This window comes from Passer domesticus, chromosome 7 (assembly GCF_036417665.1).
Source record: "Passer domesticus isolate bPasDom1 chromosome 7, bPasDom1.hap1, whole genome shotgun sequence".
Taxonomy (NCBI): Eukaryota; Metazoa; Chordata; class Aves; order Passeriformes; family Passeridae; genus Passer; species Passer domesticus.
Window position 1 is genome coordinate 27,250,298 of NC_087480.1, and position 143,280 is coordinate 27,393,577.

Here is a 143,280-nt window from a genome sequence, read left to right on the forward strand (position 1 = left end):
CTAGGCACTGTCGAAGCAGCCACAGGTGCCTCTGGGGGCATCTTGCATCTCGGCGGCATCCTGATCAGTGAGGAATTTCAACAGGCAGCCGGCCTCTCCGGTCCTACGTATCCAGGATATGAACCATGGCCTTTCCCCAGAGAAACAAAAGTCACCAGGCCAGGTTCCTGATGTCAGTTTGCAGGAGGCACATGGCACTGTCAAACCAGCCACAGTTGCCTGTGGGGGCGCCTTGCATCTGGGAGGTAGCCTAAACCGTGTGGAATTTCAGCAGACAGCCGGCCACTCCGGGCCGGCGGGCCCCGGACAAGAACGATGGCCTTTCCCCAGAGAAACAAAAGTCACCCGGCCAGGTTCCTGATGTCAGTTTGCAGGAGGCACTTGGCACTGTCAAACCAGCCACAGTTGCCTGTGGGGGCACCTTGCATCTGGGAGGTATCCTGATCTGTGTGGAATTTCAGCAGACAGTCGGCCACTCCGGGCCAGGGGGCACTGGACATCATCTATGGCCTTTCCCCAGAGAAACAAAAGTCACCCGGCCAGGTTCCTGATGTCAGTTTGCAGGAGGCACTTGGCACTGTCAAACCAGCCACAGTTGGCTGTGGGGGTACTTTCCATCTGGGAGGCATCCTGATCCATGCGGAATTTCAGCAGGCAGCCGGGCACTCCAGGCCGCAAGGCCCTGGACATGAATCATGGTCTTTCTCCAGAGAAACGAATGTCACCGGGTCAGGTTCCTGATGTCAGTTTGCAGGAGGCACTTGGCACTGTCAAACCAGCCACAGTTGCCTGTGGGGGCAACTTGCATCTGGGAGGTATCCTCAACTGTGTCAAATTTCAGCAGGCAGCCGGCCACTCCGGGCTGACGGGCCCCGGACAAGAACGATGGCCTTTCCCCAGAGAAACAAAAGTCACCAGGCCAGGTTCCTGATGTCAGTTTGCAGGAGGCACTTGGCACTGTCAAACCAGCCACAGTTGCCTATGGTTTTAGTTTCGGTCTGGGAGGTATCCTGATCCGTTCGGAATTTCAGCAGGATGCTGGCCACTATGGGCCACCAGGCCTCGGAAAAGAATGATGGCCTTACCCCAGAGAAACAAAAGTCACCAGGCCATGTTCCTGATGTCAGTTTGCAGGAGGCACTTGGCACTGTCAAACCAGCCACAGTTGCCTATGGTTTTAGTTTCGGTCTGGGAGGTATCCTGATCCGTGTGGAATTTCAGCAGGCAGCCGGCCACTGTGGGCCACAGTTTGTAGGATATGAACCATGGCCTTTCCCCAGAGAAACAAAAGTCACCAGGCCAGGTTCCTGATGTCAGTTTGCAGGAGGCACTTGGCACTGTCAAACCAGGCACAGGTGCCTGTGGTGGCACCTTGCATCTCGGCGGCATTCTGAGCCATGCAGAATTCCATCAAGCAGCCGGCCACTCCGGGCCACTAGGCCTTGGACACGTACAATGGCCTTTCCCCAGAGAAATAAATGTCACCAGGCCAGGTTCCTGATGTCAGTTTGCAGGAGGCACTTGGCACTGTCAAACCAGCCACAATTGCCTCTTGGGGCACCTTGCATCTGGGAGGCATCCTGATCCGTTCGGAATTTCAGCAGGCAGCCGGCCACTCCGGGACTACGGGTCCAGGATATGAACCATAGCCTTTCCCCAGAGAAACAAAAGTCACCCGGCCAGGTTCCTGATGTCAGTTTGCAGGAGGCACTAGGCACTGTCGAAGCAGCCACAGGTGCCTCTGGGGGCATCTTGCATCTCGGCGGCATCCTGATCAGTGAGGAATTTCAACAGGCAGCCGGCCTCTCCGGTCCTACGTATCCAGGATATGAACCATGGCCTTTCCCCAGAGAAACAAAAGTCACCAGGCCAGGTTCCTGATGTCAGTTTGCAGGAGGCACATGGCACTGTCAAACCAGCCACAGTTGCCTGTGGGGGCGCCTTGCATCTGGGAGGTAGCCTAAACCGTGTGGAATTTCAGCAGACAGCCGGCCACTCCGGGCCGGCGGGCCCCGGACAAGAACGATGGCCTTTCCCCAGAGAAACAAAAGTCACCCGGCCAGGTTCCTGATGTCAGTTTGCAGGAGGCACTTGGCACTGTCAAACCAGCCACAGTTGCCTGTGGGGGCACCTTGCATCTGGGAGGTATCCTGATCTGTGCGGAATTTCAGCAGACAGTCGGCCACTCCGGGCCAGGGGGCACTGGACATCATCTATGGCCTTTCCCCAGAGAAAGAAAAGTCACCCGGCCAGGTTCCTGATGTCAGTTTGCAGGAGGCACTTGGCACTGTCAAACCAGCCACAGTTGGCTGTGGGGGTACTTTCCATCTGGGAGGCATCCTGATCCATGCGGAATTTCAGCAGGCAGCCGGGCACTCCAGGCCGCAAGGCCCTGGACATGAATCATGGTCTTTCTCCAGAGAAACGAATGTCACCGGGTCAGGTTCCTGATGTCAGTTTGCAGGAGGCACTTGGCACTGTCAAACCAGCCACAGTTACCTGTGCGGGCAACTTGCATCTGGGAGGTATCCTCAACTGTGTCAAATTTCAGCAGGCAGCCGGCCACTCCGGGCTGACGGGCCCCGGACAAGAACGATGGCCTTTCCCCAGAGAAACAAAAGTCACCAGGCCAGGTTCCTGATGTCTGTTTGCAGGAGGCACTTGGCACTGTCAAACCAGCCACAGTTGCCTATGGTTTTAGTTTCGGTCTGGGAGGTATCCTGATCCGTTCGGAATTTCAGCAGGCTGCTGGCCACTACGGGCCACCAGGCCTCGGAAAAGAATGATGGCCTTACCCCAGAGAAACAAAAGTCACCAGGCCAGGTTCCTGATGTCAGTTTGCTGGAGGCACTTGGCACTGTCAAACAAGCCACAGGTGCCTGTGGGGGCACTTTTCATCTGGGATGCATCCTGATCCATGCGGAATTTCAGCAGGCGGCCGGCCACTCCGGGCCACCAGGCCCTGGACAAGAACCACGGCTTTTCCCTAGGGAAACAAAAGTCACCCAGCCAGGTTCCTGATGTCAGTTGGCAGGAGGCACTTGGCACTGTCAAACCAGCCACAGTTGCCTCTTGGGGCACTTTCCATCTGGGAGGCATCCCGATCCATGCAGAATTTCAGCAGGCAGCCGGGCATTCCAGGCCGCAAGGCCCTGGACATGAATCATGGTCTTTCCCCAGAGAAAGGAAAGTCACAAGGCCAGGTTCCTGATGTCAGTTTGCAGGAGGCACTTGGCACTGTCAAACCAGCCACAGGTGCCTGTGGGGGCACCTTGCATCTGGGAGCTATCCTGATCTGTGCGGTATTTCAGCAGGCAGCCGGCCACTCCTGGCTTCCGAGTACGGGACACGAACGATGGCACTTCCCATGAGAAACAAAAGTCACCAGGCCAGGTTCCTGATGTCAATTTGCAGGACGCACTTGGCACTGTCAAACCAGCCACAGTTGCCTGTGGGGGCACCTTGCATCTGGGAGGTATCCGGATCCGTGTGGAATTTCAGCAGGCAGCAGGCAACTGCGAGCCACCGGGCCCTGGACATGAACCATGGCCTTTCCCCTGAGATAGGAAATCACCAGGCCAGGTTTCTGATGTCAGTTTGCAGGAAGCACTTGGCACTGTCAAACCAGACGCAGTTGCCTGTGGGGGCACCTTGCATCTGGGAGGTATCCTGATCCAAGCGGAATTTCAGCAGGCAGCCGGCCACTCCGGGCCACCAGGCCGTGGACATGAACTATGGTCTTTCCGCAGAGAAACAAAAGTCACCAGGCCAGGTTCCTGATGTCAGTTTGCTGGAGGCACTTGGCACTGTCAAACAAGCCACAGGTGCCTGTGGGGGCACTTTTCATCTGGGATGCATCCTGATCCATGCGGAATTTCAGCAGGCGGCCGGCCACTCCGGGCCACCAGGCCCTGGACAAGAACCACGCCTTTTCCCTAGGGAAACAAAAGTCACCAGGCCAGGTTCCTGATGTCAGTTGACAGGAGGCACTTGGCACTGTCAAACCAGCCACAGTTGCCTCTTGGGGCACTTTCCATCTGGGAGGCATCCCGATCCATGCAGAATTTCAGCAGGCAGCCGGGCATTCCAGGCCGCAAGGCCCTGGACATGAATCATGGTCTTTCCCCAGAGAAAGGAAAGTCACAAGGCCAGGTTCCTGATGTCAGTTTGCAGGAGGCACTTGGCACTGTCAAACCAGCCACAGGTGCCTGTGGGGGCACCTTGCATCTGGGAGCTATCCTGATCTGTGCGGTATTTCAGCAGGCAGCCGGCCACTCCTGGCTTCCGAGTACGGGACACGAACGATGGCACTTCCCATGAGAAACAAAAGTCACCAGGCCAGGTTCCTGATGTCAATTTGCAGGACGCACTTGGCACTGTCAAAACAGCCACAGTTGCCTGTGGGGGCACCTTGCATCTGGGAGGTATCCGGATCCGTGTGGAATTTCAGCAGGCAGCAGGCAACTGCGAGCCACCGGGCCCTGGACATGAACCATGGCCTTTCCCCTGAGAAAGGAAATCACCAGGCCAGGTGTCTGATGTCAGTTTGCAGGAAGCACTTGGCACTGTCCAACTAGACGCAGTTGCCTGTGGGGGCTCCCTGCATCTGGGAGGTATCCTCATCCGTGCGGAATTTCAGCAGGCATCCGGCCACTCCAGAACACCGGGAACTGGACAAGAATGAATGCCATTCCCCAGAGAAACAAAAGTCACCAGGCCAGGTTCCTGATGTCAGTTTGCAGGAGGCACTTGGCACTGTCAAACCAGCCACAGTTGCCTGTGGTGGCACCTTCCATCTCGGCGGCATCCTGATCCATGCAGAATTTAAGAAGGCACCAGGCCACTCCGGGGCCCCAGTCCATGGACATGAACCATGGCCATTTCCCGAGAGAAACAAAAGTCACCAGGCCAGGTTCCTGATGTCAGTTTGCAGGAGGCACTTGGCACTGTCAAACCAGCCACAGTTACCTGTGGGGGCACCTTTCATCTGGGAGGTATCCTCAACCGTGAGGAATTTCAGCAGGCAGCCGGCCACTGCAGGCAGCGGGGCACTGGACACGAATGATGGCCTTTACCCAGAGAAACAAAAGTCACCAGGCCAGGTTCCTGATGTCAGTTTGCAGGAGGCACTTGGCACTGTCAAACCAGCCACAGTTGCCTGTGGGGGCACCTTTCATCTGGGAGGCATCCTGATCCGTTTGGAATTTCAGCAGGCAGCCTGCCACTCGAGCCACCGGGCCCTGGAGAGGAACGATGGCCTTTCCCCAGAGAAACAGAACTCAGCAAGCCAGGTCGCTGATGTCAGTTTGCAGGAGGCACTTGGCACTGTCAAACCAGCCACATTTGCCTTGGGTGGTACTTTCGGTCTGGGAGGCATCCTGATCCGTGCGGAATTTCAGCAGGCAGCTGGCCACTCCGGGCCACCGGGAACTGGACAGGAATGAATGCCTTTCCCCAGAGAAACAAAAGTCACCAGGCCAGGTTCCTGATGTCAGTTTGCAGGAGGCACTTGGCACTGTCAAACCAGCCACAGTTGTCTGTGGGTCCACCTTGCATCTGGGAGGTATCCTCAACCGTGAGGAATTTCATCAGGCAGCCGGCCACTCCGGGCCACCGTGCCCCGGACAAGAATGATGGCCTTTCATCAGAGAAACAAAAGTCACCAGGCCAGGTTCCTGATGTCATTTTGCAGAAGGCACTTGGCACTGTCAAACCAGCCACAGTTGCCTGTGGGGGCATTTTTCATGAGGGAGGCATCCGGATCCATGCGAATTTCAGCAGGCAGCCGGCCACTCCGGGCCCCCGGGCCCTGGACATGAACCATGGCCTTTCCCCAGAGAAACAAAAGTCATCAGGCCAGGTTCCTGATGTCAGTTTGCAGGAGGCACTTGGCACTGTCCAACTAGACGCAGTTGCCTGTGGGGGCTCCTTGCATCTGGGAGGTATCCTCATCCGTGCGGAATTTCAGCAGGCATCCGGGCACTCCAGAACACCGGGAACTGGACAAGAATGAATGCCTTTCCCCAGAGAAACAAAAGTCACCAGGCCAGGTTCCAGATGTCAGTTTGCAGGAGGCACTTGGCACTGTCAAACCAGCCACAGTTGCCTGTGGTGGCACCTTCCATCTCGGCGGCATCCTGATCCATGCAGAATTTCAGCAGGAAGCCGGCCACTCCGGGCCCCCAGTCCATGGACATGAACCATGGCCATTTCCCGAGAGAAACAAAAGTCACCAGGCCAGGTTCCTGATGTCAGTTTGCAGGAGGCACTTGGCACTGTCAAACCAGCCACAGTTACCTGTGGGGGCACCTTTCATCTGGGAGGTATCCTCAACCGTGAGGAATTTCAGCAGGCAGCCGGCCACTGCAGGCAGCGGGGCACTGGACACGAATGATGGCCTTTACCCAGAGAAACAAAAGTCACCAGGCCAGGTTCCTGATGTCAGTTTGCAGGAGGCACTTGGCACTGTCAAACCAGCCACAGTTGCCTGTGGGGGCACCTTTCATCTGGGAGGCATCCTGATCCGTTTGGAATTTCAGCAGGCAGCGGGCCACTCCGAGCCACCAGGCCCTGGACATGAATGATGGCCTTTCCCCAGAGAAACAAAAGTCACCAGGCCAGGTTCCTGATGTCAGTTTGCAGGAGGCACTTGGCACTGTCAAACCAGCCACATTTGCCTTGGGTGGTACTTTCGGTCTGGGAGGCATCCTGATCCGTGCGGAATTTCAGCAGGCAGCCGGCCACTCCGGGCCACCGGGACCCAGAAAAGAATGTTGGCCTTTCCCCAGAGAAACAAAAGTCACCAGGCCAGGTTCCTGGTGTCAGTTTGCAGGAGGCACTTGGCACTGTCAAACCAGCCGCAGTTGCCTGTGGGGGCATTTTTCATGTGGGAGGCATCCTGATTCATGTGGAATTTCAGCAGGCAGCCGGCCACTCCGGGCCACCAGGCCCTGGACAAGAATGATGGCCTTTCCCCAGAGAAACAAAAGTCACCAGGCCAGGTTCCTGATGTCAGTTTGCAGGAGGCACTTGGCACTGTCAAACCAGCCACAGTTACCTGTGGGGGCACCTTTCATCTGGGAGGTATCCTCAACCGTGAGGAATTTCAGCAGGCAGCCGGCCACTGCAGGCAGCGGGGCACTGGACACGAATGATGGCCTTTACCCAGAGAAACAAAAGTCACCAGGCCAGGTTCCTGATGTCAGTTTGCTGGAGGCACTTGGCACTGTCAAACCAGCCGCAGTTGCCTGTGGGGGCAATTTTCATCTGGGCGGCATCCTGATTCATGCGGAATTTCAGCAGGCAGCCGGCCACTTCGGGCCACCAGGCCCTGGACAAGAATGATGGCCTTTCCCCAGAGAAACAAAAGTCACCAGGCCAGGTTCCTGATGTCAGTTTGCAGGAGGCACTTGGCACTGTCAAACCAGCCGCAGTTGCCTGTGGGTGCATTTTTCATGAGGGAGGCATCCTGATCCATGCGGAATTTCAGCAGGCAGCTGGCCACTCCGGGCCCCCGGGCCCTGGACATGAACCATGGCCTTTCCCCAGAGAAACAAAAGTCATCAGGCCAGGTTCCTGATGTCAGTTTGCAGGAGGCACTTGGCACTGTCCAACTAGACGCAGTTGCCTGTGGGGGCTCCTTGCATCTGGGAGGTATCCTCATCCGTGCGGAATTTCAGCAGGCATCCGGCCACTCCAGAACACCGGGAACTGGACAAGAATGAATGCCATTCCCCAGAGAAACAAAAGTCACCAGGCCAGGTTCCTGGTGTCAGTTTGCAGGAGGCACTTGGCACTGTCAAACCAGCCACAGTTGCCTGTGGTGGCACCTTCCATCTCGGCGGCATCCTGATCCATGCAGAATTTCAGCAGGCAGCCGGCCACTCCGGGCCCCCAGTCCATGGACATGAACCATGGCCATTTCCCGAGAGAAACAAAAGTCACCAGGCCAGGTTCCTGATGTCAGTTTGCAGGAGGCACTTGGCACTGTCAAACCAGCCGCAGTTGCCTCTGGGGTACCTTGCATCTGGGAGGTATCCTCAACCGTGAGGAATTTCAGCAGGCAGCCGGCCACTCCGGGCCCTGGAGAGGAATGATGGCCTTTCCCCTGAGAAACAGAAGTCACCAGGCCTGGTCGCTGATGTCTGTTTGCAGGAGGCACTTGGCACTGTCCAACCAGCCACAGTTGCCTTGGGTGGTACTTTCGCTCTGGGAGGCATCCTGATCCATGCGGAATTTCAGTAGGCAGCCGGCGACTCCGGGCCACCAGGCCCTGGACATGAACCATGGCTTTTCCCCAGAGAAACAAAAGTCACCAGGCCAGGTTCCTGATGTCTGTTTGCAGGAGGCACTTGGCACTGTCCAACCAGCCACAGTTGCCTTGGGTGGTACTTTCGCTCTGGGAGGCATCCTGATCCATGCGGAATTTCAGTAGGCAGCCGGCGACTCCGGGCCACCAGGCCCTGGACATGAACCATGGCTTTTCCCCAGAGAAACAAAAGTCACCAGGCCAGGTTGCTGATGTCAGTTTGCAGGAGGCACTAGGCACTGTCAAACAAGCCACAGTTGCCTGTGGGTGCAATTTTCATCTGGGAGGCATCCTGATTCATGCGGAATTTCAGCAGGCAGCCGGCCACTCCGGGCCACCAGGCCCTGGACAAGAATGATGGCCTTTCCCCAGAGAAACAAAAGTCACCAGGCCAGGTTCCTGATGTCAATTTGCAGGAGGCACTTGGCACTGTCAAACCAGCCACAGTTGTCTGTGGGTCCACCTTGCATCTGGGAGGTATCCTCAACCGTGCGGAATTTCAGCAGGCAGCCGGCCACTCCGGGCCACCGTGCCCCGGACAAGAATGATGGCCTTTCATCAGAGAAACAAAAGTCACCAGGCCAGGTTCCTGATGTCTGTTTGCAGGAGGCACTTGGCACTGTCAAACCAGCCACAGTTGCCTGTGGAGGCATTTTTCATGTGGGAGACATCCTCAACCGTGAGGAATTTCAGCAGGAAGCCGGCCACTCGAGCCACCAGGCCCTGGACATGAACCATGGCCTTTCCCCAGAGAAACGAAAGTCACCAGGCCAGGTTCCTGATGTCAGTTTGCAGGAGGCACTTGGCACTGTCAAACCAGCCACAGTTGCCTGTGGGGGCATTTTTCGTGAGGGAGGCATCCTGATTCATGCGGAATTTCAGCAGGCAGCCGGCCACTCCGGGCCCCCGGGCCCTGGACATGAACCATGGCCTTTCCCCAGAGAAACAAAAGTCATCAGGCCAGGTTCCTGATGTCAGTTTGCAGGAGGCACTTGGCACTGTCCAACTAGACGCAGTTGCCTGTGGGGGCTCCTTGCATCTGGGAGGTATCCTCATCCGTGCGGAATTTCAGCAGGCATCCGGGCACTCCAGAACACCGGGAACTGGACAAGAATGAATGCCTTTCCCCAGAGAAACAAAAGTCACCAGGCCAGGTTCCTGATGTCAGTTTGCAGGAGGCACTTGGCACTGTCAAACCAGCCACAGTTGCCTGTGGTGGCACCTTCCATCTCGGCGGCATCCTGATCCATGCAGAATTTCAGCAGGCAGCCGGCCACTCCGGGCCCCCAGTCCATGGACATGAACCATGGCCATTTCCCGAGAGAAACAAAAGTCACCAGGCCAGGTTCCTGATGTCAGTTTGCAGGAGGCACTTGGCACTGTCAAACCAGCCACAGTTACCTGTGGGGGCACCTTTCATCTGGGAGGTATCCTCAACCGTGAGGAATTTCAGCAGGCAGCCGGCCACTGCAGGCAGCGGGGCACTGGACACGAATGATGGCCTTTACCCAGAGAAACAAAAGTCACCAGGCCAGGTTCCTGATGTCAGTTTGCAGGAGGCACTTGGCACTGTCAAACCAGCCACAGTTGCCTGTGGGGGCACCTTTCATCTGGGAGGCATCCTGATCCGTTTGGAATTTCAGCAGGCAGCCTGCCACTCGAGCCACCGGGCCCTGGAGAGGAACGATGGCCTTTCCCCAGAGAAACAGAACTCAGCAAGCCAGGTCGCTGATGTCAGTTTGCAGGAGGCACTTGGCACTGTCAAACCAGCCACATTTGCCTTGGGTGGTACTTTCGGTCTGGGAGGCATCCTGATCCGTGCGGAATTTCAGCAGGCAGCCGGCCACTCCGGGCCACCGGGACCCAGAAAAGAATGTTGGCCTTTCCCCAGAGAAACAAAAGTCACCAGGCCAGGTTCCTGGTGTCAGTTTGCAGGAGGCACTTGGCACTGTCAAACCAGCCGCAGTTGCCTGTGGGGGCATTTTTCATGTGGGTGGCATCCTGATTCATGTGGAATTTCAGCAGGCAGCCGGCGACTCCGGGCCACCAGGCCCTGGACAAGAATGATGGCCTTTCCCCAGAGAAACAAAAGTCACCAGGCCAGGTTCCTGATGTCAGTTTGCAGGAGGCACTTGGCACTGTCAAACCAGCCACAGTTGTCTGTGGGTCCACCTTGCATCTGAGAGGTATCCTGATCCATGCGGAATTTCAGCAGGCAGCCAGCCACTCCGGGCCACCGTGCCCCGGACAAGAATGATGGCCTTTCATCAGAGAAACAAAAGTCACAAGGCCAGGTTCCTGATGTCTGTTTGCAGGAGGCACTTGGCACTGTCAAACCAGCCACAGTTGCCTGTGGAGGCATTTTTCATGTGGGAGACATCCTCAACCGTGCGGAATTTCAGCAGGCAGCGGGCCACTCCGGGCCACCAGGCCCTGGACAAGAATGATGGCCTTTCCCAGAGAAACAAAAGTCACCAGGCCAGGTTCCTGATGTCAGTTTGCAGGAGGCACTTGGCACTGTCAAACCAGCCACAGTTGTCTGTGGGTCCACCTTGCAGCTGGGAGGTATCCTCAACCGTGCGGAATTTCAGCAGGCAGCCAGCCACTCCGGGCCACCGTGCCCCGGACAAGAATGATGGCCTTTCATCAGAGAAACAAAAGTCACCAGGCCAGGTTCCTGATGTCATTTTGCAGGAGGCACTTGGCACTGTCAAACCAGACGCAGTTGCCTCTGGGGTCATTTTTCATCTGGGAGGCATCCTGATCCATGCGGAATTTCAGAAGGCACCAGGCCACCCCGGGCCACCAGGCCTTGGACATGAGCCATGTCCATTCCCCTGAGAAAGAAAAGGCACCAGGCCAGGTTCCTGATGTCAGTTTGCAGGAGGCACTTGGCACTGTCAAACCAGCCACAGTTGCCTGTGGGGGCACCTTGCATCTGGGAGGTATCCTCAACCGTGTGGAATATCAGCAGGCAGCCGGCCACTCCTGGCCACCGTGCCCGGGACAAGAATGATGGACTTTCCCCAGAGAAACAAAAGTCACCAGGCCAGGTTCCTGATGTCAGTTTGCAGGAGGCACTTGGCACTGTCAAACCAGCCACAGTTGCCTGTGGGGGCATTTTCATGAGGGAGGCATCCTGATCCATGTGGAATTTCATCAGGCAGCCGGCCACTCCGGGTCCCCGGGCCCTGGACATGAACCATGGCCTTTCCCCAGAGAAACAAAAGTCATCAGGCCAGGTTCCTGATGTCGGTTTGCAGGAGGCACATGGCACTGTCCAACTAGACGCAGTTGCCTGTGGGGGCTCCTTGCATCTGGGAGGTATCCTCATCCGTGCGGAATTTCAGCAGGCATCCGGGCACTCCAGAACACCGTGAACTGGACAAGAATGAATGCCATTCCCCAGAGAAACAAAAGTCACCAGGCCAGGTTCCTGATGTCAGTTTGCAGGAGGCACTTGGCACTGTCAAACCAGCCACAGTTGCCTGTGGTGGCACCTTCCATCTCGGCGGCATCCTGATCCATGCAGAATTTCAGCAGGCAGCCGGCCACTCCGGGCCCCCAGTCCATGGACATGAACCATGGCCATTTCCCGAGAGAAACAAAAGTCACCAGGCCAGGTTCCTGATGTCAGTTTGCAGGAGGCACTTGGCACTGTCAAACCAGCCACAGTTACCTGTGGGGGCACCTTTCATCTGGGAGGTATCCTCAACCGTGAGGAATTTCAGCAGGCAGCCGGCCACTGCAGGCAGCGGGGCACTGGACACGAATGATGGCCTTTACCCAGAGAAACAAAAGTCACCAGGCCAGGTTCCTGATGTCAGTTTGCAGGAGGCACTTGGCACTGTCAAACCAGCCACAGTTGCCTGTGGGGGCAATTTTCATCTGGGCGGCATCCTGATTCATGCGGAATTTCAGCAGGCAGCCGGCCACTCCGGGCCACCAGGCCCTGGACAAGAATGATGGCCTTTCCCCAGAGAAACAAAAGTCACCAGGCCAGGTTCCTGATGTCAGTTTGCAGGAGGCACTTGGCACTGTCAAACCAGCCACAGTTGTCTGTGGGTCCACCTTGCATCTGGGAGGTATCCTCAACCGTGCGGAATTTCAGCAGGCAGCCGGCCACTCCGGGCCACCGTGCCCCGGACAAGAATGATGGCCTTTCCCCAGAGAAACAAAAGTCACCAGGCCAGGTTCCTGATGTCATTTTGCAGGAGGCACTTGGCACTGTCAAACCAGCCGCAGTTGCCTGTGGGTGCATTTTTCATGAGGGAGGCATCCTGATCCATGCGGAATTTCAGCAGGCAGCCGGCCACTCCGGGCCCCCGGGCCCTGGACATGAACCATGGCCTTTCCCCAGAGAAACAAAAGTCATCAGGCCAGGTTCCTGATGTCAGTTTGCAGGAGGCACTTGGCACTGTCCAACTAGACGCAGTTGCCTGTGGGGGCTCCTTGCATCTGGGAGGTATCCTCATCCGTGCGGAATTTCAGCAGGCATCCGGCCACTCCAGAACACCGGGAACTGGACAAGAATGAATGCCATTCCCCAGAGAAACAAAAGTCACCAGGCCAGGTTCCTGGTGTCAGTTTGCAGGAGGCACTTGGCACTGTCAAACCAGCCACAGTTGCCTGTGGTGGCACCTTCCATCTCGGCGGCATCCTGATCCATGCAGAATTTCAGCAGGCAGCCGGCCACTCCGGGCCCCCAGTCCATGGACATGAACCATGGCCATTTCCCGAGAGAAACAAAAGTCACCAGGCCAGGTTCCTGATGTCAGTTTGCAGGAGGCACTTGGCACTGTCAAACCAGCCGCAGTTGCCTCTGGGGTACCTTGCATCTGGGAGGTATCCTCAACCGTGAGGAATTTCAGCAGGCAGCCGGCCACTCCGGGCCCTGGAGAGGAATGATGGCCTTTCCCCTGAGAAACAGAAGTCACCAGGCCTGGTCGCTGATGTCTGTTTGCAGGAGGCACTTGGCACTGTCCAACCAGCCACAGTTGCCTTGGGTGGTACTTTCGCTCTGGGAGGCATCCTGATCCATGCGGAATTTCAGTAGGCAGCCGGCGACTCCGGGCCACCAGGCCCTGGACATGAACCATGGCTTTTCCCCAGAGAAACAAAAGTCACCAGGCCAGGTTGCTGATGTCAGTTTGCAGGAGGCACTAGGCACTGTCAAACAAGCCACAGTTGCCTGTGGGGGCAATTTTCATCTGGGAGGCATCCTGATTCATGCGGAATTTCAGCAGGCAGCCGGCCACTCCGGGCCACCAGGCCCTGGACAAGAATGATGGCCTTTCCCCAGAGAAACAAAAGTCACCAGGCCAGGTTCCTGATGTCAATTTGCAGGAGGCACTTGGCACTGTCAAACCAGCCACAGTTGTCTGTGGGTCCACCTTGCATCTGGGAGGTATCCTCAACCGTGCGGAATTTCAGCAGGCAGCCGGCCACTCCGGGCCACCGTGCCCCGGACAAGAATGATGGCCTTTCATCAGAGAAACAAAAGTCACCAGGCCAGGTTCCTGATGTCTGTTTGCAGGAGGCACTTGGCACTGTCAAACCAGCCACAGTTGCCTGTGGAGGCATTTTTCATGTGGGAGACATCCTCAACCGTGCGGAATTTCAGCAGGAAGCCGGCCACTCGAGCCACCAGGCCCTGGACACGAATGATGGCCTTTCCCCAGAGAAACGAAAGTCACCAGGCCAGGTTCCTGATGTCAGTTTGCAGGAGGCACTTGGCACTGTCAAACCAGCCACAGTTGCCTGTGGGGGCATTTTTCGTGAGGGAGGCATCCTGATCCATGCGGAATTACAGCAGGCAGCCGGCCACTCCGGGCCCCCGGGCCCTGGACATGAACCATGGCCTTTCCCCAGAGAAACAAAAGTCATCAGGCCAGGTTCCTGATGTCAGTTTGCAGGAGGCACTTGGCACTGTCCAACTAGACGCAGTTGCCTGTGGGGGCTCCTTGCATCTGGGAGGTATCCTCATCCGTGCGGAATTTCAGCAGGCATCCGGGCACTCCAGAACACCGGGAACTGGACAAGAATGAATGCCTTTCCCCAGAGAAACAAAAGTCACCAGGCCAGGTTCCTGATGTCAGTTTGCAGGAGGCACTTGGCACTGTCAAACCAGCCACAGTTGCCTGTGGTGGCACCTTCCATCTCGGCGGCATCCTGATCCATGCAGAATTTCAGCAGGCAGCCGGCCACTCCGGGCCCCCAGTCCATGGACATGAACCATGGCCATTTCCCGAGAGAAACAAAAGTCACCAGGCCAGGTTCCTGATGTCAGTTTGCAGGAGGCACTTGGCACTGTCAAACCAGCCACAGTTACCTGTGGGGGCACATTTCATTTGGGAGGTATCCTCAACCGTGAGGAATTTCAGCAGGCAGCCGGCCACTGCAGGCAGCGGGGCACTGGACACGAATGATGGCCTTTACCCAGAGAAACAAAAGTCACCAGGCCAGGTTCCTGATGTCAGTTTGCAGGAGGCACTTGGCACTGTCAAACCAGCCACAGTTGTCTGTGGGTCCACCTTGCATCTGAGAGGTATCCTGATCCATGCGGAATTTCAGCAGGCAGCCAGCCACTCCGGGCCACCGTGCCCCGGACAAGAATGATGGCCTTTCATCAGAGAAACAAAAGTCACAAGGCCAGGTTCCTGATGTCTGTTTGCAGGAGGCACTTGGCACTGTCAAACCAGCCACAGTTGCCTGTGGAGGCATTTTTCATGAGGGGGTCATCCTGATCCATGCGGAATTTCAGCAGGCAGCCGGCCACTCCGGGCCCCCGGGCCCTGGACATGAACCATGGCCTTTCCCCAGAGAAACAAAAGTCATCAGGCCAGGTTCCTGATGTCGGTTTGCAGGAGGCACATGGCACTGTCCAACTAGACGCAGTTGCCTGTGGGGGCTCCTTGCATCTGGGAGGTATCCTCATCCGTGCGGAATTTCAGCAGGCATCCGGGCACTCCAGAACACCGGGAACTGGACAAGAATGAATGCCTTTCCCCAGAGAAACAAAAGTCACCAGGCCAGGTTCCTGATGTCAGTTTGCAGGAGGCACTTGGCACTGTCAAACCAGCCACAGTTGCCTGTGGTGGCACCTTCCATCTCGGCGGCATCCTGATCCATGCAGAATTTCAGCAGGCAGCCGGCCACTCCGGGCCCCCAGTCCATGGACATGAACCATGGCCATTTCCCGAGAGAAACAAAAGTCACCAGGCCAGGTTCCTGATGTCAGTTTGCAGGAGGCACTTGGCACTGTCAAACCAGCCACAGTTACCTGTGGGGGCACCTTTCATCTGGGAGGTATCCTCAACCGTGCGGAATTTAAACAGGCAGCCGGCCACTCCGGGCCACCAGGCCCTGGACATGAGCCATGTCCATTCCCCTGAGAAACAAAAGTCACCAGGCCAGGTTCCTGATGTCAGTTTGCAGGAGGCACTTGGCACTGTCAAACCAGCCACAGTTGCCTGTGGGGGCAATTTTCATCTGGGCGGCATCCTGATTCATGCGGAATTTCAGCAGGCAGCCGGCCACTCCGGGCCACCAGGCCCTGGACAAGAATGATGGCCTTTCCCCAGAGAAACAAAAGTCACCAGGCCAGGTTCCTGATGTCAGTTTGCAGGAGGCACTTGGCACTGTCAAACCAGCCACAGTTGTCTGTGGGTCCACCTTGCATCTGGGAGGTATCCTCAACCGTGCGGAATTTCAGCAGGCAGCCGGCCACTCCGGGCCACCGTGCCCCGGACAAGAATGATGGCCTTTCCCCAGAGAAACAAAAGTCACCAGGCCAGGTTCCTGATGTCATTTTGCAGGAGGCACTTGGCACTGTCAAACCAGCCGCAGTTGCCTGTGGGTGCATTTTTCATGAGGGAGGCATCCTGATCCATGCGGAATTTCAGCAGGCAGCCGGCCACGCCGGGCCCCCGGGCCCTGGACATGAACCATGGCCTTTCCCCAGAGAAACAAAAGTCATCAGGCCAGGTTCCTGATGTCAGTTTGCAGGAGGCACTTGGCACTGTCCAACTAGACGCAGTTGCCTGTGGGGGCTCCTTGCATCTGGGAGGTATCCTCATCCGTGCGGAATTTCAGCAGGCATCCGGCCACTCCAGAACACCGGGAACTGGACAAGAATGAATGCCATTCCCCAGAGAAACAAAAGTCACCAGGCCAGGTTCCTGGTGTCAGTTTGCAGGAGGCACTTGGCACTGTCAAACCAGCCACAGTTGCCTGTGGTGGCACCTTCCATCTCGGCGGCATCCTGATCCATGCAGAATTTCAGCAGGCAGCCGGCCACTCCGGGCCCCCAGTCCATGGACATGAACCATGGCCATTTCCCGAGAGAAACAAAAGTCACCAGGCCAGGTTCCTGATGTCAGTTTGCAGGAGGCACTTGGCACTGTCAAACCAGCCGCAGTTGCCTCTGGGGTACCTTGCATCTGGGAGGTATCCTCAACCGTGAGGAATTTCAGCAGGCAGCCGGCCACTCCGGGCCCTGGAGAGGAATGATGGCCTTTCCCCTGAGAAACAGAAGTCACCAGGCCTGGTCGCTGATGTCTGTTTGCAGGAGGCACTTGGCACTGTCCAACCAGCCACAGTTGCCTTGGGTGGTACTTTCGCTCTGGGAGGCATCCTGATCCATGCGGAATTTCAGTAGGCAGCCGGCGACTCCGGGCCACCAGGCCCTGGACATGAACCATGGCTTTTCCCCAGAGAAACAAAAGTCACCAGGCCAGGTTGCTGATGTCAGTTTGCAGGAGGCACTAGGCACTGTCAAACCAGCCACAGTTGCCTGTGGGGGCAATTTTCATCTGGGAGGCATCCTGATTCATGCGGAATTTCAGCAGGCAGCCGGCCACTCCGGGCCACCAGGCCCTGGACAAGAATGATGGCCTTTCCCCAGAGAAACAAAAGTCACCAGGCCAGGTTCCTGATGTCAATTTGCAGGAGGCACTTGGCACTGTCAAACCAGCCACAGTTGTCTGTGGGTCCACCTTGCATCTGGGAGGTATCCTCAACCGTGCGGAATTTCAGCAGGCAGCCGGCCACTCCGGGCCACCGTGCCCCGGACAAGAATGATGGCCTTTCATCAGAGAAACAAAAGTCACCAGGCCAGGTTCCTGATGTCTGTTTGCAGGAGGCACTTGGCACTGTCAAACCAGCCACAGTTGCCTGTGGAGGCATTTTTCATGTGGGAGACATCCTCAACCGTGCGGAATTTCAGCAGGAAGCCGGCCACTCGAGCCACCAGGCCCTGGACACGAATGATGGCCTTTCCCCAGAGAAACGAAAGTCACCAGGCCAGGTTCCTGATGTCAGTTTGCAGGAGGCACTTGGCACTGTCAAACCAGCCACAGTTGCCTGTGGGGGCATTTTTCGTGAGGGAGGCATCCTGATCCATGCGGAATTACAGCAGGCAGCCGGCCACTCCGGGCCCCCGGGCCCTGGACATGAACCATGGCCTTTCCCCAGAGAAACAAAAGTCATCAGGCCAGGTTCCTGATGTCAGTTTGCAGGAGGCACTTGGCACTGTCCAACTAGACGCAGTTGCCTGTGGGGGCTCCTTGCATCTGGGAGGTATCCTCATCCGTGCGGAATTTCAGCAGGCATCCGGGCACTCCAGAACACCGGGAACTGGACAAGAATGAATGCCTTTCCCCAGAGAAACAAAAGTCACCAGGCCAGGTTCCTGATGTCAGTTTGCAGGAGGCACTTGGCACTGTCAAACCAGCCACAGTTGCCTGTGGTGGCACCTTCCATCTCGGCGGCATCCTGATCCATGCAGAATTTCAGCAGGCAGCCGGCCACTCCGGGCCCCCAGTCCATGGACATGAACCATGGCCATTTCCCGAGAGAAACAAAAGTCACCAGGCCAGGTTCCTGATGTCAGTTTGCAGGAGGCACTTGGCACTGTCAAACCAGCCACAGTTACCTGTGGGGGCACATTTCATCTGGGAGGTATCCTCAACCGTGAGGAATTTCAGCAGGCAGCCGGCCACTGCAGGCAGCGGGGCACTGGACACGAATGATGGCCTTTACCCAGAGAAACAAAAGTCACCAGGCCAGGTTCCTGATGTCAGTTTGCAGGAGGCACTTGGCACTGTCAAACCAGCCACAGTTGCCTGTGGGGGCACCTTTCATCTGGGAGGCATCCTGATCCGTTTGGAATTTCAGCAGGCAGCCTGCCACTCGAGCCACCGGGCCCTGGAGAGGAACGATGGCCTTTCCCCAGAGAAACAGAACTCAGCAAGCCAGGTCGCTGATGTCAGTTTGCAGGAGGCACTTGGCACTGTCAAACCAGCCACATTTGCCTTGGGTGGTACTTTCGGTCTGGGAGGCATCCTGATCCGTGCGGAATTTCAGCAGGCAGCCGGCCACTCCGGGCCACCGGGACCCAGAAAAGAATGTTGGCCTTTCCCCAGAGAAACAAAAGTCACCAGGCCAGGTTCCTGGTGTCAGTTTGCAGGAGGCACTTGGCACTGTCAAACCAGCCGCAGTTGCCTGTGGGGGCATTTTTCATGTGGGTGGCATCCTGATTCATGTGGAATTTCAGCAGGCAGCCGGCGACTCCGGGCCACCAGGCCCTGGACAAGAATGATGGCCTTTCCCCAGAGAAACAAAAGTCACCAGGCCAGGTTCCTGATGTCAGTTTGCAGGAGGCACTTGGCACTGTCAAACCAGCCACAGTTGTCTGTGGGTCCACCTTGCATCTGAGAGGTATCCTGATCCATGCGGAATTTCAGCAGGCAGCCAGCCACTCCGGGCCACCGTGCCCCGGACAAGAATGATGGCCTTTCATCAGAGAAACAAAAGTCACAAGGCCAGGTTCCTGATGTCTGTTTGCAGGAGGCACTTGGCACTGTCAAACCAGCCACAGTTGCCTGTGGAGGCATTTTTCATGAGGGGGTCATCCTGATCCATGCGGAATTTCAGCAGGCAGCCGGCCACTCCGGGCCCCCGGGCCCTGGACATGAACCATAGCCATTTCCCGAGAGAAACAAAAGTCACCAGGCCAGGTTCCTGATGTCAGTTTGCAGGAGGCACTTGGCACTGTCAAACCAGCCACAGTTGCCTGTGGGGGCACCTTGCATCTGGGAGGTATCCGCAACCGTGTGGAATATCAGCAGGCAGCCGGCCACTCCTGGCCACCGTGCCCCGGAGAAGAATGATGGCCTTTCCCCAGAGAAACAAAAGTCACCAGGCCAGGTTCCTGATGTCTGTTTGCAGGAGGCACTTGGCACTGTCAAACCAGCCACAGTTGCCTGTGGAGGCATTTTTCATGTGGGAGACATCCTCAACCGTGCGGAATTTCAGCAGGCAGCCGGCCACTCCGGGCCACCAGGCCCTGGACATGAACCATGGCCTTTCCCCAGAGAAACAAAAGTCACCAGGCCAGGTTCCTGATGTCTGTTTGCAGGAGGCACTTGGCACTGTCAAACCAGCCACAGTTACCTGTGGGGGCATTTTTCATGAGGGAGGCATCCTGATCCATGCGGAATTTCATCAGACAGCCGGCCACTCCGGGCCCCCGGGCCCTGGACATGAACCATGGCCTTTCCCCAGAGAAACAAAAGTCATCAGGCCAGGTTCCTGATGTCAGTTTGCAGGAGGCACATGGCACTGTCCAACTAGACGCAGTTGCCTGTGGGGGCTCCTTGCATCTGGGAGGTATCCTCATCCGTGCGGAATTTCAGCAGGCATCCGGCCACTCCAGAACACCGGGAACTGGACAAGAATGAATGCCATTCCCCAGAGCAACAAAAGTCACCAGGCCAGGTTCCTGATGTCAGTTTGCAGGAGGCACTTGGCACTGTCAAACCAGCCACAGCTGCCTGTGGTGGCACCTTCCATCTCGGCGGCATCCTGATCCATGCAGAATTTCAGCAGGCAGCCGGCCACTCCGGGCCCCCAGTCCATGGACATGAACCATGGCCATTTCCCGAGAGAAACAAAAGTCACCAGGCCAGGTTCCTGATGTCAGTTTGCAGGAGGCACTTGGCACTGTCAAACCAGCCACAGTTACCTGTGGGGGCACCTTTCATCTGGGAAGTATCCTCAACCGTGCGGAATTTAAGCAGGCAGCCGGCCACTCCGGGCCACCAGGCCCTGGACATGAGCCATGTCCATTCCCCTGAGAAACAAAAGTCACCAGGCCAGGTTCCTGATGTCAGTTTGCAGGAGGCACTTGGCACTGTCAAACCAGCCACAGTTGCCTGTGGGGGCACCTTGCATCTGGGAGGTATCCTCAACCGTGTGGAATATCAGCAGGCAGCCGGCCACTCCTGGCCACCGTGCCCCGGACAAGAATGATGGCCTTTCCCCAGAGAAAAAAAAGTCACCAGGCCAGGTTCCTGATGTCTGTTTGCAGGAGGCACTTGGCACTGTCAAACCAGCCACAGTTGCCTGTGGAGGCATTTTTCATGTGGGAGATATCCTCAACCGTGCGGAATTTCAGCAGGCAGCCGGCCACTCCGGGCCACCAGGGCCTGGACATGAACCATGGCCTTTCCCCAGAGAAACAAAAGTCACCAGGCCAGGTTCCTGATGTCAGTTTGCAGGGGGCACTTGGCACTGTCAAACCAGCCACCGTTTCCTGTGGGGGCACCTTGCATCTGGGAGGTATCCTCAACCGTGCGGAATTTCAGCAGGCAGCCGGCCACCGCAGGCCACTCTGGGCCCCGGACAAGAATGATGGCCTTTCCCCAGAGAAACAAAAGTCACCAGGCCAGGTTCCTGATGTCAGTTTGCAGGAGGCACTTGGCACTGTCAAACCAGCCACAGGTGCCTGTGGTGGCACCTTCCATCTCGGCGGCATCCTGATCCATGCAGAATTTCAGCAGGCAGCCGGCCACTCCGGGCCCCCAGTCCATGGACATGAACGATGGACTTTCCCCAGAGAAACAAAAGTCACCAGGCCAGGTTCCTGATGTCAGTTTGCAGGAGGCACTTGGCACTGTCAAACCAGCCACAGTTACCTGTGGGGGCACCTTCCATCTGGGAGGTATCCTCAACCGTGAGGAATTTCAGCAGGCAGCCGGCCACTCCAGGCAGCGGGGCACTGGACACGAATGATGGCCTTTACCCTGAGAAACAAAAGTCACCAGGCCAGGTTCCTGATGTCAGTTTGCAGGAGGCACTTGGCACTGTCAAACCAGCCGCAGTTGCCTCTGGGGTACCTTGCATCTGGGAGGTATCCTCAACCGTGAGGAATTTCAGCAGGCAGCCGGCCACTCCGGGCCACCCGGACCCGGACAAGAATGATGGCCTTTCCCCAGAGAAACAAAAGTCACCAGGCCAGGTTCCTGATGTCAATTTGCAGGTGGCACTTGGCACTGTCAAACCAGCCACAGTTTCCTCTGGGGCCACTTTTCATCTGGGAGGCATCCTGATCCGTTTGGAATTTCAGCAGGCACGCTGTCACTCGAGCCACCGGGCCCTGGACATGAACCATGGCCTTTCCCCTGAGAAACAGAACTCAGCAGGCCAGGTCGCAGATGTCTGTTTGCAGGAGGCACTTGGCACTGTCAAACCAGCCACAGTTGCCTGTGGTGGTACTTTTCGTCTGGGAGGCATCCTGATCCTTTTGGAATTTCAGCAGGCAGCTGGCCACTCCGGGCCACCAAGCCCTGGACATGAACCATGGCCTTTCCCCTGAGAAACAAAAGTCACCAGGCCAGGTTCCTGATGTCAGTTTGCAGGAGGCACTTGGCACTGTCAAACCAGCCACAGTTGCCTCTGGGGGCATTTTTCATGTGGGAGGCATCCTGATCCATGCGGAATTTCAGCAGGCAGCCGGCCACTCCGGGCCACCAGGCCCTGGACATGAACCATGGCTTTTCCCCAGAGAAACAAAAGTCACCAGGCCAGGTTCCTGATGTCAGTTTGCAGGAGGCACTTGGCACTGTCAAACCAGCCACAGTTGCCTGCGGGGGCAATTTTCATCTGGGAGGCATCCTGATTCATGCGGAATTTCAGCAGGCAGCCGGCCACTCCGGGCCACCAGGCCCTGGACAAGAATGATGTCCTTTCCCCAGAGAAACAAAAGTCACCAGGCCAGGTTCCTGATGTCAGTTTGCAGGAGGCACTTGGCACTGTCAAACCAGCCACAGTTGTCTGTGGGTCCACCTTGCATCTGGGAGGTATCTTCAACCGTGTGGAATTTCAGCAGGCAGCCAGCCATTCCGGGCCACCGTGCCCCGGACAAGAATGATGGCCTTTCATCAGAGAAACAAAAGTCACCAGGCCAGGTTCCTGATGTCTGTTTGCAGGAGGCGCTTGGCACTGTCAAACCAGCCACAGTTACCTGTGGGGGCATTTTTCATGAGGGAGGCATCCTGATCCATGCGGAATTTCATCAGGCAGCCGGCCACTCCGGGCCCCCGGGCCCTGGACATGAACCATGGCCTTTCCCCAGAGAAACAAAAGTCATCAGGCCAGGTTCCTGATGTCAGTTTGCAGGAGGCACATGGCACTGTCCAACTAGACGCAGTTGCCTGTGGGGGCTCCTTGCATCTGGGAGGTATCCTCAACTGTGCGGAATTTCAGCAGGCAGCCGGCCACTCCAGAACACCGGGAACTGGACAAGAATGAATGCCATTCCCCAGAGAAACAAAAGTCATCAGGCCAGGTTCCTGATGTCAGTTTGCAGGAGGCACTTGGCACTGTCAAACCAGCCACAGTTGCCTTGGGTGGTACTTTCTGTCTGGGAGGCATCCTGATCCGTGCGGAATTTCAGCAGGCAGCTGGCCACTCCGGGCCACCGGGACCCAGAAAAGAATGTTGGCCTTTCCCCAGAGAAACAAAAGTCACCAGGCCAGGTTCCTGGTGTCAGTTTGCAGGAGGCACTTGGCACTCTCAAACCAGCCGCAGTTGCCTGTGGGGGCATTTTTCATGTGGGAGGCATCCTGATTCATGTGGAATTTCAGCAGGCAGCCGGCCACTCCGGGCCACCAGGCCCTGGACAAGAATGATGGCCTTTCCCCAGAGTAACAAAAGTCACCAGGCCAGGTTCCTGATGTCAGTTTGCAGGAGGCACTTGGCACTGTCAAACCAGCCACAGTTGTCTGTGGGTCCACCTTGCATCTCGGAGGTATCCTCAACCGTGCGGAATTTCAGCAGGCAGCCAGCCACTCCGGGCCACCGTGCCCCGGACAAGAATGATGGCCTTTCATCAGAGAAACAAAAGTCACCAGGCCAGGTTCCTGATGTCATTTTGCAGGAGGCACTTGGCACTGTCAAACCAGACGCAGTTGCCTCTGGGGTAATTTTTCATCTGGGAGGCATCCTGATCCATGCGGAATTTCAGAAGGCACCAGGCCACTCCGGGCCACCAGGCCCTGGACATGAGCCATGTCCATTCACCTGAGAAACAAAAGTCACCAGGCCAGGTTCCTGATGTCAGTTTGCAGGAGGCACTTGGCACTGTCAAACCAGCCACAGTTGCCTGTGGGGGCACCTTGCATCTGGGAGGTATCCGCAACCGTGTGGAATATCAGCAGGCAGCCGGCCACTCCTGGCCACCGTGCCCCGGAGAAGAATGATGGCCTTTCCCCAGAGAAACAAAAGTCACCAGGCCAGGTTCCTGATGTCTGTTTGCAGGAGGCACTTGGCACTGTCAAACCAGCCACAGTTGCCTGTGGAGGCATTTTTCATGTGGGAGACATCCTCAACCGTGCGGAATTTCAGCAGGCAGCCGGCCACTCCGGGCCACCAGGCCCTGGACATGAACCATGGCCTTTCCCCAGAGAAACGAAAGTCACCAGGCCAGGTTCCTGATGTCTGTTTGCAGGAGGCACTTGGCACTGTCAAACCAGCCACAGTTACCTGTGGGGGCATTTTTCATGAGGGAGGCATCCTGATCCATGCGGAATTTCAGCAGGCAGCCGGCCACTCCGGGCCCCCGGGCCCTGGACATGAACCATGGCCTTTCCCCAGAGAAACAAAAGTCATCAGGCCAGGTTCCTGATGTCAGTTTGCAGGAGGCACATGGCACTGTCCAACCAGACGCAGTTGCCTGTGGGGGCTCCTTGCATCTGGGAGGTATCCTCATCCGTGCGGAATTTCAGCAGGCATCCGGGCACTCCAGAACACCGGGAACTGGACAAGAATGAATGCCATTCCCCAGAGAAAGAAAAGTCACCAGGCCAGGTTCCTGATGTCAGTTTGCAGGAGGCACTTGGCACTGTCAAACCAGCCACAGCTGCCTGTGGTGGCACCTTCCATCTCGGCGGCATCCTGATCCATGCAGAATTTCAGCAGGCAGCCGGCCACTCCGGGCCCCCAGTCCATGGACATGAACCATGGCCATTTCCCGAGAGAAACAAAAGTCACCAGGCCAGGTTCCTGATGTCAGTTTGCAGGAGGCACTTGGCACTGTCAAACCAGCCACAGTTACCTGTTGGGGCACCTTTCATCTGGGAGGTATCCTCAACCGTGCGGAATTTAAGCAGGCAGCCGGCCACTCCGGGCCACCAGGCCCTGGACATGAGCCATGTCCATTCCCCTGAGAAACAAAAGTCACCAGGCCAGGTTCCTGATGTCAGTTTGCAGGAGGCACTTGGCACTGTCAAACCAGCCACAGTTGCCTGTGGTGGTACTTTTCATCTGGGAGGCATCCTGATCCTTTTGGAATTTCAGCAGGCAGCTGGCCACTCCGGGCCACCAAGCCCTGGACATGAACCATGGCCTTTCCCCTGAGAAACAAAAGTCACCAGGCCAGGTTCCTGATGTCAGTTTGCAGGAGGCACTTGGCACTGTCAAACCAGCCACAGTTGCCTGTGGGGGCATTTTTCATGTGGGAGGCATCCTGATCCATGCGGAATTTCAGCAGGCAGCCGGCCACTCCGGGCCACCAGGCCCTGGACATGAACCATGGCTTTTCCCCAGAGAAACAAAAGTCACCAGGCCAGGTTCCTGATGTCAGTTTGCAGGAGGCACTTGGCACTGTCAAACCAGCCACAGTTGCCTGCGGGGGCAATTTTCATCTGGGAGGCATCCTGATTCATGCGGAATTTCAGCAGGCAGCCGGCCACTCCGGGCCACCAGGCCCTGGACAAGAATGTTGTCCTTTCCCCAGAGAAACAAAAGTCACCAGGCCAGGTTCCTGATGTCAGTTTGCAGGAGGCACTTGGCACTGTCAAACCAGCCACAGTTGTCTGTGGGTCCACCTTGCATCTGGGAGGTATCTTCAACCGTGTGGAATTTCAGCAGGCAGCCAGCCATTCCGGGCCACCGTGCCCCGGACAAGAATGATGGCCTTTCATCAGAGAAACAAAAGTCACCAGGCCAGGTTCCTGATGTCTGTTTGCAGGAGGCGCTTGGCACTGTCAAACCAGCCACAGTTGCCTGTGGGGGCATTTTTCATGAGGGAGGCATCCTGATCCATGCGGAATTTCATCAGGCAGCCGGCCACTCCGGGCCCCCGGGCCCTGGACATGAACCATGGCCTTTCCCCAGAGAAACAAAAGTCATCAGGCCAGGTTCCTGATGTCAGTTTGCAGGAGGCACATGGCACTGTCCAACTAGACGCAGTTGCCTGTGGGGGCTCCTTGCATCTGGGAGGTATCCTCAACTGTGCGGAATTTCAGCAGGCAGCCGGCCACTCCAGAACACCGGGAACTGGACAAGAATGAATGCCATTCCCCAGAGAAACAAAAGTCATCAGGCCAGGTTCCTGATGTCAGTTTGCAGGAGGCACTTGGCACTGTCAAACCAGCCACAGTTGCCTGTGGTGGCACCTTCCATCTGGGAGGTATCTTCAACCGTGTGGAATTTCAGCAGGCAGCCGGCCATTCCGGGCCACCGTGCCCCGGACAAGAATGATGGCCTTTCATCAGAGAAACAAGAGTCACCAGGCCAAGTTCCTGATGTCAGTTTGCAGGAGGCACTTGGCACTGTCAAACCAGCCGCAGTTGCCTCTGGGTTACCTTGCATCTGGGAGGTATCCTCAACCGTGAGGAATTTCAGCAGGCAGCCGGCCACTCCGGGCCACCCGGACCCGGACAAGAATGATGGCCTTTCCCCAGAGAAACAAAAGTCACCAGGCCAGGTTCCCGATGTCGGTTTGCAGGAGGCACTTGGCACTGTCAAACCAGACGCAGTTGCCTGTGCTGGCACCTTCCATCTCGGCGGCATCCTGATCCATGCAGAATTTCAGCAGGCAGCCGGCCACTCCAGGCCACAAGACCATGGACATGAATGATGGCCTTTCCCGAGAGAAACAAAAGTCACCAGGCCAGGTTCCTGATGTCAGTTTGCAGGAGGCACTTGGCACTGTCAAACCAGACGCAGTTGCCTGTGGTGGTACTTTCGGTCTGGGAGGCATCCTGATCCGTGTGGAATTTCAGCAGGCAGCCTGTCACTCCGGGCCACAGTACCCCGGAAAACAATGATGGCCTTTCCCCAGAGAAACAAAAGTCACCAGGCCAGGTTGCTGATGTCAGTTTGCAGGAGGCACTTGGCACTGTCAAACCAGACGCAGTTGCCTGTCGGGGCATTTTTCATGTGGGAGGCATCCTGATCCATGCGGAATTTCAGCAGGCAGCCGGCCACTCCGGGCCCCCAGGCCCTGGACATGAATGATGGCCTTTCCCCAGAGAAACAAAAGTCACCAGGCCAGGTTCCTGATGTCAGTTTGCAGGAGGCACTTGGCACTGTCAAACCAGCCACAGTTGCCTCTGGGGTACCTTGCATCTGGGAGGTATCCTCAACCGTGAGAAATTTCAGCCGGCAGCCGGACACTCCGGGCCACCGCGACCCGGATATAATGATGGCATTTCCCCAGAGAAACAAAAGTCACCAGGCCAGGTTCCTGATGTCAGTTTGCAGGTGGCACTTGGCACTGTCAAACCAGCCACAGTTGCCTCTGGGGCCACTTTCCATCTGGCAGGTATCCTGACCCGTGCGGAATTTCAGCAGGCAGCCGGCCACTCCGGGCCACCAGGCCCTGGACATGAATGATGGCCTTTCCCCAGAGAAACAATAGTCACCAGGCCAGGTGGCTGATGTCAGTTTGCAGGAGGCACTTGGCACTATCTAACCAGCCGCAGTTGCCTGTGGTGGCACCTTCCATCTCGGCGGCATCCTGATCCATGTGGAATTTCAGCAGGCAGCTGGCCACTCCGGGCCACCAAGCCCTGGACATGAACCATGGCTTTTCCCCAGAGAAACAAAAGTCACCAGGCCAGGTTCCTGATGTCAGTTTGCAGGAGGCACTTGGCACTGTCAAACCAGACGCAGTTTCCTCTGGGGGTATTTTTCATGTGGGAGGCATCCTGATCCATGCGGAATTTCAGCTGGCAGCCGGCCACTCCGGGCCACCCGTCCCTGGACAAGAATGATGGCCTTTCCCCAGAGAAACAAAAGTCACCAGGCCAGGTTCCAAATGTCAGTTTGCAGGAGGCACTTGGCACTGTCAAACCAGCCACAGTTGCCTGCGGGGGAAATTTTCATCTGGGAGGCATCCTGATTCCTGCGGAATTTCAGCAGGCAGCCGGCCACTCCGGGCCCCCGGGCCCTGGACATGAACCATGGCCTTTCCCCAGAGAAACAAAAGTCACCAGGCCAGGTTCCTGATGTCAGTTTGCAGGAGGCACTTGGCACTGTCAAACCAGCCACAGTTGTCTGTGGGTCCACCTTGCATCTGGGAGGTATCTTCAACCGTGTGGAATTTCAGCAGGCAGCCAGCCATTCCGGGCCACCGTGCCCCGGACAAGAATGATGGCCTTTCATCAGAGAAACAAAAGTCACCAGGCCAGGTTCCTGATGTCTGTTTGCAGGAGGCGCTTGGCACTGTCAAACCAGCCACAGTTGCCTGTGGGGGCATTTTTCATGAGGGAGGCATCCTGATCCATGCAGAATTTCATCAGGCAGCCGGCCACTCCGGGCCCCCAGTCCATGGACATGAACCATGGCCATTTCCCGAGAGAAACAAAAGTCACCAGGCCAGGTTCCTGATGTCAGTTTGCAGGAGGCACTTGGCACTGTCAAACCAGCCACAGTTACCTGTGGGGGCACCTTTCATCTGGGAGGTATCCTCAACCGTGCGGAATTTAAACAGGCAGCCGGCCACTCCGGGCCACCAGGCCCTGGACATGAGCCATGTCCATTCCCCTGAGAAACAAAAGTCACCAGGCCAGGTTCCTGATGTCAGTTTGCAGGAGGCACTTGGCACTGTCAAACCAGCCACAGTTGCCTGTGGTGGCACATTCCATCTGGGAGGTATCTTCAACCGTGTGGAATTTCAGCAGGCAGCCAGCCATTCCGGGCCACCGTGCCCCGGACAAGAATGATGGCCTTTCATCAGAGAAACAAGAGTCACCAGGCCAGGTTCCTGATGTCAGTTTGCAGGAGGCACTTGGCACTGTCAAACCAGACGCAGTTGACTGTGCTGGCACCTTCCATCTCGGCGGCATCCTGATCCATGCAGAATTTCAGCAGGCAGCCGGCCACTCCAGGCCACAAGACCATGGACATGAATGATGGCCTTTCCCGAGAGAAACAAAAGTCACCAGGCCAGGTTCCTGATGTCACTTTGCAGGAGGCACTTGGCACTGTCAAACCAGACGCAGTTGCCTGTGGTGGTACTTTCTGTCTGGGAGGCATCCTGATCCGTGCGGAATTTCAGCAGGCAGCCTGTCACTCCGGGCCACAGTACCCCGGAAAACAATGATGGCCTTTCCCCAGAGAAACAAAAGTCACCAGGCCAGGTTCCTGATGTCAGTTTGCAGGAGGCACTTGGCACTGTCAAACCAGACGCAGTTGCCTGTCGGGGCATTTTTCATGTGGGAGGCATCCTGATCCATGCGGAATTTCAGCAGGCAGCCGGCCACTCCGGGCCCCCAGGCCCTGGACATGAATGATGGCCTTTCCCCAGAGAAACAAAAGTCACCAGGCCAGGTTCCTGATGTCAGTTTGCAGGAGGCACTTGGCACTGTCAAACCAGCCACAGTTGCCTCTGGGGCCACTTTCCATCTGGCAGGTATCCTGACCCGTGCGGAATTTCAGCAGGCAGCCGGCCACTCCGGGCCACCAGGCCCTGGACATGAATGATGGCCTTTCCCCAGAGAAACAATAGTCACCAGGCCAGGTGGCTGATGTCAGTTTGCAGGAGGCACTTGGCACTATCTAACCAGCCGCAGTTGCCTGTGGTGGCACCTTCCATCTCGGCGGCATCCTGATCCATGTGGAATTTCAGCAGGCAGCTGGCCACTCCGGGCCACCAAGCCCTGGACATGAACCATGGCTTTTCCCCAGAGAAACAAAAGTCACCAGGCCAGGTTCCTGATGTCAGTTTGCAGGAGGCACTTGGCACTGTCAAACCAGATGCAGTTTCCTCTGGGGGTATTTTTCATGTGGGAGGCATCCTGATCCATGCGGAATTTCAGCTGGCAGCCGGCCACTCCGGGCCACCCGTCCCTGGACAAGAATGATGGCCTTTCCCCAGAGAAACAAAAGTCACCAGGCCAGGTTCCAAATGTCAGTTTGCAGGAGGCACTTGGCACTGTCAAACCAGCCACAGTTGCCTGCGGGGGAAATTTTCATCTGGGAGGCATCCTGATTCCTGCGGAATTTCAGCAGGCAGCCGGCCACTCCGGGCCCCCGGGCCCTGGACATGAACCATGGCCTTTCCCCAGAGAAACAAAAGTCACCAGGCCAGGTTCCTGATGTCAGTTTGCAGGAGGCACTTGGCACTGTCAAACCAGCCACAGTTGTCTGTGGGGGCAACTTGCATCTGGGAGGTATCTTCAACCGTGTGGAATTTCAGCAGGCAGCCAGCCATTCCGGGCCACCGTGCCCCGGACAAGAATGATGGCCTTTCATCAGAGAAACAAAAGTCACCAGGCCAGGTTCCTGATGTCTGTTTGCAGGAGGCGCTTGGCACTGTCAAACCAGCCACAGTTGCCTGTGGGGGCATTTTTCATGAGGGAGGCATCCTGATCCATGCAGAATTTCATCAGGCAGCCGGCCACTCCGGGCCCCCAGTCCATGGACATGAACCATGGCCATTTCCCGAGAGAAAAAAAAGTCACCAGGCCAGGTTCCTGATGTCAGTTTGCAGGAGGCACTTGGCACTGTCAAACCAGCCACAGTTACCTGTGGGGGCACCTTTCATCTGGGAGGTATCCTCAACCGTGCGGAATTTAAGCAGGCAGCCGGCCACTCCGGGCCACCAGGCCCTGGACATGAGCCATGTCCATTCCCCTGAGAAACAAAAGTCACCAGGCCAGGTTCCTGATGTCAGTTTGCAGGAGGCACTTGGCACTGTCAAACCAGCCACAGTTGCCTGTGGTGGCACATTCCATCTGGGAGGTATCTTCAACCGTGTGGAATTTCAGCAGGCAGCCAGCCATTCCGGGCCACCGTGCCCCGGACAAGAATGATGGCCTTTCATCAGAGAAACAAGAGTCACCAGGCCAGGTTCCTGATGTCAGTTTGCAGGAGGCACTTGGCACTGTCAAACCAGACGCAGTTGCCTGTGCTGGCACCTTCCATCTCGGCGGCATCCTGATCCATGCAGAATTTCAGCAGGCAGCCGGCCACTCCAGGCCACAAGACCATGGACATGAATGATGGCCTTTCCCGAGAGAAACAAAAGTCACCAGGCCAGGTTCCTGATGTCACTTTGCAGGAGGCACTTGGCACTGTCAAACCAGACGCAGTTGCCTGTGGTGGTACTTTCTGTCTGGGAGGCATCCTGATCCGTGCGGAATTTCAGCAGGCAGCCTGTCACTCCGGGCCACAGTACCCCGGAAAACAATGATGGCCTTTCCCCAGAGAAACAAAAGTCACCAGGCCAGGTTGCTGATGTCAGTTTGCAGGAGGCACTTGGCACTGTCAAACCAGACGCAGTTGCCTGTGGGGGCATTTTTCATGAGGGAGGCATCCTGATCCATGCAGAATTTCATCAGGCAGCCGGCCACTCCGGGCCCCCAGTCCATGGACATGAACCATGGCCATTTCCCGAGAGAAACAAAAGTCACCAGGCCAGGTTCCTGATGTCAGTTTGCAGGAGGCACTTGGCACTGTCAAACCAGCCACAGTTACCTGTGGGGGCACCTTTCATCTGGGAGGTATCCTCAACCGTGCGGAATTTAAACAGGCAGCCGGCCACTCCGGGCCACCAGGCCCTGGACATGAGCCATGTCCATTCCCCTGAGAAACAAAAGTCACCAGGCCAGGTTCCTGATGTCAGTTTGCAGGAGGCACTTGGCACTGTCAAACCAGCCACAGTTGCCTGTGGTGGCACATTCCATCTCGGAGGTATCCTCAACCGTGCGGAATTTCAGCAGGCAGCCAGCCACTCCGGGCCACCGTGCCCCGGACAAGAATGATGGCCTTTCATCAGAGAAACAAAAGTCACCAGGCCAGGTTCCTGATGTCATTTTGCAGGAGGCACTTGGCACTGTCAAACCAGACGCAGTTGCCTCTGGGGTAATTTTTCATCTGGGAGGCATCCTGATCCATGCGGAATTTCAGAAGGCACCAGGCCACTCCGGGCCACCAGGCCCTGGACATGAGCCATGTCCATTCACCTGAGAAACAAAAGTCACCAGGCCAGGTTCCTGATGTCAGTTTGCAGGAGGCACTTGGCACTGTCAAACCAGCCACAGTTGCCTGTGGGGGCACCTTGCATCTGGGAGGTATCCGCAACCGTGTGGAATATCAGCACGCAGCCGGCCACTCCTGGCCACCGTGCCCCGGAGAAGAATGATGGCCTTTCCCCAGAGAAACAAAAGTCACCAGGCCAGGTTCCTGATGTCTGTTTGCAGGAGGCACTTGGCACTGTCAAACCAGCCACAGTTGCCTGTGGAGGCATTTTTCATGTGGGAGACATCCTCAACCGTGCGGAATTTCAGCAGGCAGCCGGCCACTCCGGGCCACCAGGCCCTGGACATGAACCATGGCCTTTCCCCAGAGAAACGAAAGTCACCAGGCCAGGTTCCTGATGTCTGTTTGCAGGAGGCACTTGGCACTGTCAAACCAGCCACAGTTACCTGTGGGGGCATTTTTCATGAGGGAGGCATCCTGATCCATGCGGAATTTCATCAGACAGCCGGCCACTCCGGGCCCCCGGGCCCTGGACATGAACCATGGCCTTTCCCCAGAGAAACAAAAGTCATCAGGCCAGGTTCCTGATGTCAGTTTGCAGGAGGCACATGGCACTGTCCAACCAGACGCAGTTGCCTGTGGGGGCTCCTTGCATCTGGGAGGTATCCTCATCCGTGCGGAATTTCAGCAGGCATCCGGGCACTCCAGAACACCGGGAACTGGACAAGAATGAATGCCATTCCCCAGAGAAAGAAAAGTCACCAGGCCAGGTTCCTGATGTCAGTTTGCAGGAGGCACTTGGCACTGTCAAACCAGCCACAGCTGCCTGTGGTGGCACCTTCCATCTCGGCGGCATCCTGATCCATGCAGAATTTCAGCAGGCAGCCGGCCACTCCGGGCCCCCAGTCCATGGACATGAACCATGGCCATTTCCCGAGAGAAACAAAAGTCACCAGGCCAGGTTCCTGATGTCAGTTTGCAGGAGGCACTTGGCACTGTCAAACCAGCCACAGTTACCTGTTGGGGCACCTTTCATCTGGGAGGTATCCTCAACCGTGCGGAATTTAAGCAGGCAGCCGGCCACTCCGGGCCACCAGGCCCTGGACATGAGCCATGTCCATTCCCCTGAGAAACAAAAGTCACCAGGCCAGGTTCCTGATGTCAGTTTGCAGGAGGCACTTGGCACTGTCAAACCAGCCACAGTTGCCTGTGGTGGTACTTTTCATCTGGGAGGCATCCTGATCCTTTTGGAATTTCAGCAGGCAGCTGGCCACTCCGGGCCACCAAGCCCTGGACATGAACCATGGCCTTTCCCCTGAGAAACAAAAGTCACCAGGCCAGGTTCCTGATGTCAGTTTGCAGGAGGCACTTGGCACTGTCAAACCAGCCACAGTTGCCTCTGGGGGCATTTTTCATGTGGGAGGCATCCTGATCCATGCGGAATTTCAGCAGGCAGCCGGCCACTCCGGGCCACCAGGCCCTGGACATGAACCATGGCTTTTCCCCAGAGAAACAAAAGTCACCAGGCCAGGTTCCTGATGTCAGTTTGCAGGAGGCACTTGGCACTGTCAAACCAGCCACAGTTGCCTGCGGGGGCAATTTTCATCTGGGAGGCATCCTGATTCATGCGGAATTTCAGCAGGCAGCCGGCCACTCCGGGCCACCAGGCCCTGGACAAGAATGTTGTCCTTTCCCCAGAGAAACAAAAGTCACCAGGCCAGGTTCCTGATGTCAGTTTGCAGGAGGCACTTGGCACTGTCAAACCAGCCACAGTTGTCTGTGGGTCCACCTTGCATCTGGGAGGTATCTTCAACCGTGTGGAATTTCAGCAGGCAGCCAGCCATTCCGGGCCACCGTGCCCCGGACAAGAATGATGGCCTTTCATCAGAGAAACAAAAGTCACCAGGCCAGGTTCCTGATGTCTGTTTGCAGGAGGCGCTTGGCACTGTCAAACCAGCCACAGTTGCCTGTGGGGGCATTTTTCATGAGGGAGGCATCCTGATCCATGCGGAATTTCATCAGGCAGCCGGCCACTCCGGGCCCCCGGGCCCTGGACATGAACCATGGCCTTTCCCCAGAGAAACAAAAGTCATCAGGCCAGGTTCCTGATGTCAGTTTGCAGGAGGCACATGGCACTGTCCAACTAGACGCAGTTGCCTGTGGGGGCTCCTTGCATCTGGGAGGTATCCTCAACTGTGCGGAATTTCAGCAGGCAGCCGGCCACTCCAGAACACCGGGAACTGGACAAGAATGAATGCCATTCCCCAGAGAAACAAAAGTCATCAGGCCAGGTTCCTGATGTCAGTTTGCAGGAGGCACTTGGCACTGTCAAACCAGCCACAGTTGCCTGTGGTGGCACCTTCCATCTGGGAGGTATCTTCAACCGTGTGGAATTTCAGCAGGCAGCCGGCCATTCCGGGCCACCGTGCCCCGGACAAGAATGATGGCCTTTCATCAGAGAAACAAGAGTCACCAGGCCAAGTTCCTGATGTCAGTTTGCAGGAGGCACTTGGCACTGTCAAACCAGCCGCAGTTGCCTCTGGGTTACCTTGCATCTGGGAGGTATCCTCAACCGTGAGGAATTTCAGCAGGCAGCCGGCCACTCCGGGCCACCCGGACCCGGACAAGAATGATGGCCTTTCCCCAGAGAAACAAAAGTCACCAGGCCAGGTTCCCGATGTCGGTTTGCAGGAGGCACTTGGCACTGTCAAACCAGACGCAGTTGCCTGTGCTGGCACCTTCCATCTCGGCGGCATCCTGATCCATGCAGAATTTCAGCAGGCAGCCGGCCACTCCAGGCCACAAGACCATGGACATGAATGATGGCCTTTCCCGAGAGAAACAAAAGTCACCAGGCCAGGTTCCTGATGTCAGTTTGCAGGAGGCACTTGGCACTGTCAAACCAGACGCAGTTGCCTGTGGTGGTACTTTCGGTCTGGGAGGCATCCTGATCCGTGTGGAATTTCAGCAGGCAGCCTGTCACTCCGGGCCACAGTACCCCGGAAAACAATGATGGCCTTTCCCCAGAGAAACAAAAGTCACCAGGCCAGGTTGCTGATGTCAGTTTGCAGGAGGCACTTGGCACTGTCAAACCAGACGCAGTTGCCTGTCGGGGCATTTTTCATGTGGGAGGCATCCTGATCCATGCGGAATTTCAGCAGGCAGCCGGCCACTCCGGGCCCCCAGGCCCTGGACATGAATGATGGCCTTTCCCCAGAGAAACAAAAGTCACCAGGCCAGGTTCCTGATGTCAGTTTGCAGGAGGCACTTGGCACTGTCAAACCAGCCACAGTTGCCTCTGGGGTACCTTGCATCTGGGAGGTATCCTCAACCGTGAGAAATTTCAGCCGGCAGCCGGACACTCCGGGCCACCGCGACCCGGATATAATGATGGCATTTCCCCAGAGAAACAAAAGTCACCAGGCCAGGTTCCTGATGTCAGTTTGCAGGTGGCACTTGGCACTGTCAAACCAGCCACAGTTGCCTCTGGGGCCACTTTCCATCTGGCAGGTATCCTGACCCGTGCGGAATTTCAGCAGGCAGCCGGCCACTCCGGGCCACCAGGCCCTGGACATGAATGATGGCCTTTCCCCAGAGAAACAATAGTCACCAGGCCAGGTGGCTGATGTCAGTTTGCAGGAGGCACTTGGCACTATCTAACCAGCCGCAGTTGCCTGTGGTGGCACCTTCCATCTCGGCGGCATCCTGATCCATGTGGAATTTCAGCAGGCAGCTGGCCACTCCGGGCCACCAAGCCCTGGACATGAACCATGGCTTTTCCCCAGAGAAACAAAAGTCACCAGGCCAGGTTCCTGATGTCAGTTTGCAGGAGGCACTTGGCACTGTCAAACCAGACGCAGTTTCCTCTGGGGGTATTTTTCATGTGGGAGGCATCCTGATCCATGCGGAATTTCAGCTGGCAGCCGGCCACTCCGGGCCACCCGTCCCTGGACAAGAATGATGGCCTTTCCCCAGAGAAACAAAAGTCACCAGGCCAGGTTCCAAATGTCAGTTTGCAGGAGGCACTTGGCACTGTCAAACCAGCCACAGTTGCCTGCGGGGGAAATTTTCATCTGGGAGGCATCCTGATTCCTGCGGAATTTCAGCAGGCAGCCGGCCACTCCGGGCCCCCGGGCCCTGGACATGAACCATGGCCTTTCCCCAGAGAAACAAAAGTCACCAGGCCAGGTTCCTGATGTCAGTTTGCAGGAGGCACTTGGCACTGTCAAACCAGCCACAGTTGTCTGTGGGTCCACCTTGCATCTGGGAGGTATCTTCAACCGTGTGGAATTTCAGCAGGCAGCCAGCCATTCCGGGCCACCGTGCCCCGGACAAGAATGATGGCCTTTCATCAGAGAAACAAAAGTCACCAGGCCAGGTTCCTGATGTCTGTTTGCAGGAGGCGCTTGGCACTGTCAAACCAGCCACAGTTGCCTGTGGGGGCATTTTTCATGAGGGAGGCATCCTGATCCATGCAGAATTTCATCAGGCAGCCGGCCACTCCGGGCCCCCAGTCCATGGACATGAACCATGGCCATTTCCCGAGAGAAACAAAAGTCACCAGGCCAGGTTCCTGATGTCAGTTTGCAGGAGGCACTTGGCACTGTCAAACCAGCCACAGTTACCTGTGGGGGCACCTTTCATCTGGGAGGTATCCTCAACCGTGCGGAATTTAAACAGGCAGCCGGCCACTCCGGGCCACCAGGCCCTGGACATGAGCCATGTCCATTCCCCTGAGAAACAAAAGTCACCAGGCCAGGTTCCTGATGTCAGTTTGCAGGAGGCACTTGGCACTGTCAAACCAGCCACAGTTGCCTGTGGTGGCACATTCCATCTGGGAGGTATCTTCAACCGTGTGGAATTTCAGCAGGCAGCCAGCCATTCCGGGCCACCGTGCCCCGGACAAGAATGATGGCCTTTCATCAGAGAAACAAGAGTCACCAGGCCAGGTTCCTGATGTCAGTTTGCAGGAGGCACTTGGCACTGTCAAACCAGACGCAGTTGCCTGTGCTGGCACCTTCCATCTCGGCGGCATCCTGATCCATGCAGAATTTCAGCAGGCAGCCGGCCACTCCAGGCCACAAGACCATGGACATGAATGATGGCCTTTCCCGAGAGAAACAAAAGTCACCAGGCCAGGTTCCTGATGTCACTTTGCAGGAGGCACTTGGCACTGTCAAACCAGACGCAGTTGCCTGTGGTGGTACTTTCTGTCTGGGAGGCATCCTGATCCGTGCGGAATTTCAGCAGGCAGCCTGTCACTCCGGGCCACAGTACCCCGGAAAACAATGATGGCCTTTCCCCAGAGAAACAAAAGTCACCAGGCCAGGTTCCTGATGTCAGTTTGCAGGAGGCACTTGGCACTGTCAAACCAGACGCAGTTGCCTGTCGGGGCATTTTTCATGTGGGAGGCATCCTGATCCATGCGGAATTTCAGCAGGCAGCCGGCCACTCCGGGCCCCCAGGCCCTGGACATGAATGATGGCCTTTCCCCAGAGAAACAAAAGTCACCAGGCCAGGTTCCTGATGTCAGTTTGCAGGAGGCACTTGGCACTGTCAAACCAGCCACAGTTGCCTCTGGGGTACCTTGCATCTGGGAGGTATCCTCAACCGTGAGAAATTTCAGCCGGCAGCCGGACACTCCGGGCCACCGCGACCCGGATATAATGATGGCATTTCCCCAGAGAAACAAAAGTCACCAGGCCAGGTTCCTGATGTCAGTTTGCAGGTGGCACTTGGCACTGTCAAACCAGCCACAGTTGCCTCTGGGGCCACTTTCCATCTGGCAGGTATCCTGACCCGTGCGGAATTTCAGCAGGCAGCCGGCCACTCCGGGCCACCAGGCCCTGGACATGAATGATGGCCTTTCCCCAGAGAAACAATAGTCACCAGGCCAGGTGGCTGATGTCAGTTTGCAGGAGGCACTTGGCACTATCTAACCAGCCGCAGTTGCCTGTGGTGGCACCTTCCATCTCGGCGGCATCCTGATCCATGTGGAATTTCAGCAGGCAGCTGGCCACTCCGGGCCACCAAGCCCTGGACATGAACCATGGCTTTTCCCCAGAGAAACAAAAGTCACCAGGCCAGGTTCCTGATGTCAGTTTGCAGGAGGCACTTGGCACTGTCAAACCAGACGCAGTTTCCTCTGGGGGTATTTTTCATGTGGGAGGCATCCTGATCCATGCGGAATTTCAGCTGGCAGCCGGCCACTCCGGGCCACCCGTCCCTGGACAAGAATGATGGCCTTTCCCCAGAGAAACAAAAGTCACCAGGCCAGGTTCCAAATGTCAGTTTGCAGGAGGCACTTGGCACTGTCAAACCAGCCACAGTTGCCTGCGGGGGAAATTTTCATCTGGGAGGCATCCTGATTCCTGCGGAATTTCAGCAGGCAGCCGGCCACTCCGGGCCCCCGGGCCCTGGACATGAACCATGGCCTTTCCCCAGAGAAACAAAAGTCACCAGGCCAGGTTCCTGATGTCAGTTTGCAGGAGGCACTTGGCACTGTCAAACCAGCCACAGTTGTCTGTGGGTCCACCTTGCATCTGGGAGGTATCTTCAACCGTGTGGAATTTCAGCAGGCAGCCAGCCATTCCGGGCCACCGTGCCCCGGACAAGAATGATGGCCTTTCATCAGAGAAACAAAAGTCACCAGGCCAGGTTCCTGATGTCTGTTTGCAGGAGGCGCTTGGCACTGTCAAACCAGCCACAGTTGCCTGTGGGGGCATTTTTCATGAGGGAGGCATCCTGATCCATGCAGAATTTCATCAGGCAGCCGGCCACTCCGGGCCCCCAGTCCATGGACATGAACCATGGCCATTTCCCGAGAGAAACAAAAGTCACCAGGCCAGGTTCCTGATGTCAGTTTGCAGGAGGCACTTGGCACTGTCAAACCAGCCACAGTTACCTGTGGGGGCACCTTTCATCTGGGAGGTATCCTCAACCGTGCGGAATTTAAACAGGCAGCCGGCCACTCCGGGCCACCAGGCCCTGGACATGAGCCATGTCCATTCCCCTGAGAAACAAAAGTCACCAGGCCAGGTTCCTGATGTCAGTTTGCAGGAGGCACTTGGCACTGTCAAACCAGCCACAGTTGCCTGTGGTGGCACATTCCATCTGGGAGGTATCTTCAACCGTGTGGAATTTCAGCAGGCAGCCAGCCATTCCGGGCCACCGTGCCCCGGACAAGAATGATGGCCTTTCATCAGAGAAACAAGAGTCACCAGGCCAGGTTCCTGATGTCAGTTTGCAGGAGGCACTTGGCACTGTCAAACCAGACGCAGTTGCCTGTGCTGGCACCTTCCATCTCGGCGGCATCCTGATCCATGCAGAATTTCAGCAGGCAGCCGGCCACTCCAGGCCACAAGACCATGGACATGAATGATGGCCTTTCCCGAGAGAAACAAAAGTCACCAGGCCAGGTTCCTGATGTCACTTTGCAGGAGGCACTTGGCACTGTCAAACCAGACGCAGTTGCCTGTGGTGGTACTTTCTGTCTGGGAGGCATCCTGATCCGTGCGGAATTTCAGCAGGCAGCCTGTCACTCCGGGCCACAGTACCCCGGAAAACAATGATGGCCTTTCCCCAGAGAAACAAAAGTCACCAGGCCAGGTTGCTGATGTCAGTTTGCAGGAGGCACTTGGCACTGTCAAACCAGACGCAGTTGCCTGTCGGGGCATTTTTCATGTGGGAGGCATCCTGATCCATGCGGAATTTCAGCAGGCAGCCGGCCACTCCGGGCCCCCAGGCCCTGGACATGAATGATGGCCTTTCCCCAGAGAAACAAAAGTCACCAGGCCAGGTTCCTGATGTCAGTTTGCAGGAGGCACTTGGCACTGTCAAACCAGCCACAGTTGCCTGTGGGGCCACTTTCCATCTGGCAGGTATCCTGACCCGTGCGGAATTTCAGCAGGCAGCCGGCCACTCCGGGCCACCAGGCCCTGGACATGAATGATGGCCTTTCCCCAGAGAAACAATAGTCACCAGGCCAGGTGGCTGATGTCAGTTTGCAGGAGGCACTTGGCACTATCTAACCAGCCGCAGTTGCCTGTGGTGGCACCTTCCATCTCGGCGGCATCCTGATCCATGTGGAATTTCAGCAGGCAGCTGGCCACTCCGGGCCACCAAGCCCTGGACATGAACCATGGCTTTTCCCCAGAGAAACAAAAGTCACCAGGCCAGGTTCCTGATGTCAGTTTGCAGGAGGCACTTGGCACTGTCAAACCAGACGCAGTTTCCTCTGGGGGTATTTTTCATGTGGGAGGCATCCTGATCCATGCGGAATTTCAGCTGGCAGCCAGCCACTCCGGGCCACCCGTCCCTGGACAAGAATGATGGCCTTTCCCCAGAGAAACAAAAGTCACCAGGCCAGGTTCCAAATGTCAGTTTGCAGGAGGCACTTGGCACTGTCAAACCAGCCACAGTTGCCTGCGGGGGAAATTTTCATCTGGGAGGCATCCTGATTCCTGCGGAATTTCAGCAGGCAGCCGGCCACTCCGGGCCCCCGGGCCCTGGACATGAACCATGGCCTTTCCCCAGAGAAACAAAAGTCACCAGGCCAGGTTCCTGATGTCAGTTTGCAGGAGGCACTTGGCACTGTCAAACCAGCCACAGTTGTCTGTGGGTCCACCTTGCATCTGGGAGGTATCTTCAACCGTGTGGAATTTCAGCAGGCAGCCAGCCATTCCGGGCCACCGTGCCCCGGACAAGAATGATGGCCTTTCATCAGAGAAACAAAAGTCACCAGGCCAGGTTCCTGATGTCTGTTTGCAGGAGGCGCTTGGCACTGTCAAACCAGCCACAGTTGCCTGTGGGGGCATTTTTCATGAGGGAGGCATCCTGATCCATGCAGAATTTCATCAGGCAGCCGGCCACTCCGGGCCCCCAGTCCATGGACATGAACCATGGCCATTTCCCGAGAGAAAAAAAAGTCACCAGGCCAGGTTCCTGATGTCAGTTTGCAGGAGGCACTTGGCACTGTCAAACCAGCCACAGTTACCTGTGGGGGCACCTTTCATCTGGGAGGTATCCTCAACCGTGCGGAATTTAAGCAGGCAGCCGGCCACTCCGGGCCACCAGGCCCTGGACATGAGCCATGTCCATTCCCCTGAGAAACAAAAGTCACCAGGCCAGGTTCCTGATGTCAGTTTGCAGGAGGCACTTGGCACTGTCAAACCAGCCACAGTTGCCTGTGGTGGCACATTCCATCTGGGAGGTATCTTCAACCGTGTGGAATTTCAGCAGGCAGCCAGCCATTCCGGGCCACCGTGCCCCGGACAAGAATGATGGCCTTTCATCAGAGAAACAAGAGTCACCAGGCCAGGTTCCTGATGTCAGTTTGCAGGAGGCACTTGGCACTGTCAAACCAGACGCAGTTGCCTGTGCTGGCACCTTCCATCTCGGCGGCATCCTGATCCATGCAGAATTTCAGCAGGCAGCCGGCCACTCCAGGCCACAAGACCATGGACATGAATGATGGCCTTTCCCGAGAGAAACAAAAGTCACCAGGCCAGGTTCCTGATGTCACTTTGCAGGAGGCACTTGGCACTGTCAAACCAGACGCAGTTGCCTGTGGTGGTACTTTCTGTCTGGGAGGCATCCTGATCCGTGCGGAATTTCAGCAGGCAGCCTGTCACTCCGGGCCACAGTACCCCGGAAAACAATGATGGCCTTTCCCCAGAGAAACAAAAGTCACCAGGCCAGGTTGCTGATGTCAGTTTGCAGGAGGCACTTGGCACTGTCAAACCAGACGCAGTTGCCTGTGGGGGCATTTTTCATGAGGGAGGCATCCTGATCCATGCAGAATTTCATCAGGCAGCCGGCCACTCCGGGCCCCCAGTCCATGGACATGAACCATGGCCATTTCCCGAGAGAAACAAAAGTCACCAGGCCAGGTTCCTGATGTCAGTTTGCAGGAGGCACTTGGCACTGTCAAACCAGCCACAGTTACCTGTGGGGGCACCTTTCATCTGGGAGGTATCCTCAACCGTGCGGAATTTAAACAGGCAGCCGGCCACTCCGGGCCACCAGGCCCTGGACATGAGCCATGTCCATTCCCCTGAGAAACAAAAGTCACCAGGCCAGGTTCCTGATGTCAGTTTGCAGGAGGCACTTGGCACTGTCAAACCAGCCACAGTTGCCTGTGGTGGCACATTCCATCTGGGAGGTATCTTCAACCGTGTGGAATTTCAGCAGGCAGCCAGCCATTCCGGGCCACCGTGCCCCGGACAAGAATGATGGCCTTTCATCAGAGAAACAAGAGTCACCAGGCCAGGTTCCTGATGTCAGTTTGCAGGAGGCACTTGGCACTGTCAAACCAGACGCAGTTGCCTGTGCTGGCACCTTCCATCTCGGCGGCATCCTGATCCATGCAGAATTTCAGCAGGCAGCCGGCCACTCCAGGCCACAAGACCATGGACATGAATGATGGCCTTTCCCGAGAGAAACAAAAGTCACCAGGCCAGGTTCCTGATGTCACTTTGCAGGAGGCACTTGGCACTGTCAAACCAGACGCAGTTGCCTGTGGTGGTACTTTCTGTCTGGGAGGCATCCTGATCCGTGCGGAATTTCAGCAGGCAGCCTGTCACTCCGGGCCACAGTACCCCGGAAAACAATGATGGCCTTTCCCCAGAGAAACAAAAGTCACCAGGCCAGGTTCCTGATGTCAGTTTGCAGGAGGCACTTGGCACTGTCAAACCAGACGCAGTTGCCTGTCGGGGCATTTTTCATGTGGGAGGCATCCTGATCCATGCGGAATTTCAGCAGGCAGCCGGCCACTCCGGGCCCCCAGGCCCTGGACATGAATGATGGCCTTTCCCCAGAGAAACAAAAGTCACCAGGCCAGGTTCCTGATGTCAGTTTGCAGGAGGCACTTGGCACTGTCAAACCAGCCACAGTTGCCTCTGGGGCCACTTTCCATCTGGCAGGTATCCTGACCCGTGCGGAATTTCAGCAGGCAGCCGGCCACTCCGGGCCACCAGGCCCTGGACATGAATGATGGCCTTTCCCCAGAGAAACAATAGTCACCAGGCCAGGTGGCTGATGTCAGTTTGCAGGAGGCACTTGGCACTATCTAACCAGCCGCAGTTGCCTGTGGTGGCACCTTCCATCTCGGCGGCATCCTGATCCATGTGGAATTTCAGCAGGCAGCTGGCCACTCCGGGCCACCAAGCCCTGGACATGAACCATGGCTTTTCCCCAGAGAAACAAAAGTCACCAGGCCAGGTTCCTGATGTCAGTTTGCAGGAGGCACTTGGCACTGTCAAACCAGACGCAGTTTCCTCTGGGGGTATTTTTCATGTGGGAGGCATCCTGATCCATGCGGAATTTCAGCTGGCAGCCGGCCACTCCGGGCCACCCGTCCCTGGACAAGAATGATGGCCTTTCCCCAGAGAAACAAAAGTCACCAGGCCAGGTTCCAAATGTCAGTTTGCAGGAGGCACTTGGCACTGTCAAACCAGCCACAGTTGCCTGCGGGGGAAATTTTCATCTGGGAGGCATCCTGATTCCTGCGGAATTTCAGCAGGCAGCCGGCCACTCCGGGCCCCCGGGCCCTGGACATGAACCATGGCCTTTCCCCAGAGAAACAAAAGTCACCAGGCCAGGTTCCTGATGTCAGTTTGCAGGAGGCACTTGGCACTGTCAAACCAGCCACAGTTGTCTGTGGGTCCACCTTGCATCTGGGAGGTATCTTCAACCGTGTGGAATTTCAGCAGGCAGCCAGCCATTCCGGGCCACCGTGCCCCGGACAAGAATGATGGCCTTTCATCAGAGAAACAAAAGTCACCAGGCCAGGTTCCTGATGTCTGTTTGCAGGAGGCGCTTGGCACTGTCAAACCAGCCACAGTTGCCTGTGGGGGCATTTTTCATGAGGGAGGCATCCTGATCCATGCAGAATTTCATCAGGCAGCCGGCCACTCCGGGCCCCCAGTCCATGGACATGAACCATGGCCATTTCCCGAGAGAAAAAAAAGTCACCAGGCCAGGTTCCTGATGTCAGTTTGCAGGAGGCACTTGGCACTGTCAAACCAGCCACAGTTACCTGTGGGGGCACCTTTCATCTGGGAGGTATCCTCAACCGTGCGGAATTTAAGCAGGCAGCCGGCCACTCCGGGCCACCAGGCCCTGGACATGAGCCATGTCCATTCCCCTGAGAAACAAAAGTCACCAGGCCAGGTTCCTGATGTCAGTTTGCAGGAGGCACTTGGCACTGTCAAACCAGCCACAGTTGCCTGTGGTGGCACATTCCATCTGGGAGGTATCTTCAACCGTGTGGAATTTCAGCAGGCAGCCAGCCATTCCGGGCCACCGTGCCCCGGACAAGAATGATGGCCTTTCATCAGAGAAACAAGAGTCACCAGGCCAGGTTCCTGATGTCAGTTTGCAGGAGGCACTTGGCACTGTCAAACCAGACGCAGTTGCCTGTGCTGGCACCTTCCATCTCGGCGGCATCCTGATCCATGCAGAATTTCAGCAGGCAGCCGGCCACTCCAGGCCACAAGACCATGGACATGAATGATGGCCTTTCCCGAGAGAAACAAAAGTCACCAGGCCAGGTTCCTGATGTCACTTTGCAGGAGGCACTTGGCACTGTCAAACCAGACGCAGTTGCCTGTGGTGGTACTTTCTGTCTGGGAGGCATCCTGATCCGTGCGGAATTTCAGCAGGCAGCCTGTCACTCCGGGCCACAGTACCCCGGAAAACAATGATGGCCTTTCCCCAGAGAAACAAAAGTCACCAGGCCAGGTTGCTGATGTCAGTTTGCAGGAGGCACTTGGCACTGTCAAACCAGACGCAGTTGCCTGTCGGGGCATTTTTCATGTGGGAGGCATCCTGATCCATGCGGAATTTCAGCAGGCAGCCGGCCACTCCGGGCCCCCAGGCCCTGGACATGAATGATGGCCTTTCCCCAGAGAAACAAAAGTCACCAGGCCAGGTTCCTGATGTCAGTTTGCAGGAGGCACTTGGCACTGTCAAACCAGCCACAGTTGCCTCTGGGGCCACTTTCCATCTGGCAGGTATCCTGACCCGTGCGGAATTTCAGCAGGCAGCCGGCCACTCCGGGCCACCAGGCCCTGGACATGAATGATGGCCTTTCCCCAGAGAAACAAAAGTCACCAGGCCAGGTTGCAGATGTCAGTTTGCAGGAGGCACTTGGCACTATCTAACCAGCCGCAGTTGCCTGTGGTGGCACCTTCCATCTCGGCGGCATCCTGATCCATGTGGAATTTCAGCAGGCAGCCGGCCACTCCGGGCCACCAGGCCCTGGACATGAACCATGGCTTTTCCCCAGAGAAACAAAAGTCACCAGGCCAGGTTCCTGATGTCAGTTTGCAGGAGGCACTTGGCACTGTCAAACCAGACGCAGTTTCCTCTGGGGGTATTTTTCATGTGGGAGGCATCCTGATCCATGCGGAATTTCAGCAGTCAGCCGGCCAATTTGGGCCACAGTTTGTAGGATATGAACCATGGCCTTTCCCCAGAGAAACAAAAGTCACCAGGTCAGGTTCCTGATGTCAGTGTGCAGGAGGCACTTGGCACTGTCAAACCAGCCACAGTTGCCTGTGGGGGCACCTTGCATCTCGGCGGCATCCTGATCCATGCCGAATTCCAGCAGGCAGCCGGCCACTCCGGGCCATTAGACCTTGGACACGTACAATGGCCTTTCCCCAGAGAAATAAAAGTCACCAGGCCAGGTTCCTGATGTCAGTTTGCAGGAGGCACTTGGCACTGTCAAACCAGCCACAGTTGCCTGTGGGGGCTCCTTTCATCTGGGAGTTATCCGCATCCGTGCGGAATTTCAACAGGCAGCCGGCCACTCCAGGCCACCTGGCCCTGGAGTGGAGCGATGGCTTTTCCCCAGAGAAACAAAAGTCACCCGGCCAGGTTCCTGATGTCAGTTTGCAGGAGGCACTTGGCACTGTCAAACCAGCCACACGCACCTGTATGGGCACCTTGCATCTGGGCGGTATCCTCATCTGTGCGGAAGTTCAGCAGGCTGCCGGCCACACCAGGCCACCGGGCACTGGACACGAACGATGCCCTTTCCCGTGAGAAACAAAAGTCACCAGGCCAGGTTCCTGATGTCAGTTTGCAGGAGGCGCTTGGCACTGTCAAACCAGCCACAGTTGCCTGTGGTGGTACTTTCCATCTGGGAGGTATCTTCAACAGTGCGGAATTTCAGCAGGCAGCCAGCCACTCTGGGCCACCCGTCCATGGATAGGAACGAAAGGCTTTCCCCAGAGAAACAAAAGTCACCAGGCCAGGTTCCTGATGTCAGTTTGCAGGAGGCACTTGGCACTGTCAAACCAGCCACAGGTGCCTGTGGGGCACCTTGCATCTCGGAGGTATCCTGGTCCGTGCGGAATTTCAGCAGTCAGCCGGCCAATTTGGGCCACAGTTTGTAGGATATGAACCATGGCCTTTCCCCAGAGAAACAAAAGTCACCAGGTCAGGTTCCTGATGTCAGTGTGCAGGAGGCACTTGGCACTGTCAAACCAGCCACAGTTGCCTGTGGGGGCACCTTGCATCTCGGCGGCATCCTGATCCATGCCGAATTCCAGCAGGCAGCCGGCCACTCCGGGCCATTAGACCTTGGACACGTACAATGGCCTTTCCCCAGAGAAATAAAAGTCACCAGGCCAGGTTCCTGATGTCAGTTTGCAGGAGGCACTTGGCACTGTCAAACCAGCCACATTTGCCTGTGGGGGCTCCTTTCATCTGGGAGTTATCCGCATCCGTGCGAAATTTCAACAGGCAGCCGGCCACTCCAGGCCACCTGGCCCTGGAGTGGAGCGATGGCTTTTCCCCAGAGAAACAAAAGTCACCCGGCCAGGTTCCTGATGTCAGTTTGCAGGAGGCACTTGGCACTGTCAAACCAGCCACAGTTGCCTGTGGGGGCTCCTTTCATCTGGGAGTTATCCGCATCCGTGCGGAATTTCAACAGGCAGCCGGCCACTCCAGGCCACCTGGCCTTGGAGTGGAGCGATGGCTTTTCCCCAGAGAAACAAAAGTCACCCGGCCAGGTTCCTGATGTCAGTTTGCAGGAGGCACTTGGCACTGTCAAACCAGCCACACGCACCTGTATGGGCACCTTGCATCTGGGAGGTATCCTCATCTGTGCGGAAGTTCAGCAGGCTGCCGGCCACACCAGGCCACCGGGCAATGGACATGAACTATGCCCTTTCCCGTGAGAAACAAAAGTCACCAGGCCAGGTTCCTGATGTCAGTTTGCAGGAGGCGCTTGGCACTGTCAAACCAGCCACAGTTGCCTGTGGTGGTACTTTCCATCTGGGAGGTATCTTCAACAGTGCGGAATTTCAGCAGGCAGCCAGCCACTCTGGGCCACCCGTCCATGGATAGGAACGAAAGGCTTTCCCCAGAGAAACAAAACTCACCCGGCCAGGTTCCTGATGTCAGTTTGCAGGAGGCACTTGGCACTGTCAAACCAGCCACAGGTGCCTGTGGGGGCACTTTTCATCTGGGAGGCATCCTGATCCATGCGGAATTTCAGCAGGCAGCCGGCCACTCCGGGCCACTGGGCTCTGAACAAGAATGATGGCCTTTCCCCAGAGAAACAAAACTCACAAGGCCAGGTTCCTGATGTCAGTTTGCAGGAGGCACTTGGCACTGTCAAACCAGCCACAGTTGCCTGTGGTGGCACCTTACATCTGGGAGGTATCCTGATCCGTGTGGAATTTCAGCAGGCAGCAGGCAAGTACGGGCCACCGGGCCCTGGACATGAACCATGGCCTTTCCCCTGAGAAAGAAAATCACCAGGCCAGGTTTCTGATGTCAGTTTGCAGGAAGCACTTGGCACTGTCAAACCAGCCACAGTTGCCTCTGGGGGCACCTTTCATCTCGGCGGCATCCTGGTCCGTGCAGAATTTCAGCAGGGGGCCGGCCACTCAGGACACCAGGCTCAGGATATGAACCATGGCCTTTCCCCAGAGAAACAAAAGTCACCAGGCCAGGTTCCTGATGTCAGTTTGCAGGAGGCACTTGGCACTGTCAAACCAGCCACAGGTGCCTGTGGGGCACCTTGCATCTCGGAGGTATCCTGATCCGTGCGGAATTTCAGCAGTCAGCCGGCCAATTTGGGCCACAGTTTGTAGGATATGAACCATGGCCTTTCCCGAGAGAAACAAAAGTCACCAGGTCAGGTTCCTGATGTCAGTGTGCAGGAGGCACTTGGCACTGTCAAACCAGCCACAGTTGCCTGTGGGTGCACCTTGCATCTCGGCGGCATCCTGATCCATGCCGAATTCCAGCAGGCAGCCGGCCACTCCGGGCCATTAGACCTTGGACACGTACAATGGCCTTTCCCCAGAGAAATAAAAGTCACCAGGCCAGGTTCCTGATGTCAGTTTGCAGGAGGCACTTGGCACTGTCAAACCAGCCACAGTTGCCTGTGGGGGCTCCTTTCATCTGGGAGTTATCTGCATCCCTGCGGAATTTCAACAGGCAGCCGGCCACTCCAGGCCACCTGGCCCTGGAGTGGAGCGATGGCTTTTCCCCAGAGAAACAAAAGTCACCCGGCCAGGTTCCTGATGTCAGTTTGCAGGAGGCACTTGGCACTGTCAAACCAGCCACAGGTGCCTGTGGGGGCACTTTTCATCTGGGAGGCATCCCGATCCATGCGGAATTTCAGCAGGCAGCCGGCCACTCCGGGCCACCAGGCCCTGGACAAGAACCACGGCTTTTCCCTAGGGAAACAAAAGTCACCCGGCCAGGTTCCTGATGTCAGTTTGCAGGAGGCACTTGGCACTGTCAAACCAGCCACAGTTGGCTGTGGGGGCACTTTCCATCTGGGAGGCATCCCGATCCATGCGGAATTTCAGCAGGCAGCCGGGCACTCCAGGCCGCAAGGCCCTGGACATGAATCATGGTCTTTCCCCAGAGAAAGGAAAGTCACAAGGCCAGGTTCCTGATGTCATTTTGCAGGAGGCACATGGCACTGTCAAACCAGCCACAGTTGCCTGTGGGGGCACCTTGCATCTCGGCGGCATCCTGATCCATGCCGAATTCCAGCAGGCAGCCGGCCACTCCGGGCCATTAGACCTTGGACACGTACAATGGCCTTTCCCCAGAGAAATAAAAGTCACCAGGCCAGGATCCTGATGTCAGTTTGCAGGAGGCACTTGGCACTGTCAAACCAGCCACAGTTGCCTGTGGGGGCTCCTTTCATCTGGGAGTTATCCGCATCCGTGCGGAATTTCAACAGGCAGCCGGCCACTCCAGGCCACCTGGCCTTGGAGTGGAGCGATGGCTTTTCCCCAGAGAAACAAAAGTCACCCGGCCAGGTTCCTGATGTCAGTTTGCAGGAGGCACTTGGCACTGTCAAACCAGCCACACGCACCTGTATGGGCACCTTGCATCTGGGAGGTATCCTCATCTGTGCGGAAGTTCAGCAGGCTGCCGGCCACACCAGGCCACCGGGCAATGGACATGAACGATGCCCTTTCCCCAGAGAAACAAAAGTCACCAGGCCAGGTTCCTGATGTCAGTTTGCAGGAGGCGCTTGGCACTGTCAAACCAGCCACAGTTGCCTGTGGTGGCACCTTACATCTGGGAGGTATCCTGATCCGTGTGGAATTTCAGCAGGCAGCAGGCAAGTACGGGCCACCGGGCCCTGGACATGAACCATGGCCTTTCCCCTGAGAAAGAAAATCACCAGGCCAGGTTTCTGATGTCAGTTTGCAGGAAGCACTTGGCACTGTCAAACCAGCCACAGTTGCCTCTGGGGGCACCTTTCATCTCGGCGGCATCCTGGTCCGTGCAGAATTTCAGCAGGGGGCCGGCCACTCAGGACACCAGGCTCAGGATATGAACCATGGCCTTTCCCCAGAGAAACAAAAGTCACCAGGCCAGGTTCCTGATGTCAGTTTGCAGGAGGCACTTGGCACTGTCAAACCAGCCACAGGTGCCTGTGGGGCACCTTGCATCTCGGAGGTATCCTGATCCGTGCGGAATTTCAGCAGTCAGCCGGCCAATTTGGGCCACAGTTTGTAGGATATGAACCATGGCCTTTCCCGAGAGAAACAAAAGTCACCAGGTCAGGTTCCTGATGTCAGTGTGCAGGAGGCACTTGGCACTGTCAAACCAGCCACAGTTGCCTGTGGGTGCACCTTGCATCTCGGCGGCATCCTGATCCATGCCGAATTCCAGCAGGCAGCCGGCCACTCCGGGCCATTAGACCTTGGACACGTACAATGGCCTTTCCCCAGAGAAATAAAAGTCACCAGGCCAGGTTCCTGATGTCAGTTTGCAGGAGGCACTTGGCACTGTCAAACCAGCCACAGTTGCCTGTGGGGGCTCCTTTCATCTGGGAGTTATCCGCATCCGTGCGGAATTTCAACAGGCAGCCGGCCACTCCAGGCCACCTGGCCCTGGAGTGGAGCGATGGCTTTTCCCCAGAGAAACAAAAGTCACCCGGCCAGGTTCCTGATGTCAGTTTGCAGGAGGCACTTGGCACTGTCAAACCAGCCACAGGTGCCTGTGGGGGCACTTTTCATCTGGGAGGCATCCCGATCCATGCGGAATTTCAGCAGGCAGCCGGCCACTCCGGGCCACCAGGCCCTGGACAAGAACCACGGCTTTTCCCTAGGGAAACAAAAGTCACCCGGCCAGGTTCCTGATGTCAGTTTGCAGTAGGCACTTGGCACTGTCAAACCAGCCACAGTTGGCTGTGGGGGCACTTTCCATCTGGGAGGCATCCCGATCCATGCGGAATTTCAGCAGGCAGCCGGGCACTCCAGGCCGCAAGGCCCTGGACATGAATCATGGTCTTTCCCCAGAGAAAGGAAAGTCACAAGGCCAGGTTCCTGATGTCATTTTGCAGGAGGCACATGGCACTGTCAAACCAGCCACAGTTGCCTGTGGGGGCACCTTGCATCTCGGCGGCATCCTGATCCACGCCGAATTCCAGCAGGCAGCCGGCCACTCCGGGCCATTAGACCTTGGACACGTACAATGGCCTTTCCCCAGAGAAATAAAAGTCACCAGGCCAGGATCCTGATGTCAGTTTGCAGGAGGCACTTGGCACTGTCAAACCAGCCACAGTTGCCTGTGGGGGCTCCTTTCATCTGGGAGTTATCCGCATCCGTGCGGAATTTCAACAGGCAGCCGGCCACTCCAGGCCACCTGGCCTTGGAGTGGAGCGATGGCTTTTCCCCAGAGAAACAAAAGTCACCCGGCCAGGTTCCTGATGTCAGTTTGCAGGAGGCACTTGGCACTGTCAAACCAGCCACACGCACCTGTATGGGCACCTTGCATCTGGGAGGTATCCTCATCTGTGCGGAAGTTCAGCAGGCTGCCGGCCACACCAGGCCACCGGGCAATGGACATGAACGATGCCCTTTCCCCAGAGAAACAAAAGTCACCAGGCCAGGTTCCTGATGTCAGTTTGCAGGAGGCGCTTGGCACTGTCAAACCAGCCACAGTTGCCTGTGGTGGTACTTTCCATCTGGGAGGTATCTTCAACAGTGCGGAATTTCAGCAGGCAGCCAGCCACTCTGGGCCACCCGTCCATGGATAGGAACGAAAGGCTTTCCCCTGAGAAACAAAAGAAACCAGGCCAGGTTCCTGATGTCAGTTTGCAGGAGGCACTTGGCACTGTCAAACCAGCCACAGGTGCCTGTGGGGGCACTTTTCATCTGGGAGGCATCCCGATCCATGCGGAATTTCAGCAGGCAGCCGGCCACTCCGGGCCACCAGGCCCTGGACAAGAACCACGGCTTTTCCCTAGGGAAACAAAAGTCACCCGGCCAGGTTCCTGATGTCAGTTTGCAGGAGGCACTTGGCACTGTCAAACCAGCCACAGTTGCCTGTGGGGGCACTTTCCATCTGGGAGGCATCCTGATCCATGCGGAATTTCAGCAGGCAGCCAGCCACTCCGGGCCACTGGGCTCTGAACAAGAATGATGGCCTTTCCCCAGAGAAACAAAAGTCACCAGGCCAGGTTCCTGATGTCAGTTTGCAGGAGGCACTTGGCACTGTCAAACCAGCCACAGTTGCCTGTGGTGGCACCTTACATCTGGGAGGTATCCTGATCCGTGTGGAATTTCAGCAGGCAGCAGGCAAGTACGGGCCACCGGGCCCTGGACATGAACCATGGCCTTTCCGCTGAGAAAGAAAATCACCAGGCCAGGTTTCTGATGTCAGTTTGCAGGAAGCACTTGGCACTGTCAAACCAGCCACAGTTGCCTCTGGGGGCACCTTTCATCTCGGCGGCATCCTGGTCCGTGCAGAATTTCAGCAGGGGGCCGGCCACTCAGGACACCAGGCTCAGGATATGAACCATGGCCTTTCCCCAGAGAAACAAAAGTCACCAGGCCAGGTTCCTGATGTCAGTTTGCAGGAGGCACTTGGCACTGTCAAACCAGCCACAGGTGCCTGTGGGGCACCTTGCATCTCGGAGGTATCCTGATCCGTGCGGAATTTCAGCAGTCAGCCGGCCAATTTGGGCCACAGTTTGTAGGATATGAACCATGGCCTTTCCCCAGAGAAACAAAAGTCACCAGGTCAGGTTCCTGATGTCAGTGTGCAGGAGGCACTTGGCACTGTCAAACCAGCCACAGTTGCCTGTGGGGGCACCTTGCATCTCGGCGGCATCCTGATCCATGCCGAATTCCAGCAGGCAGCCGGCCACTCCGGGCCATTAGACCTTGGACACGTACAATGGCCTTTCCCCAGAGAAATAAAAGTCACCAGGCCAGGTTCCTGATGTCAGTTTGCAGGAGGCACTTGGCACTGTCAAACCAGCCACAGTTGCCTGTGGGGGCTCCTTTCATCTGGGAGTTATCCGCATCCGTGCGGAATTTCAACAGGCAGCCGGCCACTCCAGGCCACCTGGCCCTGGAGTGGAGCGATGGCTTTTCCCCAGAGAAACAAAAGTCACCCGGCCAGGTTCCTGATGTCAGTTTGCAGGAGGCACTTGGCACTGTCAAACCAGCCACACGCACCTGTATGGGCACCTTGCATCTGGGCGGTATCCTCATCTGTGCGGAAGTTCAGCAGGCTGCCGGCCACACCAGGCCACCGGGCACTGGACACGAACGATGCCCTTTCCCGTGAGAAACAAAAGTCACCAGGCCAGGTTCCTGATGTCAGTTTGCAGGAGGCGCTTGGCACTGTCAAACCAGCCACAGTTGCCTGTGGTGGTACTTTCCATCTGGGAGGTATCTTCAACAGTGCGGAATTTCAGCAGGCAGCCAGCCACTCTGGGCCACCCGTCCATGGATAGGAACGAAAGGCTTTCCCCAGAGAAACAAAAGTCACCAGGCCAGGTTCCTGATGTCAGTTTGCAGGAGGCACTTGGCACTGTCAAACCAGCCACAGGTGCCTGTGGGGCACCTTGCATCTCGGAGGTATCCTGATCCGTGCGGAATTTCAGCAGTCAGCCGGCCAATTTGGGCCACAGTTTGTAGGATATGAACCATGGCCTTTCCCCAGAGAAACAAAAGTCACCAGGTCAGGTTCCTGATGTCAGTGTGCAGGAGGCACTTGGCACTGTCAAACCAGCCACAGTTGCCTGTGGGGGCACCTTGCATCTCGTCGGCATCCTGATCCATGCCGAATTCCAGCAGGCAGCCGGCCACTCCGGGCCATTAGACCTTGGACACGTACAATGGCCTTTCCCCAGAGAAATAAAAGTCACCAGGCCAGGTTCCTGATGTCAGTTTGCAGGAGGCACTTGGCACTGTCAAACCAGCCACAGTTGCCTGTGGGGGCTCCTTTCATCTGGGAGTTATCCGCATCCGTGCGAAATTTCAACAGGCAGCCGGCCACTCCAGGCCACCTGGCCCTGGAGTGGAGCGATGGCTTTTCCCCAGAGAAACAAAAGTCACCCGGCCAGGTTCCTGATGTCAGTTTGCAGGAGGCACTTGGCACTGTCAAACCAGCCACACGCACCTGTATGGGCACCTTGCATCTGGGAGGTATCCTCATCTGTGCGGAAGTTCAGCAGGCTGCCGGCCACACCAGGCCACCGGGCAATGGACATGAACGATGCCCTTTCCCGTGAGAAACAAAAGTCACCAGGCCAGGTTCCTGATGTCAGTTTGCAGGAGGCGCTTGGCACTGTCAAACCAGCCACAGTTGCCTGTGGTGGTACTTTCCATCTGGGAGGTATCTTCAACAGTGCGGAATTTCAGCAGGCAGCCAGCCACTCTGGGCCACCCGTCCATGGATAGGAACGAAAGGCTTTCCCAGAGAAACAAAACTCACCCGGCCAGGTTCCTGATGTCAGTTTGCAGGAGGCACTTGGCACTGTCAAACCAGCCACAGGTGCCTGTGGGGGCACTTTTCATCTGGGAGGCATCCTGATCCATGCGGAATTTCAGCAGGCAGCCGGCCACTCCGGGCCACTGGGCTCTGAACAAGAATGATGGCCTTTCCCCAGAGAAACAAAACTCACAAGGCCAGGTTCCTGATGTCAGTTTGCAGGAGGCACTTGGCACTGTCAAACCAGCCACAGTTGCCTGTGGTGGCACCTTACATCTGGGAGGTATCCTGATCCGTGTGGAATTTCAGCAGGCAGCAGGCAAGTACGGGCCACCGGGGCCTGGACATGAACCATGGCCTTTCCCCTGAGAAAGAAAATCACCAGGCCAGGTTTCTGATGTCAGTTTGCAGGAAGCACTTGGCACTGTCAAACCAGCCACAGTTGCCTGTGGGGGCACCTTTCATCTCGGCGGCATCCTGGTCCGTGCAGAATTTCAGCAGGGGGCCGGCCACTCAGGACACCAGGCTCAGGATATGAACCATGGCCTTTCCCCAGAGAAACAAAAGTCACCAGGCCAGGTTCCTGATGTCAGTTTGCAGGAGGCACTTGGCACTGTCAAACCAGCCACAGGTGCCTGTGGGGCACCTTGCATCTCGGAGGTATCCTGATCCGTGCGGAATTTCAGCAGTCAGCCGGCCAATTTGGGCCACAGTTTGTAGGATATGAACCATGGCCTTTCCCCAGAGAAACAAAAGTCACCAGGTCAGGTTCCTGATGTCAGTGTGCAGGAGGCACTTGGCACTGTCAAACCAGCCACAGTTGCCTGTGGGGGCACCTTGCATCTCGGCGGCATCCTGATCCATGCCGAATTCCAGCAGGCAGCCGGCCACTCCGGGCCATTAGACCTTGGACACGTACAATGGCCTTTCCCCAGAGAAATAAAAGTCACCAGGCCAGGTTCCTGATGTCAGTTTGCAGGAGGCACTTGGCACTGTCAAACCAGCCACAGTTGCCTGTGGGGGCTCCTTTCATCTGGGAGTTATCCGCATCCGTGCGGAATTTCAACAGGCAGCCGGCCACTCCAGGCCACCTGGCCCTGGAGTGGAGCGATGGCTTTTCCCCAGAGAAACAAAAGTCACCCGGCCAGGTTCCTGATGTCAGTTTGCAGGAGGCACTTGGCACTGTCAAACCAGCCACACGCACCTGTATGGGCACCTTGCATCTGGGCGGTATCCTCATCTGTGCGGAAGTTCAGCAGGCTGCCGGCCACACCAGGCCACCGGGCACTGGACACGAACGATGCCCTTTCCCGTGAGAAACAAAAGTCACCAGGCCAGGTTCCTGATGTCAGTTTGCAGGAGGCGCTTGGCACTGTCAAACCAGCCACAGTTGCCTGTGGTGGTACTTTCCATCTGGGAGGTATCTTCAACAGTGCGGAATTTCAGCAGGCAGCCAGCCACTCTGGGCCACCCGTCCATGGATAGGAACGAAAGGCTTTCCCCAGAGAAACAAAAGTCACCAGGCCAGGTTCCTGATGTCAGTTTGCAGGAGGCACTTGGCACTGTCAAACCAGCCACAGGTGCCTGTGGGGCACCTTGCATCTCGGAGGTATCCTGATCCGTGCGGAATTTCAGCAGTTAGCCGGCCTATTTGGGCCACAGTTTGTAGGATATGAACCATGGCCTTTCCCCAGAGAAACAAAAGTCACCAGGTCAGGTTCCTGATGTCAGTGTGCAGGAGGCACTTGGCACTGTCAAACCAGCCACAGTTGCCTGTGGGGGCACCTTGCATCTCGGCGGCATCCTGATCCATGCCGAATTCCAGCAGGCAGCCGGCCACTCCGGGCCATTAGACCTTGGACACGTACAATGGCCTTTCCCCAGAGAAATAAAAGTCACCAGGCCAGGTTCCTGATGTCAGTTTGCAGGAGGCACTTGGCACTGTCAAACCAGCCACATTTGCCTGTGGGGGCTCCTTTCATCTGGGAGTTATCCGCATCCGTGCGAAATTTCAACAGGCAGCCGGCCACTCCAGGCCACCTGGCCCTGGAGTGGAGCGATGGCTTTTCCCCAGAGAAACAAAAGTCACCCGGCCAGGTTCCTGATGTCAGTTTGCAGGAGGCACTTGGCACTGTCAAACCAGCCACAGTTGCCTGTGGGGGCTCCTTTCATCTGGGAGTTATCCGCATCCGTGCGGAATTTCAACAGGCAGCCGGCCACTCCAGGCCACCTGGCCTTGGAGTGGAGCGATGGCTTTTCCCCAGAGAAACAAAAGTCACCCGGCCAGGTTCCTGATGTCAGTTTGCAGGAGGCACTTGGCACTGTCAAACCAGCCACACGCACCTGTATGGGCACCTTGCATCTGGGAGGTATCCTCATCTGTGCGGAAGTTCAGCAGGCTGCCGGCCACACCAGGCCACCGGGCAATGGACATGAACTATGCCCTTTCCCGTGAGAAACAAAAGTCACCAGGCCAGGTTCCTGATGTCAGTTTGCAGGAGGCGCTTGGCACTGTCAAACCAGCCACAGTTGCCTGTGGTGGTACTTTCCATCTGGGAGGTATCTTCAACAGTGCGGAATTTCAGCAGGCAGCCAGCCACTCTGGGCCACCCGTCCATGGATAGGAACGAAAGGCTTTCCCCAGAGAAACAAAACTCACCCGGCCAGGTTCCTGATGTCAGTTTGCAGGAGGCACTTGGCACTGTCAAACCAGCCACAGGTGCCTGTGGGGGCACTTTTCATCTGGGAGGCATCCTGATCCATGCGGAATTTCAGCAGGCAGCCGGCCACTCCGGGCCACTGGGCTCTGAACAAGAATGATGGCCTTTCCCCAGAGAAACAAAACTCACAAGGCCAGGTTCCTGATGTCAGTTTGCAGGAGGCACTTGGCACTGTCAAACCAGCCACAGTTGCCTGTGGTGGCACCTTACATCTGGGAGGTATCCTGATCCGTGTGGAATTTCAGCAGGCAGCAGGCAAGTACGGGCCACCGGGCCCTGGACATGAACCATGGCCTTTCCCCTGAGAAAGAAAATCACCAGGCCAGGTTTCTGATGTCAGTTTGCAGGAAGCACTTGGCACTGTCAAACCAGCCACAGTTGCCTCTGGGGGCACCTTTCATCTCGGCGGCATCCTGGTCCGTGCAGAATTTCAGCAGGGGGCCGGCCACTCAGGACACCAGGCTCAGGATATGAACCATGGCCTTTCCCCAGAGAAACAAAAGTCACCAGGCCAGGTTCCTGATGTCAGTTTGCAGGAGGCACTTGGCACTGTCAAACCAGCCACAGGTGCCTGTGGGGCACCTTGCATCTCGGAGGTATCCTGATCCGTGCGGAATTTCAGCAGTCAGCCGGCCAATTTGGGCCACAGTTTGTAGGATATGAACCATGGCCTTTCCCGAGAGAAACAAAAGTCACCAGGTCAGGTTCCTGATGTCAGTGTGCAGGAGGCACTTGGCACTGTCAAACCAGCCACAGTTGCCTGTGGGTGCACCTTGCATCTCGGCGGCATCCTGATCCATGCCGAATTCCAGCAGGCAGCCGGCCACTCCGGGCCATTAGACCTTGGACACGTACAATGGCCTTTCCCCAGAGAAATAAAAGTCACCAGGCCAGGTTCCTGATGTCAGTTTGCAGGAGGCACTTGGCACTGTCAAACCAGCCACAGTTGCCTGTGGGGGCTCCTTTCATCTGGGAGTTATCCGCATCCCTGCGGAATTTCAACAGGCAGCCGGCCACTCCAGGCCACCTGGCCCTGGAGTGGAGCGATGGCTTTTCCCCAGAGAAACAAAAGTCACCCGGCCAGGTTCCTGATGTCAGTTTGCAGGAGGCACTTGGCACTGTCAAACCAGCCACAGGTGCCTGTGGGGGCACTTTTCATCTGGGAGGCATCCCGATCCATGCGGAATTTCAGCAGGCAGCCGGCCACTCCGGGCCACCATGCCCTGGACAAGAACCACGGCTTTTCCCTAGGGAAACAAAAGTCACCCGGCCAGGTTCCTGATGTCAGTTTGCAGGAGGCACTTGGCACTGTCAAACCAGCCACAGTTGGCTGTGGGGGCACTTTCCATCTGGGAGGCATCCCGATCCATGCGGAATTTCAGCAGGCAGCCGGGCACTCCAGGCCGCAAGGCCCTGGACATGAATCATGGTCTTTCCCCAGAGAAAGGAAAGTCACAAGGCCAGGTTCCTGATGTCATTTTGCAGGAGGCACATGGCACTGTCAAACCAGCCACAGTTGCCTGTGGGGGCACCTTGCATCTCGGCGGCATCCTGATCCATGCCGAATTCCAGCAGGCAGCCGGCCACTCCGGGCCATTAGACCTTGGACACGTACAATGGCCTTTCCCCAGAGAAATAAAAGTCACCAGGCCAGGATCCTGATGTCAGTTTGCAGGAGGCACTTGGCACTGTCAAACCAGCCACAGTTGCCTGTGGGGGCTCCTTTCATCTGGGAGTTATCCGCATCCGTGCGGAATTTCAACAGGCAGCCGGCCACTCCAGGCCACCTGGCCTTGGAGTGGAGCGATGGCTTTTCCCCAGAGAAACAAAAGTCACCCGGCCAGGTTCCTGATGTCAGTTTGCAGGAGGCACTTGGCACTGTCAAACCAGCCACACGCACCTGTATGGGCACCTTGCATCTGGGAGGTATCCTCATCTGTGCGGAAGTTCAGCAGGCTGCCGGCCACACCAGGCCACCGGGCACTGGACACGAACGATGCCCTTTCCCCAGAGAAACAAAAGTCACCAGGCCAGGTTCCTGATGTCAGTTTGCAGGAGGCGCTTGGCACTGTCAAACCAGCCACAGTTGCCTGTGGTGGTACTTTCCATCTGGGAGGTATCTTCAACAGTGCGGAATTTCAGCAGGCAGCCAGCCACTCTGGGCCACCCGTCCATGGATAGGAACGAAAGGCTTTCCCCAGAGAAACAAAACTCACCCGGCCAGGTTCCTGATGTCAGTTTGCAGGAGGCACTTGGCACTGTCAAACCAGCCACAGGTGCCTGTGGGGGCACTTTTCATCTGGGAGGCATCCTGATCCATGCGGAATTTCAGCAGGCAGCCAGCCACTCCGGGCCACTGGGCTCTGAACAAGAATGATGGCCTTTCCCCAGAGAAACAAAACTCACAAGGCCAGGTTCCTGATGTCAGTTTGCAGGAGGCACTTGGCACTGTCAAACCAGCCACAGTTGCCTGTGGTGGCAGCTTACATCTGGGAGGTATCCTGATCCGTGTGGAATTTCAGCAGGCAGCAGGCAAGTACGGGCCACCGGGCCCTGGACATGAACCATGGCCTTTCCCCTGAGAAAGAAAATCACCAGGCCAGGTTTCTGATGTCAGTTTGCAGGAAGCACTTGGCACTGTCAAACCAGCCACAGTTGCCTCTGGGGGCACCTTTCATCTCGGCGGCATCCTGGTCCGTGCAGAATTTCAGCAGGGGGCCGGCCACTCAGGACACCAGGCTCAGGATATGAACCATGGCCTTTCCCCAGAGAAACAAAAGTCACCAGGCCAGGTTCCTGATGTCAGTTTGCAGGAGGCACTTGGCACTGTCAAACCAGCCACAGGTGCCTGTGGGGCACCTTGCATCTCGGAGGTATCCTGATCCGTGCGGAATTTCAGCAGTCAGCCGGCCACTTTGGGCCACAGTTTGTAGGATATGAACCATGGCCTTTCCCCAGAGAAACAAAAGTCACCAGGTCAGGTTCCTGATGTCAGTGTGCAGGAGGCACTTGGCACTGTCAAACCAGCCACAGTTGCCTGTGGGGGCACCTTGCATCTCGGCGGCATCCTGATCCATGCCGAGTTCCAGCAGGCAGCCGGCCACTCCGGGCCATTAGACCTTGGACACGTACAATGGCCTTTCCCCAGAGAAATAAAAGTCACCAGGCCAGGTTCCTGATGTCAGTTTGCAGGAGGCACTTGGCACTGTCAAACCTGCCACAGTTGCCTGTGGGGGCTCCTTTCATCTGGGAGTTATCCGCATCCGTGCGGAATTTCAACAGGCAGCCGGCCACTCCAGGCCACCTGGCCTTGGAGTGGAGCGATGGCTTTTCCCCAGAGAAACAAAAGTCACCCGGCCAGGTTCCTGATGTCAGTTTGCAGGAGGCACTTGGCACTGTCAAACCAGCCACACGCACCTGTATGGGCACCTTGCATCTGGGAGGTATCCTCATCTGTGCGGAAGTTCAGCAGGCTGCCGGCCACCCCAGGCCACCGGGCAATGGACATGAACGATGCCCTTTCCCGTGAGAAACAAAAGTCACCAGGCCAGGTTCCTGATGTCAGTTTGCAGGAGGCACTTGGCACTGTCAAACCAGCCACAGTTGCCTGTGGTGGTACTTTCCATCTGGGAGGTATCTTCAACAGTGCGGAATTTCAGCAGGCAGCCAGCCACTCTGGGCCACCCGTCCATGGATAGGAACGAAAGGCTTTCCCCAGAGAAACAAAACTCACCCGGCCAGGTTCCTGATGTCAGTTTGCAGGAGGCACTTGGCACTGTCAAACCAGCCACAGTTGCCTGTGGGGGCACTTTTCATCTGGGAGTTATCCGCATCCGTGCGGAATTTCAACAGGCAGCTGGCCACTCCAGGCCACCTGGCCTTGGAGTGGAGCGATGGCTTTTCCCCAGAGAAACAAAAGTCACCCGGCCAGGTTCCTGATGTCAGTTTGCAGGAGGCACTTGGCACTGTCAAACCAGCCACACGCACCTGTATGGGCACCTTGCATCTGGGAGGTATCCTCATCTGTGCGGAAGTTCAGCAGGCTGCCGGCCACACCAGGCCACCGGGCAATGGACATGAACGATGCCCTTTCCCGTGAGAAACAAAACTCACCAGGCCAGGTTCCTGATGTCAGTTTGCAGGAGGCACTTGGCACTGTCAAACAAGCCTCAGTTGTCTGTGGGTCCACCTTGCATCTGGGATGTATCCTCAACCGTGCGGAATTTCAGCAGGCAGCCGGCCACTCCGGGCCACCGTGCCCCGGACAAGAATGATGGCCTTTCATGAGAGAAACAAAAGTCACCAGGCCAGGTTCCTGATGTCATTTTGCAGGAGGCACTTGGCACTGTCAAACCAGCCGCAGTTGCCTGTGGGGGCATTTTTCATGAGGGAGGCATCCTGATCCATGCGGAATTTCAGCAGGCAGCCGGCCACTCCGGGCCCCCGGGCCCTGGACATGAACCATGGCCTTTCCCCAGAGAAACAAAAGTCATCAGGCCAGGTTCCTGATGTCAGTTTGCAGGAGGCACTTGGCACTGTCCAACTAGACGCAGTTGCCTGTGGGGGCTCCTTGCATCTGGGAGGTATCCTCATCCGTGCGGAATTTCAGCAGGCATCCGGCCACTCCAGAACACCGGGAACTGGACAAGAATGAATGCCTTTCCCCAGAGAAACAAAAGTCACCAGGCCAGGTTCCTGATGTCAGTTTGCAGGAGGCACTTGGCACTGTCAAACCAGCCACAGGTGCCTGTGGGGGCACCTTCCATCTCGGCGGCATCCTGATCCATGCAGAATTTCAGCAGGCAGCCGGCCACTCCGGGGCCCCAGTCCATGGACATGAACCATGGCCATTTCCCGAGAGAAACAAAAGTCACCAGGCCAGGTTCCTGATGTCAGTTTGCAGGAGGCACTTGGCACTGTCAAACCAGCCACAGTTACCTGTGGGGGCACCTTTCATCTGGGAGGTATCCTCAACCGTGAGGAATTTCAGCAGGCAGCCGGCCACTGCAGGCAGCGGGGCACTGGACACGAATGATGGCCTTTACCCAGAGAAACAAAAGTCACCAGGCCAGGTTCCTGATGTCAGTTTGCAGGAGGCACTTGGCACTGTCAAACCAGCCACAGTTGCCTGTGGGGGCACCTTTCATCTGGGAGGCATCCTGATCCGTGCGGAATTTCAGCAGGCAGCCTGCCACTCGAGCCACCGGGCCCTGGAGAGGAACGATGGCCTTTCCCCAGAGAAACAGAACTCAGCAAGCCAGGTCGCTGATGTCAGTTTGTAGGAGGCACTTGGCACTGTCAAACCAGCCACAGTTGCCTTGGGTGGTACTTTCGGTCTGGGAGGCATCCTGATCCGTGCGGAATTTCAGCAGGCAGCCGGCCACTCCGGGCCACCGGGACCCAGAAAAGAATGTTGGCCTTTCCCCAGAGAAACAAAAGTCACCAGGCCAGGTTCCTGATGTCAGTTTGCAGGAGGCACTTGGCACTGTCGAACCAGCCACAGTTGTCTGTGGGTCCACCTTGCATCTGGGAGGTATCCTCAACCGTGCGGAATTTCAGCAGGCAGCCAGCCACTCCGGGCCACCGTGCCCCGGACAAGAATGATGGCCTTTCATCAGAGAAACAAAAGTCACCAGGCCAGGTTCCTGATGTCAGTTTGCAGGAGGCACTTGGCACTGTCAAACCTGCCACAGTTGCCTCTGGGGTAATTTTTCATCCTGGAGGCATCCTGATCCATGTGGAATTTCAGAAGGCACCAGGCCACTCCGGGCCACCAGGCCCAGGACATGAGCCATGTCCATTCCCCTGAGAAACAAAAGTCACCAGGCCAGGTTCCTGATGTCAGTTTGCAGGAGGCACTTGGCACTGTCAAACCAGCCACAGTTGCCTGTGGGGGCACCTTGCATCTGGGAGGTATCCTCAACCGTGTGGAATATCAGCAGGCAGCCGGCCACTCCTGGCCACCGTGCCCCGGACAAGAATCATGGCCTTTCCCCAGAGAAACAAAAGTCACCAGGCCAGGTTCCTGATGTCAGTTTGCAGGAGGCACTTGGCACTGTCAAACCAGCCACAGTTGCCTGTGGAGGCATTTTTCATGTGGGAGACATCCTCAACCGTGCGGAATTTCAGCAGGCAGCCGGCCACTCCGGGCCACCAGGCCCTGGACACGAATGATGGCCTTTCCCCAGAGAAAAAAAAGTCACCAGGCCAGGTTCCTGATGTCTGTTTGCAGGAGGCACTTGGCACTGTCAAACCAGCCACAGTTGCCTGTGGGGGCATTTTTCATGAGGGAGGCATCCTGATCCATGCGGAATTTCATCAGGCAGCCGGCCACTCCGGGCCCCCGGGCCCTGGACATGAACCATGGCCTTTCCCCAGAGAAACAAAAGTCATCAGGCCAGGTTCCTGATGTCAGTTTGCAGGAGGCACATGGCACTGTCCAACTAGACGCAGTTGCCTGTGGGGGCTCCTTGCATCTGGGAGGTATCCTCATCCGTGCGGAATTTCAGCAGGCATCCGGCCACTCCAGAACACCGGGAACTGGACAAGAATGAATGCCATTCCCCAGAGAAACAAAAGTCACCAGGCCAGGTTCCTGATGTCAGTTTGCAGGAGGCACTTGGCACTGTCAAACCAGCCACAGTTACCTGTGGGGGCACCTTTCATCTGGGAGGTGTCCTCAACCGTGAGGAATTTCAGTAGGCAGCCGGCCACTGCAGGCAGCGGGGCACTGGACACGAATGATGGCCTTTCCCCAGAGAAACAAAAGTCACCAGGCCAGGTTCCTGATGTCAGTTTGCAGGAGGCACTTGGCACTGTCAAACCAGCCACAGTTGCCTGTGGGGGCACCTTCCATCTCGGCGGCATCCTGATCCATGCAGAATTTCAGCAGGCAGCCGGCCACTCCGGGGCCCCAGTCCATGGACATGAACCATGGTCATTTCCCGAGAGAAACAAAAGTCACCAGGCCAGGTTCCTGATGTCAGTTTGCAGGAGGCACTTGGCACTGTCAAACCAGCCACAGTTACCTGTGGGGGCACCTTTCATCTGGGAGGTATCCTCAACCGTGAGGAATTTCAGCAGGCAGCCGGCCACTGCAGGCAGCGGGGCACTGGACACGAATGATGGCCTTTACCCAGAGAAACAAAAGTCACCAGGCCAGGTTCCTGATGTCAGTTTGCAGGAGGCACTTGGCACTGTCAAACCAGCCACAGTTGCCTGTGGTGGCACCTTTCATCTGGGAGGCATCCTGATCCGTTTGGAATTTCAGCAGGCAGCCTGCCACTCGAGCCACCGGGCCCTGGAGAGGAACGATGGCCTTTCCCCAGAGAAACAGAACTCAGCAAGCCAGGTCGCTGATGTCAGTTTGCAGGAGGCACTTGGCACTGTCAAACCAGCCACAGTTGCCTTGGGTGGTACTTTCGGTCTGGGAGGCATCCTGATCCGTGCGGAATTTCAGCAGGCAGCCGGCCACTCCGGGCCACCGGGACCCAGAAAAGAATGTTGGCCTTTCCCCAGAGAAACAAAAGTCACCAGGCCAGGTTCCTGATGTCTGTTTGCAGGAGGCACTTGGCACTGTCAAACCAGCCACAGTTGCCTGTGGGGGCATTTTTCATGAGGGAGGCATCCTGATCCATGCGGAATTTCATCAGGCAGCCGGCCACTCCGGGCCACCGTGCCCCGGACAAGAATCATGGCCTTTCCCCAGAGAAACAAAAGTCACCAGGCCAGGTTCCTGATGTCCGTTTGCAGGAGGCACTTGGCACTGTCAAACCAGCCACAGTTGCCTGTGGGGGCATTTTTCATGAGGGAGGCATCCTGATTCATGTGGAATTTCAGCAGGCAGCCGGCGACTCCGGGCCACCAGGCCCTGGACAAGAATGATGGCCTTTCCCCAGAGAAACAAAAGTCACCAGGCCAGGTTCCTGATGTCAGTTTGCAGGAGGCACTTGGCACTGTCGAACCAGCCACAGTTGTCTGTGGGTCCACCTTGCATCTGGGAGGTATCCTCAACCGTGCGGAATTTCAGCAGGCAGCCGGCCACTCCGGGCCACCGTGCCCCGGACAAGAATGATGGCCTTTCATCAGAGAAACAAAAGTCACCAGGCCAGGTTCCTGATGTCATTTTGCAGGAGGCACTTGGCACTGTCAAACCTGCCACAGTTGCCTCTGGGGTAATTTTTCATCCTGGAGGCATCCTGATCCATGTGGAATTTCAGAAGGCACCAGGCCACTCCGGGCCACCAGGCCCTGGACATGAGCCATGTCCATTCCCCTGAGAAACAAAAGTCACCAGGCCAGGTTCCTGATGTCAGTTTGCAGGAGGCACTTGGCACTGTCAAACCAGCCACAGTTGCCTGTGGGGGCACCTTGCATCTGGGAGGTATCCTCAACCGTGTGGAATATCAGCAGGCAGCCGGCCACTCCTGGCCACCGTGCCCCGGACAAGAATCATGTCCATTCCCCTGAGAAACAAAAGTCACCAGGCCAGGTTCCTGATGTCAGTTTGCAGGAGGCACTTGGCACTGTCAAACCAGCCACAGTTGCCTGTGGAGGCATTTTTCATGTGGGAGACATCCTCAACCGTGCGGAATTTCAGCAGGCAGCCGGCCACTCCGGGCCACCAGGCCCTGGACACGAATGATGGCCTTTCCCCAGAGAAAAAAAAGTCACCAGGCCAGGTTCCTGATGTCTGTTTGCAGGAGGCACTTGGCACTGTCAAACCAGCCACAGTTGCCTGTGGGGGCATTTTTCATGAGGGAGGCATCCTGATCCATGCGGAATTTCATCAGGCAGCCGGCCACTCCGGGCCCCCGGGCCCTGGACATGAACCATGGCCTTTCCCCAGAGAAACAAAAGTCATCAGGCCAGGTTCCTGATGTCAGTTTGCAGGAGGCACATGGCACTGTCCAACTAGACGCAGTTGCCTGTGGGGGCTCCTTGCATCTGGGAGGTATCCTCATCCGTGCGGAATTTCAGCAGGCATCCGGCCACTCCAGAACACCGGGAACTGGACAAGAATGAATGCCATTCCCCAGAGAAACAAAAGTCACCAGGCCAGGTTCCTGATGTCAGTTTGCAGGAGGCACTTGGCACTGTCAAACCAGCCACAGTTACCTGTGGGGGCACCTTTCATCTGGGAGTTATCCTCAACCGTGAGGAATTTCAGTAGGCAGCCGGCCACTGCAGGCAGCGGGGCACTGGACACGAATGATGGCCTTTCCCCAGAGAAACAAAAGTCACCAGGCCAGGTTCCTGATGTCAGTTTGCAGGAGGCACTTGGCACTGTCAAACCAGCCACAGTTGCCTGTGGGGGCACCTTCCATCTCGGCGGCATCCTGATCCATGCAGAATTTCAGCAGGCAGCCGGCCACTCCGGGGCCCCAGTCCATGGACATGAACCATGGCCATTTCCCGAGAGAAACAAAAGTCACCAGGCCAGGTTCCTGATGTCAGTTTGCAGGAGGCACTTGGCACTGTCAAACCAGCCACAGTTACCTGTGGGGGCACCTTTCATCTGGGAGGTATCCTCAACCGTGAGGAATTTCAGCAGGCAGCCGGCCACTGCAGGCAGCGGGGCACTGGACACGAATGATGGCCTTTACCCAGAGAAACAAAAGTCACCAGGCCAGGTTCCTGATGTCAGTTTGCAGGAGGCACTTGGCACTGTCAAACCAGCCACAGTTGCCTGTGGTGGCACCTTTCATCTGGGAGGCATCCTGATCCGTTTGGAATTTCAGCAGGCAGCCTGCCACTCGAGCCACCGGGCCCTGGAGAGGAACGATGGCCTTTCCCCAGAGAAACAGAACTCAGCAAGCCAGGTCGCTGATGTCAGTTTGCAGGAGGCACTTGGCACTGTCAAACCAGCCACAGTTGCCTTGGGTGGTACTTTCGGTCTGGGAGGCATCCTGATCCGTGCGGAATTTCAGCAGGCAGCCGGCCACTCCGGGCCACCGGGACCCAGAAAAGAATGTTGGCCTTTCCCCAGAGAAACAAAAGTCACCAGGCCAGGTTCCTGATGTCTGTTTGCAGGAGGCACTTGGCACTGTCAAACCAGCCACAGTTGCCTGTGGGGGCATTTTTCATGAGGGAGGCATCCTGATCCATGCGGAATTTCATCAGGCAGCCGGCCACTCCGGGCCACCGTGCCCCGGACAAGAATGATGGCCTTTCCCCAGAGAAACAAAAGTCACCAGGCCAGGTTCCTGATGTCCGTTTGCAGGAGGCACTTGGCACTGTCAAACCAGCCACAGTTGCCTGTGGGGGCATTTTTCATGAGGGAGGCATCCTGATTCATGTGGAATTTCAGCAGGCAGCCGGCGACTCCGGGCCACCAGGCCCTGGACAAGAATGATGGCCTTTCCCCAGAGAAACAAAAGTCACCAGGCCAGGTTCCTGATGTCAGTTTGCAGGAGGCACTTGGCACTGTCGAACCAGCCACAGTTGTCTGTGGGTCCACCTTGCATCTGGGAGGTATCCTCAACCGTGCGGAATTTCAGCAGGCAGCCAGCCACTCCGGGCCACCGTGCCCCGGACAAGAATGATGGCCTTTCATCAGAGAAACAAAAGTCACCAGGCCAGGTTCCTGATGTCATTTTGCAGGAGGCACTTGGCACTGTCAAACCAGCCACAGTTGCCTCTGGGGTAATTTTTCATCCTGGAGGCATCCTGATCCATGTGGAATTTCAGAACGCACCAGGCCACTCCGGGCCACCAGGCCCTGGACATGAGCCATGTCCATTCCCCTGAGAAACAAAAGTCACCAGGCCAGGTTCCTGATGTCAGTTTGCAGGAGGCACTTGGCACTGTCAAACCAGCCACAGTTGCCTGTGGGGGCACCTTGCATCTGGGAGGTATCCTCAACCGTGCGGAATATCAGCAGGCAGCCGGCCACTCCTGGCCACCGTGCCCCGGACAAGAATCATGGCCTTTCCCCAGAGAAACAAAAGTCACCAGGCCAGGTTCCTGATGTCTGTTTGCAGGAGGCACTTGGCACTGTCAAACCAGCCACAGTTGCCTGTGGAGGCATTTTTCATGTGGGAGACATCCTCAACCGTGCGGAATTTCAGCAGGCAGCCGGCCACTCCGGGCCACCAGGCCCTGGACACGAATGATGGCCTTTTCCCCAGAGAAAAAAAAGTCACCAGGCCAGGTTCCTGATGTCTGTTTGCAGGAGGCACTTGGCACTGTCAAACCAGCCACAGTTGCCTGTGGGGGCATTTTTCATGAGGGAGGCATCCTGATCCATGCGGAATTTCATCAGGCAGCCGGCCACTCCGGGCCCCCGGGCCCTGGACATGAACCATGGCCTTTCCCCAGAGAAACAAAAGTCATCAGGCCAGGTTCCTGATGTCAGTTTGCAGGAGGCACATGGCACTGTCCAACTAGACGCAGTTGCCTGTGGGGGCTCCTTGCATCTGGGAGGTATCCTCATCCGTGCGGAATTTCAGCAGGCATCCGGCCACTCCAGAACACCGGGAACTGGACAAGAATGAATGCCATTCCCCAGAGAAACAAAAGTCACCAGGCCAGGTTCCTGATGTCAGTTTGCAGGAGGCACTTGGCACTGTCAAACCAGCCACAGTTACCTGTGGGGGCACCTTTCATCTGGGAGGTGTCCTCAACCGTGAGGAATTTCAGTAGGCAGCCGGCCACTGCAGGCAGCGGGGCACTGGACACGAATGATGGCCTTTCCCCAGAGAAACAAAAGTCACCAGGCCAGGTTCCTGATGTCAGTTTGCAGGAGGCACTTGGCACTGTCAAACCAGCCACAGTTGCCTGTGGTGGCACCTTCCATCTCGGCGGCATCCTGATCCATGCAGAATTTCAGCAGGCAGACGGCCACTCCGGGGCCCCAGTCCATGGACATGAACCATGGCCATTTCCCGAGAGAAACAAAAGTTACCAGGCCAGGTTCCTGATGTCAGTTTGCAGGAGGCACTTGGCACTGTCAAACCAGCCACAGTTACCTGTGGGGGCACCTTTCATCTGGGAGGTATCCTCAACCATGAGGAATTTCAACAGGCAGCCGGCCACTGCAGGCAGCGGGGCACTGGACACGAATGATGGCCTTTACCCAGAGAAACAAAAGTCACCAGGCCAGGTTCCTGATGTCAGTTTGCAGGAGGCACTTGGCACTGTCAAACCAGCCACAGTTGCCTGTGGGGGCACCTTTCATCTGGGAGGCATCCTGATCCATTTGGAATTTCAGCAGGCAGCCTGCCACTCGAGCCACCGGGCCCTGGAGAGGAACGATGGCCTTTCCCCAGAGAAACAGAACTCAGCAAGCCAGGTCGCTGATGTCAGTTTGCAGGAGGCACTTGGCACTGTCAAACCAGCCACATTTGCCTTGGGTGGTACTTTCGGTCTGGGAGGCATCCTGATCCGTGCGGAATTTCAGCAGGCAGCCGGCCACTCCGGGCCACCGGGACCCAGAAAAGAATGTTGGCCTTTCCCCAGAGAAACAAAAGTCACCAGGCCAGGTTCCTGGTGTCAGTTTGCAGGAGGCACTTGGCACTGTCAAACCAGCCACAGTTGCCTGTGGGGGCATTTTTCATGAGGGAGGCATCCTGATTCATGTGGAATTTCAGCAGGCAGACGGCGACTCCGGGCCACCAGGCCCTGGACAAGAATGATGGCCTTTCCCCAGAGAAACAAAAGTCACCAGGCCAGGTTGCCGATGTCAGTTTGCAGGAGGCACTTGGCACTGTCAAACCAGCCACAGTTGTCTGTGGGTCCACCTTGTATCTGGGAGGTATCCTCAACCGTGCGGAATTTCATCAGGCAGCCAGCCACTCCGGGCCACCGTGCCCCGGACAAGAATGATGGCCTTTCATCAGAGAAACAAAAGTCACCAGGCCAGGTTCCTGATGTCATTTTGCAGGAGGCACTAGGCACTGTCAAACCAGACGCAGTTGCCTCTGGGGTAATTTTTCATCTGGGAGGCATCCTGATCCATGTGGAATTTCAGTAGGCGCCAGGCCACTCCGGGCCACCAGGCCCTGGACATGAGCCATGTCCACTCCCCTGAAAAACAAAAGTCACCAGGCCAGGTTCCTGATGTCAGTTTGCAGGAGGCACTTGGCACTGTCAAACCAGCCACAGTTGCCTGTGGTGGCACCTTGCATCTGGGAGGTATCCTCAACCGTGCGGAATATCAGCAGGCAGCCGGCCACTCCTGGCCACCGTGCCCCGGACAAGAATCATGGCCTTTCCCCAGAGAAACAAAAGTCACCAGGCCAGGTTCCTGATGTCTGTTTGCAGGAGGCACTTGGCACTGTCAAACCAGCCACAGTTGCCTGTGGGGGCATTTTTCATGAGGGAGGCATCCTGATCCATGCGGAATTTCAGCAGGCAGCCGTCCACTCCGGGCCCCCGGGCCCTGGACATGAACCATGGCCTTTCCCCAGAGAAACAAAAGTCATCAGGCCAGGTTCCTGATGTCAGTTTGCAGGAGGCACTTGGCACTGTCAAACCAGCCACAGTTGTCTGTGGGTCCACCTTGCATCTGGGATGTATCCTCAACCGTGCGGAATTTCAGCAGGCAGCCGGCCATTCCGGGCCACCGTGCCCCGGACAAGAATGATGGCCTTTCATGAGAGAAACAAAAGTCACCAGGCCAGGTTCCTGATGTCATTTTGCAGGAGGCACTTGGCACTGTCAAACCAGCCGCAGTTGCCTGTGGGGGCATTTTTCATGAGGGAGGCATCCTGATCCATGCGGAATTTCAGCAGGCAGCCGGCCACTCCGGGCCCCCGGGCCCTGGACATGAACCATGGCCTTTCCCCAGAGAAACAAAAGTCATCAGGCCAGGTTCCTGATGTCAGTTTGCAGGAGGCACTTGGCACTGTCCAACTAGACGCAGTTGCCTGTGGGGGCTCCTTGCATCTGGGAGGTATCCTCATCCGTGCGGAATTTCAGCAGGCATCCGGCCACTCCAGAACACCGGGAACTGGACAAGAATGAATGCCTTTCCCCAGAGAAACAAAAGTCACCAGGCCAGGTTCCTGATGTCAGTTTGCAGGAGGCACTTGGCACTGTCAAACCAGCCACAGTTGCCTGTGGTGGCACCTTCCATCTCGGCGGCATCCTGATCCATGCAGAATTTCAGCAGGCAGCCGGCCACTCCGGGGCCCCAGTCCATGGACATGAACCATGGCCATTTCCCGAGAGAAACAAAAGTCACCAGGCCAGGTTCCTGATGTCAGTTTGCAGGAGGCACTTGGCACTGTCAAACCAGCCACAGTTACCTGTGGGGGCACCTTTCATCTGGGAGGTATCCTCAACCGTGCGGAATTTCAGCAGGCAGCCGGCCACTGCAGGCAGCGGGGCACTGGACACGAATGATGGCCTTTACCCAGAGAAACAAAAGTCACCAGGCCAGGTTCCTGATGTCAATTTGCAGGAGGCACTTGGCACTGTCAAACCAGCCACAGTTGCCTGTGGGGGCACCTTTCATCTGGGAGGCATCCTGATCCATGCGGAATTTCAGCAGGCAGCCTGCCACTCGAGCCACCGGGCCCTGGAGAGGAACGATGGCCTTTCCCCAGAGAAACAGAACTCAGCAAGCCAGGTCGCTGATGTCAGTTTGCAGGAGGCACTTGGCACTGTCAAACCAGCCACATTTGCCTTGGGTGGTACTTTCTGTCTGGGAGGCATCCTGATCCGTGCGGAATTTCAGCAGGCAGCCGGCCACTCCAGAACACCGGGACCCAGAAAAGAATGTTGGCCTTTCCCCAGAGAAACAAAAGTCACCAGGCCAGGTTCCTGGTGTCAGTTTGCAGGAGGCACTTGGCACTGTCAAACCAGCCACAGTTGCCTGTGGGGGCATTTTTCATGAGGGAGGCATCCTGATTCATGTGGAATTTCAGCAGGCAGACGGCGACTCCGGGCCACCAGGCCCTGGACAAGAATGATGGCCTTTCCCCAGAGAAACAAAAGTCACCAGGCCAGGTTCCTGATGTCAGTTTGCAGGAGGCACTTGGCACTGTCGAACCAGCCACAGTTGTCTGTGGGTCCACCTTGCAGCTGGGAGGTATCCTCAACCGTGAGGAATTTCAGCAGGCAGCCAGCCACTCCGGGCCACCGTGCCCCGGACAAGAATGATGGCCTTTCATCAGAGAAACAAAAGTCACCAGGCCAGGTTCCTGATGTCATTTTGCAGGAGGCACTTGGCACTGTCAAACCTGCCACAGTTGCCTCTGGGGTAATTTTTCATCCTGGAGGCATCCTGATCCATGTGGAATTTCAGAAGGCACCAGGCCACTCCGGCCCACCAGGCCCTGGACATGAGCCATGTCCATTCCCCTGAGAAACAAAAGTCACCAGGACAGGTTCCTGATGTCAGTTTGCAGGAGGCACTTGGCACTGTCAAACCAGCCACAGTTGCCTGTGGGGGCACCTTGCATCTGGGAGGTATCCTCAACCGTGTGGAATATCAGCAGGCAGCCGGCCACTCCTGGCCACCGTGCCCCGGACAAGAATCATGGCCTTTCCCCAGAGAAACAAAAGTCACCAGGCCAGGTTCCTGATGTCTGTTTGCAGGAGGCACTTGGCACTGTCAAACCAGCCACAGTTGCCTGTGGAGGCATTTTTCATGTGGGAGACATCCTCAATCGTGCGGAATTTCAGCAGGCAGCCGGCCACTCCGGGCCACCAGGCCCTGGACACGAATGATGGCCTTTCCCCAGAGAAACGAAAGTCACCAGGCCAGGTTCCTGATGTCTGTTTGCAGGAGGCACTTGGCACTGTCAAACCAGCCACAGTTGCCTGTGGGGGCATTTTTCATGAGGGAGGCATCCTGATCCATGCGGAATTTCATCAGGCAGCCGGCCACTCCGGGCCCCCGGGCCCTGGACATGAACCATGGCCTTTCCCCAGAGAAACAAAAGTCATCAGGCCAGGTTCCTGATGTCAGTTTGCAGGAGGCACATGGCACTGTCCAACTAGACGCAGTTGCCTGTGGGGGCTCCTTGCATCTGGGAGGTATCCTCATCCGTGCGGAATTTCAGCAGGCATCCGGCCACTCCAGAACACCGGGAACTGGACAAGAATGAATGCCATTCCCCTGAGAAACAAAAGTCACCAGGCCAGGTTCCTGATGTCAGTTTGCAGGAGGCACTTGGCACTGTCAAACCAGCCACAGTTACCTGTGGGGGCACCTTTCATCTGGGAGGTGTCCTCAACCGTGAGGAATTTCAGTAGGCAGCCGGCCACTGCAGGCAGCGGGGCACTGGACACGAATGATGGCCTTTCCCCAGAGAAACAAAAGTCACCAGGCCAGGTTCCTGATGTCAGTTTGCAGGAGGCACTTGGCACTGTCAAACCAGCCACAGTTGCCTGTGGTGGCACCTTCCATCTCGGCGGCATCCTGATCCATGCAGAATTTCAGCAGGCAGCCGGCCACTCCGGGCCCCCAGTCCATGGACATGAACCATGGCCATTTCCCGAGAGAAACAAAAGTTACCAGGCCAGGTCCCTGATGTCAGTTTGCAGGAGGCACTTGGCACTGTCAAACCAGCCACAGTTGTCTGTGGGGGCAATTTTCATCTGGGAGGCATCCTGATTCATGCGGAATTTCAGCAGGCAGCCGGCCACTCCGGGCCACCAGGCCCTGGACAAGAATGATGGCCTTTCCCCAGAGAAACAAAAGTCACCAGGCCAGGTTCCTGATGTCAGTTTGCAGGAGGCACTTGGCACTGTCAAACCAGCCACAGTTGTCTGTGGGTCCACCTTGCATCTGGGATGTATCCTCAACCGTGCGGAATTTCAGCAGGCAGCCGGCCACTCCGGGCCACCGTGCCCCGGACAGGAATGATGGCCTTTCATGAGAGAAACAAAAGTCACCAGGCCAGGTTCCTGATGTCATTTTGCAGGAGGCACTTGGCACTGTCAAACCAGCCGCAGTTGCCTGTGGGGGCATTTTTCATGAGGGAGGCATCCTGATCCATGCGGAATTTCAGCAGGCAGCCGGCCACTCCGGGCCCCCGGGCCCTGGACATGAACCATGGCCTTTCCCCAGAGAAACAAAAGTCATCAGGCCAGGTTCCTGATGTCAGTTTGCAGGAGGCACTTGGCACTGTCCAACTAGACGCAGTTGCCTGTGGGGGCTCCTTGCATCTGGGAGGTATCCTCATCCGTGTGGAATTTCAGCAGGCATCCGGGCACTCCAGAACACCGGGAACTGGACAAGAATGAATGCCTTTCCCCAGAGAAACAAAAGTCACCAGGCCAGGTTCCTGATGTCAGTTTGCAGGAGGCACTTGGCACTGTCAAACCAGCCACAGTTGCCTGTGGTGGCACCTTCCATCTCGGCGGCATCCTGATCCATGCAGAATTTCAGCAGGCAGCCGGCCAATCCGGGGCCCCAGTCCATGGACATGAACCATGGCCATTTCCCGAGAGAAACAAAAGTCACCAGGCCAGGTTCCTGATGTCACTTTGCAGGAGGCACTTGGCACTGTCAAACCAGCCACAGTTACCTGTGGGGGCACCTTGCATCTGGGAGGTATCCTCAACCGTGAGGAATTTCAGCAGGCAGCCGGCCACTGCAGGCAGCGGGGCACTGGACACGAATGATGGCCTTTACCCAGAGAAACAAAAGTCACAAGGCCAGGTTCCTGATGTCAGTTTGCAGGAGGCACTTGGCACTGTCAAACCAGCCACAGTTGCCTGTGGGGGCACCTTTCATCTGGGAGGCATCCTCAACCGTGCGGAATTTCAGCAGGCAGCCTGCCACTCGAGCCACCGGGCCCTGGAGAGGAACGATGGCCTTTCCCCAGAGAAACAGAACTCAGCAAGCCAGGTCGCTGATGTCAGTTTGCAGGAGGCACTTGGCACTGTCAAACCAGCCACATTTGCCTTGGGTGGTATTTTCTGTCTGGGAGGCATCCTGATCCGTGCAGAATTTCAGCAGGCAGCCGGCCACTCCGGGCCACCGGGACCCAGAAAAGAATGTTGGCCTTTCCCCAGAGAAACAAAAGTCACCAGGCCAGGTTCCTGGTGTCAGTTTGCAGGAGGCACTTGGCACTGTCAAACCAGCCACAGTTGCCTGTGGGGGCATTTTTCATGAGGGAGGCATCCTGATTCATGTGGAATTTCAGCAGGCAGCCGGCCACTCCGGGCCACCAGGCCCTGGACAAGAATGATGGCCTTTCCCCAGAGAAACAAAAGTCACCAGGCCAGGTTCCTGATGTCAGTTTGCAGGAGGCACTTGGCACTGTCAAACCAGCCACAGTTGCCTGTGGGTCCACCTTGCATCTGGGAGGTATCCTCAACCGTGTGGAATATCAGCAGGCAGCCGGCCACTCCTGGCCACCGTGCCCCGGACAAGAATCATGGCCTTTCCCCAGAGAAACAAAAGTCACCAGGCCAGGTTCCTGATGTCTGTTTGCAGGAGGCACTTGGCACTGTCAAACCAGCCACAGTTGCCTGTGGAGGCATTTTTCATGTGGGAGACATCATCAACCATGCGGAATTTCAGCAGGCAGCCGGCCACTCCGGGCCACCAGGCCCTGGACACGAATGATGGCCTTTCCCCAGAGAAACGAAAGTCACCAGGCCAGGTTCCTGATGTCTGTTTGCAGGAGGCACTTGGCACTGTCAAACCAGCCACAGTTGCCTGTGGGGGCATTTTTCATGAGGGAGGCATCCTGATCCATGCGGAATTTCATCAGGCAGCCGGCCACTCCGGGCCCCCGGGCCCTGGACATGAACCATGGCCTTTCCCCAGAGAAACAAAAGTCATCAGGCCAGGTTCCTGATGTCAGTTTGCAGGAGGCACATGGCACTGTCCAACTAGACGCAGTTGCCTGTGGGGGCTCCTTGCATCTGGGAGGTATCCTCATCCGTGCGGAATTTCAGCAGGCATCCGGCCACTCCAGAACACCGGGAACTGGACAAGAATGAATGCCATTCCCCAGAGAAACAAAAGTCACCAGGCCAGGTTCCTGATGTCAGTTTGCAGGAGGCACTTGGCACTGTCAAACCAGCCACAGTTACCTGTGGGGGCACCTTTCATCTGGGAGGTGTCCTCAACCGTGAGGAATTTCAGTAGGCAGCCGGCCACTGCAGGCAGCGGGGCACTGGACACGAATGATGGCCTTTACCCAGAGAAACAAAAGTCACCAGGCCAGGTTCCTGATGTCAGTTTGCAGGAGGCACTTGGCACTGTCAAACCAGCCACAGTTGCCTGTGGAGGCATTTTTCATGTGGGAGACATCCTCAACCGTGCGGAATTTCAGCAGGAAGCCGGCCACTCGAGCCACCAGGACCTGGACATGAACCATGGCCTTTCCCCAGAGAAACGAAAGTCACCAGGCCAGGTTCCTGATGTCTGTTTGCAGGAGGCACTTGGCACTGTCAAACCAGCCACAGTTGCCTGTGGGGGCATTTTTCATGAGGGAGGCATCCTGATCCATGCGGAATTTCAGCAGGCAGCCGGCCACTCCGGGCCCCCGGGCCCTGGACATGAACCATGGCCTTTCCCCAGAGAAACAAAAGTCACCAGGCCAGGTTCCTGATGTCAGTTTGCAGGAGGCACTTGGCACTGTCAAACCAGCCACAGTTGCCTGTGGTGGCACCTTCCATCTCGGCGGCATCCTGATCCATGCAGAATTTCAGCAGGCAGCCGGCCACTCCGGGCCCCCAGTCCATGGACATGAACCATGGCCATTTCCCGAGAGAAACAAAAGTCACCAGGCCAGGTTCCTGATGTCAGTTTGCAGGAGGCACTTGGCACTGTCAAACCAGCCACAGTTACCTGTGGGGGCACATTTCATCTGGGAGGTATCCTCAACCGTGAGGAATTTCAGCAGGCAGCCGGCCACTGCAGGCAGCGGGGCACTGGACACGAATGATGGCCTTTACCCAGAGAAACAAAAGTCACCAGGCCAGGTTCCTGATGTCAGTTTGCAGGAGGCACTTGGCACTGTCAAACCAGCCACAGTTGCCTGTCGGGGCTCCTTGCATCTGGGAGGTATCCTCATCCGTGCGGAATTTCAGCAGGCATCCGGGCACTCCAGAACACCGGGAACTGGACAAGAATGAATGCCATTCCCCTGAGAAACAAAAGTCACCAGGCCAGGTTCCTGATGTCAGTTTGCAGGAGGCACTTGGCACTGTCAAACCAGCCACAGTTGCCTGTGGTGGCACCTTCCATCTCGGCGGCATCCTGATCCATGCAGAATTTCAGCAGGCAGCCGGCCACTCCGGGCCACCAGGGCCTGGACAAGAATGATGGCCTTTCCCCAGAGAAACAAAAGTCACCAGGCCAGGTTGCTGATGTCAGTTTGCAGGAGGCACTTGGCACTGTCAAACCAGCCACAGTTGTCTGTGGGTCCACCTTGCATCTGGGAGGTATCCTCAACCGTGCGGAATTTCAGCAGGCAGCCGGCCACTCCGGGCCACCGTGCCCCGGACAAGAATGATGGCCTTTCATCAGAGAAACAAAAGTCACCAGGCCAGGTTCCTGGTGTCAGTTTACAGGAGGCACTTGGCACTGTCAACCAGCCGCAGTTGCCTGTGGGGGCATTTTTCATGAGGGAGGCATCCTGATCCATGCGGAATTTCAGCAGGCATCCGGCCACTCCAGAACACCGGGAACTGGACAAGAATGAATGCCTTTCCCCAGAGAAACAAAAGTCACCAGGCCAGGTTCCTGATGTCAGTTTGCAGGAGGCACTTGGCACTGTCAAACCAGCCACAGTTGCCTGTGGTGGCACCTTCCATCTTGGCGGCATCCTGATCCATGCAGAATTTCAGCAGGCAGCCGGCCACTCCCGGGCCCCAGTCCATGGACATGAACCATGGCCATTTCCCGAGAGAAACAAAAGTCACCAGGCCAGGTTCCTGATGTCAGTTTGCAGGAGGCACTTGGCACTGTCAAACCAGCCACAGTTACCTGTGGAGGCATTTTTCATGTGGGAGACATCCTCAACCGTGCGGAATTTCAGCAGGAAGCCGGCCACTCGAGCCACCAGGCCCTGGACATGAACCATGGCCTTTCCCCAGAGAAACGAAAGTCACCAGGCCAGGTTCCTGATGTCAGTTTGCAGGAGGCACTTGGCACTGTCAAACCAGCCACAGTTGCCTGTGGGGGCATTTTTCATGAGGGAGGCATCCTGATCCATGCGGAATTTCAGCAGGCAGCCGGCCACTCCGGGCCCCCGGGCCCTGGACATGAACCATGGCCTTTCCCCAGAGAAACAAAAGTCATCAGGCCAGGTTCCTGATGTCAGTTTGCAGGAGGCACTTGGCACTGTCAAACCAGCCACAGTTACCTGTGGGGGCACCTTTCATCTGGGAGGTATCCTCAACCGTGAGGAATTTCAGCAGGCAGCCGGCCACTGCAGGCAGCGGGGCACTGGACACGAATGATGGCCTTTACCCAGAGAAACAAAAGTCACCAGGCCAGGTTCCTGATGTCAGTTTGCAGGAGGCACTTGGCACTGTCAAACCAGCCACAGTTGCCTGTGGGGGCACCTTTCATCTGGGAGGCATCCTGATCCGTTTGGAATTTCAGCAGGCAGCCTGCCACTCGAGCCACCAGGCCCTGGAGAGGAACGATGGCCTTTCCCCAGAGAAACAGAACTCAGCAAGCCAGGTCGCTGATGTCAGTTTGCAGGAGGCACTTGGCACTGTCAAACCAGCCAAATTTGACTTGGGTGGTACTTTCTGTCTGGGAGGCATCCTGATCCATGCGGAATTTCTGCAGGCAGCTGGCCACTCCGGGCCACCGGGAACAGGACAGGAATGAATGCCTTTCCCCAGAGAAACAAAAGTCACCAGGCCAGGTTCCTGATGTCAGTTTGCAGGAGGCACTTGGCACTGTCAAACCAGCCACAGTTGCCTGTGGAGGCATTTTTCATGTGGGAGACATCCTCAACCGTGCGGAATTTCAGCAGGAAGCCGGCCACTCGAGCCACCAGGCCCTGGACATGAACCATGGCCTTTCCCCAGAGAAACGAAAGTCACCAGGCCAGGTTCCTGATGTCAGTTTGCAGGAGGCACTTGGCACTGTCAAACCAGCCACAGTTGCCTGTGGGGGCATTTTTCATGAGGGAGGCATCCTGATCCATGCGGAATTTCAGCAGGCAGCCGGCCACTCCGGGTCCCCGGGCCCTGGACATGAACCATGGCCTTTCCCCAGAGAAACAAAAGTCATCAGGCCAGGTTCCTGATGTCAGTTTGCAGGAGGCACTTGGCACTGTCAAACCAGCCACAGTTACCTGTGGGGGCACCTTTCATCTGGGAGGTATCCTCAACCGTGAGGAATTTCAGCAGGCAGCCGGCCACTGCAGGCAGCGGGGCACTGGACACGAATGATGGCCTTTTCCCAGAGAAACAAAAGTCACCAGGCCAGGTTCCTGATGTCAGTTTGCAGGAGGCACTTGGCACTGTCAAACCAGCCACAGTTGCCTGTGGGGGCACCTTTCATCTGGGAGGCATCCTGATCCGTTTGGAATTTCAGCAGGCAGCCTGCCACTCGAGCCACCAGGCCCTGGAGAGGAACGATGGCCTTTCCCCAGAGAAACAGAACTCAGCAAGCCAGGTCGCTGATGTCAGTTTGCAGGAGGCACTTGGCACTGTCAAACCAGCCACATTTGCCTTGGGTGGTACTTTCTGTCTGGGAGGCATCCTGATCCGTGCGGAATTTCTGCAGGCAGCTGGCCACTCCGGGCCACCGGGAACTGGACAGGAATGAATGCCTTTCCCCAGAGAAACAAAAGTCACCAGGCCAGGTTCCTGATGTCAGTTTGCAGGAGGCACTTGGCACTGTCAAACCAGCCACAGTTGCCTGTGGAGGCATTTTTCATGTGGGAGACATCCTCAACCGTGCGGAATTTCAGCAGGAAGCCGGCCACTCGAGCCACCAGGCCCTGGACATGAACCATGGCCTTTCCCCAGAGAAACGAAAGTCACCAGGCCAGGTTCCTGATGTCAGTTTGCAGGAGGCACTTGGCACTGTCAAACCAGCCACAGTTGCCTGTGGGGGCATTTTTCATGAGGGAGGCATCCTGATCCATGCGGAATTTCAGCAGGCAGCCGGCCACTCCGGGCCCCCGGGCCCTGGACATGAACCATGGCCTTTCCCCAGAGAAACAAAAGTCATCAGGCCAGGTTCCTGATGTCAGTTTGCAGGAGGCACTTGGCACTGTCAAACCAGCCACAGTTACCTGTGGGGGCACCTTTCATCTGGGAGGTATCCTCAACCGTGAGGAATTTCAGCAGGCAGCCGGCCACTGCAGGCAGCGGGGCACTGGACACGAATGATGGCCTTTCCCCAGAGAAACAAAAGTCACCAGGCCAGGTTCCTGATGTCAGTTTGCAGGAGGCACTTGGCACTGTCAAACCAGCCACAGTTGCCTGTCGGGGCTCCTTGCATCTGGGAGGTATCCTCATCCGTGCGGAATTTCAGCAGGCATCCGGGCACTCCAGAACACCGGGAACTGGACAAGAATGAATGCCATTCCCCTGAGAAACAAAAGTCACCAGGCCAGGTTCCTGGTGTCAGTTTACAGGAGGCACTTGGCACTGTCAAACCAGCCGCAGTTGCCTGTGGGGGCATTTTTCATGAGGGAGGCATCCTGATCCATGCGGAATTTCAGCAGGCATCCGGCCACTCCAGAACACCGGGAACTGGACAAGAATGAATGCCTTTCCCCAGAGAAACAAAAGTCACCAGGCCAGGTTCCTGATGTCAGTTTGCAGGAGGCACTTGGCACTGTCAAACCAGCCACAGTTGCCTGTGGTGGCACCTTCCATCTTGGCGGCATCCTGATCCATGCAGAATTTCAGCAGGCAGCCGGCCACTCCCGGGCCCCAGTCCATGGACATGAACCATGGCCATTTCCCGAGAGAAACAAAAGTCACCAGGCCAGGTTCCTGATGTCAGTTTGCAGGAGGCACTTGGCACTGTCAAACCAGCCACAGTTACCTGTGGAGGCATTTTTCATGTGGGAGACATCCTTAACCGTGCGGAATTTCAGCAGGAAGCCGGCCACTCGAGCCACCAGGCCCTGGACATGAACCATGGCCTTTCCCCAGAGAAACGAAAGTCACCAGGCCAGGTTCCTGATGTCAGTTTGCAGGAGGCACTTGGCACTGTCAAACCAGCCACAGTTACCTGTGGGGGCACCTTTCATCTGGGAGGTATCCTCAACCGTGAGGAATTTCAGCAGGCAGCCGGCCACTGCAGGCAGCGGGGCACTGGACACGAATGATGGCCTTTACCCAGAGAAACAAAAGTCACCAGGCCAGGTTCCTGATGTCAGTTTGCAGGAGGCACTTGGCACTGTCAAACCAGCCACAGTTGCCTGTGGGGGCACCTTTCATCTGGGAGGCATCCTGATCCGTTTGGAATTTCAGCAGGCAGCCTGCCACTCGAGCCACCAGGCCCTGGAGAGGAACGATGGCCTTTCCCCAGAGAAACAGAACTCAGCAAGCCAGGTCGCTGATGTCAGTTTGCAGGAGGCACTTGGCACTGTCAAACCAGCCACATTTGCCTTGGGTGGTACTTTCTGTCTGGGAGGCATCCTGATCCGTGCGGAATTTCTGCAGGCAGCTGGCCACTCCGGGCCACCGGGAACTGGACAGGAATGAATGCCTTTCCCCAGAGAAACAAAAGTCACCAGGCCAGGTTCCTGATGTCAGTTTGCAGGAGGCACTTGGCACTGTCAAACCAGCCACAGTTGCCTGTGGAGGCATTTTTCATGTGGGAGACATCCTCAACCGTGCGGAATTTCAGCAGGAAGCCGGCCACTCGAGCCACCAGGCCCTGGACATGAACCATGGCCTTTCCCCAGAGAAACGAAAGTCACCAGGCCAGGTTCCTGATGTCAGTTTGCAGGAGGCACTTGGCACTGTCAAACCAGCCACAGTTGCCTGTGGGGGCATTTTTCATGAGGGAGGCATCCTGATCCATGCGGAATTTCAGCAGGCAGCCGGCCACTCCGGGCCCCCGGGCCCTGGACATGAACCATGGCCTTTCCCCAGAGAAACAAAAGTCATCAGGCCAGGTTCCTGATGTCAGTTTGCAGGAGGCACTTGGCACTGTCAAACCAGCCACAGTTACCTGTGGGGGCACCTTTCATCTGGGAGGTATCCTCAACCGTGAGGAATTTCAGCAGGCAGCCGGCCACTGCAGGCAGCGGGGCACTGGACACGAATGATGGCCTTTTCCCAGAGAAACAAAAGTCACCAGGCCAGGTTCCTGATGTCAGTTTGCAGGAGGCACTTGGCACTGTCAAACCAGCCACAGTTGCCTGTGGGGGCACCTTTCATCTGGGAGGCATCCTGATCCGTTTGGAATTTCAGCAGGCAGCCTGCCACTCGAGCCACCAGGCCCTGGAGAGGAACGATGGCCTTTCCCCAGAGAAACAGAACTCAGCAAGCCAGGTCGCTGATGTCAGTTTGCAGGAGGCACTTGGCACTGTCAAACCAGCCACATTTGCCTTGGGTGGTACTTTCTGTCTGGGAGGCATCCTGATCCGTGCGGAATTTCTGCAGGCAGCTGGCCACTCCGGGCCACCGGGAACTGGACAGGAATGAATGCCTTTCCCCAGAGAAACAAAAGTCACCAGGCCAGGTTCCTGATGTCAGTTTGCAGGAGGCACTTGGCACTGTCAAACCAGCCACAGTTGCCTGTGGAGGCATTTTTCATGTGGGAGACATCCTCAACCGTGCGGAATTTCAGCAGGAAGCCGGCCACTCGAGCCACCAGGCCCTGGACATGAACCATGGCCTTTCCCCAGAGAAACGAAAGTCACCAGGCCAGGTTCCTGATGTCAGTTTGCAGGAGGCACTTGGCACTGTCAAACCAGCCACAGTTGCCTGTGGGGGCATTTTTCATGAGGGAGGCATCCTGATCCATGCGGAATTTCAGCAGGCAGCCGGCCACTCCGGGCCCCCGGGCCCTGGACATGAACCATGGCCTTTCCCCAGAGAAACAAAAGTCATCAGGCCAGGTTCCTGATGTCAGTTTGCAGGAGGCACTTGGCACTGTCAAACCAGCCACAGTTACCTGTGGGGGCACCTTTCATCTGGGAGGTATCCTCAACCGTGAGGAATTTCAGCAGGCAGCCGGCCACTGCAGGCAGCGGGGCACTGGACACGAATGATGGCCTTTACCCAGAGAAATAAAAGTCACCAGGCCAGGTTCCTGATGTCAGTTTGCAGGAGGCACTTGGCACTGTCAAACCAGCCACAGTTGCCTGTGGGGGCACCTTTCATCTGGGAGGCATCCTGATCCGTTTGGAATTTCAGCAGGCAGCCTGCCACTCGAGCCACCGGGCCCTGGAGAGGAACGATGGCCTTTCCCCAGAGAAACAGAACTCAGCAATCCAGGTCGCTGATGTCAGTTTGCAGGAGGCACTTGGCACTGTCAAACCAGCCACATTTGCCTTGGGTGGTACTTTCGGTCTGGGAGGCATCCTGATCCGTGCGGAATTTCAGCAGTCAGCCGGCCACTCCGGGCCACCGGGACCCAGAAAAGAATGTTGGCCTTTCCCCAGAGAAACAAAAGTCACCAGGCCAGGTTCCTGGTGTCAGTTTGCAGGAGGCACTTGGCACTGTCAAACCAGCCACAGTTGCCTGTGGGGGCATTTTTCATGAGGGAGGCATCCTGATACATGTGGAATTTCATCAGGCAGCCGGCGACTCCGGGCCACCAGGCCCTGGACAAGAATGATGGCCTTTCCCCAGAGAAACAAAAGTCACCAGGCCAGGTTGCTGATGTCAGTTTGCAGGAGGCACTTGGCACTGTCAAACCAGCCACAGTTGTCTGTGGGTCCACCTTGCATCTGGGAGGTATCCTCAACCGTGCGGAATTTCAGCAGGCAGCCAGCCACTCCGGGCCACCGTGCCCCGGACAAGAATGATGGCCTTTCATCAGAGAAACAAAAGTCACCAGGCCAGGTTCCTGATGTCATTTTGCAGGAGGCACTTGGCACCGTCAAAGCAGACGCAGTTGCCTCTGGGGTAATTTTTCATCTGGGAGGCATCCTGATCCATGCGGAATTTCAGAAGGCACCAGGCCACTCCGGGCCACCAGGCCCTGGACATGAGCCATGTCCATTCCCCTGAGAAACAAAAGTCACCAGGCCAGGTTCCTGATGTCAGTTTGCAGGAGGCACTTGGCACTGTCAAACCAGCCACAGATGCCTGTGGGGGCACCTTGCATCTGGGAGGTATCCTCAACCGTGCGGAATTTCAGCAGGCAGCCGGCCACTCCTGGCCACCGTGCCCCGGACAAGAATCATGGCCTTTCCCCAGAGAAACAAAAGTCACCAGGCCAGGTTCCTGATGTCTGTTTGCAGGAGGCACTTGGCACTGTCAAACCAGCCACAGTTGCCTGTGGAGGCATTTTTCATGTGGGAGACATCCTCAACCGTGCGGAATTTCAGCAGGCAGCCGGCCACTCCGGGCCACCAGGCCCTGGACACGAATGATGGCCTTTACCCAGAGAAACGAAAGTCACCAGGCCAGGTTCCTGATGTCTGTTTGCAGGAGGCACTTGGCACTGTCAAACCAGCCACAGTTGCCTGTGGGGGCATTTTTCATGAGGGAGGCATCCTGATCCATGCGGAATTTCAGCAGGCAGCCGGCCACTCCGGGCCCCCGGGCCCTGGACATGAACCATGGCCTTTCCCCAGAGAAACAAAAGTCATCAGGCCAGGTTCCTGATGTCAGTTTGCAGGAGGCACAGGGCACTGTCCAACTAGACGCAGTTGCCTGTGGGGGCTCCTTGCATCTGGGAGGTATCCTCATCCGTGCGGAATTTCAGCAGGCATCCGGGCACTCCAGAACACCGGGAACTGGACAAGAATGAATGCCATTCCCCAGAGAAACAAAAGTCACCAGGCCAGGTTCCTGATGTCAGTTTGCAGGAGGCACTTGGCACTGTCAAACCAGCCACAGTTGCCTGTGGTGGCACCTTCCATCTTGGCGGCATCCTGATCCATGCAGAATTTCAGCAGGCAGCCGGCCACTCCCGGGCCCCAGTCCATGGACATGAACCATGGCCATTTCCCGAGAGAAACAAAAGTCACCAGGCCAGGTTCCTGATGTCAGTTTGCAGGAGGCACTTGGCACTGTCAAACCAGCCACAGTTACCTGTGGGGGCACCTTTCATCTGGGAGGTATCCTCAACCGTGAGGAATTTCAGCAGGCAGCCGGCCACTCCAGGCAGCGGGGCACTGGACACGAATGATGGCCTTTACCCAGAGAAACAAAAGTCACCAGGCCAGGTTCCTGATGTCAGTTTGCAGGAGGCACTTGGCACTGTCAAACCAGCCACAGTTGCCTGTGGGGGCAATTTTCATCTGGGAGGCATCCTGATTCATGCGGAATTTCAGCAGGCAGCCGGCCACTCCGGGCCACCAGGCCCTGGACAAGAATGATGGCCTTTCCCCAGAGAAACAAAAGTCACCAGGCCAGGTTCCTGATGTCAGTTTGCAGGAGGCACTTGGCACTGTCAAACCAGCCACAGTTGTCTGTGGGTCCACCTTTCATCTGGGAGGTATCCTCAACCGTGCGGAATTTCAGCAGGCAGCCGGCCACTCCGGGCCACCGTGTCCCGGACAAGAATGATGGCCTTTCATCAGAGAAACAAAAGTCACCAGGCCAGGTTCCTGATGTCAGTTTGCAGGAGGCACTTGGCACTGTCAAACCAGCCGCAGTTGCCTGTGGGGGCATTTTTCATGAGGGAGGCATCCTGATCCATGCGGAATTTCAGCAGGCATCCGGCCACTCCAGAACACCGGGAACTGGACAAGAATGAATGCCTTTCCCCAGAGAAACAAAAGTCACTAGGCCAGGTTCCTGATGTCAGTTTGCAGGAGGCACTTGGCACTGTCAAACCAGCCACAGTTACCTGTGGGGGCACCTTTCATCTGGGAGGTATCCTCAACCGTGAGGAATTTCAGCAGGCAGCCGGCCACTGCAGGCAGCGGGGCACTGGACACGAATGATGTCCTTTACCCAGAGAAACAAAAGTCACCAGGCCAGGTTCCTGATGTCAGTTTGCAGGAGGCACTTGGCACTTTCAAACCAGCCACAGTTGCCTGTGGGGGCACCTTTCATCTGGGAGGCATCCTGATCCGTTTGGAATTTCAGCAGGCAGCCTGCCACTCGAGCCACCAGGCCCTGGAGAGGAACGATGGCCTTTCCCCAGAGAAACAGAACTCAGCAAGCCAGGTCGCTGATGTCAGTTTGCAGGAGGCACTTGGCACTGTCAAACCAGCCACATTTGCCTTGGGTGGTACTTTCTGTCTGGGAGGCATCCTGATCCGTGCGGAATTTCTGCAGGCAGCTGGCCACTCCGGGCCACCGGGAACTGGACAGGAATGAATGCCTTTCCCCAGAGAAACAAAAGTCACCAGGCCAGGTTCCTGATGTCAGTTTGCAGGAGGCACTTGGCACTGTCAAACCAGCCACAGTTGCCTGTGGAGGCATTTTTCATGTGGGAGACATCCTCAACCGTGCGGAATTTCAGCAGGAAGCCGGCCACTCGAGCCACCAGGCCCTGGACATGAACCATGGCCTTTCCCCAGAGAAACGAAAGTCACCAGGCCAGGTTCCTGATGTCAGTTTGCAGGAGGCACTTGGCACTGTCAAACCAGCCACAGTTGCCTGTGGGGGCATTTTTCATGAGGGAGGCATCCTGATCCATGCGGAATTTCAGCAGGCAGCCGGCCACTCCGGGCCCCCGGGCCCTGGACATGAACCATGGCCTTTCCCCAGAGAAACAAAAGTCATCAGGCCAGGTTCCTGATGTCAGTTTGCAGGAGGCACTTGGCACTGTCAAACCAGCCACAGTTACCTGTGGGGGCACCTTTCATCTGGGAGGTATCCTCAACCGTGAGGAATTTCAGCAGGCAGCCGGCCACTGCAGGCAGCGGGGCACTGGACACGAATGATGGCCTTTACCCAGAGAAATAAAAGTCACCAGGCCAGGTTCCTGATGTCAGTTTGCAGGAGGCACTTGGCACTGTCAAACCAGCCACAGTTGCCTGTGGGGGCACCTTTCATCTGGGAGGCATCCTGATCCGTTTGGAATTTCAGCAGGCAGCCTGCCACTCGAGCCACCGGGCCCTGGAGAGGAACGATGGCCTTTCCCCAGAGAAACAGAACTCAGCAATCCAGGTCGCTGATGTCAGTTTGCAGGAGGCACTTGGCACTGTCAAACCAGCCACATTTGCCTTGGGTGGTACTTTCGGTCTGGGAGGCATCCTGATCCGTGCGGAATTTCAGCAGTCAGCCGGCCACTCCGGGCCACCGGGACCCAGAAAAGAATGTTGGCCTTTCCCCAGAGAAACAAAAGTCACCAGGCCAGGTTCCTGGTGTCAGTTTGCAGGAGGCACTTGGCACTGTCAAACCAGGCACAGTTGCCTGTGGGGGCATTTTTCATGAGGGAGGCATCCTGATACATGTGGAATTTCATCAGGCAGCCGGCGACTCCGGGCCACCAGGCCCTGGACAAGAATGATGGCCTTTCCCCAGAGAAACAAAAGTCACCAGGCCAGGTTGCTGATGTCAGTTTGCAGGAGGCACTTGGCACTGTCAAACCAGCCACAGTTGTCTGTGGGTCCACCTTGCATCTGGGAGGTATCCTCAACCGTGCGGAATTTCAGCAGGCAGCCAGCCACTCCGGGCCACCGTGCCCCGGACAAGAATGATGGCCTTTCATCAGAGAAACAAAAGTCACCAGGCCAGGTTCCTGATGTCATTTTGCAGGAGGCACTTGGCACCGTCAAAGCAGACGCAGTTGCCTCTGGGGTAATTTTTCATCTGGGAGGCATCCTGATCCATGCGGAATTTCAGAAGGCACCAGGCCACTCCGGGCCACCAGGCCCTGGACATGAGCCATGTCCATTCCCCTGAGAAACAAAAGTCACCAGGCCAGGTTCCTGATGTCAGTTTGCAGGAGGCACTTGGCACTGTCAAACCAGCCACAGATGCCTGTGGGGACACCTTGCATCTGGGAGGTATCCTCAACCGTGCGGAATTTCAGCAGGCAGCCGGCCACTCCTGGCCACCGTGCCCCGGACAAGAATCATGGCCTTTCCCCAGAGAAACAAAAGTCACCAGGCCAGGTTCCTGATGTCTGTTTGCAGGAGGCACTTGGCACTGTCAAACCAGCCACAGTTGCCTGTGGAGGCATTTTTCATGTGGGAGACATCCTCAACCGTGCGGAATTTCAGCAGGCAGCCGGCCACTCCGGGCCACCAGGCCCTGGACACGAATGATGGCCTTTACCCAGAGAAACGAAAGTCACCAGGCCAGGTTCCTGATGTCTGTTTGCAGGAGGCACTTGGCACTGTCAAACCAGCCACAGTTGCCTGTGGGGGCATTTTTCATGAGGGAGGCATCCTGATCCATGCGGAATTTCAGCAGGCAGCCGGCCACTCCGGGCCCCCGGGCCCTGGACATGAACCATGGCCTTTCCCCAGAGAAACAAAAGTCATCAGGCCAGGTTCCTGATGTCAGTTTGCAGGAGGCACAGGGCACTGTCCAACTAGACGCAGTTGCCTGTGGGGGCTCCTTGCATCTGGGAGGTATCCTCATCCGTGCGGAATTTCAGCAGGCATCCGGGCACTCCAGAACACCGGGAACTGGACAAGAATGAATGCCATTCCCCAGAGAAACAAAAGTCACCAGGCCAGGTTCCTGATGTCAGTTTGCAGGAGGCACTTGGCACTGTCAAACCAGCCACAGTTGCCTGTGGTGGCACCTTCCATCTTGGCGGCATCCTGATCCATGCAGAATTTCAGCAGGCAGCCGGCCACTCCCGGGCCCCAGTCCATGGACATGAACCATGGCCATTTCCCGAGAGAAACAAAAGTCACCAGGCCAGGTTCCTGATGTCAGTTTGCAGGAGGCACTTGGCACTGTCAAACCAGCCACAGTTACCTGTGGGGGCACCTTTCATCTGGGAGGTATCCTCAACCGTGAGGAATTTCAGCAGGCAGCCGGCCACTCCAGGCAGCGGGGCACTGGACACGAATGATGGCCTTTACCCAGAGAAACAAAAGTCACCAGGCCAGGTTCCTGATGTCAGTTTGCAGGAGGCACTTGGCACTGTCAAACCAGCCACAGTTGCCTGTGGGGGCAATTTTCATCTGGGAGGCATCCTGATTCATGCGGAATTTCAGCAGGCAGCCGGCCACTCCGGGCCACCAGGCCCTGGACAAGAATGATGGCCTTTCCCCAGAGAAACAAAAGTCACCAGGCCAGGTTCCTGATGTCAGTTTGCAGGAGGCACTTGGCACTGTCAAACCAGCCACAGTTGTCTGTGGGTCCACCTTTCATCTGGGAGGTATCCTCAACCGTGCGGAATTTCAGCAGGCAGCCGGCCACTCCGGGCCACCGTGTCCCGGACAAGAATGATGGCCTTTCATCAGAGAAACAAAAGTCACCAGGCCAGGTTCCTGATGTCAGTTTGCAGGAGGCACTTGGCACTGTCAAACCAGCCGCAGTTGCCTGTGGGGGCATTTTTCATGAGGGAGGCATCCTGATCCATGCGGAATTTCAGCAGGCATCCGGCCACTCCAGAACACCGGGAACTGGACAAGAATGATGGCCTTTCATCAGAGAAACAAAAGTCACTAGGCCAGGTTGCTGATGTCAGTTTGCAGGAGGCACTTGGCACTGTCAAACCAGCCACAGTTACCTGTGGGGGCACCTTTCATCTGGGAGGTATCCTCAACCGTGAGGAATTTCAGCAGGCAGCCGGCCACTGCAGGCAGCGGGGCACTGGACACGAATGATGTCCTTTACCCAGAGAAACAAAAGTCACCAGGCCAGGTTCCTGATGTCAGTTTGCAGGAGGCACTTGGCACTTTCAAACCAGCCACAGTTGCCTGTGGGGGCACCTTTCATCTGGGAGGCATCCTGATCCGTTTGGAATTTCAGCAGGCAGCCTGCCACTCGAGCCACCAGGCCCTGGAGAGGAACGATGGCCTTTCCCCAGAGAAACAGAACTCAGCAAGCCAGGTCGCTGATGTCAGTTTGCAGGAGGCACTTGGCACTGTCAAACCAGCCACATTTGCCTTGGGTGGTACTTTCTGTCTGGGAGGCATCCTGATCCGTGCGGAATTTCTGCAGGCAGCTGGCCACTCCGGGCCACCGGGAACTGGACAGGAATGAATGCCTTTCCCCAGAGAAACAAAAGTCACCAGGCCAGGTTCCTGATGTCAGTTTGCAGGAGGCACTTGGCACTGTCAAACCAGCCACAGTTGCCTGTGGAGGCATTTTTCATGTGGGAGACATCCTCAACCGTGCGGAATTTCAGCAGGAAGCCGGCCACTCGAGCCACCAGGCCCTGGACATGAACCATGGCCTTTCCCCAGAGAAACGAAAGTCACCAGGCCAGGTTCCTGATGTCTGTTTGCAGGAGGCACTTGGCACTGTCAAACCAGCCACAGTTGCCTGTGGGGGCATTTTTCATGAGGGAGGCATCCTGATCCATGCGGAATTTCAGCAGGCAGCCGGCCACTCCGGGCCCCCGGGCCCTGGACATGAACCATGGCCTTTCCCCAGAGAAACAAAAGTCACCAGGCCAGGTTCCTGATGTCAGTTTGCAGGAGGCACTTGGCACTGTCAAACCAGCCACAGTTACCTGTGGGGGCACCTTTCATCTGGGAGGTATCCTCATCCGTGCGGAATTTCAGCAGGCATCCGGCCACTCCAGAACACCGGGAACTGGACAAGAATGAATGCCATTCCCCAGAGAAACAAAAGTCACCAGGCCAGGTTCCTGGTGTCAGTTTGCAGGAGGCACTTGGCACTGTCAAACCAGCCACAGTTGCCTGTGGTGGCACCTTCCATCTCGGCGGCATCCTGATCCATGCAGAATTTCAGCAGGCAGCCGGCCACTCCGGGGCCCCAGTCCATGGACATGAACCATGGCCATTTCCCGAGAGAAACAAAAGTCACCAGGCCAGGTTCCTGATGTCAGTTTGCAGGAGGCACTTGGCACTGTCAAACCAGCCACAGTTACCTGTGGGGGCACCTTTCATCTGGGAGGTATCCTCAACCGTGAGGAATTTCAGCAGGCAGCCGGCCACTGCAGGCAGCGGGGCACTGGACACGAATGATGGCCTTTACCCAGAGAAACAAAAGTCACCAGGCCAGGTTCCTGATGTCAGTTTGCAGGAGGCACTTGGCACTGTCAAACCAGCCACAGTTGCCTGTGGGGGCACCTTTCATCTGGGAGGCATCCTGATCCGTTTGGAATTTCAGCAGGAAGCCTGCCACTCGAGCCACCGGGCCCTGGAGAGGAACGATGGCCTTTCCCCAGAGAAACAGAACTCAGCAAGCCAGGTCGCTGATGTCAGTTTGCAGGAGGCACTTGGCACTGTCAAACCAGCCACATTTGCCTTGGGTGGTACTTTCTGTCTGGGAGGAATCCTGATCCGTGCGGAATTTCAGCAGGCAGCTGGCCACTCCGGGCCACCGGGAACTGGACAGGAATGAATGCCTTTCCCCAGAGAAACAAAAGTCACCAGGCCAGGTTCCTGATGTCAGTTTGCAGGAGGCACTTGGCACTGTCAAACCAGCCACAGTTGTCTGTGGGTCCACCTTGCATCTGGGAGGTATCCTCAACCGTGAGGAATTTCATCAGGCAGCCGGCCACTCCGGGCCACCGTGCCCCGGACAAGAATGATGGCCTTTCATCAGAGAAACAAAAGTCACCAGGCCAGGTTCCTGATGTCATTTTGCAGAAGGCACTTGGCACTGTCAAACCAGCCACAGTTGCCTGTGGGGGCATTTTTCATGAGGGAGGCATCCTGATCCATGCGGAATTTCAGCAGGCAGCCGGCCACTCCGGGCCCCCGGGCCCTGGACATGAACCATGGCCTTTCCCCAGAGAAACAAAAGTCATCAGGCCAGGTTCCTGATGTCAGTTTGCAGGAGGCACTTGGCACTGTCCAACTAGACGCAGTTGCCTGTGGGGGCTCCTTGCATCTGGGAGGTATCCTCATCCGTGCGGAATTTCAGCAGGCATCCGGGCACTCCAGAACACCGGGAACTGGACAAGAATGAATGCCTTTCCCCAGAGAAACAAAAGTCACCAGGCCAGGTTCCTGATGTCAGTTTGCAGGAGGCACTTGGCACTGTCAAACCAGCCACAGTTGCCTGTGGTGGCACCTTCCATCTCGGCGGCATCCTGATCCATGCAGAATTTCAGCAGGCAGCCGGCCACTCCGGGCCCCCAGTCCATGGACATGAACCATGGCCATTTCCCGAGAGAAACAAAAGTCACCAGGCCAGGTTCCTGATGTCAGTTTGCAGGAGGCACTTGGCACTGTCAAACCAGCCACATTTGCCTTGGGTGGTACTTTCGGTCTGGGAGGCATCCTGATCCGTGCGGAATTTCAGCAGGCAGCCGGCCACTCCGGGCCACCGGGACCCAGAAAAGAATGTTGGCCTTTCCCCAGAGAAACAAAAGTCACCAGGCCAGGTTCCTGGTGTCAGTTTGCAGGAGGCACTTGGCACTGTCAAACCAGCCGCAGTTGCCTGTGGGGGCATTTTTCATGTGGGAGGCATCCTGATTCATGTGGAATTTCAGCAGGCAGCCGGCCACTCCGGGCCACCAGGCCCTGGACAAGAATGATGGCCTTTCCCCAGAGAAACAAAAGTCACCAGGCCAGGTTTCTGATGTCAGTTTGCAGGAGGCACTTGGCACTGTCAAACCAGCCACAGTTGTCTGTGGGTCCACCTTGCAGCTGGGAGGTATCCTCAACCGTGCGGAATTTCAGCAGGCAGCCAGCCACTCCGGGCCACCGTGCCCCGGACAAGAATGATGGCCTTTCATCAGAGAAACAAAAGTCACCAGGCCAGGTTCCTGATGTCATTTTGCAGGAGGCACTTGGCACTGTCAAACCAGACGCAGTTGCCTCTGGGGTCATTTTTCATCTGGGAGGCATCCTGATCCATGCGGAATTTCAGAAGGCACCAGGCCACCCCGGGCCACCAGGCCTTGGACATGAGCCATGTCCATTCCCCTGAGAAAGAAAAGTCACCAGGCCAGGTTCCTGATGTCAGTTTGCAGGAGGCACTTGGCACTGTCAAACCAGCCACAGTTGCCTGTGGGGGCACCTTGCATCTGGGAGGTATCCTCAACCGTGTGGAATATCAGCAGGCAGCCGGCCACTCCTGGCCACCGTGCCCCGGACAAGAATGATGGCCTTTCATCAGAGAAACAAAAGTCACCAGGCCAGGTTCCTGATGTCTGTTTGCAGGAGGCACTTGGCACTGTCAAACCAGCCACAGTTGCCTGTGGAGGCATTTTTCATGTGGGAGACATCCTCAACCGTGCGGAATTTCAGCAGGCAGCCGGCCACTCCGGGCCACCAGGCCCTGGACATGAACCATGGCCTTTCCCCAGAGAAACGAAAGTCACCAGGCCAGGTTCCTGATGTCTGTTTGCAGGAGGCACTTGGCACTGTCAAACCAGCCACAGTTGCCTGTGGGGGCATTTTCATGAGGGAGGCATCCTGATCCATGTTGAATTTCATCAGGCAGCCGGCCACTCCGGGTCCCCGGGCCCTGGACATGAACCATGGCCTTTCCCCAGAGAAACAAAAGTCATCAGGCCAGGTTCCTGATGTCAGTTTGCAGGAGGCACATGGCACTGTCCAACTAGACGCAGTTGCCTGTGGGGGCTCCTTGCATCTGGGAGGTATCCTCATCCGTGCTGAATTTCAGCAGGCATCCGGGCACTCCAGAACACCGGGAACTGGACAAGAATGAATGCCATTCCCCAGAGAAACAAAAGTCACCAGGCCAGGTTCCTGATGTCAGTTTGCAGGAGGCACTTGGCACTGTCAAACCAGCCACAGTTGCCTGTGGTGGCACCTTCCATCTCGGCGGCATCCTGATCCATGCAGAATTTCAGCAGGCAGCCGGCCACTCCGGGCTTCCAGTCCATGGACATGAACCATGGCCATTTCCCGAGAGAAACAAAAGTCACCAGGCCAGGTTCCTGATGTCAGTTTGCAGGAGGCACTTGGCACTGTCAAACCAGCCACAGTTACCTGTGGGGGCACCTTTCATCTGGGAGGTATCCTCAACCGTGAGGAATTTCAGCAGGCAGCCGGCCACTGCAGGCAGCGGGGCACTGGACACGAATGATGGCCTTTACCCAGAGAAACAAAAGTCACCAGGCCAGGTTCCTGATGTCAGTTTGCAGGAGGCACTTGGCACTGTCAAACCAGCCACAGTTGCCTGTGGGGGCAATTTTCATCTGGGCGGCATCCTGATTCATGCGGAATTTCAGCAGGCAGCCGGCCACTCCGGGCCACCAGGCCCTGGACAAGAATGATGGCCTTTCCCCAGAGAAACAAAAGTCACCAGGCCAGGTTCCTGATGTCAGTTTGCAGGAGGCACTTGGCACTGTCAAACCAGCCGCAGTTGCCTGTGGGTGCATTTTTCATGAGGGAGGCATCCTGATCCATGCGGAATTTCAGCAGGCAGCCGGCCACTCCGGGCCCCCGGGCCCTGGACATGAACCATGGCCTTTCCCCAGAGAAACAAAAGTCATCAGGCCAGGTTCCTGATGTCAGTTTGCAGGAGGCACATGGCACTGTCCAACTAGACGCAGTTGCCTGTGGGGGCTCCTTGCATCTGGGAGGTATCCTCATCCGTGCGGAATTTCAGCAGGCATCCGGCCACTCCAGAATACCGGGAACTGGACAAGAATGAATGCCATTCCCCAGAGAAACAAAAGTCACCAGGCCAGGTTCCTGGTGTCAGTTTGCAGGAGGCACTTGGCACTGTCAAACCAGCCACAGTTGCCTGTGGTGGCATCTTCCATCTCGGCGGCATCCTGATCCATGCAGAATTTCAGCAGGCAGCCGGCCACTCCGGGCCCCCAGTCCATGGACATGAACCATGGCCATTTCCCGAGAGAAACAAAAGTCACCAGGCCAGGTTCCTGATGTCAGTTTGCAGGAGGCACTTGGCACTGTCAAACCAGCCGCAGTTGCCTCTGGGGTACCTTGCATCTGGGAGGTATCCTCAACCGTGAGGAATTTCAGCAGGCAACCGGCCACTCCGGGCCCTGGAGAGGAATGATGGCCTTTACCCAGAGAAACAGAAGTCACCAGGCCTGGTCGCTGATGTCTGTTTGCAGGAGGCACTTGGCACTGTCCAACCAGCCACAGTTGCCTTGGGTGGTACTTTCGCTCTGGGAGGCATCCTGATCCATGCGGAATTTCAGTAGGCAGCCGGCGACTCCGGGCTACCAGGCCCTGGACATGAACCATGGCTTTTCCCCAGAGAAACAAAAGTCACCAGGCCAGGTTCCTGATGTCAGTTTGCAGGAGGCACTTGGCACTGTCAAACCAGCCGCAGTTGCCTCTGGGGTACCTTGCATCTGGGAGGTATCCTCAACCGTGAGGAATTTCAGCAGGCAGCCGGCCACTCCGGGCCCTGGAGAGGAATGATGGCCTTTCCCCTGAGAAACAGAAGTCACCAGGCCTGGTCGCTGATGTCTGTTTGCAGGAGGCACTTGGCACTGTCCAACCAGCCACAGTTGCCTGTGGTGGTACTTTCGCTCTGGGAGGCATCCTGATCCATGCGGAATTTCAGTAGGCAGCCGGCGACTCCGGGCCACCAGGCCCTGGACATGAACCATGGCTTTTCCCCAGAGAAACAAAAGTCACCAGGCCAGGTTGCTGATGTCAGTTTGCAGGAGGCACTTGGCACTGTCAAACAAGCCACAGTTACCTGTGGGGGCACCTTTCATCTGGGAGGTATCCTCATCCGTGCGGAATTTCAGCAGGCATCCGGCCACTCCAGAACACCGGGAACTGGACAAGAATGAATGCCATTCCCCAGAGAAACAAAAGTCACCAGGCCAGGTTCCTGGTGTCAGTTTGCAGGAGGCACTTGGCACTGTCAAACCAGCCACAGTTGCCTGTGGTGGCACCTTCCATCTCGGCGGCATCCTGATCCATGCAGAATTTCAGCAGGCAGCCGGCCACTCCGGGGCCCCAGTCCATGGACATGAACCATGGCCATTTCCCGAGAGAAACAAAAGTCACCAGGCCAGGTTCCTGATGTCAGTTTGCAGGAGGCACTTGGCACTGTCAAACCAGCCACAGTTACCTGTGGGGGCACCTTTCATCTGGGAGGTATCCTCAACCGTGAGGAATTTCAGCAGGCAGCCGGCCACTGCAGGCAGCGGGGCACTGGACACGAATGATGGCCTTTACCCAGAGAAACAAAAGTCACCAGGCCAGGTTCCTGATGTCAGTTTGCAGGAGGCACTTGGCACTGTCAAACCAGCCACAGTTGCCTGTGGGGGCACCTTTCATCTGGGAGGCATCCTGATCCGTTTGGAATTTCAGCAGGAAGCCTGCCACTCGAGCCACCGGGCCCTGGAGAGGAACGATGGCCTTTCCCCAGAGAAACAGAACTCAGCAAGCCAGGTCGCTGATGTCAGTTTGCAGGAGGCACTTGGCACTGTCAAACCAGCCACATTTGCCTTGGGTGGTACTTTCTGTCTGGGAGGCATCCTGATCCGTGCGGAATTTCAGCAGGCAGCTGGCCACTCCGGGCCACCGGGAACTGGACAGGAATGAATGCCTTTCCCCAGAGAAACAAAAGTCACCAGGCCAGGTTCCTGATGTCAGTTTGCAGGAGGCACTTGGCACTGTCAAACCAGCCACAGTTGTCTGTGGGTCCACCTTGCATCTGGGAGGTATCCTCAACCGTGAGGAATTTCATCAGGCAGCCGGCCACTCCGGGCCACCGTGCCCCGGACAAGAATGATGGCCTTTCATCAGAGAAACAAAAGTCACCAGGCCAGGTTCCTGATGTCATTTTGCAGAAGGCACTTGGCACTGTCAAACCAGCCACAGTTGCCTGTGGGGGCATTTTTCATGAGGGAGGCATCCTGATCCATGCGGAATTTCAGCAGGCAGCCGGCCACTCCGGGCCCCCGGGCCCTGGACATGAACCATGGCCTTTCCCCAGAGAAACAAAAGTCATCAGGCCAGGTTCCTGATGTCAGTTTGCAGGAGGCACTTGGCACTGTCCAACTAGACGCAGTTGCCTGTGCGGGCTCCTTGCATCTGGGAGGTATCCTCATCCGTGCGGAATTTCAGCAGGCATCCGGGCACTCCAGAACACCGGGAACTGGACAAGAATGAATGCCTTTCCCCAGAGAAACAAAAGTCACCAGGCCAGGTTCCTGATGTCAGTTTGCAGGAGGCACTTGGCACTGTCAAACCAGCCACAGTTGCCTGTGGTGGCACCTTCCATCTCGGCGGCATCCTGATCCATGCAGAATTTCAGCAGGCAGCCGGCCACTCCGGGCCCCCAGTCCATGGACATGAACCATGGCCATTTCCCGAGAGAAACAAAAGTCACCAGGCCAGGTTCCTGATGTCAGTTTGCAGGAGGCACTTGGCACTGTCAAACCAGCCACATTTGCCTTGGGTGGTACTTTCGGTCTGGGAGGCATCCTGATCCGTGCGGAATTTCAGCAGGCAGCCGGCCACTCCGGGCCACCGGGACCCAGAAAAGAATGTTGGCCTTTCCCCAGAGAAACAAAAGTCACCAGGCCAGGTTCCTGGTGTCAGTTTGCAGGAGGCACTTGGCACTGTCAAACCAGCCGCAGTTGCCTGTGGGGGCATTTTTCATGTGGGAGGCATCCTGATTCATGTGGAATTTCAGCAGGCAGCCGGCCACTCCGGGCCACCAGGCCCTGGACAAGAATGATGGCCTTTCCCCAGAGAAACAAAAGTCACCAGGCCAGGTTTCTGATGTCAGTTTGCAGGAGGCACTTGGCACTGTCAAACCAGCCACAGTTGTCTGTGGGTCCACCTTGCAGCTGGGAGGTATCCTCAACCGTGCGGAATTTCAGCAGGCAGCCAGCCACTCCGGGCCACCGTGCCCCGGACAAGAATGATGGCCTTTCATCAGAGAAACAAAAGTCACCAGGCCAGGTTCCTGATGTCATTTTGCAGGAGGCACTTGGCACTGTCAAACCAGACGCAGTTGCCTCTGGGGTCATTTTTCATCTGGGAGGCATCCTGATCCATGCGGAATTTCAGAAGGCACCAGGCCACCCCGGGCCACCAGGCCTTGGACATGAGCCATGTCCATTCCCCTGAGAAAGAAAAGTCACCAGGCCAGGTTCCTGATGTCAGTTTGCAGGAGGCACTTGGCACTGTCAAACCAGCCACAGTTGCCTGTGGGGGCACCTTGCATCTGGGAGGTATCCTCAACCGTGTGGAATATCAGCAGGCAGCCGGCCACTCCTGGCCACCGTGCCCCGGACAAGAATGATGGCCTTTCATCAGAGAAACAAAAGTCACCAGGCCAGGTTCCTGATGTCTGTTTGCAGGAGGCACTTGGCACTGTCAAACCAGCCACAGTTGCCTGTGGAGGCATTTTTCATGTGGGAGACATCCTCAACCGTGCGGAATTTCAGCAGGCAGCCGGCCACTCCGGGCCACCAGGCCCTGGACATGAACCATGGCCTTTCCCCAGAGAAACGAAAGTCACCAGGCCAGGTTCCTGATGTCTGTTTGCAGGAGGCACTTGGCACTGTCAAACCAGCCACAGTTGCCTGTGGGGGCATTTTCATGAGGGAGGCATCCTGATCCATGTTGAATTTCATCAGGCAGCCGGCCACTCCGGGTCCCCGGGCCCTGGACATGAACCATGGCCTTTCCCCAGAGAAACAAAAGTCATCAGGCCAGGTTCCTGATGTCAGTTTGCAGGAGGCACATGGCACTGTCCAACTAGACGCAGTTGCCTGTGGGGGCTCCTTGCATCTGGGAGGTATCCTCATCCGTGCTGAATTTCAGCAGGCATCCGGGCACTCCAGAACACCGGGAACTGGACAAGAATGAATGCCATTCCCCAGAGAAACAAAAGTCACCAGGCCAGGTTCCTGATGTCAGTTTGCAGGAGGCACTTGGCACTGTCAAACCAGCCACAGTTGCCTGTGGTGGCACCTTCCATCTCGGCGGCATCCTGATCCATGCAGAATTTCAGCAGGCAGCCGGCCACTCCGGGCCCCCAGTCCATGGACATGAACCATGGCCATTTCCCGAGAGAAACAAAAGTCACCAGGCCAGGTTCCTGATGTCAGTTTGCAGGAGGCACTTGGCACTGTCAAACCAGCCACAGTTACCTGTGGGGGCACCTTTCATCTGGGAGGTATCCTCAACCGTGAGGAATTTCAGCAGGCAGCCGGCCACTGCAGGCAGCGGGGCACTGGACACGAATGATGGCCTTTACCCAGAGAAACAAAAGTCACCAGGCCAGGTTCCTGATGTCAGTTTGCAGGAGGCACTTGGCACTGTCAAACCAGCCACAGTTGCCTGTGGGGGCAATTTTCATCTGGGCGGCATCCTGATTCATGCGGAATTTCAGCAGGCAGCCGGCCACTCCGGGCCACCAGGCCCTGGACAAGAATGATGGCCTTTCATCAGAGAAACAAAAGTCACCAGGCCAGGTTCCTGATGTCAGTTTGCAGGAGGCACTTGGCACTGTCAAACCAGCCACAGTTGCCTGTGGAGGCATTTTTCATGTGGGAGACATCCTCAACCGTGCGGAATTTCAGCAGGCAGCCGGCCACTCCGGGCCACCAGGCCCTGGACATGAACCATGGCCTTTCCCCAGAGAAACGAAAGTCACCAGGCCAGGTTCCTGATGTCTGTTTGCAGGAGGCACTTGGCACTGTCAAACCAGCCACAGTTGCCTGTGGGGGCATTTTCATGAGGGAGGCATCCTGATCCATGTGGAATTTCATCAGGCAGCCGGCCACTCCGGGTCCCCGGGCCCTGGACATGAACCATGGCCTTTCCCCAGAGAAACAAAAGTCATCAGGCCAGGTTCCTGATGTCAGTTTGCAGGAGGCACATGGCACTGTCCAACTAGACGCAGTTGCCTGTGGGGGCTCCTTGCATCTGGGAGGTATCCTCATCCGTGCTGAATTTCAGCAGGCATCCGGGCACTCCAGAACACCGGGAACTGGACAAGAATGAATGCCATTCCCCAGAGAAACAAAAGTCACCAGGCCAGGTTCCTGATGTCAGTTTGCAGGAGGCACTTGGCACTGTCAAACCAGCCACAGTTGCCTGTGGTGGCACCTTCCATCTCGGCGGCATCCTGATCCATGCAGAATTTCAGCAGGCAGCCGGCCACTCCGGGCCCCCAGTCCATGGACATGAACCATGGCCATTTCCCGAGAGAAACAAAAGTCACCAGGCCAGGTTCCTGATGTCAGTTTGCAGGAGGCACTTGGCACTGTCAAACCAGCCACAGTTACCTGTGGGGGCACCTTTCATCTGGGAGGTATCCTCAACCGTGAGGAATTTCAGCAGGCAGCCGGCCACTGCAGGCAGCGGGGCACTGGACACGAATGATGGCCTTTACCCAGAGAAACAAAAGTCACCAGGCCAGGTTCCTGATGTCAGTTTGCAGGAGGCACTTGGCACTGTCAAACCAGCCACAGTTGCCTGTGGGGGCAATTTTCATCTGGGCGGCATCCTGATTCATGCGGAATTTCAGCAGGCAGCCGGCCACTCCGGGCCACCAGGCCCTGGACAAGAATGATGGCCTTTCCCCAGAGAAACAAAAGTCACCAGGCCAGGTTCCTGATGTCAGTTTGCAGGAGGCACTTGGCACTGTCAAACCAGCCGCAGTTGCCTGTGGGTGCATTTTTCATGAGGGAGGCATCCTGATCCATGCGGAATTTCAGCAGGCAGCCGGCCACTCCGGGCCCCCGGGCCCTGGACATGAACCATGGCCTTTCCCCAGAGAAACAAAAGTCATCAGGCCAGGTTCCTGATGTCAGTTTGCAGGAGGCACATGGCACTGTCCAACTAGACGCAGTTGCCTGTGGGGGCTCCTTGCATCTGGGAGGTATCCTCATCCGTGCGGAATTTCAGCAGGCATCCGGCCACTCCAGAATACCGGGAACTGGACAAGAATGAATGCCATTCCCCAGAGAAACAAAAGTCACCAGGCCAGGTTCCTGGTGTCAGTTTGCAGGAGGCACTTGGCACTGTCAAACCAGCCACAGTTGCCTGTGGTGGCATCTTCCATCTCGGCGGCATCCTGATCCATGCAGAATTTCAGCAGGCAGCCGGCCACTCCGGGCCCCCAGTCCATGGACATGAACCATGGCCATTTCCCGAGAGAAACAAAAGTCACCAGGCCAGGTTCCTGATGTCAGTTTGCAGGAGGCACTTGGCACTGTCAAACCAGCCGCAGTTGCCTCTGGGGTACCTTGCATCTGGGAGGTATCCTCAACCGTGAGGAATTTCAGCAGGCAACCGGCCACTCCGGGCCCTGGAGAGGAATGATGGCCTTTACCCAGAGAAACAGAAGTCACCAGGCCTGGTCGCTGATGTCTGTTTGCAGGAGGCACTTGGCACTGTCCAACCAGCCACAGTTGCCTTGGGTGGTACTTTCGCTCTGGGAGGCATCCTGATCCATGCGGAATTTCAGTAGGCAGCCGGCGACTCCGGGCTACCAGGCCCTGGACATGAACCATGGCTTTTCCCCAGAGAAACAAAAGTCACCAGGCCAGGTTCCTGATGTCAGTTTGCAGGAGGCACTTGGCACTGTCAAACCAGCCGCAGTTGCCTCTGGGGTACCTTGCATCTGGGAGGTATCCTCAACCGTGAGGAATTTCAGCAGGCAGCCGGCCACTCCGGGCCCTGGAGAGGAATGATGGCCTTTCCCCTGAGAAACAGAAGTCACCAGGCCTGGTCGCTGATGTCTGTTTGCAGGAGGCACTTGGCACTGTCCAACCAGCCACAGTTGCCTGTGGTGGTACTTTCGCTCTGGGAGGCATCCTGATCCATGCGGAATTTCAGTAGGCAGCCGGCGACTCCGGGCCACCAGGCCCTGGACATGAACCATGGCTTTTCCCCAGAGAAACAAAAGTCACCAGGCCAGGTTGCTGATGTCAGTTTGCAGGAGGCACTAGGCACTGTCAAACAAGCCACAGTTGCCTGTGGGGGCAATTTTCATCTGGGAGGCATCCTGATTCATGCGGAATTTCAGCAGGCAGCCGGCCACTCCGGGCCACCAGGCCCTGGACAAGAATGATGGCCTTTCCCCAGAGAAACAAAAGTCACCAGGCCAGGTTCCTGATGTCAATTTGCAGGAGGCACTTGGCACTGTCAAACCAGCCACAGTTGTCTGTGGGTCCACCTTGCATCTGGGAGGTATCCTCAACCGTGCGGAATTTCAGCAGGCAGCCGGCCACTCCGGGCCACCGTGCCCCGGACAAGAATGATGGCCTTTCATCAGAGAAGCAAAAGTCACCAGGCCAGGTTCCTGATGTCTGTTTGCAGGAGGCACTTGGCACTGTCAAACCAGCCACAGTTGCCTGTGGAGGCATTTTTCATGTGGGAGACATCCTCAACCGTGCGGAATTTCAGCAGGAAGCCGGCCACTCGAGCCACCAGGCCCTGGACATGAACCATGGCCTTTCCCCAGAGAAACGAAAGTCACCAGGCCAGGTTCCTGATGTCAGTTTGCAGGAGGCACTTGGCACTGTCAAACCAGCCACAGTTGCCTGTGGGGGCATTTTTCGTGAGGGAGGCATCCTGATCCATGCGGAATTTCAGCAGGCAGCCGGCCACTCCGGGCCCCCGGGCCCTGGACATGAACCATGGCCTTTCCCCAGAGAAACAAAAGTCATCAGGCCAGGTTCCTGATGTCAGTTTGCAGGAGGCACTTGGCACTGTCCAACTAGACGCAGTTGCCTGTGGGGGCTCCTTGCATCTGGGAGGTATCCTCATCCGTGCGGAATTTCAGCAGGCATCCGGGCACTCCAGAACACCGGGAACTGGACAAGAATGAATGCCTTTCCCCAGAGAAACAAAAGTCACCAGGCCAGGTTCCTGATGTCAGTTTGCAGGAGGCACTTGGCACTGTCAAACCAGCCACAGTTGCCTGTGGTGGCACCTTCCATCTCGGCGGCATCCTGATCCATGCAGAATTTCAGCAGGCAGCCGGCCACTCCGGGCCCCCAGTCCATGGACATGAACCATGGCCATTTCCCGAGAGAAACAAAAGTCACCAGGCCAGGTTCCTGATGTCAGTTTGCAGGAGGCACTTGGCACTGTCAAACCAGCCACAGTTACCTGTGGGGGCACATTTCATCTGGGAGGTATCCTCAACCGTGAGGAATTTCAGCAGGCAGCCGGCCACTGCAGGCAGCGGGGCACTGGACACGAATGATGGCCTTTACCCAGAGAAACAAAAGTCACCAGGCCAGGTTCCTGATGTCAGTTTGCAGGAGGCACTTGGCACTGTCAAACCAGCCACAGTTGTCTGTGGGGGCACCTTTCATCTGGGAGGCATCCTGATCCGTTTGGAATTTCAGCAGGCAGCCTGCCACTCGAGCCACCGGGCCCTGGAGAGGAACGATGGCCTTTCCCCAGAGAAACAGAACTCAGCAAGCCAGGTCGCTGATGTCAGTTTGCAGGAGGCACTTGGCACTGTCAAACCAGCCACATTTGCCTTGGGTGGTACTTTCGGTCTGGGAGGCATCCTGATCCGTGCGGAATTTCAGCAGGCAGCCGGCCACTCCGGGCCACCGGGACCCAGAAAAGAATGTTGGCCTTTCCCCAGAGAAACAAAAGTCACCAGGCCAGGTTCCTGGTGTCAGTTTGCAGGAGGCACTTGGCACTGTCAAACCAGCCGCAGTTGCCTGTGGGGGCATTTTTCATGTGGGTGGCATCCTGATTCATGTGGAATTTCAGCAGGCAGCCGGCGACTCCGGGCCACCAGGCCCTGGACAAGAATGATGGCCTTTCCCCAGAGAAACAAAAGTCACCAGGCCAGGTTCCTGATGTCAGTTTGCAGGAGGCACTTGGCACTGTCAAACCAGCCACAGTTGTCTGTGGGTCCACCTTGCATCTGAGAGGTATCCTGATCCATGCGGAATTTCAGCAGGCAGCCAGCCACTCCGGGCCACCGTGCCCCGGACAAGAATGAAGGCCTTTCATCAGAGAAACAAAAGTCACAAGGCCAAGTTCCTGATGTCTGTTTGCAGGAGGCACTTGGCACTGTCAAACCAGCCACAGTTGCCTGTGGCGGCATTTTTCATGTGGGAGACATCCTCAACCGTGCGGAATTTCAGCAGGCAGCGGGCCACTCCGGGCCACCAGGCCCTGGACAAGAATGATGGCCTTTCCCCAGAGAAACAAAAGTCACCAGGCCAGGTTCCTGATGTCAGTTTGCAGGAGGCACTTGGCACTGTCAAACCAGCCACAGTTGTCTGTGGGTCCACCTTGCAGCTGGGAGGTATCCTCAACCGTGCGGAATTTCAGCAGGCAGCCAGCCACTCCGGGCCACCGTGCCCCGGACAAGAATGATGGCCTTTCATCAGAGAAACAAAAGTCACCAGGCCAGGTTCCTGATGTCATTTTGCAGGAGGCACTTGGCACTGTCAAACCAGACGCAGTTGCCTCTGGGGTCATTTTTCATCTGGGAGGCATCCTGATCCATGCGGAATTTCAGAAGGCACCAGGCCACCCCGGGCCACCAGGCCTTGGACATGAGCCATGTCCATTCCCCTGAGAAAGAAAAGTCACCAGGCCAGGTTCCTGATGTCAGTTTGCAGGAGGCACTTGGCACTGTCAAACCAGCCACAGTTACCTGTGGGGGCACCTTGCATCTGGGAGGTATCCTCAACCATGTGGAATATCAGCAGGCAGCCGGCCACTCCTGGCCACCGTGCCCCGGACAAGAATCATGGCCTTTCCCCAGAGAAACAAAAGTCACCAGGCCAGGTTCCTGATGTCTGTTTGCAGGAGGCACTTGGCACTGTCAAACCAGCCACAGTTGCCTGTGGAGGCATTTTTCATGTGGGAGACATCCTCAACCGTGCGGAATTTCAGCAGGGAGCCGGCCACTCCGGGCCACCAGGCCCTGGACATGAACCATGGCCTTTCCCCAGAGAAACGAAAGTCACCAGGCCAGGTTCCTGATGTCAGTTTGCAGGAGGCACTTGGCACTGTCAAACCAGCCACAGTTGCCTGTGGGGGCATTTTTCATGAGGGAGGCATCCTGATCCATGCGGAATTTCAGCAGGCAGCCGGCCACTCCGGGCCCCCGGGCCCTGGACATGAACCATGGCCTTTCCCCAGAGAAACAAAAGTCATCAGGCCAGGTTCCTGATGTCAGTTTGCAGGAGGCACTTGGCACTGTCCAACTAGACGCAGTTGCCTGTGGGGGCTCTTGCATCTGGGAGGTATCCTCATCCGTGCGGAATTTCAGCAGGCATCCGGGCACTCCAGAACACCGGGAACTGGACAAGAATGAATGCCTTTCCCCAGAGAAACAAAAGTCACCAGGCCAGGTTCCTGATGTCAGTTTGCAGGAGGCACTTGGCACTGTCCAACCAGCCACAGTTGCCTGTGGTGGTACTTTCGCTCTGGGAGGCATCCTGATCCATGCGGAATTTCAGTAGGCAGCCGGCGACTCCGGGCCACCAGGCCCTGGACATGAACCATGGCTTTTCCCCAGAGAAACAAAAGTCACCAGGCCAGGTTGCTGATGTCAGTTTGCAGGAGGCACTAGGCACTGTCAAACAAGCCACAGTTGCCTGTGGGGGCAATTTTCATCTGGGAGGCATCCTGATTCATGCGGAATTTCAGCAGGCAGCCGGCCACTCCGGGCCACCAGGCCCTGGACAAGAATGATGGCCTTTCCCCAGAGAAACAAAAGTCACCAGGCCAGGTTCCTGATGTCAATTTGCAGGAGGCACTTGGCACTGTCAAACCAGCCACAGTTGTCTGTGGGTCCACCTTGCATCTGGGAGGTATCCTCAACCGTGCGGAATTTCAGCAGGCAGCCGGCCACTCCGGGCCACCGTGCCCCGGACAAGAATGATGGCCTTTCATCAGAGAAGCAAAAGTCACCAGGCCAGGTTCCTGATGTCTGTTTGCAGGAGGCACTTGGCACTGTCAAACCAGCCACAGTTGTCTGTGGAGGCATTTTTCATGTGGGAGACATCCTCAACCGTGAGGAATTTCAGCAGGAAGCCGGCCACTCGAGCCACCAGGCCCTGGACATGAACCATGGCCTTTCCCCAGAGAAACGAAAGTCACCAGGCCAGGTTCCTGATGTCAGTTTGCAGGAGGCACTTGGCACTGTCAAACCAGCCACAGTTGCCTGTGGGGGCATTTTTCGTGAGGGAGGCATCCTGATCCATGCGGAATTTCAGCAGGCAGCCGGCCACTCCGGGCCCCCGGGCCCTGGACATGAACCATGGCCTTTCCCCAGAGAAACAAAAGTCATCAGGCCAGGTTCCTGATGTCAGTTTGCAGGAGGCACTTGGCACTGTCCAACTAGACGCAGTTGCCTGTGGGGGCTCCTTGCATCTGGGAGGTATCCTCATCCGTGCGGAATTTCAGCAGGCATCCGGGCACTCCAGAACACCGGGAACTGGACAAGAATGAATGCCTTTCCCCAGAGAAACAAAAGTCACCAGGCCAGGTTCCTGATGTCAGTTTGCAGGAGGCACTTGGCACTGTCAAACCAGCCACAGTTGCCTGTGGTGGCACCTTCCATCTCGGCGGCATCCTGATCCATGCAGAATTTCAGCAGGCAGCCGGCCACTCCGGGCCCCCAGTCCATGGACATGAACCATGGCCATTTCCCGAGAGAAACAAAAGTCACCAGGCCAGGTTCCTGATGTCAGTTTGCAGGAGGCACTTGGCACTGTCAAACCAGCCACAGTTACCTGTGGGGGCACATTTCATCTGGGAGGTATCCTCAACCGTGAGGAATTTCAGCAGGCAGCCGGCCACTGCAGGCAGCGGGGCACTGGACACGAATGATGGCCTTTACCCAGAGAAACAAAAGTCACCAGGCCAGGTTCCTGATGTCAGTTTGCAGGAGGCACTTGGCACTGTCAAACCAGCCACAGTTGTCTGTGGGGGCACCTTTCATCTGGGAGGCATCCTGATCCGTTTGGAATTTCAGCAGGCAGCCTGCCACTCGAGCCACCGGGCCCTGGAGAGGAACGATGGCCTTTCCCCAGAGAAACAGAACTCAGCAAGCCAGGTCGCTGATGTCAGTTTGCAGGAGGCACTTGGCACTGTCAAACCAGCCACATTTGCCTTGGGTGGTACTTTCGGTCTGGGAGGCATCCTGATCCGTGCGGAATTTCAGCAGGCAGCCGGCCACTCCGGGCCACCGGGACCCAGAAAAGAATGTTGGCCTTTCCCCAGAGAAACAAAAGTCACCAGGCCAGGTTCCTGGTGTCAGTTTGCAGGAGGCACTTGGCACTGTCAAACCAGCCGCAGTTGCCTGTGGGGGCATTTTTCATGTGGGTGGCATCCTGATTCATGTGGAATTTCAGCAGGCAGCCGGCGACTCCGGGCCACCAGGCCCTGGACAAGAATGATGGCCTTTCCCCAGAGAAACAAAAGTCACCAGGCCAGGTTCCTGATGTCAGTTTGCAGGAGGCACTTGGCACTGTCAAACCAGCCACAGTTGTCTGTGGGTCCACCTTGCATCTGAGAGGTATCCTGATCCATGCGGAATTTCAGCAGGCAGCCAGCCACTCCGGGCCACCGTGCCCCGGACAAGAATGATGGCCTTTCATCAGAGAAACAAAAGTCACAAGGCCAGGTTCCTGATGTCTGTTTGCAGGAGGCACTTGGCACTGTCAAACCAGCCACAGTTGCCTGTGGAGGCATTTTTCATGTGGGAGACATCCTCAACCGTGCGGAATTTCAGCAGGCAGCGGGCCACTCCGGGCCACCAGGCCCTGGACAAGAATGATGGCCTTTCCCCAGAGAAACAAAAGTCACCAGGCCAGGTTCCTGATGTCAGTTTGCAGGAGGCACTTGGCACTGTCAAACCAGCCACAGTTGTCTGTGGGTCCACCTTGCAGCTGGGAGGTATCCTCAACCGTGCGGAATTTCAGCAGGCAGCCAGCCACTCCGGGCCACCGTGCCCCGGACAAGAATGATGGCCTTTCATCAGAGAAACAAAAGTCACCAGGCCAGGTTCCTGATGTCATTTTGCAGGAGGCACTTGGCACTGTCAAACCAGACGCAGTTGCCTCTGGGGTCATTTTTCATCTGGGAGGCATCCTGATCCATGCGGAATTTCAGAAGGCACCAGGCCACCCCGGGCCACCAGGCCTTGGACATGAGCCATGTCCATTCCCCTGAGAAAGAAAAGTCACCAGGCCAGGTTCCTGATGTCAGTTTGCAGGAGGCACTTGGCACTGTCAAACCAGCCACAGTTACCTCTGGGGGCACCTTGCATCTGGGAGGTATCCTCAACCGTGTGGAATATCAGCAGGCAGCCGGCCACTCCTGGCCACCGTGCCCCGGACAAGAATCATGGCCTTTCCCCAGAGAAACAAAAGTCACCAGGCCAGGTTCCTGATGTCAGTTTGCAGGAGGCACTTGGCACTGTCAAACCAGCCACAGTTGCCTGTGGAGGCATTTTTCATGTGGGAGACATCCTCAACCGTGCGGAATTTCAGCAGGGAGCCGGCCACTCCGGGCCACCAGGCCCTGGACATGAACCATGGCCTTTCCCCAGAGAAACGAAAGTCACCAGGCCAGGTTCCTGATGTCTGTTTGCAGGAGGCACTTGGCACTGTCAAACCAGCCACAGTTGCCTGTGGGGGCATTTTTCATGAGGGAGGCATCCTGATCCATGCGGAATTTCAGCAGGCAGCCGGCCACTCCGGGCCCCCGGGCCCTGGACATGAACCATGGCCTTTCCCCAGAGAAACAAAAGTCATCAGGCCAGGTTCCTGATGTCAGTTTGCAGGAGGCACTTGGCACTGTCCAACTAGACGCAGTTGCCTGTGGGGGCTCCTTGCATCTGGGAGGTATCCTCATCCGTGCGGAATTTCAGCAGGCATCCGGGCACTCCAGAACACCGGGAACTGGACAAGAATGAATGCCTTTCCCCAGAGAAACAAAAGTCACCAGGCCAGGTTCCTGATGTCAGTTTGCAGGAGGCACTTGGCACTGTCAAACCAGCCACAGTTGCCTGTGGTGGCACCTTCCATCTCGGCGGCATCCTGATCCATGCAGAATTTCAGCAGGCAGCCGGCCACTCCGGGCCCCCAGTCCATGGACATGAACCATGGCCATTTCCCGAGAGAAACAAAAGTCACCAGGCCAGGTTCCTGATGTCAGTTTGCAGGAGGCACTTGGCACTGTCAAACCAGCCACATTTGCCTTGGGTGGTACTTTCGGTCTGGGAGGCATCCTGATCCGTGCGGAATTTCAGCAGGCAGCCGGCCACTCCGGGCCACCGGGACCCAGAAAAGAATGTTGGCCTTTCCCCAGAGAAACAAAAGTCACCAGGCCAGGTTCCTGGTGTCAGTTTGCAGGAGGCACTTGGCACTGTCAAACCAGCCGCAGTTGCCTGTGGGGGCATTTTTCATGTGGGAGGCATCCTGATTCATGTGGAATTTCAGCAGGCAGCCGGCCACTCCGGGCCACCAGGCCCTGGACAAGAATGATGGCCTTTCCCCAGAGAAACAAAAGTCACCAGGCCAGGTTTCTGATGTCAGTTTGCAGGAGGCACTTGGCACTGTCAAACCAGCCACAGTTGTCTGTGGGTCCACCTTGCAGCTGGGAGGTATCCTCAACCGTGCGGAATTTCAGCAGGCAGCCAGCCACTCCGGGCCACCGTGCCCCGGACAAGAATGATGGCCTTTCATCAGAGAAACAAAAGTCACCAGGCCAGGTTCCTGATGTCATTTTGCAGGAGGCACTTGGCACTGTCAAACCAGACGCAGTTGCCTCTGGGGTCATTTTTCATCTGGGAGGCATCCTGATCCATGCGGAATTTCAGAAGGCACCAGGCCACCCCGGGCCACCAGGCCTTGGACATGAGCCATGTCCATTCCCCTGAGAAAGAAAAGTCACCAGGCCAGGTTCCTGATGTCAGTTTGCAGGAGGCACTTGGCACTGTCAAACCAGCCACAGTTACCTCTGGGGGCACCTTGCATCTGGGAGGTATCCTCAACCGTGTGGAATATCAGCAGGCAGCCGGCCACTCCTGGCCACCGTGCCCCGGACAAGAATCATGGCCTTTCCCCAGAGAAACAAAAGTCACCAGGCCAGGTTCCTGATGTCAGTTTGCAGGAGGCACTTGGCACTGTCAAACCAGCCACAGTTGCCTGTGGAGGCATTTTTCATGTGGGAGACATCCTCAACCGTGCGGAATTTCAGCAGGGAGCCGGCCACTCCGGGCCACCAGGCCCTGGACATGAACCATGGCCTTTCCCCAGAGAAACGAAAGTCACCAGGCCAGGTTCCTGATGTCTGTTTGCAGGAGGCACTTGGCACTGTCAAACCAGCCACAGTTGCCTGTGGGGGCATTTTTCATGAGGGAGGCATCCTGATCCATGCGGAATTTCAGCAGGCAGCCGGCCACTCCGGGCCCCCGGGCCCTGGACATGAACCATGGCCTTTCCCCAGAGAAACAAAAGTCATCAGGCCAGGTTCCTGATGTCAGTTTGCAGGAGGCACTTGGCACTGTCCAACTAGACGCAGTTGCCTGTGGGGGCTCCTTGCATCTGGGAGGTATCCTCATCCGTGCGGAATTTCAGCAGGCATCCGGGCACTCCAGAACACCGGGAACTGGACAAGAATGAATGCCTTTCCCCAGAGAAACAAAAGTCACCAGGCCAGGTTCCTGATGTCAGTTTGCAGGAGGCACTTGGCACTGTCAAACCAGCCACAGTTGCCTGTGGTGGCACCTTCCATCTCGGCGGCATCCTGATCCATGCAGAATTTCAGCAGGCAGCCGGCCACTCCGGGCCCCCAGTCCATGGACATGAACCATGGCCATTTCCCGAGAGAAACAAAAGTCACCAGGCCAGGTTCCTGATGTCAGTTTGCAGGAGGCACTTGGCACTGTCAAACCAGCCACATTTGCCTTGGGTGGTACTTTCGGTCTGGGAGGCATCCTGATCCGTGCGGAATTTCAGCAGGCAGCCGGCCACTCCGGGCCACCGGGACCCAGAAAAGAATGTTGGCCTTTCCCCAGAGAAACAAAAGTCACCAGGCCAGGTTCCTGGTGTCAGTTTGCAGGAGGCACTTGGCACTGTCAAACCAGCCGCAGTTGCCTGTGGGGGCATTTTTCATGTGGGAGGCATCCTGATTCATGTGGAATTTCAGCAGGCAGCCGGCCACTCCGGGCCACCAGGCCCTGGACAAGAATGATGGCCTTTCCCCAGAGAAACAAAAGTCACCAGGCCAGGTTTCTGATGTCAGTTTGCAGGAGGCACTTGGCACTGTCAAACCAGCCACAGTTGTCTGTGGGTCCACCTTGCAGCTGGGAGGTATCCTCAACCGTGCGGAATTTCAGCAGGCAGCCAGCCACTCCGGGCCACCGTGCCCCGGACAAGAATGATGGCCTTTCATCAGAGAAACAAAAGTCACCAGGCCAGGTTCCTGATGTCATTTTGCAGGAGGCACTTGGCACTGTCAAACCAGACGCAGTTGCCTCTGGGGTCATTTTTCATCTGGGAGGCATCCTGATCCATGCGGAATTTCAGAAGGCACCAGGCCACCCCGGGCCACCAGGCCTTGGACATGAGCCATGTCCATTCCCCTGAGAAAGAAAAGTCACCAGGCCAGGTTCCTGATGTCAGTTTGCAGGAGGCACTTGGCACTGTCAAACCAGCCACAGTTGCCTGTGGGGGCACCTTGCATCTGGGAGGTATCCTCAACCGTGTGGAATATCAGCAGGCAGCCGGCCACTCCTGGCCACCGTGCCCCGGACAAGAATGATGGCCTTTCATCAGAGAAACAAAAGTCACCAGGCCAGGTTCCTGATGTCAGTTTGCAGGAGGCACTTGGCACTGTCAAACCAGCCACAGTTGCCTGTGGAGGCATTTTTCATGTGGGAGACATCCTCAACCGTGCGGAATTTCAGCAGGCAGCCGGCCACTCCGGGCCACCAGGCCCTGGACATGAACCATGGCCTTTCCCCAGAGAAACGAAAGTCACCAGGCCAGGTTCCTGATGTCTGTTTGCAGGAGGCACTTGGCACTGTCAAACCAGCCACAGTTGCCTGTGGGGGCATTTTCATGAGGGAGGCATCCTGATCCATGTTGAATTTCATCAGGCAGCCGGCCACTCCGGGTCCCCGGGCCCTGGACATGAACCATGGCCTTTCCCCAGAGAAACAAAAGTCATCAGGCCAGGTTCCTGATGTCAGTTTGCAGGAGGCACATGGCACTGTCCAACTAGACGCAGTTGCCTGTGGGGGCTCCTTGCATCTGGGAGGTATCCTCATCTGTGCTGAATTTCAGCAGGCATCCGGGCACTCCAGAACACCGGGAACTGGACAAGAATGAATGCCATTCCCCAGAGAAACAAAAGTCACCAGGCCAGGTTCCTGATGTCAGTTTGCAGGAGGCACTTGGCACTGTCAAACCAGCCACAGTTGCCTGTGGTGGCACCTTCCATCTCGGCGGCATCCTGATCCATGCAGAATTTCAGCAGGCAGCCGGCCACTTCGGGCCCCCAGTCCATGGACATGAACCATGGCCATTTCCCGAGAGAAACAAAAGTCACCAGGCCAGGTTCCTGATGTCAGTTTGCAGGAGGCACTTGGCACTGTCAAACCAGCCACAGTTACCTGTGGGGGCACCTTTCATCTGGGAGGTATCCTCAACCGTGAGGAATTTCAGCAGGCAGCCGGCCACTGCAGGCAGCGGGGCACTGGACACGAATGATGGCCTTTACCCAGAGAAACAAAAGTCACCAGGCCAGGTTCCTGATGTCAGTTTGCAGGAGGCACTTGGCACTGTCAAACCAGCCACAGTTGCCTGTGGGGGCAATTTTCATCTGGGCGGCATCCTGATTCATGCGGAATTTCAGCAGGCAGCCGGCCACTCCGGGCCACCAGGCCCTGGACAAGAATGATGGCCTTTCATCAGAGAAACAAAAGTCACCAGGCCAGGTTCCTGATGTCTGTTTGCAGGAGGCACTTGGCACTGTCAAACCAGCCACAGTTGCCTGTGGAGGCATTTTTCATGTGGGAGACATCCTCAACCGTGCGGAATTTCAGCAGGCAGCCGGCCACTCCGGGCCACCAGGCCCTGGACATGAACCATGGCCTTTCCCCAGAGAAACGAAAGTCACCAGGCCAGGTTCCTGATGTCTGTTTGCAGGAGGCACTTGGCACTGTCAAACCAGCCACAGTTGCCTGTGGGGGCATTTTCATGAGGGAGGCATCCTGATCCATGTGGAATTTCATCAGGCAGCCGGCCACTCCGGGTCCCCGGGCCCTGGACATGAACCATGGCCTTTCCCCAGAGAAACAAAAGTCATCAGGCCAGGTTCCTGATGTCAGTTTGCAGGAGGCACATGGCACTGTCCAACTAGACGCAGTTGCCTGTGGGGGCTCCTTGCATCTGGGAGGTATCCTCATCCGTGCTGAATTTCAGCAGGCATCCGGGCACTCCAGAACACCGGGAACTGGACAAGAATGAATGCCATTACCCAGAGAAACAAAAGTCACCAGGCCAGGTTCCTGATGTCAGTTTGCAGGAGGCACTTGGCACTGTCAAACCAGCCACAGTTGCCTGTGGTGGCACCTTCCATCTCGGCGGCATCCTGATCCATGCAGAATTTCAGCAGGCAGCCGGCCACTCCGGGCCCCCAGTCCATGGACATGAACCATGGCCATTTCCCGAGAGAAACAAAAGTCACCAGGCCAGGTTCCTGATGTCAGTTTGCAGGAGGCACTTGGCACTGTCAAACCAGCCACAGTTACCTGTGGTGGCACCTTTCATCTGGGAGGTATCCTCAACCGTGAGGAATTTCAGCAGGCAGCCGGCCACTGCAGGCAGCGGGGCACTGGACACGAATGATGGCCTTTACCCAGAGAAACAAAAGTCACCAGGCCAGGTTCCTGATGTCAGTTTGCAGGAGGCACTTGGCACTGTCAAACCAGCCACAGTTGCCTGTGGGGGCAATTTTCATCTGGGCGGCATCCTGATTCATGCGGAATTTCAGCAGGCAGCCGGCCACTCCGGGCCACCAGGCCCTGGACAAGAATGATGGCCTTTCCCCAGAGAAACAAAAGTCACCAGGCCAGGTTCCTGATGTCAGTTTGCAGGAGGCACTTGGCACTGTCAAACCAGCCGCAGTTGCCTGTGGGTGCATTTTTCATGAGGGAGGCATCCTGATCCATGCGGAATTTCAGCAGGCAGCCGGCCACTCCGGGCCCCCGGGCCCTGGACATGAACCATGGCCTTTCCCCAGAGAAACAAAAGTCATCAGGCCAGGTTCCTGATGTCAGTTTGCAGGAGGCACATGGCACTGTCCAACTAGACGCAGTTGCCTGTGGGGGCTCCTTGCATCTGGGAGGTATCCTCATCCGTGCGGAATTTCAGCAGGCATCCGGCCACTCCAGAATACCGGGAACTGGACAAGAATGAATGCCATTCCCCAGAGAAACGAAAGTCACCAGGCCAGGTTCCTGGTGTCAGTTTGCAGGAGGCACTTGGCACTGTCAAACCAGCCACAGTTGCCTGTGGTGGCATCTTCCATCTCGGCGGCATCCTGATCCATGCAGAATTTCAGCAGGCAGCCGGCCACTCCGGGCCCCCAGTCCATGGACATGAACCATGGCCATTTCCCGAGAGAAACAAAAGTCACCAGGCCAGGTTCCTGATGTCAGTTTGCAGGAGGCACTTGGCACTGTCAAACCAGCCGCAGTTGCCTCTGGGGTACCTTGCATCTGGGAGGTATCCTCAACCGTGAGGAATTTCAGCAGGCAGCCGGCCACTCCGGGCCCTGGAGAGGAATGATGGCCTTTCCCCTGAGAAACAGAAGTCACCAGGCCTGGTCGCTGATGTCTGTTTGCAGGAGGCACTTGGCACTGTCCAACCAGCCACAGTTGCCTTGGGTGGTACTTTCGCTCTGGGAGGCATCCTGATCCATGCGGAATTTCAGTAGGCAGCCGGCGACTCCGGGCTACCAGGCCCTGGACATGAACCATGGCTTTTCCCCAGAGAAACAAAAGTCACCAGGCCAGGTTCCTGATGTCAGTTTGCAGGAGGCACTTGGCACTGTCAAACCAGCCGCAGTTGCCTCTGGGGTACCTTGCATCTGGGAGGTATCCTCAACCGTGAGGAATTTCAGCAGGCAGCCGGCCACTCCGGGCCCTGGAGAGGAATGATGGCCTTTCCCCTGAGAAACAGAAGTCACCAGGCCTGGTCGCTGATGTCTGTTTGCAGGAGGCACTTGGCACTGTCCAACCAGCCACAGTTGCCTTGGGTGGTACTTTCGCTCTGGGAGGCATCCTGATCCATGCGGAATTTCAGTAGGCAGCCGGCGACTCCGGGCTACCAGGCCCTGGACATGAACCATGGCTTTTCCCCAGAGAAACAAAAGTCACCAGGCCAGGTTGCTGATGTCAGTTTGCAGGAGGCACTAGGCACTGTCAAACCAGCCACAGTTGCCTGTGGGGGCAATTTTCATCTGGGAGGCATCCTGATTCATGCGGAATTTCAGCAGGCAGCCGGCCACTCCGGGCCACCAGGCCCTGGACAAGAATGATGGCCTTTCCCCAGAGAAACAAAAGTCACCAGGCCAGGTTCCTGATGTCAGTTTGCAGGAGGCACTTGGCACTGTCAAACCAGCCACAGTTGCCTGTGGGGGCATTTTTCGTGAGGGAGGCATCCTGATCCATGCGGAATTTCAGCAGGCAGCCGGCCACTCCGGGCCCCCGGGCCCTGGACATGAACCATGGCCTTTCCCCAGAGAAACAAAAGTCATCAGGCCAGGTTCCTGATGTCAGTTTGCAGGAGGCACATGGCACTGTCCAACTAGACGCAGTTGCCTGTGGGGGCTCCTTGCATCTGGGAGGTATCCTCATCCGTGCGGAATTTCAGCAGGCATCCGGGCACTCCAGAACACCGGGAACTGGACAAGAATGAATGCCTTTCCCCAGAGAAACAAAAGTCACCAGGCCAGGTTCCTGATGTCAGTTTGCAGGAGGCACTTGGCACTGTCAAACCAGCCACAGTTGCCTGTGGTGGCACCTTCCATCTCGGCGGCATCCTGATCCATGCAGAATTTCAGCAGGCAGCCGGCCACTTCGGGCCCCCAGTCCATGGACATGAACCATGGCCATTTCCCGAGAGAAACAAAAGTCACCAGGCCAGGTTCCTGATGTCAGTTTGCAGGAGGCACTTGGCACTGTCAAACCAGCCACAGTTACCTGTGGGGGCACATTTCATCTGGGAGGTATCCTCAACCGTGAGGAATTTCAGCAGGCAGCCGGCCACTGCAGGCAGCGGGGCACTGGACACGAATGATGGCCTTTACCCAGAGAAACAAAAGTCACCAGGCCAGGTTCCTGATGTCAGTTTGCAGGAGGCACTTGGCACTGTCAAACCAGCCACAGTTGCCTGTGGGGGCACCTTTCATCTGGGAGGCATCCTGATCCGTTTGGAATTTCAGCAGGCAGCCTGCCACTCGAGCCACCGGGCCCTGGAGAGGAACGATGGCCTTTCCCCAGAGAAACAGAACTCAGCAAGCCAGGTCGCTGATGTCAGTTTGCAGGAGGCACTTGGCACTGTCAAACCAGCCACATTTGCCTTGGGTGGTACTTTCGGTCTGGGAGGCATCCTGATCCGTGCGGAATTTCAGCAGGCAGCCGGCCACTCCGGGCCACCGGGACCCAGAAAAGAATGTTGGCCTTTCCCCAGAGAAACAAAAGTCACCAGGCCAGGTTCCTGGTGTCAGTTTGCAGGAGGCACTTGGCACTGTCAAACCAGCCGCAGTTGCCTGTGGGGGCATTTTTCATGTGGGTGGCATCCTGATTCATGTGGAATTTCAGCAGGCAGCCGGCCACTCCGGGCCACCAGGCCCTGGACAAGAATGATGGCCTTTCCCCAGAGAAACAAAAGTCACCAGGCCAGGTTCCTGATGTCAGTTTGCAGGAGGCACTTGGCACTGTCAAACCAGCCACAGTTGCCTGTGGGGGCAATTTTCATCTGGGAGGCATCCTGATTCATGCGGAATTTCAGCAGGCAGCCGGCCACTCCGGGCCACCAGGCCCTGGACAAGAATGATGGCCTTTCCCCAGAGAAACAAAAGTCACCAGGCCAGGTTCCTGATGTCAATTTGCAGGAGGCACTTGGCACTGTCAAACCAGCCACAGTTGTCTGTGGGTCCACCTTGCATCTGGGAGGTATCCTCAACCGTGCGGAATTTCAGCAGGCAGCCGGCCACTCCGGGCCACCGTGCCCCGGACAAGAATGATGGCCTTTCATCAGAGAAACAAAAGTCACCAGGCCAGGTTCCTGATGTCTGTTTGCAGGAGGCACTTGGCACTGTCAAACCAGCCACAGTTGCCTGTGGAGGCATTTTTCATGTGGGAGACATCCTCAACCGTGCGGAATTTCAGCAGGAAGCCGGCCACTCGAGCCACCAGGCCCTGGACATGAACCATGGCCTTTCCCCAGAGAAACGAAAGTCACCAGGCCAGGTTCCTGATGTCAGTTTGCAGGAGGCACTTGGCACTGTCAAACCAGCCACAGTTGCCTGTGGGGGCATTTTTCGTGAGGGAGGCATCCTGATCCATGCGGAATTTCAGCAGGCAGCCGGCCACTCCGGGCCCCCGGGCCCTGGACATGAACCATGGCCTTTCCCCAGAGAAACAAAAGTCATCAGGCCAGGTTCCTGATGTCAGTTTGCAGGAGGCACATGGCACTGTCCAACTAGACGCAGTTGCCTGTGGGGGCTCCTTGCATCTGGGAGGTATCCTCATCCGTGCGGAATTTCAGCAGGCATCCGGGCACTCCAGAACACCGGGAACTGGACAAGAATGAATGCCTTTCCCCAGAGAAACAAAAGTCACCAGGCCAGGTTCCTGATGTCAGTTTGCAGGAGGCACTTGGCACTGTCAAACCAGCCACAGTTGCCTGTGGTGGCACCTTCCATCTCGGCGGCATCCTGATCCATGCAGAATTTCAGCAGGCAGCCGGCCACTCCGGGCCCCCAGTCCATGGACATGAACCATGGCCATTTCCCGAGAGAAACAAAAGTCACCAGGCCAGGTTCCTGATGTCAGTTTGCAGGAGGCACTTGGCACTGTCAAACCAGCCACAGTTACCTGTGGGGGCACATTTCATCTGGGAGGTATCCTCAACCGTGAGGAATTTCAGCAGGCAGCCGGCCATTGCAGGCAGCGGGGCACTGGACACGAATGATGGCCTTTACCCAGAGAAACAAAAGTCACCAGGCCAGGTTCCTGATGTCAGTTTGCAGGAGGCACTTGGCACTGTCAAACCAGCCACAGTTGCCTGTGGGGGCACCTTTCATCTGGGAGGCATCCTGATCCGTTTGGAATTTCAGCAGGCAGCCTGCCACTCGAGCCACCGGGCCCTGGAGAGGAACGATGGCCTTTCCCCAGAGAAACAGAACTCAGCAAGCCAGGTCGCTGATGTCAGTTTGCAGGAGGCACTTGGCACTGTCAAACCAGCCACATTTGCCTTGGGTGGTACTTTCGGTCTGGGAGGCATCCTGATCCGTGCGGAATTTCAGCAGGCAGCCGGCCACTCCGGGCCACCGGGACCCAGAAAAGAATGTTGGCCTTTCCCCAGAGAAACAAAAGTCACCAGGCCAGGTTCCTGGTGTCAGTTTGCAGGAGGCACTTGGCACTGTCAAACCAGCCGCAGTTGCCTGTGGGGGCATTTTTCATGTGGGTGGCATCCTGATTCATGTGGAATTTCAGCAGGCAGCCGGCCACTCCGGGCCACCAGGCCCTGGACAAGAATGATGGCCTTTCCCCAGAGAAACAAAAGTCACCAGGCCAGGTTCCTGATGTCAGTTTGCAGGAGGCACTTGGCACTGTCAAACCAGCCACAGTTGTCTGTGGGTCCACCTTGCATCTGAGAGGTATCCTGATCCATGCGGAATTTCAGCAGGCAGCCAGCCACTCCGGGCCACCGTGCCCCGGACAAGAATGATGGCCTTTCATCAGAGAAACAAAAGTCACAAGGCCAGGTTCCTGATGTCTGTTTGCAGGAGGCACTTGGCACTGTCAAACCAGCCACAGTTGCCTGTGGAGGCATTTTTCATGTGGGAGACATCCTCAACCGTGCGGAATTTCAGCAGGCAGCGGGCCACTCCGGGCCACCAGGCCCTGGACAAGAATGATGGCCTTTCCCCAGAGAAACAAAAGTCACCAGGCCAGGTTCCTGATGTCAGTTTGCAGGAGGCACTTGGCACTGTCAAACTAGCCACAGTTGTCTGTGGGTCCACCTTGCAGCTGGGAGGTATCCTCAACCGTGCGGAATTTCAGCAGGCAGCCAGCCACTCCGGGCCACCGTGCCCCGGACAAGAATGATGGCCTTTCATCAGAGAAACAAAAGTCACCAGGCCAGGTTCCTGATGTCATTTTGCAGGAGGCACTTGGCACTGTCAAACCAGACGCAGTTGCCTCTGGGGTCATTTTTCATCTGGGAGGCATCCTGATCCATGCGGAATTTCAGAAGGCACCAGGCCACCCCGGGCCACCAGGCCTTGGACATGAGCCATGTCCATTCCCCTGAGAAAGAAAAGTCACCAGGCCAGGTTCCTGATGTCAGTTTGCAGGAGGCACTTGGCACTGTCAAACCAGCCACAGTTGCCTGTGGGGGCACCTTGAATCTGGGAGGTATCCTCAAACGTGTGGAATATCAGCAGGCAGCCGGCCACTCCTGGCCACCGTGCCCCGGACAAGAATGATAGACTTTCATCAGAGAAACAAAAGTCACCAGGCCAGGTTCCTGATGTCAGTTTGCAGGAGGCACTTGGCACTGTCCAACTAGACGCAGTTGCCTGTGGGGGTTCCTTGCATCTGGGAGGTATCCTCATCCGTGCGGAATTTCAGCAGGCATCCGGCCACTCCAGAACACCGGGAACTGGACAAGAATGAATGCCATTCCCCAGAGAAACAAAAGTCACCAGGCCAGGTTCCTGATGTCAGTTTGCAGGAGGCACTTGGCACTGTCAAACCAGCCACAGTTGCCTGTGGTGGCACCTTCCATCTCGGCGGCATCCTGATCCATGCAGAATTTCAGCAGGCAGCCGGCCACTCCGGGCCCCCAGTCCATGGACATGAACCATGGCCATTTCCCGAGAGAAACAAAAGTCACCAGGCCAGGTTCCTGATGTCAGTTTGCAGGAGGCACTTGGCACTGTCAAACCAGCCGCAGTTGCCTCTGGGGTACCTTGCATCTGGGAGGTATCCTCAACCGTGAGGAATTTCAGCAGGCAGCCGGCCACTCCGGGCCCTGGAGAGGAATGATGGCCTTTCCCCTGAGAAACAGAAGTCACCAGGCCTGGTCGCTGATGTCTGTTTGCAGGAGGCACTTGGCACTGTCCAACCAGCCACAGTTGCCTGTGGTGGTACTTTCGCTCTGGGAGGCATCCTGATCCATGCGGAATTTCAGTAGGCAGCCGGCGACTCCGGGCCACCAGGCCCTGGACATGAACCATGGCTTTTCCCCAGAGAAACAAAAGTCACCAGGCCAGGTTGCTGATGTCAGTTTGCAGGAGGCACTAGGCACTGTCAAACAAGCCACAGTTGCCTGTGGGGGCAATTTTCATCTGGGAGGCATCCTGATTCATGCGGAATTTCAGCAGGCAGCCGGCCACTCCGGGCCACCAGGCCCTGGACAAGAATGATGGCCTTTCCCCAGAGAAACAAAAGTCACCAGGCCAGGTTCCTGATGTCAATTTGCAGGAGGCACTTGGCACTGTCAAACCAGCCACAGTTGTCTGTGGGTCCACCTTGCATCTGGGAGGTATCCTCAACCGTGCGGAATTTCAGCAGGCAGCCGGCCACTCCGGGCCACCGTGCCCCGGACAAGAATGATGGCCTTTCATCAGAGAAGCAAAAGTCACCAGGCCAGGTTCCTGATGTCTGTTTGCAGGAGGCACTTGGCACTGTCAAACCAGCCACAGTTGCCTGTGGAGGCATTTTTCATGTGGGAGACATCCTCAACCGTGCGGAATTTCAGCAGGAAGCCGGCCACTCGAGCCACCAGGCCCTGGACATGAACCATGGCCTTTCCCCAGAGAAACGAAAGTCACCAGGCCAGGTTCCTGATGTCAGTTTGCAGGAGGCACTTGGCACTGTCAAACCAGCCACAGTTGCCTGTGGGGGCATTTTTCGTGAGGGAGGCATCCTGATCCATGCGGAATTTCAGCAGGCAGCCGGCCACTCCGGGCCCCCGGGCCCTGGACATGAACCATGGCCTTTCCCCAGAGAAACAAAAGTCATCAGGCCAGGTTCCTGATGTCAGTTTGCAGGAGGCACTTGGCACTGTCCAACTAGACGCAGTTGCCTGTGGGGGCTCCTTGCATCTGGGAGGTATCCTCATCCGTGCGGAATTTCAGCAGGCATCCGGGCACTCCAGAACACCGGGAACTGGACAAGAATGAATGCCTTTCCCCAGAGAAACAAAAGTCACCAGGCCAGGTTCCTGATGTCAGTTTGCAGGAGGCACTTGGCACTGTCAAACCAGCCACAGTTGCCTGTGGTGGCACCTTCCATCTCGGCGGCATCCTGATCCATGCAGAATTTCAGCAGGCAGCCGGCCACTCCGGGCCCCCAGTCCATGGACATGAACCATGGCCATTTCCCGAGAGAAACAAAAGTCACCAGGCCAGGTTCCTGATGTCAGTTTGCAGGAGGCACTTGGCACTGTCAAACCAGCCACAGTTACCTGTGGGGGCACATTTCATCTGGGAGGTATCCTCAACCGTGAGGAATTTCAGCAGGCAGCCGGCCACTGCAGGCAGCGGGGCACTGGACACGAATGATGGCCTTTACCCAGAGAAACAAAAGTCACCAGGCCAGGTTCCTGATGTCAGTTTGCAGGAGGCACTTGGCACTGTCAAACCAGCCACAGTTGTCTGTGGGGGCACCTTTCATCTGGGAGGCATCCTGATCCGTTTGGAATTTCAGCAGGCAGCCTGCCACTAGAGCCACCGGGCCCTGGAGAGGAACGATGGCCTTTCCCCAGAGAAACAGAACTCAGCAAGCCAGGTCGCTGATGTCAGTTTGCAGGAGGCACTTGGCACTGTCAAACCAGCCACATTTGCCTTGGGTGGTACTTTCGGTCTGGGAGGCATCCTGATCCGTGCGGAATTTCAGCAGGCAGCCGGCCACTCCGGGCCACCGGGACCCAGAAAAGAATGTTGGCCTTTCCCCAGAGAAACAAAAGTCACCAGGCCAGGTTCCTGGTGTCAGTTTGCAGGAGGCACTTGGCACTGTCAAACCAGCCGCAGTTGCCTGTGGGGGCATTTTTCATGTGGGTGGCATCCTGATTCATGTGGAATTTCAGCAGGCAGCCGGCGACTCCGGGCCACCAGGCCCTGGACAAGAATGATGGCCTTTCCCCAGAGAAACAAAAGTCACCAGGCCAGGTTCCTGATGTCAGTTTGCAGGAGGCACTTGGCACTGTCAAACCAGCCACAGTTGTCTGTGGGTCCACCTTGCATCTGAGAGGTATCCTGATCCATGCGGAATTTCAGCAGGCAGCCAGCCACTCCGGGCCACCGTGCCCCGGACAAGAATGATGGCCTTTCATCAGAGAAACAAAAGTCACAAGGCCAGGTTCCTGATGACTGTTTGCAGGAGGCACTTGGCACTGTCAAACCAGCCACAGTTGCCTGTGGAGGCATTTTTCATGTGGGAGACATCCTCAACCGTGCGGAATTTCAGCAGGCAGCGGGCCACTCCGGGCCACCAGGCCCTGGACAGGAATGATGGCCTTTCCCCAGAGAAACAAAAGTCACCAGGCCAGGTTCCTGATGTCAGTTTGCAGGAGGCACTTGGCACTGTCAAACCAGCCACAGTTGTCTGTGGGTCCACCTTGCAGCTGGGAGGTATCCTCAACCGTGCGGAATTTCAGCAGGCAGCCAGCCACTCCGGGCCACCGTGCCCCGGACAAGAATGATGGCCTTTCATCAGAGAAACAAAAGTCACCAGGCCAGGTTCCTGATGTCATTTTGCAGGAGGCACTTGGCACTGTCAAACCAGACGCAGTTGCCTCTGGGGTCATTTTTCATCTGGGAGGCATCCTGATCCATGCGGAATTTCAGAAGGCACCAGGCCACCCCGGGCCACCAGGCCTTGGACATGAGCCATGTCCATTCCCCTGAGAAAGAAAAGTCACCAGGCCAGGTTCCTGATGTCAGTTTGCAGGAGGCACTTGGCACTGTCAAACCAGCCACAGTTACCTGTGGGGGCACCTTGCATCTGGGAGGTATCCTCAACCGTGTGGAATATCAGCAGGCAGCCGGCCACTCCTGGCCACCGTGCCCCGGACAAGAATCATGGCCTTTCCCCAGAGAAACAAAAGTCACCAGGCCAGGTTCCTGATGTCAGTTTGCAGGAGGCACTTGGCACTGTCAAACCAGCCACAGTTGCCTGTGGAGGCATTTTTCATGTGGGAGACATCCTCAACCGTGCGGAATTTCAGCAGGGAGCCGGCCACTCCGGGCCACCAGGCCCTGGACATGAACCATGGCCTTTCCCCAGAGAAACGAAAGTCACCAGGCCAGGTTCCTGATGTCTGCTTGCAGGAGGCACTTGGCACTGTCAAACCAGCCACAGTTGCCTGTGGGGGCATTTTCATGAGGGAGGCATCCTGATCCATGTGGAATTTCATCAGGCAGCCGGCCACTCCGGGTCCCCGGGCCCTGAACATGAACCATGGCCTTTCCCCAGAGAAACAAAAGTCATCAGGCCAGGTTCCTGATGTCAGTTTGCAGGAGGCACATGGCACTGTCCAACTAGACGCAGTTGCCTGTGGGGGCTCCTTGCATCTGGGAGGTATCCTCATCCGTGAGGAATTTCAGCAGGCATCCGGGCACTCCAGAACACCGGGAACTGGACAAGAATGAATGCCATTCCCCAGAGAAACAAAAGTCACCAGGCCAGGTTCCTGATGTCAGTTTGCAGGAGGCACTTGGCACTGTCAAACCAGCCACAGTTGCCTGTGGTGGCACCTTCCATCTCGGCGGCATCCTGATCCATGCAGAATTTCAGCAGGCAGCCGGCCACTCCGGGCCCCCAGTCCATGGACATGAACCATGGCCATTTCCCGAGAGAAACAAAAGTCACCAGGCCAGGTTCCTGATGTCAGTTTGCAGGAGGCACTTGGCACTGTCAAACCAGCCACAGTTACCTGTGGGGGCACCTTTCATCTGGGAGGTATCCTCAACCGTGAGGAATTTCAGCAGGCAGCCGGCCACTGCAGGCAGCGGGGCACTGGACACGAATGATGGCCTTTACCCAGAAAAACAAAAGTCACCACGCCAGGTTCCTGATGTCAGTTTGCAGGAGGCACTTGGCACTGTCAAACCAGCCACAGTTGCCTGTGGGGGCAATTTTCATCTGGGCGGCATCCTGATTCATGCGGAATTTCAGCAGGCAGCCGGCCACTCCGGGCCACCAGGCCCTGGACAAGAATGATGGCCTTTCCCCAGAGAAACAAAAGTCACCAGGCCAGGTTCCTGATGTCAGTTTGCAGGAGGCACTTGGCACTGTCAAACCAGCCACAGTTGTCTGTGGGTCCACCTTGCATCTGGGAGGTATCCTCAACCGTGCGGAATTTCAGCAGGCAGCCGGCCACTCCGGGCCACCGTGCCCCGGACAAGAATGATGGCCTTTCCCCAGAGAAACAAAAGTCACCAGGCCAGGTTCCTGATGTCATTTTGCAGGAGGCACTTGGCACTGTCAAACCAGCCGCAGTTGCCTGTGGGTGCATTTTTCATGAGGGAGGCATCCTGATCCATGCGGAATTTCAGCAGGCAGCCGGCCACTCCGGGCCCCCGGGCCCTGGACATGAACCATGGCCTTTCCCCAGAGAAACAAAAGTCATCAGGCCAGGTTCCTGATGTCAGTTTGCAGGAGGCACTTGGCACTGTCCAACTAGACGCAGTTGCCTGTGGGGGCTCCTTGCATCTGGGAGGTATCCTCATCCGTGCGGAATTTCAGCAGGCATCCGGCCACTCCAGAACACCGGGAACTGGACAAGAATGAATGCCATTTCCCAGAGAAACAAAAGTCACCAGGCCAGGTTCCTGGTGTCAGTTTGCAGGAGGCACTTGGCACTGTCAAACCAGCCACAGTTGCCTGTGGTGGCACCTTCCATCTCGGCGGCATCCTGATCCATGCAGAATTTCAGCAGGCAGCCGGCCACTCCGGGCCCCCAGTCCATGGACATGAACCATGGCCATTTCCCGAGAGAAACAAAAGTCACCAGGCCAGGTTCCTGATGTCAGTTTGCAGGAGGCACTTGGCACTGTCAAACCAGCCGCAGTTGCCTCTGGGGTACCTTGCATCTGGGAGGTATCCTCAACCGTGAGGAATTTCAGCAGGCAGCCGGCCACTCCGGGCCCTGGAGAGGAATGATGGCCTTTCCCCTGAGAAACAGAAGTCACCAGGCCTGGTCGCTGATGTCTGTTTGCAGGAGGCACTTGGCACTGTCCAACCAGCCACAGTTGCCTTGGGTGGTACTTTCGCTCTGGGAGGCATCCTGATCCATGCGGAATTTCAGTAGGCAGCCGGCGACTCCGGGCCACCAGGCCCTGGACATGAACCATGGCTTTTCCCCAGAGAAACAAAAGTCACCAGGCCAGGTTGCTGATGTCAGTTTGCAGGAGGCACTAGGCACTGTCAAACAAGCCACAGTTGCCTGTGGGGGCAATTTTCATCTGGGAGGCATCCTGATTCATGCGGAATTTCAGCAGGCAGCCGGCCACTCCGGGCCACCAGGCCCTGGACAAGAATGATGGCCTTTCCCCAGAGAAACAAAAGTCACCAGGCCAGGTTCCTGATGTCAATTTGCAGGAGGCACTTGGCACTGTCAAACCAGCCACAGTTGTCTGTGGGTCCACCTTGCATCTGGGAGGTATCCTCAACCGTGCGGAATTTCAGCAGGCAGCCGGCCACTCCGGGCCACCGTGCCCCGGACAAGAATGATGGCCTTTCATCAGAGAAACAAAAGTCACCAGGCCAGGTTCCTGATGTCTGTTTGCAGGAGGCACTTGGCACTGTCAAACCAGCCACAGTTGCCTGTGGAGGCATTTTTCATGTGGGAGACATCCTCAACCGTGCGGAATTTCAGCAGGAAGCCGGCCACTCGAGCCACCAGGCCCTGGACATGAACCATGGCCTTTCCCCAGAGAAACGAAAGTCACCAGGCCAGGTTCCTGATGTCAGTTTGCAGGAGGCACTTGGCACTGTCAAACCAGCCACAGTTGCCTGTGGGGGCATTTTTCGTGAGGGAGGCATCCTGATCCATGCGGAATTTCAGAAGGCAGCCGGCCACTCCGGGCCCCCGGGCCCTGGACATGAACCATGGCCTTTCCCCAGAGAAACGAAAGTCACCAGGCCAGGTTCCTGATGTCAGTTTGCAGGAGGCACTTGGCACTGTCCAACTAGACGCAGTTGCCTGTGGGGGCTCCTTGCATCTGGGAGGTATCCTCATCCGTGCGGAATTTCAGCAGGCATCCGGGCACTCCAGAACACCGGGAACTGGACAAGAATGAATGCCTTTCCCCAGAGAAACAAAAGTCACCAGGCCAGGTTCCTGATGTCAGTTTGCAGGAGGCACTTGGCACTGTCAAACCAGCCACAGTTACCTGTGGGGGCACATTTCATCTGGGAGGTATCCTCAACCGTGAGGAATTTCAGCAGGCAGCCGGCCACTGCAGGCAGCGGGGCACTGGACACGAATGATGGCCTTTACCCAGAGAAACAAAAGTCACCAGGCCAGGTTCCTGATGTCAGTTTGCAGGAGGCACTTGGCACTGTCAAACCAGCCACAGTTGCCTGTGGGGGCACCTTTCATCTGGGAGGCATCCTGATCCGTTTGGAATTTCAGCAGGCAGCCTGCCACTCGAGCCACCGGGCCCTGGAGAGGAACGATGGCCTTTCCCCAGAGAAACAGAACTCAGCAAGCCAGGTCGCTGATGTCAGTTTGCAGGAGGCACTTGGCACTGTCAAACCAGCCACATTTGCCTTGGGTGGTACTTTCGGTCTGGGAGGCATCCTGATCCGTGCGGAATTTCAGCAGGCAGCCGGCCACTCCGGGCCACCGGGACCCAGAAAAGAATGTTGGCCTTTCCCCAGAGAAACAAAAGTCACCAGGCCAGGTTCCTGGTGTCAGTTTGCAGGAGGCACTTGGCACTGTCAAACCAGCCACAGTTGCCTGTGGGGGCATTTTTCATGTGGGTGGCATCCTGATTCATGTGGAATTTCAGCAGGCAGCCGGCGACTCCGGGCCACCAGTCCCTGGACAAGAATGATGGCCTTTCCCCAGAGAAACAAAAGTCACCAGGCCAGGTTCCTGATGTCAGTTTGCAGGAGGCACTTGGCACTGTCAAACCAGCCACAGTTGTCTGTGGGTCCACCTTGCATCTGAGAGGTATCCTGATCCATGCGGAATTTCAGCAGGCAGCCAGCCACTCCGGGCCACCGTGCCCTGGACAAGAATGATGGCCTTTCATCAGAGAAACAAAAGTCACAAGGCCAGGTTCCTGATGTCTGTTTGCAGGAGGCACTTGGCACTGTCAAACCAGCCACAGTTGCCTGTGGAGGCATTTTTCATGTGGGAGACATCCTCAACCGTGCGGAATTTCAGCAGGCAGCGGGCCACTCCGGGCCACCAGGCCCTGGACATGAACCATGGCCTTTCCCCAGAGAAACGAAAGTCACCAGGCCAGGTTCCTGATGTCTGTTTGCAGGAGGCACTTGGCACTGTCAAACCAGCCACAGTTGCCTGTGGGGGCATTTTTCATGAGGGGGTCATCCTGATCCATGCGGAATTTCAGCAGGCAGCCGGCCACTCCGGGCCCCCGGGCCCTGGACATGAACCATGGCCATTTCCCGAGAGAAACAAAAGTCACCAGGCCAGGTTCCTGATGTCAGTTTGCAGGAGGCACTTGGCACTGTCAAACCAGCCACAGTTACCTGTGGGGGCACCTTTCATCTGGGAGGTATCCTCAACCGTGAGGAATTTCAGCAGGCAGCCGGCCACTCCAGGCAGCGGGGCACTGGACACGAATGATGGCCTTTACCCAGAGAAACAAAAGTCACCAGGCCAGGTTCCTGATGTCTGTTTGCAGGAGGCACTTGGCACTGTCAAACCAGCCACAGTTGCCTGTGGGGGCAATTTTCATCTTGGAGGCATCCTGATTCATGCGGAATTTCAGCAGGCAGCCGGCCACTCCGGGCCACCAGGCCCTGGACATGAATGATGGCCTTTCCCCAGAGAAACAAAAGTCACCAGGCCAGGTTCCTGATGTCAGTTTGCAGGAGGCACTTGGCACTGTCAAACCAGCCACAGTTGTCTGTGGGTCCACCTTGCATCTGGGAGGTATCCTCAACCGTGCGGAATTTCAGCAGGCAGCCGGCCACTCCGGGCCACCGTAGCCCGGACAAGAATGATGGCCTTTCCCCAGAGAAACAAAAGTCACCAGGCCAGGTTCCTGATGTCAGTTTGCAGGAGGCACTTGGCACTGTCAAACCAGCCACAGCTGCCTGTGGTGGCACCTTCCATCTCGGCGGCATCCTGATCCATGCAGAATTTCAGCAGGCAGCCGGCCACTCCGGGCCCCCAGTCCATGGACATGAACGATGGACTTTCCCCAGAGAAACAAAAGTCACCAGGCCAGGTTCCTGATGTCAGTTTGCAGGAGGCACTTGGCACTGTCAAACCAGCCACAGTTACCTGTGGGGGCACCTTCCATCTGGGAGGTATCCTCAACCGTGAGGAATTTCAGCAGGCAGCCGGCCACTGCAGGCAGCGGGGCACTGGACACGAATGATGGCCTTTACCCTGAGAAACAAAAGTCACCAGGCCAGGTTCCTGATGTCAGTTTGCAGGAGGCACTTGGCACTGTCAAACCAGCCGCAGTTGCCTCTGGGTTACCTTGCATCTGGGAGGTATCCTCAACCGTGAGGAATTTCAGCAGGCAGCCGGCCACTCCGGGCCACCCGGACCCGGACAAGAATGATGGCCTTTCCCCAGAGAAACAAAAGTCACCAGGCCAGGTTCCCGATGTCGGTTTGCAGGTGGCACTTGGCACTGTCAAACCAGCCACAGTTTCCTCTGGGGCCACTTTTCATCTGGGAGGCATCCTGATCCGTTTGGAATTTCAGCAGGCAGCCTGTCACTCGAGCCACCGGGCCCTGGACATGAACCATGGCCTTTCCCCTGAGAAACAGAACTCAGCAGGCCAGGTCGCTGATGTCTGTTTGCAGGAGGCACTTGGCACTGTCAAACCAGCCACAGTTGCCTGTGGTGGTACTTTTGGTCTGGGAGGCATCCTGATCCTTTTGGAATTTCAGCAGGCAGCTGGCCACTCCGGGCCACCAAGCCCTGGACATGAACCATGGCCTTTCCCCTGAGAAACAAAAGTCACCAGGCCAGGTTCCTGATGTCAGTTTGCAGGAGGCACTTGGCACTGTCAAACCCGCCGCAGTTGCCTGTGGGGGCATTTTTCATGTGGGAGGCATCCTGATCCATGCGGAATTTCAGCAGGCAGCCGGCCACTCCGGGCCACCAGGCCCTGGACAAGAATGATGGCTTTTCCCCAGAGAAACAAAAGTCACCAGGCCAGGTTCCTGATGTCAGTTTGCAGGAGGCACTTGGCACTGTCAAACCAGCCACAGTTGTCTGTGGGTCCACCTTGCATCTGGGAGGTATCTTCAACCGTGTGGAATTTCAGCAGGCAGCCAGCCATTCCGGGCCACCGTGCCCCGGACAAGAATGATGGCCTTTCATCAGAGAAACAAAAGTCACCAGGCCAGGTTCCTGATGTCTGTTTGCAGGAGGCGCTTGGCACTGTCAAACCAGCCACAGTTGCCTGTGGGGGCATTTTTCATGAGGGAGGCATCCTGATCCATGCGGAATTTCAGCAGGCAGCCGGCCACTCCGGGCCCCCGGGCCCTGGACATGAACCATGGCCTTTCCCCAGAGAAACAAAAGTCATCAGGCCAGGTTCCTGATGTCAGTTTGCAGGAGGCACATGGCACTGTCCAACTAGACGCAGTTGCCTGTGGGGGCTCCTTGCATCTGGGAGGTATCCTCATCCGTGCGGAATTTCAGCAGGCATCCGGCCACTCCAGAACACCGGGAACTGGACAAGAATGAATGCCTTTCCCCAGAGAAACAAAAGTCACCAGGCCAGGTTCCTGATGTCAGTTTGCAGGAGGCACTTGGCACTGTCAAACCAGCCACAGTTGCCTGTGGTGGCACCTTCCATCTTGGCGGCATCCTGATCCATGCGGAATTTCAGCAGGCAGCCGGCCACTCCGGGCCCCCAGTCCATGGACATGAACCATGGCCATTTCCCGAGAGAAACAAAAGTCACCAGGCCAGGTTCCTGATGTCAGTTTGCAGGAGGCACTTGGCACTGTCAAACCAGCCACAGTTACCTGTGGGGGCACCTTTCATCTGGGAGGTATCCTCAACCGTGAGGAATTTCAGCAGGCAGCCGGCCACTGCAGGCAGCGGGGCACTGGACAAGAATGATGGCCTTTACCCAGAGAAACAAAAGTCACCAGGCCAGGTTCCTGGTGTCAGTTTGCAGGAGGCACTTGGCACTGTCAAACCAGCCACAGTTGCCTGTGGGGGCACCTTTCATCTGGGAGGCATCCTGATCCGTTTGGAATTTCAGCAGGCAGCCTGCCACTCGAGCCACCGGGCCCTGGAGAGGAACGATGGCCTTTCCCCAGAGAAACAGAGCTCAGCAAGCCAGGTCGCTGATGTCAGTTTGCAGGAGGCACTTGGCACTGTCAAACCAGCCACAGTTGCCTTGGGTGGTACTTTCTGTCTGGGAGGCATCCTGATCCGTGCGGAATTTCAGCAGGCAGCTGGCCACTCCGGGCCACCGGGACCCAGAAAAGAATGTTGGCCTTTCCCCAGAGAAACAAAAGTCACCAGGCCAGGTTCCTGGTGTCAGTTTGCAGGAGGCACTTGGCACTCTCAAACCAGCCGCAGTTGCCTGTGGGGGCATTTTTCATGTGGGAGGCATCCTGATTCATGTGGAATTTCAGCAGGCAGCCGGCCACTCCGGGCCACCAGGCCCTGGACAAGAATGATGGCCTTTCCCCAGAGTAACAAAAGTCACCAGGCCAGGTTCCTGATGTCAGTTTGCAGGAGGCACTTGGCACTGTCAAACCAGCCACAGTTGTCTGTGGGTCCACCTTGCATCTCGGAGGTATCCTCAACCGTGCGGAATTTCAGCAGGCAGCCAGCCACTCCGGGCCACCGTGCCCCGGACAAGAATGATGGCCTTTCATCAGAGAAACAAAAGTCACCAGGCCAGGTTCCTGATGTCATTTTGCAGGAGGCACTTGGCACTGTCAAACCAGACGCAGTTGCCTCTGGGGTAATTTTTCATCTGGGAGGCATCCTGATCCATGCGGAATTTCAGAAGGCACCAGGCCACTCCGGGCCACCAGGCCCTGGACATGAGCCATGTCCATTCACCTTAGAAACAAAAGTCACCAGGCCAGGTTCCTGATGTCAGTTTGCAGGAGGCACTTGGCACTGTCAAACCAGCCACAGTTGCCTGTGGGGGCACCTTGCATCTGGGAGGTATCCGCAACCGTGTGGAATATCAGCAGGCAGCCGGCCACTCCTGGCCACCGTGCCCCGGAGAAGAATGATGGCCTTTCCCCAGAGAAACAAAAGTCACCAGGCCAGGTTCCTGATGTCTGTTTGCAGGAGGCACTTGGCACTGTCAAACCAGCCACAGTTGCCTGTGGGGGCTCCTTTCATCTGGGAGTTATCCGCATCCGTGCGGAATTTCAGCAGGCAGCCGGCCACTCCGGGCCACCAGGCCCTGGACATGAACCATGGCCTTTCCCCAGAGAAACGAAAGTCACCAGGCCAGGTTCCTGATGTCTGTTTGCAAGAGGCACTTGGCACTGTCAAACCAGCCACAGTTACCTGTGGGGGCATTTTTCATGAGGGAGGCATCCTGATCCATGCGGAATTTCATCAGACAGCCGGCCACTCCGGGCCCCCGGGCCCTGGACATGAACCATGGCCTTTCCCCAGAGAAACAAAAGTCATCAGGCCAGGTTCCTGATGTCAGTTTGCAGGAGGCACATGGCACTGTCCAACTAGACGCAGTTGCCTGTGGGGGCTCCTTGCATCTGGGAGGTATCCTCATCCGTGCGGAATTTCAGCAGGCATCCGGGCACTCCAGAACACCGGGAACTGGACAAGAATGAATGCCATTCCCCAGAGAAAGAAAAGTCACCAGGCCAGGTTCCTGATGTCAGTTTGCAGGAGGCACTTGGCACTGTCAAACCAGCCACAGTTGCCTGTGGGGGCACCTTGCATCTGGGAGGTATCCTCAACCGTGTGGAATATCAGCAGGCAGCCGGCCACTCCTGGCCACCGTGCCCCGGACAAGAATGATGGCCTTTCCCCAGAGAAAAAAAAGTCACCAGGCCAGGTTCCTGATGTCTGTTTGCAGGAGGCACTTGGCACTGTCAAACCAGCCACAGTTGCCTGTGGAGGCATTTTTCATGTGGGAGATATCCTCAACCGTGCGGAATTTCAGCAGGCAGCCGGCCACTCCGGGCCACCAGGGCCTGGACATGAACCATGGCCTTTCCCCAGAGAAACAAAAGTCACCAGGCCAGGTTCCTGATGTCAGTTTGCAGGGGGCACTTGGCACTGTCAAACCAGCCACCGTTTCCTGTGGGGGCACCTTGCATCTGGGAGGTATCCTCAACCGTGCGGAATTTCAGCAGGCAGCCGGCCACCGCAGGCCACTCTGGGCCCCGGACAAGAATGATGGCCTTTCCCCAGAGAAACAAAAGTCACCAGGCCAGGTTCCTGATGTCAGTTTGCAGGAGGCACTTGGCACTGTCAAACCAGCCACAGGTGCCTGTGGTGGCACCTTCCATCTCGGCGGCATCCTAATCCATGCAGAATTTCAGCAGGCAGCCGGCCACTCCGGGCCCCCAGTCCATGGACATGAACGATGGACTTTCCCCAGAGAAACAAAAGTCACCAGGCCAGGTTCCTGATGTCAGTTTGCAGGAGGCACTTGGCACTGTCAAACCAGCCACAGTTACCTGTGGGGGCACCTTCCATCTGGGAGGTATCCTCAACCGTGAGGAATTTCAGCAGGCAGCCGGCCACTCCAGGCAGCGGGGCACTGGACACGAATGATGGCCTTTACCCTGAGAAACAAAAGTCACCAGGCCAGGTTCCTGATGTCAGTTTGCAGGAGGCACTTGGCACTGTCAAACCAGCCGCAGTTGCCTCTGGGGTACCTTGCATCTGGGAGGTATCCTCAACCGTGAGGAATTTCAGCAGGCAGCCGGCCACTCCGGGCCACCCGGACCCGGACAAGAATGATGGCCTTTCCCCAGAGAAACAAAAGTCACCAGGCCAGGTTCCTGATGTCTGTTTGCAGGAGGCACTTGGCACTGTCAAACCAGCCACAGTTGCCTGTGGAGGCATTTTTCATGTGGGAGACATCCTCAACCGTGCGGAATTTCAGCAGGAAGCCGGCCACTCGAGCCACCAGGCCCTGGACATGAACCATGGCCTTTCCCCAGAGAAACGAAAGTCACCAGGCCAGGTTCCTGATGTCAGTTTGCAGGAGGCACTTGGCACTGTCAAACCAGCCACAGTTGCCTGTGGGGGCATTTTTCGTGAGGGAGGCATCCTGATCCATGCGGAATTTCAGAAGGCAGCCGGCCACTCCGGGCCCCCGGGCCCTGGACATGAACCATGGCCTTTCCCCAGAGAAACGAAAGTCATCAGGCCAGGTTCCTGATGTCAGTTTGCAGGAGGCACTTGGCACTGTCCAACTAGACGCAGTTGCCTGTGGGGGCTCCTTGCATCTGGGAGGTATCCTCATCCGTGCGGAATTTCAGCAGGCATCCGGGCACTCCAGAACACCGGGAACTGGACAAGAATGAATGCCTTTCCCCAGAGAAACAAAAGTCACCAGGCCAGGTTCCTGATGTCAGTTTGCAGGAGGCACTTGGCACTGTCAAACCAGCCACAGTTGCCTGTGGTGGCACCTTCCATCTCGGCGGCATCCTGATCCATGCAGAATTTCAGCAGGCAGCCGGCCACTCCGGGCCCCCAGTCCATGGACATGAACCATGGCCATTTCCCGAGAGAAACAAAAGTCACCAGGCCAGGTTCCTGATGTCAGTTTGCAGGAGGCACTTGGCACTGTCAAACCAGCCACAGTTACCTGTGGGGGCACATTTCATCTGGGAGGTATCCTCAACCGTGAGGAATTTCAGCAGGCAGCCGGCCACTGCAGGCAGCGGGGCACTGGACACGAATGATGGCCTTTACCCAGAGAAACAAAAGTCACCAGGCCAGGTTCCTGATGTCAGTTTGCAGGAGGCACTTGGCACTGTCAAACCAGCCACAGTTGCCTGTGGGGGCACCTTTCATCTGGGAGGCATCCTGATCCGTTTGGAATTTCAGCAGGCAGCCTGCCACTCGAGCCACCGGGCCCTGGAGAGGAACGATGGCCTTTCCCCAGAGAAACAGAACTCAGCAAGCCAGGTCGCTGATGTCAGTTTGCAGGAGGCACTTGGCACTGTCAAACCAGCCACATTTGCCTTGGGTGGTACTTTCGGTCTGGGAGGCATCCTGATCCGTGCGGAATTTCAGCAGGCAGCTGGCCACTCCGGGCCACCGGGACCCAGAAAAGAATGTTGGCCTTTCCCCAGAGAAACAAAAGTCACCAGGCCAGGTTCCTGGTGTCAGTTTGCAGGAGGCACTTGGCACTGTCAAACCAGCCGCAGTTGCCTGTGGGGGCATTTTTCATGTGGGTGGCATCCTGATTCATGTGGAATTTCAGCAGGCAGCCGGCGACTCCGGGCCACCAGTCCCTGGACAAGAATGATGGCCTTTCCCCAGAGAAACAAAAGTCACCAGGCCAGGTTCCTGATGTCAGTTTGCAGGAGGCACTTGGCACTGTCAAACCAGCCACAGTTGTCTGTGGGTCCACCTTGCATCTGAGAGGTATCCTGATCCATGCGGAATTTCAGCAGGCAGCCAGCCACTCCGGGCCACCGTGCCCCGGACAAGAATGATGGCCTTTCATCAGAGAAACAAAAGTCACAAGGCCAGGTTCCTGATGTCTGTTTGCAGGAGGCACTTGGCACTGTCAAACCAGCCACAGTTGCCTGTGGAGGCATTTTTCATGTGGGAGACATCCTCAACCGTGCGGAATTTCAGCAGGCAGCGGGCCACTCCGGGCCACCAGGCCCTGGACATGAACCATGGCCTTTCCCCAGAGAAACGAAAGTCACCAGGCCAGGTTCCTGATGTCTGTTTGCAGGAGGCACTTGGCACTGTCAAACCAGCCACAGTTGCCTGTGGGGGCATTTTTCATGAGGGGGTCATCCTGATCCATGCGGAATTTCAGCAGGCAGCCGGCCACTCCGGGCCCCCGGGCCCTGGACATGAACCATGGCCATTTCCCGAGAGAAACAAAAGTCACCAGGCCAGGTTCCTGATGTCAGTTTGCAGGAGGCACTTGGCACTGTCAAACCAGCCACAGTTACCTGTGGGGGCACCTTTCATCTGGGAGGTATCCTCAACCGTGAGGAATTTCAGCAGGCAGCCGGCCACTCCAGGCAGCGGGGCACTGGACACGAATGATGGCCTTTACCCAGAGAAACAAAAGTCACCAGGCTAGGTTCCTGATGTCAGTTTGCAGGAGGCACTTGGCACTGTCAAACCAGCCACAGTTGCCTGTGGGGGCAATTTTCATCTTGGAGGCATCCTGATTCATGCGGAATTTCAGCAGGCAGCCGGCCACTCCGGGCCACCAGGCCCTGGACATGAATGATGGCCTTTCCCCAGAGAAACAAAAGTCACCAGGCCAGGTTCCTGATGTCAGTTTGCAGGAGGCACTTGGCACTGTCAAACCAGCCACAGTTGTCTGTGGGTCCACCTTGCATCTGGGAGGTATCCTCAACCGTGCGGAATTTCAGCAGGCAGCCGGCCACTCCGGGCCACCGTAGCCCGGACAAGAATGATGGCCTTTCCCCAGAGAAACAAAAGTCACCAGGCCAGGTTCCTGATGTCAGTTTGCAGGAGGCACTTGGCACTGTCAAACCAGCCACAGCTGCCTGTGGTGGCACCTTCCATCTCGGCGGCATCCTGATCCATGCAGAATTTCAGCAGGCAGCCGGCCACTCCGGGCCCCCAGTCCATGGACATGAACGATGGACTTTCCCCAGAGAAACAAAAGTCACCAGGCCAGGTTCCTGATGTCAGTTTGCAGGAGGCACTTGGCACTGTCAAACCAGCCACAGTTACCTGTGGGGGCACCTTCCATCTGGGAGGTATCCTCAACCGTGAGGAATTTCAGCAGGCAGCCGGCCACTGCAGGCAGCGGGGCACTGGACACGAATGATGGCCTTTACCCTGAGAAACAAAAGTCACCAGGCCAGGTTCCTGATGTCAGTTTGCAGGAGGCACTTGGCACTGTCAAACCAGCCGCAGTTGCCTCTGGGTTACCTTGCATCTGGGAGGTATCCTCAACCGTGAGGAATTTCAGCAGGCAGCCGGCCACTCCGGGCCACCCGGACCCGGACAAGAATGATGGCCTTTCCCCAGAGAAACAAAAGTCACCAGGCCAGGTTCCCGATGTCGGTTTGCAGGTGGCACTTGGCACTGTCAAACCAGCCACAGTTTCCTCTGGGGCCACTTTTCATCTGGGAGGCATCCTGATCCGTTTGGAATTTCAGCAGGCAGCCTGTCACTCGAGCCACCGGGCCCTGGACATGAACCATGGCCTTTCCCCTGAGAAACAGAACTCAGCAGGCCAGGTCGCTGATGTCTGTTTGCAGGAGGCACTTGGCACTGTCAAACCAGCCACAGTTGCCTGTGGTGGTACTTTTGGTCTGGGAGGCATCCTGATCCTTTTGGAATTTCAGCAGGCAGCTGGCCACTCCGGGCCACCAAGCCCTGGACATGAACCATGGCCTTTCCCCTGAGAAACAAAAGTCACCAGGCCAGGTTCCTGATGTCAGTTTGCAGGAGGCACTTGGCACTGTCAAACCCGCCGCAGTTGCCTGTGGGGGCATTTTTCATGTGGGAGGCATCCTGATCCATGCGGAATTTCAGCAGGCAGCCGGCCACTCCGGGCCACCAGGCCCTGGACAAGAATGATGGCTTTTCCCCAGAGAAACAAAAGTCACCAGGCCAGGTTCCTGATGTCAGTTTGCAGGAGGCACTTGGCACTGTCAAACCAGCCACAGTTGTCTGTGGGTCCACCTTGCATCTGGGAGGTATCTTCAACCGTGTGGAATTTCAGCAGGCAGCCAGCCATTCCGGGCCACCGTGCCCCGGACAAGAATGATGGCCTTTCATCAGAGAAACAAAAGTCACCAGGCCAGGTTCCTGATGTCTGTTTGCAGGAGGCGCTTGGCACTGTCAAACCAGCCACAGTTGCCTGTGGGGGCATTTTTCATGAGGGAGGCATCCTGATCCATGCGGAATTTCAGCAGGCAGCCGGCCACTCCGGGCCCCCGGGCCCTGGACATGAACCATGGCCTTTCCCCAGAGAAACAAAAGTCATCAGGCCAGGTTCCTGATGTCAGTTTGCAGGAGGCACATGGCACTGTCCAACTAGACGCAGTTGCCTGTGGGGGCTCCTTGCATCTGGGAGGTATCCTCATCCGTGCGGAATTTCAGCAGGCATCCGGCCACTCCAGAACACCGGGAACTGGACAAGAATGAATGCCTTTCCCCAGAGAAACAAAAGTCACCAGGCCAGGTTCCTGATGTCAGTTTGCAGGAGGCACTTGGCACTGTCAAACCAGCCACAGTTGCCTGTGGTGGCACCTTCCATCTTGGCGGCATCCTGATCCATGCGGAATTTCAGCAGGCAGCCGGCCACTCCGGGCCCCCAGTCCATGGACATGAACCATGGCCATTTCCCGAGAGAAACAAAAGTCACCAGGCCAGGTTCCTGATGTCAGTTTGCAGGAGGCACTTGGCACTGTCAAACCAGCCACAGTTACCTGTGGGGGCACCTTTCATCTAGGAGGTATCCTCAACCGTGAGGAATTTCAGCAGGCAGCCGGCCACTGCAGGCAGCGGGGCACTGGACAAGAATGATGGCCTTTACCCAGAGAAACAAAAGTCACCAGGCCAGGTTCCTGGTGTCAGTTTGCAGGAGGCACTTGGCACTGTCAAACCAGCCACAGTTGCCTGTGGGGGCACCTTTCATCTGGGAGGCATCCTGATCCGTTTGGAATTTCAGCAGGCAGCCTGCCACTCGAGCCACCGGGCCCTGGAGAGGAACGATGGCCTTTCCCCAGAGAAACAGAACTCAGCAAGCCAGGTCGCTGATGTCAGTTTGCAGGAGGCACTTGGCACTGTCAAACCAGCCACAGTTGCCTTGGGTGGTACTTTCTGTCTGGGAGGCATCCTGATCCGTGCGGAATTTCAGCAGGCAGCTGGCCACTCCGGGCCACCGGGACCCAGAAAAGAATGTTGGCCTTTCCCCAGAGAAACAAAAGTCACCAGGCCAGGTTCCTGGTGTCAGTTTGCAGGAGGCACTTGGCACTCTCAAACCAGCCGCAGTTGCCTGTGGGGGCATTTTTCATGTGGGAGGCATCCTGATTCATGTGGAATTTCAGCAGGCAGCCGGCCACTCCGGGCCACCAGGCCCTGGACAAGAATGATGGCCTTTCCCCAGAGTAACAAAAGTCACCAGGCCAGGTTCCTGATGTCAGTTTGCAGGAGGCACTTGGCACTGTCAAACCAGCCACAGTTGTCTGTGGGTCCACCTTGCATCTCGGAGGTATCCTCAACCGTGCGGAATTTCAGCAGGCAGCCAGCCACTCCGGGCCACCGTGCCCCGGACAAGAATGATGGCCTTTCATCAGAGAAACAAAAGTCACCAGGCCAGGTTCCTGATGTCATTTTGCAGGAGGCACTTGGCACTGTCAAACCAGACGCAGTTGCCTCTGGGGTAATTTTTCATCTGGGAGGCATCCTGATCCATGCGGAATTTCAGAAGGCACCAGGCCACTCCGGGCCACCAGGCCCTGGACATGAGCCATGTCCATTCACCTGAGAAACAAAAGTCACCAGGCCAGGTTCCTGATGTCAGTTTGCAGGAGGCACTTGGCACTGTCAAACCAGCCACAGTTGCCTGTGGGGGCACCTTGCATCTGGGAGGTATCCGCAACCGTGTGGAATATCAGCAGGCAGCCGGCCACTCCTGGCCACCGTGCCCCGGAGAAGAATGATGGCCTTTCCAAAGAGAAACAAAAGTCACCAGGCCAGGTTCCTGATGTCTGTTTGCAGGAGGCACTTGGCACTGTCAAACCAGCCACAGTTGCCTGTGGGGGCTCCTTTCATCTGGGAGTTATCCGCATCCGTGCGGAATTTCAGCAGGCAGCCGGCCACTCCGGGCCACCAGGCCCTGGACATGAACCATGGCCTTTCCCCAGAGAAACGAAAGTCACCAGGCCAGGTTCCTGATGTCTGTTTGCAAGAGGCACTTGGCACTGTCAAACCAGCCACAGTTACCTGTGGGGGCATTTTTCATGAGGGAGGCATCCTAATCCATGCGGAATTTCATCAGACAGCCGGCCACTCCGGGCCCCCGGGCCCTGGACATGAACCATGGCCTTTCCCCAGAGAAACAAAAGTCATCAGGCCAGGTTCCTGATGTCAGTTTGCAGGAGGCACATGGCACTGTCCAACTAGACGCAGTTGCCTGTGGGGGCTCCTTGCATCTGGGAGGTATCCTCAACCGTGCGGAATTTCAGCAGGCATCCGGGCACTCCAGAACACCGGGAACTGGACAAGAATGAATGCCATTCCCCAGAGAAAGAAAAGTCACCAGGCCAGGTTCCTGATGTCAGTTTGCAGGAGGCACTTGGCACTGTCAAACCAGCCACAGTTGCCTGTGGGGGCACCTTGCATCTGGGAGGTATCCTCAACCGTGTGGAATATCAGCAGGCAGCCGGCCACTCCTGGCCACCGTGCCCCGGACAAGAATGATGGCCTTTCCCCAGAGAAAAAAAAGTCACCAGGCCAGGTTCCTGATGTCTGTTTGCAGGAGGCACTTGGCACTGTCAAACCAGCCACAGTTGCCTGTGGAGGCATTTTTCATGTGGGAGATATCCTCAACCGTGCGGAATTTCAGCAGGCAGCCGGCCACTCCGGGCCACCAGGGCCTGGACATGAACCATGGCCTTTCCCCAGAGAAACAAAAGTCACCAGGCCAGGTTCCTGATGTCAGTTTGCAGGGGGCACTTGGCACTGTCAAACCAGCCACCGTTTCCTGTGGGGGCACCTTGCATCTGGGAGGTATCCTCAACCGTGCGGAATTTCAGCAGGCAGCCGGCCACCGCAGGCCACTCTGGGCCCCGGACAAGAATGATGGCCTTTCCCCAGAGAAACAAAAGTCACCAGGCCAGGTTCCTGATGTCAGTTTGCAGGAGGCACTTGGCACTGTCAAACCAGCCACAGGTGCCTGTGGTGGCACCTTCCATCTCGGCGGCATCCTAATCCATGCAGAATTTCAGCAGGCAGCCGGCCACTCCGGGCCCCCAGTCCATGGACATGAACGATGGACTTTCCCCAGAGAAACAAAAGTCACCAGGCCAGGTTCCTGATGTCAGTTTGCAGGAGGCACTTGGCACTGTCAAACCAGCCACAGTTACCTGTGGGGGCACCTTCCATCTGGGAGGTATCCTCAACCGTGAGGAATTTCAGCAGGCAGCCGGCCACTCCAGGCAGCGGGGCACTGGACACGAATGATGGCCTTTACCCTGAGAAACAAAAGTCACCAGGCCAGGTTCCTGATGTCAGTTTGCAGGAGGCACTTGGCACTGTCAAACCAGCCGCAGTTGCCTCTGGGGTACCTTGCATCTGGGAGGTATCCTCAATCGTGAGGAATTTCAGCAGGCAGCCGGCCACCCCGGGCCACCCGGACCCGGACAAGAATGATGGCCTTTCCCCAGAGAAACAAAAGTCACCAGGCCAGGTTCCTGATGTCAGTTTGCAGGTGGCACTTGGCACTGTCAAACCAGCCACTGTTTCCTCTGGGGCCACTTTCCATCTGGGAGGTATCCTGATCTGTGCGGAATTTCAGCAGGCAGCCGGCCACTGCGGGCCACAGTTTGTAGGATATGAACCATGGCCTTTCCCCAGAGAAATAAAAGTCACCAGGCCAGGTTCCTGATGTCAGTTTGCAGGAGGCACTTGGCACTGTCAAACCAGCCACAGTTGCCTGTGGTGGTACTTTTGGTTTGGGAGGCATCCTGATCCTTTTCGAATTTCAGCAGGCAGCTGGCCACTCCGGGCCACCAAGCCCTGGACATGAACCATGGCCTTTCCCCTGAGAAACAAAAGTCACCAGGCCAGGTTCCTGATGTCAGTTTGCAGGAGGCACTTGGCACTGTCAAACCCGCCGCAGTTGCCTGTGGGGGCACTTTCATGTGGGAGGCATCCTGATCCATGCGGAATTTCAGCAGGCAGCCGGCCACTCCGGGCCACCAGGCCCTGGACATGAACCATGGCCTTTCCCCAGAGAAACAAAAGTCACCAGGCCAGGTTCCTGATGTCAGTTTGCAGGAGGCACTTGGCACTGTCAAACCAGCCACAGTTGCCTGCGGGGGCAATTTTCATCTGGGAGGCATCCTGATTCATGCGGAATTTCAGCAGGCAGCCGGCCACTCCGGGCCACCAGGCCCTGGACAAGAATGTTGTCCTTTCCCCAGAGAAACAAAAGTCACCAGGCCAGGTTCCTGATGTCAGTTTGCAGGAGGCACTTGGCACTGTCAAACCAGCCACAGTTGTCTGTGGGTCCACCTTGCATCTGGGAGGTATCTTCAACCGTGTGGAATTTCAGCAGGCAGCCAGCCATTCCGGGCCACCGTGCCCCGGACAAGAATGATGGCCTTTCATCAGAGAAACAAAAGTCACCAGGCCAGGTTCCTGATGTCTGTTTGCAGGAGGCGCTTGGCACTGTCAAACCAGCCACAGTTGCCTGTGGGGGCATTTTTCATGAGGGAGGCATCCTGATCCATGCGGAATTTTATCAGGCAGCCGGCCACTCCGGGCCCCCGGGCCCTGGACATGAACCATGGCCTTTCCCCAGAGAAACAAAAGTCATCAGGCCAGGTTCCTGATGTCAGTTTGCAGGAGGCACATGGCACTGTCCATCTAGACGCAGTTGCCTGTGGGGGCTCCTTGCATCTGGGAGGTATCCTCAACTGTGCGGAATTTCAGCAGGCAGCCGGCCACTCCAGAACACCGGGAACTGGACAAGAATGAATGCCATTCCCCAGAGAAACAAAAGTCATCAGGCCAGGTTCCTGATGTCAGTTTGCAGGAGGCACTTGGCACTGTCAAACCAGCCACAGTTGCCTGTGGTGGCACCTTCCATCTGGGAGGTATCTTCAACCGTGTGGAATTTCAGCAGGCAGCCGGCCATTCCGGGCCACCGTGCCCCGGACAAGAATGATGGCCTTTCATCAGAGAAACAAGAGTCGCCAGGCCAGGTTCCTGATGTCAGTTTGCAGGAGGCACTTGGCACTGTCAAACCAGACGCAGTTGCCTGTGCTGGCACCTTCCATCTCGGCGGCATCCTGATCCATGCAGAATTTCAGCAGGCAGCCGGCCACTCCAGGCCACAAGACCATGGACATGAATGATGGCCTTTCCCGAGAGAAACAAAAGTCACCAGGCCAGGTTCCTGATGTCACTTTGCAGGAGGCACTTGGCACTGTCAAACCAGACGCAGTTGCCTGTGGTGGTACTTTCGGTCTGGGAGGCATCCTGATCCGTGCGGAATTTCAGCAGGCAGCCTGTCACTCCGGGCCACAGTACCCCGGAAAACAATGATGGCCTTTCCCCAGAGAAACAAAAGTCACCAGGCCAGGTTCCTGATGTCAGTTTGCAGGAGGCACTTGGCACTGTCAAACCAGCCACAGTTACCTGTCGGGGCATTTTTCATGTGGGAGGCATCCTGATCCATGCGGAATTTCAGCAGGCAGCCGGCCACTCCGGGCCCCCAGGCCCTGGACATGAATGATGGCCTTTCCCCAGAGAAACAAAAGTCACCAGGCCAGGTTCCTGATGTCAGTTTGCAGGAGGCACTTGGCACTGTCAAACCAGCCACAGTTGCCTCTGGGGCCACTTTCCATCTGGCAGGTATCCTGACCCGTGCGGAATTTCAGCAGGCAGCCGGCCACTCCGGGCCACCGGGCCCTGGACATGAATGATGGCCTTTCCCCAGAGAAACAAAAGTCACCAGGCCAGGTTGCTGATGTCAGTTTGCAGGAGGCACTTGGCACTATCTAACCAGCCGCAGTTGCCTGTGGTGGCACCTTCCATCTCGGCGGCATCCTGATCCATGTGGAATTTCAGCAGGCAGCCGGCCACTCCGGGCCACCAGGCCCTGGACATGAACCATGGCTTTTCCCCAGAGAAACAAA